The following is a 144,179-nucleotide window of genomic DNA, read 5'->3' as shown; positions in this document are numbered from 1 at the left end:
TGAGAGACCCCCAGTTAGGATAGTCACGTGGAACGTGAGAGGGTTAGGAGGTTCGGTCGAGAGGTTAAGGGTGCTTGCGCATCTTAAAAGTTTGAAAGTCGATGTAGCAATGCTGTAGGAGACTCACTTGAGGGTGAAGGACCAGGTGAGACTTAAAAAGGGCTGGGTTAGTCAGGTGTTTCACTCTGAACTTGACGGAAGGCTCGAGGGGTAGCGGTAATGGTCAGCAAAAGAGTACGCTTCCAGATGGAGAAGGTGGTGGCAGGTCAGGTGGGGTAGATATGTGATACACCATCAATAGTAGACGACGAGTGATAAACGAAACTGAGGCTTTAATACACTAAACAGCAAACCTCCTACCTCTGGACCCGAACTGGGTGCGGAGGCGGAGACGTTCCACTTTTATACAGAAGCCTGAGGGGAGGAACCACAGGCGGAGCCAGCCTGGAGAAGCCCAGGCGTGTACAATACAGCACAGTGAGTATAAGACAATAACGTGGTTTACCACATGCACCCCCTGTTTAAAAAAAGTCTGGCGGGGGTGAAGTGGTCTTAAAGGTCAAGTCTGTCGGGGGCCTTGACCTTCCGCTGTGACCGCCGCAGTCCCGGCTGTGGCGTGGGCGCCGGCGTCGAGTCCTGCGTGTTCGGGAGCATGTTGACTTCTTCTTCTTCACCCAGATGTTGAGTCGGCGAAGGTGGGGGGTGGTGTAGGGCGGAGGTGGTGGTGCTTGTCCTCGGTGGCCTGTGGGAGTCAGTTCGTGAGGGAGGTGGGCGGAGGTGGCGGAAGACGGTGTAGGGTCGGGGGTGGTGGTGATGGTCGCCGGGGAGCCTGCAGGAGCCAAATCCCGAAGGGAGACCGTGTCCTGCCGCCCGTCCTGGTGTGTCACGTAGGCATATTGAGGGTTTGCATGGAACAGCAGGACCTTCTCGACGAGGGGGCCAGTTTAATGGCTCCTCGCATGCTTCCGGAGAAGGACGGGCCCCGGGACTGTCAGCCAGGGCGGAAGCGAGACACCGGAGGTGGACTTCCTGGGGAAGGGAAACATACGCTCATGAGAAGTCTCCTTAGTGGCCGTACATAAAAGCGACCGGATGGAGTGGAGCGCATCGGGGAGGACCTCCTGCCAGCGAGAGACTGAGAGACTTTTCGACCGTAGGGCCAGGAGGACGGCCTTCCAGACCGTCGTGTTCTCCCTCTCCACCTGTCCGTTTCCCCGGGGGTTATAGCTGGTCGTCCTGCTGGAGGCGATGCCTTTGCTGAGCAGGAACTGATGCAACTCATCGCTCATAAAGGAGGAGCCCTGATCACTGTGGATGTAGGCGGGGAACCCGAACAGAGTGAAAAGGCTGTGCAGGGCCTTGATAACGGAGGCAGAGGTCATGTCAGAGCAGGGGATGGCGAAGGGGAACCTTGAGTACTCGTCAACGATGTTGAGGAAGTACACGTTACGGTCAGTGGAGGGGCCCTTTGAAGTCCATGCTGAGGCGCTCAAAAGGACGGAAGGCCTTTACCAGATGTGGTCTGTCTGGCCGATAGAAGTGCGGTTTGCACTCCGCGCAGACCTGGCAGTCCCTGGTCACGGTCCTGACCTTCTCGATGGAGTAAGGCAAGTTGCGAGCATTGATAAAGTGGAAAAAGCGGGTGACCCCCGGGTGACGGAGGTCGTTGTGGAGGGCCCGGAGTCGGTCTACTTGTGCGCTGGCAAATGTACCGCAGGATAGGGCATCTATCGAGGGGCAGGACGGTAGCATTGTGGATAGCACAATCGCTTCACAGCTCCAGGGTCCCAGGTTCGATTCCGGCTTGGGTCACTGTCTGTGCGGAGTCTGCACATCCTCCCCGTGTGTGCGTGGGTTTCCTCCGGGTGCTCCGGTTTCCTCCCACAGTCCAAAGATGTGCAGGTTAGGTGGATTGGCCATGCTAAAATTGCCCTTAGTGTCCAAAATTGCCCTTAGTGTTGGGTGGGGTTACTGGGTTATGGGGATAGGGTGGAGGTGTTGACCTTGGGTAGGGTGCTCTTTCCAAGAGCCGGTGCAGACTCGATGGGCCGAATGGCCTCCTTCTGCACTGTAAATTCTATGATCTATGATCTGGGGGCTCATTGAGCTTTCCGGGTCGATACAAGATATCATAGTTGTAGGTGGAGAGTTCGATCCTCCACCTCAGGATCTTGTCATTCTTAATCTTGCCCCGCTGTGTGTTATTGAACATGAAGGCAACCGACCGTTGGTCAGTGAGGAGAGTGAATCGCCTGCCGGCCAGGTAATGCCTCCAATGTCGCACGGCTTCTATGATGGCTTGGGCCTCCTTTTCGATGGAGGAGTGTCGGATTTCGGAGGCATGGAGGGTACGGAAGAAGAAAGCCATGGGCCTGCCCGCCTGGGTGAGTGTAGCGGCCAGAGCAAAGTCCGACACATCGCTCTCCACTTGGAAAGGGATGGACTCGTCTACTGCGTGCATCGCGGCTTTGGCGATGTCTGCTTTGATGCAATCGAAGGCCAGACGGGCCTCAGTCGTCAGGAGAAACGTGGTGGACTTGATCAATGGCGGGCCTTGTCCGCGTAGTTGGGGACCCACTGGGCATAGTATGAGAAGAACCCCAGGCATCTCTACAGGGCCTTGGGGCAGTGGGGGAGGGGGAGTTCCAGGAGGGGGCGCATGCGTTCGGGGTTGGGCCCTAGGACTCCGTGTTCCACGACGTAGCCGAGGATGGCCAGGCGGGTTGTGCGAAAGACGCGTTTCTCTCTATTATAAGTTAGGTTCAGGAGTTTCGCGGTGTGGAGGAAGCGCCGGAGGTTCGCGTCCTGGTCCTGCTGTTCACGGCCACAGATGGTGACGTTGTCGAGGTACGGGAATGTGGCCCGCAGCCCATATTTTTCAACCATTCATTCCATTGGTGACGCCGAAGGGAACCCTGAGGAAGTGATAGAGGTGGCCGTCTGCCTCGTAGGCAGTGTATTGGCGGTCCTCCAGGCCAGGCGGATAAGGAGCTGGTGGTACGCAGACTTCAAGTCGATTGTAGAGAAGACTCGATACTGCGCAATCTAATTGACCATGTCAGATATGCGGGGGAGGGGGTACGCATCAAGCTGCGTGTACCGGTTGATGGTCTGGCTATAATCGATGACCATCCGGTGCTTCTCCCCAGTCTTGACGACCACCACTGGGCTCGCCAGGGGCTGTTAGTAGCCTCAATGATCCCCTCTCGCAGGAGTCGCTGGACCTCTGACCTTAAGGGGCGACCTTAAGTGTCGCGAAGCTACAGCCGGTGAGGGGGGGCAGGGGTCCGTTGAACCTTTGGGTAAGGCTCTGGAGATGTCACTGGAAGTCGAGCCCCAGTAATAGGGCAGCGCAGAGATGGGGGAGGATGTAGAGCCTAAAGTTGGTGTACTCTACGTCTTGCACAGCGAGGGTCGCGACACAGTACCCCCGGATTTCCACTGCGTGGGATCCGGAAGCCAGGGAGATTTTCTGGGTCACGGGTAGGATGGGGAGGGAGCGCGCCTTATCGTATCTGGGTGCATGAAGCTGTCTGTGCTCCCGGAGCCGAAAAGGCAGGTCGCCTCGTGCCCGTTAATCCGGACGGTCATCATGGACTTCGCGAGGTGGTGCGGCCGGGACTGGTTGAGTGTGACGGAGGCGAGTGTCGGAAGGCGGTCGGTAGGCCGGTCAGAGGTGGCGGTGGCCAGCGTACGGTCCGGAGAGCAGGGCTCCCATGAGGCCGCGGAGTGGTCCCAAGATGTCGGCCCCCATGAGTCGCCCGTGGCGGGTGGGGTACAAGATGGCAGCCCGCGTGGGTCGCATGTGGCGGGTGAGGTGTAAGATGGCGTCCAAGATGGCGGCCCCCCCGTGGGTCGCACGTGACGGCCAAAGTTAAAGATGGCGGCACCCACAGGTCGCATATGGCGGGTGACGCGGCAGCTGGGGGTGACCCCGACAGGCAGCAGGCAGCGCCGTTGGGCCTAGAAGATTTAGGGGGGGGTCGGGCCTGGCAGACTTTTGCGAAGTGTCCCTTCTTACCACAGGCGTTACAGGTCGCGTTCCATGCCGGGCAGCATTGTTGGGGGTGATTACTCTGGCTGCAGAAGTAGCACTTTGGGCCTTCGGCGTTGGCGGGCCGCTGCCCATCGCAGGCTTGCGTTGCACCCAGGTTGGTTGATGGCTGCACCCACTAGACCCACAAGGGTGCCGCGCGGTCGGAGGTGTGGGCCCCCATGTTCTGGGAGGCCACCTCCAGTGAGTTGGATAGTTGTACTATCTCTAGGAGGCCGAATGCCCCCCCCCCTTCTAATAATCGTTGGCGGATATAGTTAGAGTTCATGCCCGTGATATAGGCATGATCAGCAGCTCCGCGTGCTGAGTAGCCGATATCGCCTGGCAGACACAGTTCTGGCAGAGGATGTGCTAGGCACACAGGAATTCCGCGAGTGATTCCCCAGGGCATTGACGTCTCGTGGCCTGGAGGTGCCTAGCATATACCTGGTTAACGGATTTCACGTAATATCCCTTTAGCAGCGTTATTACCTCTGCGTACGAGGGGGCATCCCTGATGAGGAGAAAGACTCTTGGGCTTACCCGTGCGTGGAGAACCACTTCTTCTGGAGGTCTGTGAAGTCTTTGTTGAAAGATGCGAGGTACGCCTCGAAGCAGCTTAGCCAGTGTTCAAAAGTCTCTGTAGCGTCAGCTGCTTGTGGGTCCAGTTGCAAGCGATCAGGCTTGAGTGAGGAGTTCATCTTGAGTTAAGATCCATCTTTAGAAGTTTAGTGTATTAAATTAATACACCATCAATAGTAGACGATGAGTGATAAATGAGGCTTTAAGACACTAAACAGCAAGCCTCCTGCCTCTGGACCCGAACTGGGTCCGGAGGCGGAAACTTGCCACTTTTATACAGAAGTCTGAGGGGAGGAGACACAGGCGGAGCCAGACTGGACAAGCCCAGGCATGTACAATACAGCACAGTGAATATAAGACAATAACATGGTTTACCACAATATGTGATTGTGATAGGGGTGCTGGAGGGGAGGTTAGTGGTGCTGTTAAGTGTATACAGCCCCAATTGGGACGATGTGGGATTCGCAAAGAAGGTGTTTGGGGCCATCCCCGACTTGGACACACACAAATTGATAGTGGGGGTGGGGGACTGGAACTTGGTGCAGGAGCCAAGGTTGGACAGGTCACGCCGTGCTTGCTGGTCCCATCAGGGGGGTGAAGGCGTTGGCTGGGCTAATGGTGGAAATGGGAGGGGTGGACCCTTGGAGGTTTCTGCACCCGAGGGAGCGGGAGTACTCGTTTTCCTCAGCAGTCCATAAGGAATATTCGCGGATCGACTTTTTCGTGGTGGGGAATGCTTTGCTGGTTGGGCTTAAGGGGTCGGAATACTCGGCAATTGCAGTGTCAGATCATGCTCCGCATTGGGTAGATATGGTGCTGGAGAAGAGGGTCGCGCAGAGGCGGGGTGGAAATTAGATGTGGGACTTTTGGGGGACCAAGTGTTCTGTGACAAAATTGAAAAGGTAATTAAAGAATATGTAGGTTTCAACTGTGCGGGTGAGGTGTCGAAGGCGGTCGTCTGGGGGGCTCTAAAGGCGGTGGTGAGGGGGGGGGAGGTGATTTCCTTTAAGGCCAGGGTGGACAAAAAGGAGAGGTTGGAGCGGCAGAGGGTAATAGATGAGATGTTGGAGGTAGATAGGAGTTATGCAGAGGATGGGGACCCAGCAAAGCTGGAAAAGAGGAAGGAACTACAGGCGAGCTTTGACCGACTATCTACCAGGAAGGCGGTTCGCCAACTGAGACGAGCAAGGGGTGCAGTTTACGAATATGGAGATACGGCGTATGTTAGCAGGTCAGCTCCGGAGGGAGGCAGCGGCAAGGGAAATTGTTCAGGTGAGGGATAGGACAGGGAAGTTGGTGGTGGCTCTGGATCTGATTAACAAGGTTTTTGAGGAGTTTTATGAGAGGTTGTACAGGTCAGAGCCACCTGGGGGAGACCGGGAGATGCAGGAATTTCTAGATGGGGTGGAGTACCCGAGGTTAGGGGAGGGGGACAGGGCTACATTAGAAGGAGAGATAGTGAAGCAGGAGATAAAGGATGCGATTGGGAGGATGCAGTCGGGGAAGGTGGCAGGGCCGGATGGGTTTCCGGTGGAATATTATAAAAAATTCAAGGATAAGCTGGCACCCCTGATGGTGGGGATGTTTGAAGAGGCGATAGGGAAGGGGGTCTTGCCACAAACTTTGGGGCAGGCATCGATTTCCCTGTTGCTAAAAAAAGATAAGAATCCGACAGAGTGTGGGTCGTAAAGACCCATATTACTTCTGAATGTGGACGCAAAAGTATTGGCGAAGGTACTAGGGGGTAGGCTGGAGGAGTGCCTCCCAAAGATGGTAGGTGAAGATCAGTCGGGGTTCGTGAGAGGGAGGTAGCTCTTTTCAAACATTAGAAGGATATTGAACGTCGTTATGGCACCGGCAGAGGGGAAGGAAACAGAGGTGGTTGTGGCATTGGACACTGAGAAGGCGTTCGACCGGGTAGAATGGGGGTACTTGATGTCAGTTCTGGAGCGGTTTGGGATTGGACCAAGATTGTGAATTGGGTAAAGCTACTACATAAGGAGCTGAGGGCGAGTGTCCGCACAAACAACATCAGCTCGAGATTTCTCTCCACCGTGGGACTAGGCAAGGTTGTCCTATGTCCCTCCTGCTGTTTGCACTCGCGATGTAGCCATTGCCCATCGTATTAAGAAGTTCGGGGGTATGGAAAGGAATAGTGCAATGGGGGGATAGAGCATAGGGTGTCCAGCCGTGGCACCACGGCTGGCTCTGATGTTCAGCAGGGAGGGTCAAAGCACAGAAGAGCAATAGTCATAGGGGACTCTATAGTCAGGGGCACAGAGAGGGGCTTCTGTGGATGTGAAAGAGACTCCAGGATGGTATGTTGCCTCCCTGGTGCCAGGGTCCAGGAAGTCTCAGAATGGGTAGCGGGCATCCTGAAGGGGGAGAGCAAACAGGCAGAGGTCGTTGTACATATTGGTACTAACGACATAGGCAGGAAGGGGCATGAGGTCCTGCAGCAGGAGTTCAGGGAGCTAGGCAAAAAGTTAAAAGACAGGACCTCTAGGGTTGTAATCTCGGGATTACTCCCTGTGCCACGTGCCAGTGAGGCTAGAAATAGGAAGATAGAGCAGCTAAACACGTGGCCAAACAGCTGGTGTAGGAGGGAGGGTTTCCGTTATCTGGACCACTGGGAGCTCTTCCGGGGCAGGTGTGACCTATATAAGAAGGGCGGGTTGCATCTAAACTGGAGAGACATAAATATCCTGGCCGTGAGGTTTGCTAGTGTCACAGGGGAGGGTTTAAACACCGGGGGGGGGGGGGGGGGGGGGGGGGGGTGTACCGGAGCAATAGGTCAGAAGGTGAAAGCATTGAGGGAGAACTAGGGAATAGGGCCAGTATGGATCTGAGGAAGAGCAGACAGGGAGATGTTGCTGAAAACAACGGGTCTGGTGGCCTGAAGTGCATATGTTTTAATGCAAGAAGTATTACGGGTAAGGCAGATGAACTTAGAGCTTGGATTAGTACTTGGGACTATCCTGTTGTTGAAATTACAAAGACCTGGTTGAGGGAAGGACAGGATTGGCAGCTAAACGTTCCAGGATTTAGATGTCTCAGGCAGGATAGAGGGGATGTTTAAGGGGTGGCGGAGTTGCGCTACCGGTTAGGGAGAATATCACAGCTGCACTACGGGAGGACACCTCAGAGGGCAGCGAGGCTATATGGGGAGAGATCAGGAATAAGAAGGGTGCAGTCACAATGTTGGGGGTTTACTACAGGCCTCCCAACAGCCAGCGGGAGATAGAGGAGCAGATAGGTAGACGGATTTTGGAAATGAGTAAAAACAACAGGGTTGTTGTGATGGGAGACTTCAACTTCCCCAATATTGACTGGGACTCACTTAGTGCTAGGGGCTTAGACAGGGCAGAGTTTGTAAGGAGCATCCAGGAGAACTTCTTAAAACAATATGTAGATAGTCCAACTAGGGAAGGGGCTGTACTGGACCTGGTATTGGGGAATGAGCCCGGCCAGGTGGTAGAAGTTTCAGTAGGGGAGCATTTCGGGAACAGTGACCACAACTCAGTAAGTTTTAAAGTGCTTGTGGACAAGGATAAGAGTGGTATTTGGGTGAATGTGCTAAATTGGGGGAAGGCTAATTATAACAATATTAGGCGGGAACTGAAGAACATAGATTGGGGGCGGATGTTTGAGGGTAGATCAACATCTGACATGTGGGAGGCTTTCAAATGTCAGTTGAAAGGAATTCAGGACCGGCATGTTCCTGTGCGGAAGAAGGATAAATACGGCAAATTTCGGGAACCTTGGATAACGAGAGATATTGTACGCCTCGTCAAAAAAAAAAGGAGGCATTTGTCAGGGCTCGAAGGCTGGGGACAGACAAAGCCTGTGTGGAATATAAGGAAAGTAGGAAGGAATTTACACAAGGAGTCAGGAGGGCTAGAAGGGGTCACGAAAAGTAATTGACAAATAGGGTTAAGGAAAATCCCAAGGCTTTCTACACGTACATAAAAAGCAAGAGGGTAGCCAGGGAAAGGGTTGGCCCACTGAAGGATAGGCAAGGGAATCTATGTGTGGAGCCAGAGGAAATGGGCGAGGTACTAAATGAATACTTTGTATCAGTATTCACCAAAGAGAAGGAATTGGTGGATGTTGAGTCTGGAGAATGGTGTGTAGCTAGCCTGGGTCACATTGAGATCCAAAAAGATGAGGTGTTGGGCGTCTTGAAAAATATTAAGGTAGATAAGTCCCCAGGGCCTGATGGGATCTACCCAGAATACTGAAGGAGGCTAGAGAGGAAATTACTGAGGCCATGACAGAAATCTTTGGATCCTCACTGTCTTCTGGTGATGTCCCGGAGGACTGGAGAATAGCCAATGTTGTTCCTTTGTTTAAGAAGGGTAGCAAGGATAATCTAGGGAACTACAGGCCGGTGAACTACAGGCTTACATCAATGGTAGGGAAATTACTGGAGAGAATTCTTTGAGACAGGATCTACTCCCATTTGGAAGCAAATGGACGTATTAGCGAGGGGCAGCATGGTTTTGTGAAGGGGAGGTCGTGTCTCACTAACTTGATCGAGTTTTTCAAAGAGGTCACAAAGATGATTGATGCAGGTAGGGCAGTGGATGTTGTCTATATGGACTTCAGTAAGGCTTTTGACAAGGTCCCTCATGGCAGACTGGTACAAAAGGTGAAGTCACACGGGATCAGGGGTGAGTTGGCAAGATGGAAACAGAACTGGCTAGGTCATAGAAGGCAGAGAGTAGCAATGGAAGGGTGCTTTTCTAATTGGAGGGCTGTGACCAGTGGTGTTCCACAGGGATCAGTGCTGGGACCTTTGCTCTTTGTAGTATATATAAATGGTTTGGAGGAAAATGTAACTGGTCTGATTAGTAAGTTTGCAGATGACACAAAGGTTGCTGGAATTGCAGATAGTGATGAGGACTGTCAGAGGATACAGCAGGATTTAGATCGTTTGGAGACTTGGGCGGAGAGATGGCAGATGGAGTTTAATCCGGTGCAAATGTGAGGTAATGCATTTTCGAAGGTCTAATGCAGGTAGGGAATATACAGTGACTGGTAGAACCCTCAAGAGTATTGAAAGTCAGAGAGATCTAGGTGTACAGGTCCACAGGCCACTGAAAGGGGCAACACAGGTGGAGAAGGTAGTCAAGAAGGCATACGGCATGCTTGCCTTCATTGGCCGGGGCAATGAGTGTAAGAATTGGCAAGTCACGTTGCAGCTGTATAGGACCTTAGTTAGGCCACACTTGGAATATAGTGTTCAATTCTGGTCGCCACACTACCAGAAGGATGTGGAGGCTTTAGAGAGGGTGCCAAAGAGATTTACCAGGATGTTGCCTGGTATGAAGGGCATAAGTTATGAGGAGCGGTTGAATAAACTCGGTTTGTTCTCACTGGAACGACGGAGGTTGAGGGGTGACCTGATAGAGGTCAGAAAATTGTGAGAGGCATAGACAGAGTGGATAGTCAGAGGCTTTTTCCCAGGGTAGAGGGGTCAATTATTAGGAGGCATAGGTTTAAGGTGCGAGGGGCAAGATTTAGAGGAGATGTACGAGGCAGGTTTTTTTTACACAGAGGGTAGTGGGTGCCTGGAATTCGCTGCCGGAGGAGGTGGTGGAAGCAGGGACGATCGTGACATTTAAGGGACATCTTGACAAATGCATGAATAGGATGGGAATAGAGGGATACGGACCCAGGAAGTGTAAAAAAATTTAGTTTAGACGGGCAGCATGGTCGGCGCAGGCTTGGAGGGCCGAAGGGCCTGTTCCTGTGCTGTACTTTTCTTTGTTCTTTGTTGTTCTTTATGCCGATGACTTGCTGGCATTGGAAAGGGTGCAGAGGAGATTTACCAGAATGTTGCCTGGTATGGAGGGAAGATCTTATGAGGAAAGGCTGAGGGACTTGAGGCTGTTTTCGTTAGAGAGAAGAAGGTTAAGAGGTGACTTAATTGAGGCATACAAGATGATCAGAGGATTGGATAGGGTGGACAGTGAGAGCCTTTTTCCTCGGATGGTGATGTCTAGCACGAGGGGACATAGCTTTAAATTGAGGTGAGATAGATATAAGACAGATGTCAGAGGTAGGTTCTTTACTCAGAGAGTAGTAAGGGCGTGGAATGCCCTGCCTGCAACATTAGTGGACTCGCCAACATTAAGGGCATTTAAATGGTCATTGGATAAACAGATGGATGATAAGGGAATAGTGTAGATGGGCTTTAGAGTGGTTTCACAGGTCGGCGCAACATCGAGGGCCGAAGGGCCTGTACTGCGCTGTAATGTTCTATGTTCTATGTAATACGTGTCGGAACCAAGTGTGTCGATAAGGGGAATATTGGAGCTGCTTCGAGTGTTTGGGTATTTCTCAGGGTACAAGCTGAATCCAGACAAGAGTGAGTATTTTGTGGTGGCTCGGCCGGGGGTGGGGGCAGGGGTGGGGGGGCTGCCATTCCGTAGGGCAGGGACTCACTTTAGGTACCTGGGGGTGCAGGTTGCCCGGGAGTGGGGTGGGGCTCCGCAGGTACAACATTTCTAGTTTGGTGGGGAGAGTGAAAGCTGATCTGGCAAGGTGGGATGGTCTCCCTCTGTCACTGATGGGTCGGGTACAGGCGGTTAAAATTAACGTGTTGCCACGGTTTCTGTTTATTTTTCAATGCCTGCCAATTTTCCTGCCAAAGGCTTTTTCAGAGAGATTGAGGGAAGGATTACGTCGGTCATTTGGGGAGGGAAGGTGGCCAGAGTTAGAATGGTGCTACTACAGAGGGGAAGGCAGGCAGGGGGTTTGGGTCTTCCGAACCTGATGTATTACTACTGGGTGGCGAATGTAGAGAAGGTGCGGAGCTGGGTCAGAGGGGTTGATTCCCAGTGGGTCAGAATGGAGGAGGGTTTGTGCAGGGGATCGGGATTGAAAGCACTAGCAACAGCGCTGCTCCCGATAGCCCCGGGGAAGTACTAAGGGAGTCCGGTAATAATAGCTTCATTGAGAATTTGGAGGCAGTTTCGCCAACATTTGAGGTTGGGGGCAGGGTCAAGGGAAATGCCGAATCGGGGGAACAACAGATTTGAACCAGGGAGGTGGGATGGAAATTTTCGGAAATGGGAGGGAAAGGGGATTAAAGACACTGAAAGATTTGTTTCTTGGGGGTCGGTTTGCAGGATTGAAGGAGCTGGAAGTGAAGTATGGGCTGGAGCAGGGGGAAATGTTTAGATACATGCAGGTTCGAGATTTGCCAGAAAGGAGATACAGAACTTCCCGGAGGAGCCGGTCTCCACATTGCTGGAGGTGCTGACGACAGGTGGACTGGAGAAGGGGGTAGTGCAAGCGGTTTACGAAGCTATTGTGGAAGAGGAGAGGACACCACTGGAAGGGATCAAAGCAAAGTGGGAGGAAGAGTTGGGAGAGGATATGGAGGAGGGGTTCTGGTGTGAGGTGTTCCGGAGAGTGAATGCCTCCACCTCGTGCGCGAGGTTGGGGCTGATACAGCTGAAGGTGGTATACAGAGCACACCTCACGAGGGCGAGGATGAGCCGATTCTTTGAAGGAGTAGAAGATGTGTGTTAACATTGCGGGGGGGGGGGGGACCCCGCTAATCACGCTCATATGTTTTGGTCCTATCCAAAGCTAGAGGATTACTGGAAGGAGGTTTGTAGGGTAATTTCTAAAGTGGTGCACATGAAACTGGACCTGGGCCCTCAGGAGGCCATATTCGGAGTGTCGGACCAGCCAGGGTTGGAAACGGGTGTGGAGACAGATGTTGTAGCCGTCGCCTCGTTGATCGCCCGAAGGTGGATCCTGATGAGATGGAGAGCAACCTCTCCACCCTGTGCCCTGGCGTGGCGGGGGAACTGTTGGAATTCTTGACTCTTGAGAAGGTTAAGTTTGAACTGAGGGGAAGGATAGAAGGGTTCTATAATTCATGGGCATTATTATCATAGAATTGACAGTGCAGAAGGAGGCCATTTGGCCCATCGAGTCTGCACCGACTCTTGGAAAGAGCACCCCACCCAAGGTCCACACCTCCACCCTATCCCCATAACCCAGGAACCCCACCCAACACTAAGGGCAATTTTGGACACTAAGGGCAATTTATCATGGCCAATCCACCTGACCTGCCCATCTTTGGACTGTGGGAGGAAACCGGAGCACCCGGAGGAAACCCACGCAGACACGGGGAGAAAGTGCAGACTCCGCACAGACAGTGACCCAAGACGGAATCGAACCTGGGACCCTGGAGCTATGAAGCAATTGTGCTAACCACCATGCTACCGTGCTGCCCAGTACGGCATTCATTATGCACTTTCAAGAACTGGATAACATCGAACATTAGTTGGGGGGGGGGGGGGGGGGGAGTGGGAGGGTTGGGGGGTGGGGAGCGATGGGTGTTAATGGTGGCTATGGGTGATTCCTGATTCCTTTTTGTCATTTGTTTATGTGAACATGTGGGCGAATGTTCTGGGTTTGGTGGGAGGATGGGATTGATATGGGGATTGACATATTTGTTACTGATTATTGTTTATTGTTGGTGGGTGTAAATTTGGGAGAAAATGGGAAAAAGGAGGAGAATAAAGAAATATTTTTTTAAAATACTGCAATGAAGTTACTGTGAAAAGCCCCTAGTCGCCACGTTCTGGCACCTGTTCGGTACACTGAGAGAGAAATCAGAATATCCAAATTACCTAACAGCACGTCTTTCGGAGCACTTGGAGGAAACCAACATAGACACAGGGAGAACGTGCAGACTTTGCACCGACAATGACCCAAGCGGTGAATCCTAGTCGGTGAACGTTGTATGGCCTCCCGGGCCTCACGTCCTCCCCATCCTCGCCCTCCCCTGCACCTTCCTCGTCGGACGAGGACTGTCGTTCATTCTCCTCCTCCAGCACGTTGCCCCTCTGCTGCGCGATGTTGTGGCAAACACAGCAGACCACCAGGATGCGGGAGACCCTCTCAGCGCTATACTGGAGGAGTGGTCCTGGCACCTGAACCGCATCTTCCGGATGCCAAAGAACGACTTGATCACGCCCCTCGTCGCAGCATTGGCATCATTGTAGCAGGTCTCCACGTCGGTCTGTGGCCTGCAGATAGGTGTCTTCAGTCACGACCGCAGCGGATAACCCATGTCACCCAAGAGCCAATCCCCCAGCCAGGAGGCACCACGAAGAGGCCAGGAACCATCGAGTGTGTCAGGATGTAAGCGTTGTGGATAATAATAATTTTTTAGTGTCGCAAGTAGACTTGTATTAACACTGCAATGAAGTTACTGTGAGAATCCCCTAGTCGCCACATTCCAGCGTTTGTTCGGGTACACTGAGGGAGAATTCAGAATGTCCAATTCACCGAACAAACATGTCTTTTGGGACTTGTGGGAGGAAACCAGAGCGCCCGGAGGAAATCCACACAGACACGGGGAGAACGTGCAGACTCCGCACAGACAGTGACCCAAGCTGGGAATCGAACCCGGGTCCCTGCCGCTGTGAAGCAACAGTGCTAACCGCTGAGCTACTGCCCGAATATCGGACGCAGACATGCATGATGCGCATCTGATGGTCACCAGCTGCATGTTCACCAAGTGGAACCCCTTTCAGTTTGTGACTGTCATCTACACGTACTCATAGGTGATATGCAACTCGTCGATCATCCTCTGGACCCAGGACATCTCGACGACGGTGGCGAACCACGCTGCCGGGCATCCTGGTGGGCTTAGTCCACATTGAAATGGATGTATTGTGCAACCGGGCATATTGGGCCTCCGTGGTGGCACAGATACACCTGTGCAGCGGGCTCTGTGAGATTCCGAATAGGTCCCCACTTGGCGCTTGGAAGGACCCCGTGGTGTAGACATTCAGGGCGACTGTCACATTGACGAACACCAGGAGCAAGTGTCCTCGCCCATTCCCCCACGGTGCCAGGTGTGCCATGATCTGGCAGATATGTCACACTGTCCCCCTGCTCAGCCAGAGTCTTCAACAGCATGCCCGGTCCAGTAGGTCCTCGAATGACAGGCGCTGCCGGCACACACAAGGCCGCATGCGGCTCTTCCTTTTCACCTCCTCCTCCTCAGCCTTTTGGGCGGCCGGCTCCCCATCCTCAGCGGCTGCCTCCTGCTCCTCTGGAGCAGGCTCCGCTGCTGCAACATTCCCATCTTCGAGCAGCTCCAGCTGGTACAGCCTCAGTGCATCCCCCAGGGCTGCTGCAACAAGGAAAAAGGCCACCATTGCTGGCTGAATTCCAATATCCATTGTCTGCAGGAGGTGAAAGGCTTACATGTTATAGCATGGTGCGTACCACCTTGCCCACCCAGGTCAAATAGGGTACATGGTCACCCTGGTTGGCACAGCAGACCCTGCCCCTGCATGTCCGCCTCCCCCTCCTCCCCCATCTCCGCACCCCTGGCCCAGTCAGTGCCCAGCACTCTGCGGGAGTCTTGCACTGGCGCCTGTCCTGCTTCCAGGGGTACCATTGGCTGGTGCTACCCTTGCCAGCGGTGCACTCCGCAGCCCCCGTACTGTGCTCCCCTGTAGGGGCTACTGGTGGCATTGTCCATGGGTGGTTCAGGTGATGCCCTACCAGCAGATGGTGGCCTGTTGGAGGGGATGGTGTGAACCCCAGTCCCGTGGGAGGTGACCCTGGCCCCAATCCTGCCCGGCCAGGCCCTCCCCCCCCCCCCCCCAGCCCTGGCAGGTGATCCCCACTAGCCCTGCCAATGCCAGGACCTACAGCTCCTGATCACATCTCTGCATGTCCTACCTCCTCTCTCGCCCTCAGCAGCCACGGCGCCTGTTTCCCAATTTTTAAAAGCGCAAGTGAACCTCGTCGTCGGGAATTCCTCCCGGTGGAGATGAAGCATCGCGCAGGCCCCGGAGAATACCGGATCAGGCCTACTAATGATATGCAAACAGTATTTACTGTGTGTGCGGAGTGAAAGCATTGACGCCGCTGTTGAGGCACCGGAGAATTGCGATTTGGCAAGCACCATGATTTTGGTGTCTAAACCGAGTCTCCACCTAATTGCCTTTCCCAATTTTCGTCGGCTGATGAAGAATCCCACCCTGTTCAAGAGGCAGTTAGATATAGCATTTGGGGTGAAGGGGACCAAAGGATATGGGGGGGAAAAGCGGGATTAGGCTATTGAGTTGCATGATCAGCCATTATCATAATGAATGGCGGAGCAGGCTTGAAGGGCCAAATTACCTCCTTCGGCTCCTATTTTCTATGTCTATGAAATAAAGGGGCGTTCCTCGCTGAGGCCAAAATGGCGTCCTATTTCATAGCGGGGTGGTTCTCAGCACTGCAGGCACCTAAAGTGGCCTAAAAATGGCCATTTGTGGGCTGTTTCCCATTCAGCCTCAATTTTCAAGCCGGCGGGGGCGTTCAGGGGCACAGGTAAGCCTGGAAAGTGACCCGACAAAGTCTTGGGCAGGAAGGGGAAGCAATCCCATAACAACTTTGCCCCCTCCCCACAACTCCCCGCCACCACCCCAACCCCCAGAAAAACAGCTCGCTGCGGCGCAGCATGGCCGCTGAAAGCTGGGAGATCCCGCACCTGGGATCTACCCAGCTCGCCACGCCTGCCGAGATCCAATGCGATCTCGCGAGACATTGCGTTGCACTGCCCAGGTGGCATTTCCAGCTGGCATGGGGATTGCCAGGGTGCCAACTTGGCACCACCAAGATGCCAAGCTAGCATTTGCTTTGCACGCGCGATCGGGGGTGTCTGGTATGGGTGTTGAGAGCTGCAGGGGGCCAAGGAACCTCCCATAGTGTCCTCGGGCTGGAGGGGGTGGGGGGGGGGGGGGGGGGGGAGGAGGCTGGGGATTGTTTTGCGGGCCTCGGAGATCAGGATGGCACTTAAAAATGGCGTCCTGATCTCTCGCTTCACTTGGGCGTTCCGGCAAGCGGAGATCCTCACTGTACAAAACGGTGCTATGTGCGGCCATGGCCACGCTTTCCCCGTTCAGGTCTCTTATACAACACGATTTGCATTGAATAGCTATGTGTTTCTCGGCACTGCGAAGCTAGGAAACACGCGACTAAATGCGCTCGTTAGGGAACTTTGTTTCCTTTTGGGAGAATCGCGCCTTTCGACTCCAGGGGCTGTTTGCAGACTCGGTCCTGTCCACTGCAGCCTCTGACACTGCTGGGACAAGAGAACTGTTGGCCAAGCAGATTGGCTGACAGCCAGAACTTCCTCCTGATTGAGGGGCGGAAGTCACGCCTCCAGCCAATTAACGTTTATTGGAGCAGTACATGGCTGTGAGGCAGCCAGTATTGGTGGCAATACTCTCCTTAGCTGGTGGGAAGGAAAACCCTGCCATCGTAAAAATCCTCTGAGTTTACAGCCCACATGTGTTTGAGCAGTTACAGCAGAAACCACATGCCAAACAATTACAAGTATGGTGTATAATTTCAGTGCTCTTAACTTAAGTAAAGTAAGCTGTCAGCATTGACAGTAATTGCATCTGCTTCTTGTTTTCTGGATTAGTATTGTGCACTTAGTGATTATCTCCCAGTACTCTTAAAATGTACTCTTTCTGTTGCTTGGCCAGCAGAAGATTCAGTATTTTCTTTCAGTTTTGTGGTCACTCAGATCAAACCACTGGCAATTATCTTCAGATGCCAACCCTGTACAAAATATAACTTTAACAACACCTTTTCCTGTACCTTTCAGGAAATCGTTGTGTTGGTTCTAACTCCGGTCAATTTTCTATTGCATACGTCTGGGACTAAAGTAGTTCCAATATTTAATGGAGATGTTGTTTTGCATATCGGCATTCAACTCATTTAGCTTTTATTGCACAGTCGTTCCCTATGATGGTTAACAGTGACACAAAGTTTGGAATTCTAACTAAACCGCAGCAGAATCCAGGGATCATGACATACATCTCTTGCTTTGTGCACTGACTGCTCCAACCTTGCATGTCTTTCCATGTGAATTCTTCCTTCATTACAGAAGACAGACCAAAAGTATTCATTCTGATGAGGCATAACTACTAAGTTGAACTGAGAGACAGAATCAAAGGCCTAGAAATTAGTGAAGTCCTCTTTTCATGCAAAACCAGAATAATTTTATTATTGGCATCCATCCATCTCAGGAGATGACTGATTGTACCCGGGGTCTGTGACCCTTCTGTATTGAACATCGTCTGTTGTAGCTGTAAAGGCTGATTCATGACTGGCAGCCCCTTCCACAGCTGGCACAGATGAATAGCTATGGCTGAGGTCAACTGATGTTTTTCCTTTGGGTGGGCTCTCTTTTTCGCAGTCTGGTCATTTTTTTTGTCCTCTATTTTTTCAATACCCTTTCTGCCTGCTTGGCTTCAGGCACTTCCCATGCATCAACTCTGATCCCAGTCAACTAGATCAGGGGTTTTCAAACTCAGGGTCGCAACACAGGTTTCGGGAGGGTGGCGGTGATGCATGATCAATTGCACAAAGACTAAGGTTGGGTACAACTTTGGCTTTATTGCAGTCAGATGTGTGGCCTCCTGCTGCAGCTGGCGAAATGGCAGCTGAATAGAGGACACACTCCTCCTACTGGGCGGAGCCAGCCGGCAGGGGCTACCGGTGAACTTGTAGCACCGGTCCTACCTTACATCCCCTAATACAGGTGTACAGTGGTTCACCACATTCACCCCCTGTTAAAAATGAGTCCGGTGGGGGTGGTGTGGAACTATATACAGTGTTGAACATTATTTACAGTGTCGTAGAAACAACTTGAAGAGAGAGCGGGGAAAAAAAATTGTCCATTTTGAAGGTCCAGTTAAAGGTTCAATCTGTCTGGAGCCTTGACGTTCCGCTGGGAGCGGCGTAACGGTGACGACGACAGCGGTGCTGGCCTGCTGTTAGATGACATCCGGGAGCGTGCCAAAATCTTCGTCGTCCTCTTGCGTGGGCAGGGGAAGGAGGGATGGGCCTGGTGGGGACAATGATGGAAGCGCCGGGGAAGGGGAGGATGGCACTGGGGTGGGGGAGTGTGTTTGGTTGGAACTTGACGGTGCCAGGTCCCTGAGGGAGACAATATCTTGGCGGCCGTCGGGGTACGCAACGTAGGCATACTGGGGTTGGCGTGGAGCAAGAGTACCCTATCCATCAACGGGTCTGCCTTGTGGAGTCGGACGTGCCTACGGAGCAGGACCGGTCCTGGAGCTGCGAGCCAAGTCGGGAGCGACACCCCGGATGTGGACTTCCTGGGGAAGCTAAAAAGACATTTGTGGGGTGTGTTATTCGTAGCGGTGCACAGTAGTGACCGGATGGAGTGCAGTGCATCAGGGAGGACCTCCTGCCAGCGAGAGGCTGGAAGGTTCCTGGACCGTAAGGCCAGCTGGACGGCCTTCCAAACCGTCCCGTTCTCCCTTTCTACCTGCCCGTTTCCCCGGGGTTGTAGCTGGTCGTTCTGCTGGAGGCGATACCCCTGCTGAGCAGGAACTGATGCAGCTCATCACTCATGAATGAGGATCCCCTGTCGCTGTGGATGTAGGCGGGGAAACCAAACAGAGCGAAGATTGTGTTGAGGGACTTGATGACGGTGGCGGACGTCATATCCGGGCATGGGATGGCGAAAGGGAACCTGGAGTACTCATCGACCACACTGAGAATATACGTGTTACGGTCGGTGGAGGGGAGGGGCCCTTTGAAATCCACGTTGAGGCGTTCAAAGGGGCGGGAGGCCTTCACCAGGCGCGCACGGTCCGGCCGGTAGAAGTGCGGCTTGCACTCCGCCCAGACCTGGCAGTCCCTGGTGACTGTCCGTACCTCCTCGACGGAGTAGGGCAGGTTGCGAGCCTTGATGAGATGGTACAGTTGTGTGACCCCCGGGTGACAAAGGCTGTTGTGTAGGGCCCGGAGTTGGTCCACTTGTGCGCTGGCACATGTACCTCGGGAGAGGGCTTCTGGGGGCTCGTTGAGCTTGCCGGGGCGATACAAAATCTCATAATTATAGGTGGAGAGCTCGATTCTCCACCACAAGATTTTATCATTTTTGATCTTGCCCCGCTGCGTGTTGTTGAACATGAAGGCTACCGACCGTTGGTCAGTGAGGAGGGTGAATCTCCTGCCGGCCAGGTAATGCCTCAAATGCCGCACAGCTTCAACGATAGCTTGGGCCTCTGTTTTGACTGATGAGTGCCGAATTTCTGAGGCATGAAGGGTGCAGGAAAAGAACGCCATGGGTCTGCCTGCCTGGTTGAGGGTGGCAGCAAGGGCGACATCTGATGCGTCGCTTTCTACTTGAAAGGGCAGTGTCTCGTCTACTGTGTGCATCCCTGCCTTGGCTATATCAGCTCTGATATGGGTGAAGGCCTGATGTGCCTCGGCCGTGAGGGGGAACTGGGTGGACTGAATGAGTGGGAGGGCCTTGTCCGCATAGTTTGGGACCCACTGAGCGTAGTACGAAAAGAACCCCAGGCAGCGTTTGAGGGCCTTGGGGCAGTGGGGGAGGGGAAGCTCCATGAGGGGGCACATGCGGTCGGGATCGGGCCCCAGAACTCCGTTCTGAACCACATAGCCGAGGATGGCTAAGCGGGTCGTGCTGAACACACACTTCTCTTTGTTATAAGTAAGATTGAGGAGAGTGGCAGTGCGGAGAAATTTAGCGAGGTTGGCATCGTGGTCGTGCTGATCATGGCCGCAGATGGTGACATTGTCTAAGTACGGGAACGTGGCCCGCACACCGTACCGGTCAATCATTCGGTCCATCACCCTTTGGAAGACCGAGACCCCATTAGTGACGCCAAAGGGAACCCTAAGAAAATGGTAGAGACGACCGTCTGCCTCGAAGGCAGTGTATGGCGGTTGGATTTATGGATGGGGAGCTGGTGGCAGGCGGATTTTAGGTCAATCGTTGAGAAGACCCGGTTCTGCGCAATCTGATTGACCATATCAGATATGCGTGGGAGTGGGTAAGCGTCGAGTTGCGTGTACCGATTGATGGTCTGGCTGTAGTCCACAACCATTCGGTGTTTCTCCCCAGTTTTAATGACTACCACTTGGGCTCTCCAGGGGCTGTTGCTGGCCTCGATGACACCCTCCCGAAGCAGCCGCTGGACCTCGGACCTGATGAAGGTCTTGTCCTGGGTGCTGTACCGTCTGCTCCTGGTGGCGACGGGCTTGCAATCTGAAGTAAGATTAGCAAAGAGGGAGGGGGGTCGACCTTTAGGGTCGTGAGGCCGCACACAGTGAGGGGTGTAAGGGGCCCGCCGAATTTGAGGGTGAGGCTCTGGAGATTGCACTGAAAATCCAGGCCTAGCAATAGTGCAGCGCAGAGGTTAGGAAAGCCGTAGAGGCGAAAGCCGCTGAACTCTACGCCCTGGACTGTGAGAGTGACTATGCAGACCCCTCGGATCGGGACAGAGTGGGACCCGGAGGCCAGGGAGATCCATTGATTGGCGGGGTGGACCGCGAGGGAGCAGCGCCTTACCGTATCCGGGTGTATGAAGCTTTCGGTGCTCCCAGAGTCCAGCAGGCAAAAGGTTGCATGGCCGTTGATTTTCACCGTTGTCGAAGCGGTGGCCAGGTTGTGTGGACGAGACTGGTCCAGCATCATCGAGGCGAGCTGCGGGTGATCGTCACTGGTTTCAGATGAAGAGCGTTGGGGGCCCAGGTCGTGGAAGGTCGTTGGCGTCCATGCCCCGTGAGGAAGGCAAGATGGCGGTGGCTGGAGATCCTGCAGGGAACAAAATGGCGGCGCCCATGGGGCGCATGTTGCTGGGGGCGGGACAAAATGGCGGCGCCCATGGGCCGCACGTTGGTGGAGCAGGACAAGATGGTGGCGCCCATGGGCCGCATGTGGACTGAGGAGGAGAAGATGGCGGCGCCCACTGGCCACGCGTGGTCTGTGGGGGTGAAGAGAGCAGTGCCCATTGTGCGTTTGACAGGGGAGAGGGGCGATAGCGGCGACTGCGCGGGCCTGGCACACTGCAGCAAAGTGGCCCTTTTTGCCGCAAGCCTTGCAAATGGCGGCGCGGGCCGGGCAGCATTGGTGGGGGTGCTTCTGCTGACCGCAGAAATAGCATCGGGGACCCCCGGGGCGCGCGGTTTTGCGTGTGGCGCAGGCATATTGGCTAGGCAGGGCCCCAGCTGGGGCGGTCATTTGCGGGGTCCAGGAGGGATAGGAGGGGTGGGCCACGCAACTGGAGGGGTTGGCCTGAACATTATGGGAGGCGACCGTCATGGAGAGCGCTAATTTTTTTGTCTCCGCTAGGTCGAGTGTGGCCCCTTCCAGCAATTGTTGTCGGATGAGGTCCGACCCAATCCCCATTACGAAAGCATCGCGCATGAGGAGATTAGAATGTTTGGCGGCCGTAACGGCCCGACAGTCACAGTCCTGAACGAGTGGGATTAGGGCCCGCCAGAAGTCTTCGATGGATTCACCAGGGAGTTGAGAGCGAGTGGCGAGTACGTGCCTGGCGAAGAGTGTGTTTGTTTCTGCGCGTAGTTCTCTTTGAGGAGTGCCATGGCTTCCGCGTAAGTCAGGGTGTCCTGGATCAGCGGGAACACGCTTGAGCTCAACCTGGAATACAAGACCTGTATCTTCGGAGCCTCCATTGGTGGGGTGGTCGCTGAGTCAATATAGGCCTCAAAGCAAGCTAGCCAGTGATTAAAGTCTTTTCTGGCGTCGGTCGATTGCGGATCCAGCTGCAGGCGATCTGGTTTGATACGGATGTCCATCCTGTAGAAAATCTGACTGCAATAAATTGATGCATGATCAATTGCACAAAGACTAAGGTTGGGTACAACTGTGGCTTTATTGCAGTCAGATGCGTGGCCTCCTGCTGCAGCTGGCGAAATGGTAGCTGAATAGAGGACACGCATATTTATACTCCTCCTACTGGGCGGAGTCAGCCGGCAGGGGCTACCGGCGAACCTGTAGTACAGGTCCTACCTTACATCGCCTAATACAGGTGTACAATGGCTCACCACACGCGGTACTTGGTCACGGCATTCCCGATCCGGGAGGAATGCTCAACGGTCGCGACCGGCTTTTAAAATGCCGGCCATGACGCACTTTTGAGATTGTCGGGCATCCGCGCACGGGTGCTGGACCAAACATTGCGCAGGCCCAGAGTCCAGCGGGGTGAAGTACCTTCTCCTGACGTCAGCGTGCTGTCCAGAGCCAGCTTTGTTCAGCAAACACCGGAGTCCTCCCACCTGACGCAGCGACAGAGAGCAGGTCACGCGCCCGGTACACTGACGTCACGTGTTCTGGGCGTGTGAGAGATTCCTCCATTTTGCAGCCACCAGCAGTGCTGGTGTGAACTTCTGGGCCTCTGGTGAACAACCCAGAAAGAAGAAGCTGAAAACAGGAACAAAGCAGCATAAAGATGATTACTTGAGGTATGGGTTATTGATTGTGCCACTGCAAAACAGGATTCAAAGTTCATGTGCGTTAGATGCAGGGAAGCACTGGAAAACAAAAGTTTAAAAACCCTCACAGCTTCAAAGACATTTGAAGGCGAAACATGGCAAGTTTGATAACAAACTTTTTAATTTTTTTTCAACGGATGCAGTAAGATCTTAAATCATCAGCTGACGTCATTATCCAAAATGTAACATTGAATAACGAAACAAGTGAGATCATGAGGGTGAAGCAGGCTCACCTGTCAAATGACAGGTCACAAAGGTCGGCCGGCGTGGGTCATGAAGGTCGGCCAGTGTAGGTCCCAAAGGATGGCAGGTTGGTAAAAATGTTTGAAAAACACTGAACTATATACATCCTTGTATCACAGATGTGTGTAAACTGTTGACCTTGTGTTGTTAGCAAGCTCGCCAAAGTCTTTGGGGATGCAGTCATCATCCATTCAGCAGATATGACCCAGCCAATGGAATCACCACTGACTCAAGGGGGCAAACATGCTGGATAACCCTGGAAACGCTGGTGTACTTCACTACTCAGTACTCTGTCTTGCCAACAAATGTCCAATATTCATCTGAAGCGACAGAGGTGGAAGTTGTTTGTCGTTTTTCTTGGCTTGCAAGTTTGGCCCTTAATTTATATGTTTAGATATCTAATGGTTCTTGAAGTACTGCTTTCTAAAAAGAACAACTGACATTTATAACATGCTTTTCATGACCTCAGGAAATTTCAAAGCACTTTACAGGCAATTAAGTACTTTCGATGGACCATCACTTTTGTAATGTCAAAAACGCAGCAACCAATTTGCACACAGCAAGCTCCCAGAAATACAAATACAGACAATCTATCAGCCTATTTTAGTGATGTCAATTGAGGGATAAATATCAGCCAGGTCACTAGTGATAACCCTCTTGCACTTCTTTGAAATAGTGCCATGGGATCTTGTACATACACCAGAGAGAGTGGGCAGGGTCTTGATTTAATAACACATCTGAAAAGCACCTCCAACAATGTAACATAAAGATGTCAGCACAGAGATTTATGCTCATTTCTTCGGAGTGGCACCTGAATCCACAACCTTCTGATTCGTGGAAATGAGAATCCTCCCCACCCCCCTGTAATCGAGCCATGGCTGACACTTTATAAAATGAATTTGAGAAAAGTGGATCATTTCTTGAGGATAGGGCACGCTCGTTTCTATGGGCTTGTGAGTATGTAAATCACACAAAATAATGGTTGCAGCAGATATTTTTTTAAATCTGATTGTTGCAAGAAAGAAGATGCTTATATTTACGTAGTGTCTTATCATGCCCTCAGAGTGTCCCAAATCTAATTAATACTTTTGAAGCACAGTCACTGATGGGATATAGAGTTAAGAATTGGGGAAAATTAAGATTAAAAAATGGCATTGAGATAAAATACAATAAAAAGGGGAATTGATAAGGGCACTGTCTGAAGGGGGTTTTGATATGGAAATTAGTATACCAATGAGAAAAGCAGGTGTGACTGGGAGAAAACAATGGGGTTTGGAAGAGGTAACTTCAAAGTGGAGAGATAAGGGAGTTGGCACTTATATGCTCAAAAGCCAGGTCCACAAGATGGGTAACCTCAAAGGGAAAGAATGATCGATCCAGAGCAGAATAACAGGAGAAAGGGACACAGTAGTGGCAGCTACCATTGCAACCACACTCAGCTGCAGAAAACAGTCTCCCCTGAAAACAAGATATTGTTAAAAGGGCAGCTGATTAAAACCAAAAACTCAAATCGAGAAGATTACGCCTTCACTGAAACTGAAATTGGTTTTCCCAAATGTGGCCAAATAACCTGTGCATGGTAATTATCTGTTGGATTAAGCTCATAGAGTTACACAATATTGGATGTTGTTTGAGAATAAGAGGCATCTAAGAGTTCAGGAAACGTAGGTATTTGGAAACAAAAGAGTATTGTCATGTATTACGATGTGTGTCTAGCCATCAGTGCAGTTAAATGCACTATTGCAGTGTATTATAGTCCTTCTTGTCATGCTTTTTTCTCTTAAGTTAATAAAAAATTGTCTATTAATTGATCACAAAATGATTGGACTCTTCCTCCCTGATTTGCATATCTTTTCTCACGTTATACCAAATTGAAAATGTACACCACGAAGAACTGTTGTTCCAAGTTATCCTTCTGAGTTTTGGGATACCCTCGCATTTAACATCAGTGGAGTTCGTAAATGTAGGCATACGTTGTGGCCAACTTGTAAAATAAGTACATTGTCATTGAATTGCTAGGGAAGAATTCTCCAAAAAGGACAGGATGCCTCTTCTCCTTGTGTGGTGTGTGGACACAAACCTTCATGATTGAAATGTTGAGCCGGATCTTGTGGTCCTAGCAATGATGAAGGCTGAGGCTTTTGCTGCAACTGAGGGATGCAATGACATTACAAATTATGGGAAGCAAACTGTGTTCAAATCCAGAAATTGTGATACGTGTCTTTTTGGGCTCACATTGATGGTCCCGCTGGGACTTTTCAGTGCGGAAACTTGGGCTGATTGAAAAATACTTACTCAGTCCTCACGGATTTATTTAGGGATGCTCCAGCAGACATAAAACCTGTTTCAGAAGTGAAGCCCTGGCATCCATTACTCTGCTCACCCCAGATCATGCACCCACATCAGCCCTGGCTCTGTCCACCCCCTTTCTTCAATCCCTGGCTCTGCTCAACCCTCTACCACACTCCCAGTTCTGACCCACCCTCCCAAACCCCCAGCTCTGTCCACTGCACCTTCCTCACCCCCAGCTCTTCTCATCACCTCGCATCCTCGGGTCCACTCAACAACCTCCCCAGACCCCCAGATCTACTCATCCCTCAGCAACCTCCCACTCCGACACCCACAGACTATGTTCACCTCTTCCCTGCCATGCTGGCCTTGAAAGAATAATTTTGTATTAAGTGGAAGTGAAATGTCTCAAGTATGATTTGACAAACACATATTTACAACATTTTGTTGAAGTTTGTTTCTAATATTTTAGCTTCAAACTTAATCCCATGTGTGCATCGATAAAATTCAAGGGATTCTGTGGTTTTTAACTGGAATAAAACCAGAAAATATTGGAAAAACTCAGCAAGTCTGGCTGCTTTTGTAGAGAGAGAAACAGAGTTAACATTTGAAGTATGTATGACTCTTCTTCACAGCTGTTTCTCTTTCCACAGTGATTTTGCTTGTTGTTTGTGTGAAGACTTCAATATGATTGGCTACTGACCATGCTTGATGATATCTCTGATGTTAGATGCCTGGAGACCCCCTTGACTTGGCACAAGACCCAAACTAACATAGAATATGGATAAATGTATGCCACCGAAGATGTTAGTTCCTTGGGGGCAACTTCCTTCGAAGACAATGGGAACGCTGTTAGTTTACCACTGACTGAAAAGTTCAGCCCTATTTTATAATCTAGCATAAAGTTTTCTTACAGCAGCATCATACAAAATTGTCTTTCTTCCCTCAGTGTTTCAAAAATGTCATAGGATTATCCTGCTGGATATTTTTCACTCATGATTTAGGAAAATCATGCAGCAGTAAGAAGTGCCTTTTAGAAAGGCATAAGCAACATGTGGATGGAACTGTGGCAAGTCAAACTCAATATAGGTAAATGCATATTGAAAGAGAAGGTGGGGATGTACTTAGAGAATGATGAATAGCTGGATGAAGATGGAATTGAACAAATCCAGGGAGTGATAGCAGACTCAACATGGGCCAAATCCAGTAAATGCAGACCAGCAATTAATAAGGCAATAGAATGTTGAGCTAGACTGCCAAATCTGTAGGGCATAGACTAAGCTCAAGGTTTTCCTCCACCATTCCATGCCCATGCCAAATTGGTAAATTTGGGTCATGCATGCATGGAAAGGTGCTCAGCAATGAGCCTTTCTGTATCCCTATCTCTTTGTACCTTTTCTCAATTTCCCAGCAGTAGAAAGTATGCCTACTCGTGTGGACAGTTATATGTAGAAGATTTGCAGAAGCTGCCATACCTCCCATGTTAACATCAGTTGTCCCAATATAGAGGGGGTGAGTAACTAAGATTTACAAGTCTAGACCATTATGCTGAAGTACTTTTGCTACATTCGCCTATGGCCACCAATTTTAGAGGAGAAATACCTAAACCCTGGAAGTCATGGAGAGAAGGCCCATTAGAATGTCATTGACAAAGGGTTAGAAAAATGTGGACTCCAGCCTTGAAAGGAAATGAATGAGAAGGCAGCATACAGAAGTATACTTTAGCAGGGCAATGTTAGCATCAAGTGTCTAGAACTGTTTAAAATTGTATATATAAACAAAGACCCAGTTTTCTGTGGGTTTGACAGCATCTGCAGTGATTTTTTTTAGTCGTTCATGACAACACTCCAACCTAATTACACCTTATTAGTGTCGTCTTAGGAAGTGTGTGGATTTGTTTTTGTTTTCCTGTTACTCATCCTCTGAAATGCAATTGAGGTACATTAGTGTTTTTGAAAGACGAGTAGGTTCATTATTCAATGAATCTAATGCTTTAGATTTTTAAACCATGGCTCTTTCATGCTTACTGATTCTGTGCAGTTCACAATTAGTAAAAAAAATGGACTGGGAGGAAGCTGAACTTGACATGGATCACAGTTAATCTGAATCATAGAGCCAGAGGATGGCACAGAGGTCCTTAGATATGACAAATATATGCCATGGGCGTCATTCTCCGACCCCCCGCCGGGTCGGAGAATGGCCGTTGGCCGCCGTGAATCCCGCCCCCACCGAAGTCTCCGGTACCGGAGATTGGGCGGGGGCGGGAATCGGGCCGCGCCGGTTGGCGGGACCCCCCGCTGGATTCTCCGGCCCGGATGGGCCGAAGTCCCGCCCAGGAATTGCCTGTCCCGCCGACGTAAATCAAACCTGGTATTTACCGGCGGGACCAGGCGGCGTGGGCGGGCTCCGGGGTCCTGGGGGGGTCGCGGAGCGATCTGACCCCGGGGGGTGCCGCCACGGTGGCCTGGCCCGCGATCGGGGCCCACCGATCCGCGGGCGGGCATGTGCCGTGGGGGCACTCTTTCCCTTCCGCCTCCGCCACGGTCTCCACCATGGCGGAGGCGGAAGAGACTCTCCCCACAGCACATGCGCCGGGAAACTGACAGCGGCCGCTGACGCTCCCGCGCATGCGCCGCATTTCCGCGCCAGCTGGCGGGGCAACAAACACCATTTCCGCCAGCTGGCGGGGCGGAAATCCCTCCGGCGTCGGCCTAGCCCCTCAATGTTGGGGCTAGGCCGCCAAAGATGCGGAGCATTCCGCACCTTTGGGCCGACGCGATGCCCGTCTGATTGGCGCCGTCTTTGGCGCCAGTCGGCGGACATCCCGCCGTTGGGGGAGAATTTCGCCCATGATTTTAAACACCCAATAGATATTTAGGGTTTTAAATGTTGAGTAACATCAGGAATATTGTTAGTGTTCTAAAAGGTTTAAGTATAAAGAAATAAACTGCGTTTATATTGTTCGTATTACAGCCATTAAATCACACTTAAAATTAAATCATTGGTCCACATCTTCCACAAAGCATCAATCACCATTGGATAACCACACTGCTCAAACTCTTTCACGTTTGGAATCTGTTTCATATTTCTTGGTGGGTCTTCTGAGCCCGGCTGCTATAGAAATGCGGAGCATATCGTCCGTCGGAAAGATGCATCCCATCGCTGTAATGTCAGGGGAAGATGGAACAAACTCCTGTTTTATGGCACTAGATGCTGCATGGTAAGTTTAATAGACCAATGTTAATGTTTCTCAATTGGTGAATGGATGAATGAGTGAATGTGTAGGGTAGGTAGCTGAGTGAGCTAAGTGAGTAGGGTGGGTGATGTAAGTAGGCGAAGTGGTAGGTGAGCAGGGTGGCAGGTGCAGAAGGTAGGTGAGTGGGGTGGTAGATAAGTAAGACGATAATAGGTGGATGAGATGGGGGTGCATCAGGGGTGGTTGAGACAGGTTAGGAGGATTAGTCAGGTCGGCCACTAATCAGTTCTGGTCAGAGAGATAGTCAGAATGTAGGCAGATCGGGTCAGTTGAGGAGTCAACAGGAGGGGTAGTCAGGTGCTCAAGAAGGGTGAAGTCGTGGGGGATAGTTGAGAGGCGGGGTAAGGGTCAATGTGAGTGATTGTGGGTCACTTCGGTAGTTACCCAGGAGTTAGACTAGGATTTTTCGATCTAGTATTTCCAAGCTAACTTTCCAGGTAAGTTCAATAGAACTGTCTACAGTCGCCGACTCTAACTCAGAGTCTGAGCCATTTGTGGATAGTCCTGGAGAGTAGAAATATTTCAGGCAATTTCCATGGAGGTCAGCATGCCGGGACTTCCAGAGGGTCATAGGTCATACATCCGGTCTCCAATGATCTGAAGAGCAGAAGATCTCGCCCATAGTTTTGGAGACAATCAGTGCAGCCAATTTCCATATAGGAGAGTCCCACAAACAGCAGTGAAATGAATGACCAGTTAAACTGTTTTAGGTTGGGTAATGGAGGAACAGTGGTCAGAATACAAAGAAAACTCCCTTCTTATATTAATAATGTAATTGAATCTTTTGCATTCACGTGAACACACCATTTAATGGTCCATTTTGCAGTCAGCAGCAAAGCAAAAGCACTGCTAAACTGGAAGAAAGCTTCCCACAAAGATCGAGGAATCACTGTGGCAGGATTTCCCCATTCCCCAAGGCAGTTTAAACCTGGCACCCTATCAAGGAGATACCAGCACTGTTATCAGAAAACAGATAGGCAATCAACCAAATTGAACTATTCACACACAGTAAACCAGGAGATTTTAAATACTTAAAAATTGGCCCTTTGCATTTACAATTTCAGGCAACAGATCAAGTGAATGATTGTATAAGAGAGAATCTAAAATAAAGATAAACACAGGGCTTTTTGAAAATAAAAGTATGTTCCTAAAATGTGTGGCAATTTTATAATCGTATAGAAATTTGACATTCTACAAATATAAAACTAGATTTTCAGGGCCTATAAGGATGGTTTTAGCAGTAATTCTGAAGTTATGGTAATGCAAAGGTACGTGCCGCCGATCACAAAGTAAGTCTCAAATAAAAGCAAAATACTGCGGATGTTGGACATCTAAAATAAAAACAGAAAATGCTGGATAAACTCAGCAGGTCTGGCAACATCTGTGGAGAAAGAAACACAGTTAACGCTTTGAGTCCAAATGACTGCTACAGAATTTGGTGCCACAGATGCTGCCAGACATGCTGAATTTATCCAGCATTTTCTGTTTTTATTACAAACTAAGTCTTGTTGAGAGATCTCTCAGGCGAGCATTTGACCTGTTTCCAGTTGCGTCTTCCAGCTACCGATATCAAGATTCATTACTTAGCATTCGCAGCAAGGATCTGCAATGATGTCATCAGGCTGCCTGCGGCCAATCACATTAACGGATTTTCACGGATACACAAACAAGAAAAATGAGGCAGTAAAATAAAGTCACTTTTCATACAGTTTTACAAAGAGAAAATTAGAGATTGGGATGTACACATGGGATGAATGCAAAAGCTAAAAGAATCCCCAAAAGATTTTTTTTTTAAAATTGTTTTGAAATGATCTTAAAATGTTTACTAATTAATCATTTAACGGTACTCCACAATTATAACATTACTTTTTCAGAGCCAGTTTTGTTGCTCATCGAAGTATATCAATCACATCCCTGTTAAAAATACAGTTACAGCTGATTGAGCAAAACGTGAGAGGGGGAAGTTGAGGTTTTCACTGTTTTAAATGATTACTGCTCTGGGGGATTTTTAAATTCTGTCATGGGTTATGGGTGCTGCTGGCAAGACTGGCATTTACTACCCATTCCTAACTGCTCTTGAGAAGGTAGTGGTGAACTGCCTTTGTTAACCACCGCAGTCCATGTGGTATAGGTACACCCTTTAGGGAGGGAGCTTCAGGATTTTAACCCAGTGAAGGAATGGTGATATAATTCCTAGTCAGGATGTGTGTGGTATGGAGTGAACCTTGCAGATACTGCTGTCCCATATATCTGCTGCCCTTGTCCTTCTAGGTGGTAGATATTGCAGGTTTGGAAAGTGTTGTCGAAGGTGACTTCTCAAATCGCTGAATTGCTTCTTGTGCATCAGCAGTCGAGGCCTTTGGTCCTTGGCTGCCCAATAATTACAGCCACCAGGTTGGGAAATGTAAACACAATTACTTTCTATTTATAACAAGAACTATAATGAAATATGCAAATACAACTGGTTAACTATTATCTAGTTCTTAATCCCCACTTTAACTTGCCCCACCCTCTGCACACACACACATAAGACAGACACACACAGAGGGGAGGAAGGTGGTGTAAAAAATGAGAAGTAAAAGGAAAGAATAAGAGTCTTTGTTTCAGATGGTTGTTTCGATCACACTGTCCTTCAAACCAAGCTTTCAGGTCGAGATTTCTGCTGTCCAGTCTGTAATGGTTTTCACTGTAGATTCATTCAGGTCGGTGTAGTTTCAGAAATGCAGCAACTCATAGCCTTTCTGGGGAGAGAGAGAGAACGAGAGCGAGAGTCCCACCCTATCTCTCGGGTGCCATCTAAGTTTTGTTGTCCAAAGCTAGCAGAGTGTACTATGTTGTACCGTTTTGATTCCTCATTCTCTCTGCTGCTTGACTTAAATATATATGTCCATTAAGCACCCATGGAGCAAAAATAAAGAAAGGAAAAATAAGGGAATCAACAGGAAGGAGCCTTACAACAGCAAAATCTCAGTCATGTGGAAATGGTGTAGAAGCATCATCATTTGAGATTTTATTATGTAACCCTTTCCTATATTCATTTGTTAAAAGTTGAACTGACTTTCTCCTTTTGAAAAGAAGAACGTGAGAACAGGATTGTAAAGCAGTGATGCAGTGTATCGCACAACTGTTGAAAATTACAGAAGTAAGTTACTGTATATTGGTCTTCCTGGGGTTTCAATTGGTAAAAGCATCACAGTGGCACACTGGTTAGCACTGTTGCCTCACAGTGCCAGGGACCTGGATTCTGTTGCAACCTTGGGTGACTGTGTGATGTTTGCACTTTCTCCCTGTGTCTGTGTGGGTTTCCTCTCACAGTCTTGGTGCCTCCCTGGTGTCAGCGTCAAGGATGTCTCTGAACGAACACTGGACATCCTGAAGGGGGAGGGTGAACAGCCAGAGGTCGTAGTGCACATAAGTACTAACGACATAGGCAGGAAGAGTGATACGGTCCTGCAGAAGGAGTTCAGGGAGTTAGGCAGTAAGCTAAAAAGCAGGACCTCTTGGGTTGTAATCTGAGGATTACTCCCTGTGCCACGTGCCAGTGAGGTTAGAAATAGGAGGATAGTGCAGCTAAACACGTGGCTAAACTGGTGGTGTAGGAGGGAGGGTTTCAGATTTTTGGACCATTGGGATCTGTTCCGGGGCAGGTGGGACCTGTACAAGAAAGACGGGTTGCATCTAAACTCGAGGGGCACCAATATCCTGGCTGGGAGGTTTGCTAAATTCACTCGGGAGGATTTAAACTAATATGGCAGGGGAGTGGGAATCAAAATGTGAGCTTAGAAGGTGTAATAACTGAAGGGGGAATAGAGAACCAAAATAAAAGAACAACATCACACTCAGGCAGAGCAAAAAAGGTGACAAGTATGAAAAGGGAGGTGGTCAATGCAGGATTGAGGGAGTTGTACCTAAATACGCGCAGTATGCGGAACAAGGTAAATGAGTTTGTTGCGCACATTGAAATTGGCCGGTACGATGTTGTGGGCATCACAAAGCCGTGGCTGCAAGGGGATCAGGGCTGGGATCTAAATATCCAAGGATATATGTCCTATCGAAAGGACAGGCAGATGGGCAAAGGGGGCGGTGTTGCATTGTTAGTAAGGAATGAACTTAAATCGATAGCAAGGAGCGATATAGGATCAGAAGGCATAGAATCTCTATGGGTAGAGTTGAGGAATCGCAAAGGTAAAAAGACCCTGATGGGAGTTATGTACAGGTCCCTTAGCAGTAGTCAGGAGGTGGGGCAGAAAATAAATCAGGAGATAGAAAAGGCATGTAAAAAAGGCAATATTACAATAATCATGAGGGACTTCAATATGCAGATAGACTGGGAAAATCAGGTTGGTAGTGGATCCCAATAAAAGAAATTTGTGGAATGTCTAAGAGATGATTTTTTGGAGCAGCTTGTGACAGAGCCCACTAGGGAACAGGCAATTCTGGATTTGGTGATGCGTAATGAGGCAGACTTGATTAGGGAACTGAAGGTGAAGGAACGCTTAGGGAGCAGTGACCACAATATGATAGAATTTACCCTGCAGTTTGAGAGTTTGACAGTTTGTGTTGCCCTATTATGTATTTTCTTTTCTTCCCTTTTCTTCCCATGTATTTAATGATCTGTTGAGCTGCTCCCAGAAAAATACTTTTCACTGTACCTCGGTACAGGTGACAATAAACAAATCCAATCCAATTTTGAGGGAGAAGCTGCAATCAGATGTAACTGTATTACAATTAAATAAGGGTACCTACAAAGACATGCGGGAGGAGCTGGCCAGAGTTGATTGGAAAAAGAGCCTAGCAGGGAAGACAGTGGAACAGCAATGGCAGGAGTTTGGGGGGTTATTCGGGAGGCACAGAAACTCATCCCAAGGAGGAAGAAACATGCAAAGGGGAGGACAAGGCATCCATGCCTGACGAAGGAAGTCAAGGACAGCATAAAAGCGAAAGAAAAAACATACAAAGTGGCGAGAATCAGTGGGAAGCCAGAGGATTGGGAAGCCTTTAAAAGCGAGCAGAGGACAACTAAAAAAGCAATAAGGGGGAGAAGATGAAGAATGAGTGCAAGCTAGCTAGTAATATAAAGGAAGATAGAACAGAGAACATACAGTGCAGAAGGAGGCCTTTCAGCCCATGGAGTCTGCACCGACCCACCCAATCCCTGACTTCCACCCTATCCTCGCAACCCAATTACCCCTCCCAACCCTTTTTGGTCACTAAGGGCAATTTATCATGGCCAATCAACCTAACCTGCACGTCTTTGGACTGTGGGAGGAAACCGGAGCACCCGGAGGAAACCCACGCAAACACGGGGAGAACGTGCAGACTCCGCACAGACAGTGACCCAGCAGGGAATTGAACCTGGGACCCAGGCGCTGTGAAGCCACAGTGCTAATCAGCTGTGCTACCGTGCTGCTAAAGGGACGATCCTTTAAAACAGAGATGAGGAGGAATTTCTTCAACCAGAGGGTGGTGAATCTGTGGAAGGCTGCGGAGGCCAAATCACTGAATGTCTTTAAAACAGAGATAGAGAGGTTCTTGATCAATAAGGGGATCAGGGGTTATGGGGAGAAGGCAGGAGAATGGGGATGAGAAAAATATCAGCCGCGATTGAATGGCGGAGCAGACCCAATGGGCCGAGTGGCGTGATTCTGCTCCTATGTCTTATGGACTTATAGTCCAAAGATGTGCAGGTTAGGTAGATTGGCCATGCTGAATTGCCCCTTAGTCTCCACGGATGTGCAGGTTCGGTTATAGGATTATGGGGATAGGGTGGGATGAGCCTAGATAGAGTGCTGTCAGAGGGTCGTTGCAAACTCGATGGGCCGAATGGCCCCCTTCTGCACTGGAGGGATTATATGATTCATAACTCAACCACAGAGATCAGAAGGCCCTCCTTGTTTTCCAGTTAGTACTGAGTTAGCTGATTGCAGTAGAATAGCAATAGGGGCATAGGCCTCAATGACTTTCGCCTAGGGTCAGGAATGGAGGGGCTGAGGGTGCGGGGAAGTCAGTTAGTGCTCCTACATTTGACTGCAGGGTGACCAGTATTTATGGACTTACAAAAGTTAATAAGTTCCAGAGTTTATGGAAAGGAAAAAGCTGGTAAATAAAATTGCATCATGATTCTTTAGATGGCAGAACCATTACACACACTACAGTAGAGCAGCTGCTTTGGGCTCTCTGTGTATTGAAATAGAAAACAATTTTTAACCTGTATGCAATCCTGCTACACAAAGACCAGAGAAAATCTTCACTTTCCATATTAGTATTGTCCAGTCATCCATTCTGCTATTTTTCAATGTTACAGTTGTTAACTTTTCTTTGCTGCCAAGTGCCATTAAATGTTATACTGAATCAATTCTAGTGGCAGTCTAATACTCTGCCACATTTTATCCACACAATTGAGATATTACAGCTGTCATCAGTCTCAATTACAGACAGAATGAATACACCCACAGAGAAACAAGACCATGTTGTACAAGAAGTGTTCATTAACACACAGTGCTTGCTGTGAACAGCCAAAGAGACATGCCGGGGCAATGCCAGGTACATAAGGGGAGGCAATGGATAATGATATCGTTACTGGACAAATAATCCAAAAGCAGGATAATGCTATGGGGACCCAGCTTCAAATCCCACAACCACAGATGGTGAGATTTGAATTCAATAAAAATCTGAAATTAAAAGTTTAATGATGACCATGAATCTACTGCCATAAAAACCCATCTGGTTCACTAATGCTCTTTACAGAATGAAATCTCCATCCTTCCTTGGTCGGCCAACATGTGACTCCTGATCCACTGCAATATGGTTGACTCTTAAATGCTCTCTGTAATAGCCTAGCCCACATCCCATGAATGAATTATCCCATGATCATATCAAACAGCACTCCTTTCGGAGGTTCGCAATAACAGAGTGCTGGTCATACTCAACCTGCCTATGCTTGTAAATCACAGAACATAATGCCTAATGTTAGATGTCATTCCATGATTGGACAGCACTTGTTGAACAATCCTATATGTTCAATATCAAGTCAGGCTTGCAGCATATTGGGCAAATTGGTTCCCATATATAGGGGCAGCACGATAGCACAGTGGTTAGCACTGTTGCTTCACGGCGCCAGGGAATCGAGTTTGATTCCTGGCTTGGGTCACTGTCTGTGTGGAGTCTGCACGTTCTCCCCACGTCTGCGTGGGTTTCCTCCGGGTGCCCCGGTTTCCTTCCACAGTGGAAAGATGTGCGGGTTAGGTGGATTGGTCACGCTAAATTGCCCCGTAATGTCCAAAGGTTAGGTGGAGTTGCTGGGTTAGGGTGGAGGTGTGGGCTTCGGTAGGGTGCTCTTTCAGGGGCCGGTGTAGACACGATGGGCCGAATGGCCTCCTTCTGCACTGTAAATTCTATGATCTATGATATTGCAAGAAGTTACATATATTCACATACAGGCAAAAGGAGCATGTCCAGGCATTGCACCTTTTTGAATTAAAAGCATAGAGGACATAGAGAATGCATTCTCCATGGTAATGACTCGACCAGTCAGAATCAATTTGCCAACCAATTAGCACTCTTTGCTCATGCAATATAACTTGCTGCTTTTGAGATTTAGTATTATACATATGTCCTGATGAATGCAAGATGAATCGAATCAACAGCATGTCTCATTTTCAGCAATACTCAAGCTCTGTACTGTCCAGTAACTACTTTTATAAATAACTGTACATTTTATTCCATCATTATGGGAAAAAGAGACCAAAATAATTTTCGAAAACTAAATTGGAAAGACTTCAAATGAATACACCATTGTACTGTGTAATTAAAATAAATTGGGAATGAAATTGCAGGATCAAATATTGTTTGATACATGTTCGATGACTGAAACTTAAATAAAGAATTCTGCGTGCTTCTTAAGCAACCTACAACAAAGCAGAACCTAATCAATGGAAACAACAGAATTTAGAAAGGCACAAATATCCTGGAGGCTATGGTCTAGCATTCGACAAATTTGACCTGATTCACTCTTGTGGTCACAGCAGTGGTCAACACTCACATTCACTTCACCACATGTAATAAGTCAGTTCTACTTTGGATTGGAAAGGAGAGTGTTTTACTTCTTTGAAAAACCTACAGTTCACCCCCAGGATCTGTGCATTCTGCCAACAGATCCATAAAAGCAGCAAAGGATCTGAAGAGCACTGAGATTTTAACCCTTACTTTGCTCACCAGAAGAATATCTGTAAGAACTGGAAAATTAAGAGGCAAGCATGGAGATATTAAAACAGTCAATTCTTTGAGTGTGAGTGTAAAAGGTTTTGAAACCTGACAAGTCAAAACACGGCTTTTAAAAAAAAAACTTTGAGTACCCAATTCATTTTTTCCAGTTAAAGGGCAATTTATTTATTTTTTAAAAAAATATTTTTATTCTCCTCCTTTTTCACATTTTCACCCAAATTTACACCCACCAACAATAAACAATAATCAGTACCAAATATGTCAATCCCCATATCAATAACAACAATCCCATCCTCCCACCAAACCCCAAATATTAGCCCGCATGTTCACATAAACAAATGAGGAAAAGGAATCAGAAATCACCCATAGTCACCATTAACACACAGTCCCCATCCCCCCAACCCTCCCACCCACCCCCCCAATTAATGTTCAATGTTATCCAGTTCTTGAAAGTGCATAATGAATAGTGCCCATGAATTGTAATGACTAGAGCGAGGGTAGGTCCGATCAAGGACAGTAGCGGGAGATTGTGTATTGTCTGAAGAGATAGGAGAGGTCTTGAACGAGTACTTTTCTTCAGTATTTACGAATGGGAGGGGCCATATTGTTGGAGAGGACAGTGTGAAACAGACTGGTAAGCTCGAGGAGATACTGTGAGGGAGGAAGATGTGTTGGGCATTTTGAAAAACTTGAGGATAGACAAGTCCCCCGGGCCTGACGGGATATATCCAAGGATTCTATGGGAAGCAAGCGATGAAATTGCTGAACCGTTGGCAATGATCTTTTCGTCCTCACCGTCAACAGGGGTGGTACCAGGGGATTGGAGAGTGGCAAATGTCGTGCCCCTGTTCAAAAAAGGGAATAGGGATAACCTTGGGAATTACAGGCCAGTTAGTCTTACTTCGGTGGTAGGCAAAGTAATGGAAAGGGTACTGAAGGATAGGATTTCTGAGCATCTGGAAAGACACTGCTTGATTAGGGATAGTCAGCACGGATTTGTGAGGGGTAGGTGTTGCCTCACACAAGTCTTATTGAATTCTTTGAGGAGGTGACCAAGCACGTGGATGAAGGTAAAGCAGTGGATGTAGTGTACATGGATTTTAGTAAGGCATTTGATAAGTTTCCCCATGGTAAGCATATGCATAAAGTAAGGAGGCATGGGATAGAGTGATGGTGGATGGCAAGTATTCAGCCTGGAGCCTAGTTCCCAGTGGCGTACCGCAGGGATCAGTTCTGGGTCCTCTGCTGTTTGTGATTTTCATTAATGACTTGGATGAGGGAGTTGAAGGGTGGGTCAGTAAATTTGCAGACGATACGAAGATTGGTGGAGTTGTGAATAGTGAGGAGGGCTGTTGTCAGCTGCAAAGAGACATAGATAGGATGCAGAGCTGGGCTGAGAAGTGGCAGGTGGAGTTTAACCCTGTAAAGTGTGAGGTTGTCCATTTTGAAAGGACAAAGGAGAGTGATGATAGCTTGTTGTGAGGTAAGCTCTGGTGCTCCTCAGTTTATGCCAATGTCTGACTCCTGTCTTTCAGCGCGTTCACACCCATATCCTGAATGGGATCTGCATCGCCGGCTCCTAATCTAGGACCACTATGCCCAGCAGGCAGGGTGTGGGGGGAGCGGAGAGCCACAGGGGGTGGGGACGCAGGCAAGTACGCTGTGGAGAATAACGTGACTGAAGTTGCACATGTATCAGGTATTAGATGTTTAATGGTGAACATTTGAACCTTCCATTGGCCATAGCTACAGATAGTGCCCTTCTGCGCCCCCCACCCCCCGCCAGTGCCCACTCAGTGATCATCAAACTTCTTAATCTTCTGTGCTCTGTTGCTGTGTCTTGGTGCAGCCATAGGATGTACATGAGAGGTGGAGGCAGCCTGCTACTTTTCATTGCCTTTGGCCTTTGATGCCCTTGGTGGATGTCCTCTGGAGGGCCTGGAGCCGGAAGGCCCCAGGCGAATTACCGGCGTCTCTGGCATCGCCTTGCCCACGCTGTTCTGCCCGCTGACCTTGAGGTGTGCTGGTGTCAGGTGGGGGCGGTTCGGGTGAGCTGGAGACCGCTATTGTCTCCCTGGTAGCGGCACTGGGTTGGCCTCCAGCGCTCCCTCTCCCAGAGGGTGCCCATAGAGTCCTCGGAGTCTCCATGGGAGGGAGGGGCAGCTGGAGCATGCTCCAGAGGCTTCTATGTTATCCAGCTCTGCCTGTCTTGGCACCTTCCATTGTCTGCACCATGGTATTGACGCCCTCAGCGATGCTCCTCAGCGACTGGGATATGCTCTGGAGTGCCTCAGCTATGTCAACCTGTGTGGGGCCCATGATCTGCAGTGCCTCAGTAATTTCCCCCTGCTTCTGGGACACATCCCTCAGTGACTGTGGCATGACGTCGAGGCCCTCAGCCGTGGTTGTCACAGACTGAGCAGTGCCTTGGACACCACCACTCAAGACGCTTAATTCATAATGCAGGCTTTCCACTGCCATTGCCACCTGAGCATTGTTGGCCCCACTGCCACACGTGTGGGCAGCACGGTAGCATAGTGGTTAGCATAATTGCTTCACAGCTCCAGGGTCCCAGGTTCGATTTCGGCTTGGGTCACTGTCTGTGCGGAGTCTGCACATCCTCCCCGTGTGTGCGTGGGTTTCCTCCGGGTGCTCCGGTTTCCTCCCACAGTCCAAAGATGTGCCGGTTAGGTGGATTGGCCATGATAAATTGCCCTTAGTGTCCAAAATTGCCCTTAGTGTTGGGTGGGGTTACTGGGTTATGGGGATAGGGTGGAGGTGTTGACCTTGGGTAGGGTGCTCTTTCCAAGAGCCGGTGCAGACTCGATGGGCCAAATGGCCTCCTTCTGCACTGTAAATTCTATGAAATGTCTATTCCGGCGCCATCTCCTGTGCCTGTAGCATTTGGGACTTCTCCAATCGGCTATGCACTCACCAGTGTTACTGACATCCCGTCCTGAATCTCATGATCGTGCCCTGGTGTCTGCATCAGCTCCGTGATAACCTTGCCCCGAGGCTCGGCACCTGACTGGGACTCAGCTGAGTCCCGTTCCTCGGAAGGGATGATGATGTCTTGAACTTTGCACCTGTCTGGGTTCGTTCATGCCTTTTATGGGCTAATTTCTGCGGGGGCATTGTGAGCCGCGTGCTTGGTGCATCGGGGGTGTCTATGGCAGTCATGTGTGGGTACTGCACCTGGACATGGAGGGGTTGTGCTGGTGGGTGCCAGTGTGTGCTGGGGCACAAGCATAGTGATCGGATGTGGGCAGGATGTGAGGTGGCAGCCGCTGACTTGTTGGGGGGGGGGGGGGGAGCTGAGGTCGGGGGGGGGGGGTGGCGGGCAGAACTGATGCCAGGGACCGGTGTTAACTTACTCTTGGGGCCCGGTGGAGGTCATTGGTCTTCTTCCTGCCCTGTACAGCAGTCCTCCTGGTCACACTGCCAAACGGACGGCCGCTGCCACTGCTTCCCAGGCAGCACTGGCGACCCTGCTGCTGCTCCTCCGAACCCCTTGTGAGAGCAGGGTGTCCCGTCTCGCCACCAGAGCATCCAGAAGCCTGGCCAAGTCGGCATCCCCGGAAGGTGGAGCAGGTCAGCATGACGCCATCCTTGTGTGCTGACTGGGAGTGAGTTCGGTGGGAGTGTTAGCGGGGAGCTGCTGGACGCGAGCCTGGTGAATGAGCTGGCGGGACAGGCAGTACCGGTGTGAAGCTCGTGGGGGCTCACTTTCGGTATTAAGTGCCATTAAATACACGTCGCGATCTCGCCGGCTCAGCCATCAGGAAACATCCAGGAAGTCGCCCCCGATACGGCACTTGGAACATTTTCCATTAAATTGCACCCATCATCTCGGTTTAATTTAATGAAATATTTGTAAACACGCTATGTGATGCCATCCCAAATATCTTTGAAATTATGGTATATTATGACAACAAATTGAGTTTATATAATACAATTCCCTTTTGACTCAACTGTATCTAAATAGATTCATTTTGGATCAGAGCAATTCAAATTCAGAGAGGCAGTATTCAGTTCAAGTCAAGACGACTCAAGCTGAAAGCAATTCACTCAGGATTTGTGAAAGGGCTATCCCCAGGTCTATTCATGTGCTGAGCCGTATTAAATTACCTTCTTGATGTATGTGCTGTTCGACTAATAGCTGGAATCCACAGGAGATTTGCGTCAGCTGTTTACTGTAGCCTGGTGAGAACCTCCTGAATCTCAGTTCCAGTCAGAATTGCTGTTGTTTATAGATGTAATTCTGTTCTGTGACTGCGGTGGTTGAAATATATAAATTTATAACCAGTGTGTGAGTGAAGTATCCAAATCAAATTTATTGCTCAGACCACATGTTATAGCTACCAGGTGATAAAAAGAGAAATGCTCTGTGATCAGGCCTAGAGTAATATTTCAACCCATTTGAACAAGCCCCTTATTTAATATTATTCAATTATTTAATCACCACAACGTATAAAAACATTAGCTCCTGGGAGAAAGATGTGCTTATCTTTCACCCTATACAATTAGTTAAATCAGGATTTTTAATGGCTACTATGGAAGGCAACATTTTCAATTTTGCACCAATTGTAAAACTAACAATTCATTGACAGATGACCTATTAATTGCAACTGTTACATTTTCTTGATACCCCAAAGTTACCTCAACGCGCTAAATTCTTTACATATCTCACAATCAGAGATCACACCATTGTTCCCCAATCTTCATCTTCTGAACTGCCACCTTCCTTAAGCCCGCAGTCTGGGGCACACTTCGCCACCACACTCTCCGACATCCACCATATTCTCCGCCTCCAACACGCTGTGATTTCCGTCTCCCGCACCCACGGTGGGAGCGGGGGGAATGGGTGTCAGGGGGTGAGGGGGAAATGGTGGGGGGAAAGGGGGGTGGGGGATGGTGGGGAGAGGGGGTTGGGGGGGATGGTGGGGGAAGGGGGTGGCAGGGGAGGATGGTGCTTGAGGATGGTGGGGGGCTGGAGGGGGAGGGGGTGGAGCCAGACATCAGGCAATGAAATATCCACTCCAGCTTTTCCGAGATGGATTCAAGTTTAAACTAATGTGGCAGGGGATGGGAACCGATGCAGGAAGCCGGATGAAAGTAAAGTGGAGCAGAAACAAAAGGCAGTAAGGGAAAACGTGAAAGGCAGAGAAATCAAAGTCAAAAATCACAAAGGGCCACAGTACAGAGACTGTGGAGAACTCAGTGAATGGGTCCAGTAAGGCAAAGAGAAATAAAACGCAGGAAGAGTGTACAAAACATGACCGGACAGATGGTCTGAGAAAGCAGGGCAGAAAGCAAGGATAGTCTAGATTAACTGCATTTATTTCAACGCAAGAGGCCTGACGGGCAAGCAGATGAACTCAGGGCATGAATGGATACATCGGACTGGGACATTATAGCCATTACTGAAACATGGCTAAGTGGAGGGGCAGGACTGGCAGCTCAATGTTCCAGATGCTATAGGAAAGATAAAACAGGAGGTAAGAGAGGAGGGGGAGTTTCGATTTTGATTAGGGGGAACATCACAGCAGTACTGAGAGGGGATATATCAGAGGGTTCGCCCAGAGTCTATATGGATAGAACTGAAAAATAAGAAGGGAGAGATCACTTTGATAGGAGTGTATTACAGGCCCCCAAATAGTCAGCGGGAGATCGAGGAGAAAATATGTTAGGAGATTACAGATGGCTGCAAGAAAAATAGGGTGGCAATAGTTGGGGACTTTCACATTCCCAACATTGACTGGGACAGTCATAGCATTCGGGATATTGAGGCCCTGGTCAAAAAGAGGGAGGAATATGACGTGCATTGGCAGCTGGGATCAAGTAGATCCCTTGAAGAGTATTGAGGTTGTCGGAGTAGTTAGGAGAGAAAGCAGGAGGGCAAAAAGGGGTCATGAGATTGCTTTGGCAGATAAGGCAAAGGAGAATCTTAAGAGTTTCTACAAATACATAAAGGACAAAAGAGTAATGAAGAAGAGAGTAGGGCCTCTTAAGGATCTACATGGTCATCTATGTGACGATCTACAAGAGATGGGTGAGATCCTAAATGATTATTTCTCATCGGTATTTACTGTTGAGAAAGGCATGGATATTAGGGAACTTAGGGAAATAAATAGTGATGTCTTGAGGAGTGTACATATTACAGAGAAGGAGGTGCTGGAAGTCTTGAAGCGCATCAAGGTAGATAAATCCCCGGGATCTGATGAAATGTATCCCAGGATGCTGTGGGAGGCTAGGGAGAAAATTGCGGGTCGCCTAGCAGATATATTTGAATCATCGACAGCCACAGGTGAGGTGACTGAAAATTGGAGGGTAGCAAATGTTGTGCCTTTGTTTCTGAAGGGCCGCAGGGAAAAGCCAGGGAACTACAGACCGGTGAGCCTAACGTCTGTAGTGAGAAGTTGTTCGAAGATATTCTCAGAGACAGGATTTACAAGCATTTAGAGTGGCAAGGACTGACTCGGGACAGTCAGCATGGCTTTGAGTGAAAAATCACGTCTCACGAATTTGATTGAGTTTTCTGATGGGGTAACCAAGAAGGTAGATGAGGGCAGTGCAGTCGATGTTGTCTATATGGACTTTAGAAAGGCCTTTGACAAGGTACCGCATGGTAAGTTGTTGCATAAGGTTAAATCTCACGGGATCCAGGGAGAAGTAGCCAATTGGATACAAAATTGGCTTGATGACAGAAGACGACAGAAGATAAGGGTGGTTGTAGAGGGTTGTTTTCAAACTGGAGGCCTGTGACCAGCGGTGTGCCTCAGCGATCAGTTCTGGGTCCACTGTTATTTGTTATTTATATTGATGATTTGTATGAGAATTTAGGAGGCATGGTTAGTAAGTTTGCAGATGACACCAAGATTGGTGGCAAAGTGGACAGTGAAGAAGGTTATCTAGGGTTGCAACGGGATCTTGATCAATTGGCCAGTGGGCCGATGAATGGCAGATGGAGTTTAGAACATAGAACATTACAGCGCAGTACAGGCCCTTCGGCCCTCGATGTTGCGCCGACCTGTGAAACCACTCTAAAGCCCATCTACACTATTCCCTTATCAACTATATGTCTATCCAATGACCATTTGAATGCCCTTAGTGTTGGCGAGTCCACTACTGTTGCAGGCAGGGCATTCCACGCCCTTACTACTCTCTGAGTAAAGAACCTACCTCTGACATCTGTCCTATATCTATCTCCCCTCAATTTAAAGCTATGTCCCCTCCTGCTAGACATCACCATCCGAGGAAAAAGGCTCTCACTGTCCACCCTATCCAATCCTCTGATCATTTTGTATGCCTCAATTATGTCACCTCTTAACCTTCTTCTCTCTAATGAAAACAGCCTCAAGTCCCTCAGTCTTCCCTCATACGATCTTCCCTCCATACCAGGTAACATTCTGGAAAATCTCCTCTGCACCCTTTCCAATGCTTCCACATCCTTCCTATAATGTGGCGACCAGAATTGCACGCAATACTCCAAATGCGGCCGTACCAGGGTTTTGTACAGCTGCAACATGACCTCATGGCTCCGAAACTCAATCCCTCGACCAATAAAAGCTAACACACCGTACACCTTCTTAATAACTCTCTCAACCTGGGTGGCAACTTTCAGGGATCGATGTACATGGACACCGAGATCTCTCTGCTCATCCACACTACCAAGAATCTTACCATTAGCCCAGTACTCTGTCTTCCTGTTATTCCTTCCAAAATGAATCACCTCATACTTTTCTGCATTAAACTCCATTTGCCACCTCTCAGCCCAGCGCTGTAGCTTATCTATGTCCCTCTGTAACTCGTCACATCCTTCGCACTGTCCACAACTCCACCGACTTTAGTGTCACCTGTAAATTTACTCACCCATCCTTCTACACCCTCCTCCAGGTCATTTATAAAATGACAAACAGCAGTGGCCCCAAAACAGATCCTTGTGGTACACTACTAGTAACTGGACTCCAGTCTGAACATTTCCCATCAACCACCACCCTTTGTCTTCTTCCAGCTAGCCAATTTCTGATCTAAACTGCTAAATCACCCTGAATCCCATGCCTCCGTATTTTCTGCAGTAGCCTACCGAAGGGAACCTTATCAAACGCTTTACTGAAATCCATATACACCACATCAACTACTTTACCCTCATCCACCTGTTTGGTCACCTTCTCAAAGAACTCAATAAGGTTTGTGAGGCACGACCTACACCTCACAAAACCGTGTTGACTATCTCTAATCAAATTATTCCTTTCCAGATGATTATACATCCTATCTCTTATAAACCTTTCCAAGATTTTGCCCACAACAGAAGTAAGGCTCACTGGTCTATAGTTACCGGGGTTGTCTCTACTCCCCTTCTTGAACAAGGGGACAACATTTGCTATCCTCCAGTCTTCTGGCACTATTCCTGTAGACAAAGATGACTTAAAGATCAAAGCCAAAGGCTTAGCAATCTCCTCCCTAGCTTCCCAAAGAATCATAGGATAAATCCCATCTGGCCCAGGGGACTTATCTATTTTCACCCTTTCCAGAATTGCTAACACCTCCTCCTTATGAACCTCAAGCCCTTCTAGTCTAGTAGCCTGAATCTCAGTATTCTTCTCGACAACATTGTCTTTTTCCTGCGTGAATACTGACAAAAAATATTCATTTAGCACCTCTCCTATCTCCTCGGATTCGATGTACAACTTCCCACTACTGTCCTTGACTGGCCCTACTCTTACCCTAGTCATTCTTTTATTCCTGACATATCTATAGAAAGCTTTAGGGTTATCCTTGATCCTACCTGCCAAAGACTTCTCATGTCCCCTCCTGGCTCTTCTTAGCTCTCTCTTTAGGTCCTTCCTAGCTAACTTGTAACTCTCGAGCGCCCTAACTGAACCTTCATGTCTCATCTTTACATAAGCCTCCTTCTTCCTCTTGACAAGTGTTTCGACTGCTTTAGTAAACCACGGTTCCCTTGCTCTACCACTTCCTCCATGCCTGACAGGTACATACTTATCAAGGACACGCAGTAGCTGTTCCTTGAACAAGCTCCACATTTCCATTGTGCCCATCCCCTGCAGTTTTCCTCTCCATCCAATGCATCCTAAGTCTTGCCTCATCGCATCATAATTGCCTTTCCCCCAGATATAACTCTTGCCCTGCGGTATATATCTATCCCTTTCCATCACTAAAGTAAACGTAATCGAATTGTGGTCACTATCACCAAAGTGCTCACCTACCTCCAAATCTAACACCTGTCCTGGTTTAATTTAGATCAATGTTGAGTGATGCATTTTGGGAGATCGAATCGGGGCAGGACCTACTCAGTTAATGGTAGGGAGTTGTGGAGAGTTATAGAACAGAGAGATCTAGGAGTACAGGTTCATAGCTCCTTGAAAGTGGAGTCACAGGTGGACAGGGTGGTGAAGAACGCATTCGGCATGCTTGGTTTCATTGGTCAGAACATTGAATACAGGAGTTGGGATGTCTTGTTGAAGTTGCACAAGACGTAAGTAAGGCGACACTTGGAATACTATGTGCAGTTCTGGTCACCCTATTATAGAAAGGATATTATTAAACTAGAAAGAGTTCAGAAAAGATTTATTAGGCTGCTACCGGGACTTGATGGTTTGAGTTATAAGGAGAAGCTGGATAGACTGGGACTTTTTCCCTGGAGCATAGGATCATATAGACGTTTATAAAATAATGAGTGGCATAGATCAGGTAGATAGCCAGCATACTTTCCCAAAGGTAGGGGAGTCTAAAACTAGAGGGCATAGGTTTAAGGTAAGAGGGGAGGGATACAAAAGTGTCCAGAGGGGCAATTTGTTCACACAGAGGGTGGTGAGTGTCTGGAACGAGCTGTCAGAGGCAGTAATAGAGGCAGGTACAATTTTGTCTTTTAAAAAGCATTTACACAATTATATGGGAAAGCTGGATGTAGAGGGATATGGGCCAAATGCGGGCAATTGGGACTAGCTTACTCGTAAAAACTGGGCGGCATGGACAAGTTGGGTCGAAGAGCCTGCTTTCATGCTGTAAACCTCTATGACTCTTATGACATTCATACTGACCCCTGCCCCCAGCTGCTCCTCTCCCCTTTAATTCCTGACTACCCACTGATCTGCTGACCACCCCCTGACCTGAACAGACCTCTCTTCCTAACCCAATCACTCTACCCCCCAAACAGATCTGATTACCCTCACCACCCAGCTACACCTTGACCCCACTTGACCACCCCCCTGCCCCCGACCTGACCCCACCGTCCCCAATCTGACCCATTCACCCACCTATTCACCTATCCATCCTACCCATTCACTCATTTATCCAGTTACCTATTATTAGATCTGTACTTTGGTTAGTATATCGTATGTGTCGCCACACCTTATACACTACTCGGTGTGAAGTAAATTGTCTTTATTCATTTAGTTACCAGATGTCTCTTATCAAAGGTCAGTTTTCTTGCAGATACAGAGTTTTCTTTTAAAGTTTGTTTTGTCCAAGAAAATACAGAGTCCTGAGTTGAATTCAATACAAATTACAGCTCTTGATATTTCTTCTAATTGAATTCACGATACAGAAAAGTTGAAAATAAAACAAAATGGCTGTTCAAAGCGACAGTGCAGAAAAGTAGCGTCAGAATTTAAGGCAGGTGATTCCAGAATGAATTGTTCAAACCAGCACGTACTTTTTTAAGATTATTTCTGTCACTAACGGTACCCCCCTTTCTGGCTGTGATTGGGTTAAAGTTATTACACAGTTAATTCAATTTGATTAAAATATCTGTCCATCAAATTATAATATGAGGTGATGAAATGCGTCTTTTTTATCCGTTGTCATGAAAACAGTTTCTGGGAACACTGGGCGAAATTCTCCCCCAACGGCGCGATGTCCGCCGACTGGCGCCAAAAACGGCGCCAATCAGACGGGCATCGCGCCGGCCCAAAGGTGCGGAATGCTCCGCATCTTTGGGGGCCGAGCCCCAACATTGAGGGGCTAGGCTGGCACCGGAGGGATTTCCGCCCCGCCAGCTGGCGGAAATGGCGTTTGTTGCCCCGGCAGCTGGCGCGGAAATGCGGCGCATGCGCGGGAGCGTCAGCGGCCGCCGACAATTTCCCGCGCATGCGCAGTGGGGAGAGTCTCTTCCGCCTCCGCCATGGTGGAGGCCGTGGCGGAGGCGGAAGGGAAAGAGTGCCCCCACGGCACAGGCCCGCCCACGGATCGGTGGGCCCCGATCGCGGGCCAGGCCACCGTGGAGGCACCCCCCGGGGTCAGATCACCCCACGCGCCCCCCCAGGACCCCGGAGCCCGCCCACGCCGCCTGGTCCCACCGGTAAATACCAGCTTTGATTTACGCCGGCGGGACAGGCAATTTCTGGGCGGGACTTCGGTCCATCCGGGCCGGAGAATTGAGCGGGGGGTCCCGCCAACCGGCGCGGCCCGATTCCCGCCCCCGCCCAATCTCCGGTACCGGAGACTTCGGCGGGGGCGGGATTCACGGCGGCCAACGGCCATTCTCCGACCCGGCGGGGGGTCAGAGAATGACGCCCACTGTCCAGACACTTTAAATTAACCAAATGTGGCCTTGGTAAGTCTAGCTTCCTTATCTTGATGGTTCTCATGAGAAACAGCATTTTTTACTGTCCTGTTTGAAATATGGGTATTTTAACAATCTATTTCAAGAAGCCATTTTAAATCTTGGGCCATTTATTCCTTTACACTTGTTATATACTTAACTAAAAAGGTAGATTCTATCACCTATTCATCACTGGACATTTAAACTTACCCTGTTCGCAACCTTTGTATCACCTTTGACCCTGAGCTTCCAGTCACATATCACATGCCCATCATTGAGAGAATCTATTTCCACCTCTAATTTGCCCATTTCTGTTCCTGCCTCAGGTCTTCTGCTGCTAAAACCCTTACTCATCACTTTGTTAGCTCTAGATTTGATTATTCTAATGCACACCGGGTCGGCCTCCCACATTCTTCCCTCTGTAAATTTGAGATCATCCAAAGGTTTGCTATACTTAACTTCAAGTGCACCAAATTTCATTCACCCATTACCTTTGTGCTCACTGACTTACATAAGCTCCCAGTTAAATATTGTCTTTTCAAGTTTTTCTCTTTGTTTTCAAATCCTTCCATGGCCTTGTCACTCCCTAATGCTGTAATCTCATCCGATATATCTGCTTTCCTTCAATTCCGGCCTCCTGAGCATTCCCAGTTTTAGTTGTTCCACTGTTGATGGCCATGCCTTCAGCTGCCTAGGCCCTAAGCTCTGGACTTCACTCCCTTCCCTTTTACCATATTCTACCTGACTTTTCCTCTTGATACTTGTTAAAACTTACCTCTTTGACCAACCCTTTGTTTATATGCCCTAATAACAACTTTCATGATGTGGAGATGCTGGCGTTGGACTGGGGTGAGCACAGTAAGAAGTCCTATAACACCAAGTTAAAGTCCAACAGGTTTGTTTCGATGTCACTAGCTTTCGGAGCGCTGTCCTTCCTCAGGTGAGTGAAGAGGTATGTTCCAGAGACATATATATATATATAGCCAGATTCAAAGATGCCAGACAATGCTTGGAATACAAGCATTAGCAGGTGATTCAATCTTTACAGATCCAGAGATGGGGTAACCCCAGGTTAAAGAGGTGTGAATTGTGTCAAGCCAGGACAGTTGGTAGGATTTCGCAGGCCAGATGGTGGGGGATGAATGTAATGCGACATGAATCCCAGGTCCCGGTTGAGGCCGCACTCATGTGTGCGGAACTTAGCTATAAGTTTCTGCTCGGCGATTCTGCGTTGTCGCGCGTCCTGAAGGCCGCCTTGGAGAACGCTTACCCGGAGATCAGAGGCTGAATGTCCTTGACTGCTGAAGTGTTCCCCGACTGGAAGGGAACATTCCTGCCTGGTGATTGTCGCGTGATGTCCGTTCATTCGTTGTCGCAGCGTCTGCATGGTCTCGCCAATGTACCACGCTTCGGGACATCCTTTCCTGCAGCGTATGAGGTAGACAACGTTGGCCAAGTCACACGAGTATGTACCGCGTACCTGGTGGGTGGTGTTCTCACGTATAATGGTGGTATCCATGTCGATTATCTGGCACGTCTTGCAGAGATTGCCATGGCAGGGTTGTGTGGTGTCGTGGTCACTGTTCTGAAGGCTGGATAGTTTGCTGCAAACAATGGTTTGTTTGAGGTTGCGCGGTTGTTTGAAGGCAAGTAGTGGGGGTGTGGGGATGACCTTGGCAAGATGTTCATCTTCATCGATGACGTGTTGAAGGCTGTGAAGAAGATGTTGTAGTTTCTCCGCTCCGGGAAAGTACTGGACGACGAAGGGTATTCTGTCGGTTGTGTCCCATGTTTGTCTTCTGAGGAGGTTGGTGCGGTTTTTCGCTGTGGTGTATTGGAACTGTCGATCGATGAGTCGAGCGCCATATCCTGTTCATACGAGGGCATCTTTTAACGTCTGTAGATGTCTGTTACGCTCCTCCTCGTCTGAGCAGATCCTGTGTATACGGAGAGCTTGTCCATAGCGGATGGCTTCTTTAATGTGTTTAGGGTGGAAGCTAGAGAAGTGGAGCATCATGAGGTTGTCTGTGGGTTTGCGGTAAAGCGAAGTGCTGAGGTGACCGTCCTTGATGGAAACGAGTGTGTCCAAGAATGCAACTGATTTTGGAGAGTAGTCCATGGTGCGTCTGATGGTTGGATGGAACTTATTGATGTCATCGTGCAGTCATTTCAGTGATTCTTCGCCGTGGGTCCAAAGGGAAAGAATGTCATCGATGTATCTGGTGTATAACGTCGGTTGAAGGTCCTGTGCGGTGAGTAGGTCTTGTTCAAACTTGTGCATGAAGATGTTGGCGTATTGGGGTGCAAATCTGGTCCCCATGGCTGTTCCGTGCGTCTGGATGAAGAACTTGTTGTCGAAGGTGAAGACGTTGTGATCCAGAATGAAGCGGATGAGTTGCAGAATTGCGTCTGGAGATCGGCAGTTGTCAGTGTTGAGTACTGAGGCTGTTGCAGCAATGCCGTCGTCATGGGGGATGCTGGTATAGAGTGCTGAGACGTCCATTGTGACGAGGAATGTTCCTGGTTCAACTGGTCCATGGGTGCTGAGTTTCTGCAGGAAGTCCGTCGTGTCGTGACAGAAGCTGGGAGTACCTTGTACGATGGGTTTCAAGATGCCCTCAATGTAGCTAGAGAGGTTCTCACACAGGGTCCCATTGCCTGAAACGATAGGACGGCCTGGTGTGTTGGCCTTGTGTATTTTCGGGAGGCAGTAGAGATCTCCAATGCGGGGAGTACGTGGGATGAGAGCACGTAGGGTGCTCTGAAGATCTGGATCCAAGGTCTTGATCAGTCTGTTAAGTTGGCGGATGTGTTCCTTGGTCGGATCTGCGGGTAACTGTCTGTAGTGTTCTTGGTTCTTCAGTTGTCGGTATACTTCTTTGCAGTAGTCCAACTTTCATGCCACTGGGAATATAACACATTAACAATGGGATACATTGTTTTTTTTCACAAGCGGACCATTTGAATTCTGGCTGCGGCCCAAGAGACATTTTTTGACCATTGCTCATGCACAGGGTTGCCACTTTCTGCTGGTTTCTTTTTGTGTGTTTTTTTTCCTACTGATGTGACAGACGTGATACACACGCAAAGCAAGAGCAAGTGAAGTGAGGTGTGCTGATTGCTCATAACATTGACTTTGGGGGGCGTACGCTCCCTCTGCATCCAAAGTGTAAATATTTTTTTTTACCGTTTGAAGTTGAAAGTTCTATTGATATCTAAATGATTAAGCATTTCCTATAACTCATTATGAAATATACTGGGCGAAATTCTCCCCCAACGGCACGACGTCCGCCGACTGGCGCCAAAAACGGCGCCAATCAGACGGGAATCGCGCCGGCCCAAAGCTCCGCATCTTTGGGGGCCGAGCCCCAACATTGAGGGGCTAGGCCGGCGCCGGAGGGATTTCCGCCCCGCCAGTTGGCGGAAATGGCGTTTGTTGCCCCGGCAGCTGGCGGAAATGGCGTTTGTTGCCCCGCCAGCTGGCGCGGAAATGCGGCGGATGCGCGGGAGCGTCAGCGGCCGCCGACAGTTTCCCACGCATGCGCAGTGGGGAGAGTCTCTTCCGCCTCCGCCATGGTGGAGGCCGTGGCGGAGGCGAAAGGGAAAGAGTGCCCCACGGCACAGGCCCGCCCGCGGATCGGTGGGCCCCGATCGCGGGCCAGGCCACCGTGGGGGCACCCCCCAGGGTCAGATCGCCCCGCGCCCCCCGCCCCCCCCCCAGGACCCCGGAGCCCGCCCACGCCGCCTGGCTCCGCCGGTAAATACCAGCTTTGATTTACGCCGGCGGGACAGGCAATTTCTGGGCGGGACTTCGGCCCATCCGGGCCGGAGAATTGAGCGGGGGGTCCCGCCAACCGGCGCGGCCCGATTCCCGCCCCCGCCCAATCTCCGGTACCGGAGACTTCGGCGGGGGCGGGATTCACGGCGGCCAACGGCCATTCTCCGACCCGGCGGGGGGTCGGAGAATTACGCCCACTGTGTGTATTAAATGTATTTAACCTTATTCATTGGGTCATGGTTAGTGAACACGCCTGATTTCAATCTGTGGCTCACGAAGGCGAAGAAGGGCCACTCTGGCGGCACATTCACTAGCCTTGATTTCCCATCACTGCACTATATTGTGTTTTTGGTGCTGTCGTTTTCCACTCTGTCCTAATCCCAAGTGGCACATAGACAAGTCACAACTTGCTTTGATAGTATTTGAGGTTAAATTGCACTCTGCATGCCTTGCTTTCTGAGTTCTTTCACCTCCCTTGCCAAAAATGTATTTGAGAATATACATCATTAAACAGCCACACACATTCATGCAGGATGGCATGGTGGCACAGTGGTTAGCACTGCTGCCTTACAGCACCAGGGACCAGGGTTCAATTCTGGCCTCGGGTGACTGTCTGTGTGGAGTTTGCACATTCTCCCAGTGTCTGCATGGGTTTCCTCTGGGTGCTCTGGTTTCCTCCCACAGTTGAAAGATGTGCAGGATAGGTGGACTGGCCAAGCTGAATTGTCCCTTAGTGTCCAGGACTGTGTAGGTTAGATTATGGGGTTATGGGGATAGGGCAGGGTGGACTGGGGAGTGGACATGGGTAAGGTGCTCTTTCAGAGGGTCGGTGCAGACGCGATGGGCCGAATGGCCTCCTTGTGCGCTGTAGAGTCCGTATGAAATCCTTTTTGCTGCAGATTCAAAGGGGGTGAGTTTACCCTAAAGGAAAAGGCAGGTTTGGGGAGGGGTGGGAATGCCCAAAGTTGCTCAAGCCTGCCTAATCCAGTTTTAACTAAAGTCAAAATATAGGCAGGTAACCAACCTGCTCCAAGGAGGCAGATTGGCATTTTAAATATGATATTGAGACTGTAGGCCTTAGCTTTCCAACTTTAACTCTGGTTGGGCAGAATGTTTGGGCAATGGGTAACTCAGCAGTTACATCCAGAAGTGGTGTTGGCAGATCCAGGAGGTGATGCCTCAATGCAGCTAGCTAGCTCTTCATGCCATGAGGAGCCATTCTAATGCTAGTAAAATGCCATTGAGGTGGTAAAATGACTATCAATGGGACAATTAATTGGTTTCCTGTCGTCGGTTTCTGGGTGGCTGAGCCTCTGGCTTTCCCATCAATGTCCTGACATTGGGAGCACATTGGATTTCTCTCCTGATGCTTTTCCTGCCATTTAACCACCCCTCCTGCCATTCAGCCCGTCACCGAATGGCTGGTAAAATTCCTGTTATCTGGTCCTGTGGCCTTCAACAACCCGTTTCCTGCTGGCCAAAAGCTCAGCCTGTCAATAGGACAACTGATCGGTAATGTCATATGCACCCAGTTTGTGGGGGAATCCTGACTCCCTCACCATTCCCCCTCTCCTCACTCTTGCTCCTGGCAAGTCAGGCATGTAAAGCTTCAGCTCAATATGCCGAATGCTTTAAGAATGATGAAGGGGTAAAATAAATTTGAATGGCAAGCAGAACAGAGAACTGGGTGGGATTAACCACAGTGTGCATGACGTGTATGTGCCTTGCTAGTGATTGTGTAATGTCCCCCTTGGGGGCCAAGGATTGTGCTCTATACGATTCCCCCCTTTCACCTCAGAGGATGAACTCCCCCGATAACTGGGGTGGGGTTTCCCCTTAACAAGGGGAAACCTCTCAGTATAAAAACCCCGACCTGGGTGCAAATCGGGAAGGGTGGCCCTTCGGGATTCCTACGTCTCTTCCATGAGAGTCTATAGATTGGACAATTCACCCAAAGAATGACTGTGTCTCGTTTTAGGTGAGTTTGGCAAGGTGTTTCGCGTCGGCTGTGATGGCGACAAAGAGAGATTATTGTGAGCCCCTTGATCGGTCAGGGGGGTCTAAAGCAGGTGGCATGTGTGGACACCGTGCCTAGACATGAAAGGATTGTGATGGTGGGTGCCAGGGGGTTTTGAGGATCCAGGGTGGAGGTAGAACATTGGGAAGGTGCGAGATGTCAATCAGTGGAGTGAGAGGGGTGGTGGTGGGCAGGACTGATGCCAGGCAAGGGGTGGTAACTTACCCTTGGAGCTCATGTCTAGGCAGGGTGCCCACACATGCCACCTGCTTTATACCCCCCTGACCAATCAAGTGCGGCTCACAAAAATTTCTCTTTGTCGCTCATGGAGGTTGGACAGGGCCCTCTTGGCCGATAAGCCTTTCTGCAAGAAAATATCACAGGCCATAGATGAGTATATTACCAAATGACAGAATAGGGCGGTCTCACCCTCCACGTTCTTGGAGGCGCTGAAGGCTGTTATCAGGGGTGAAATTATCACTTATAAAGCATGGAGAGATAGGGAAGAGGGGGTGGCTAGGCAACAGCTAGTTGACTTCATCCTCGAAGTAGACCGGCGATACTCGTAGGCCCCCACCGTAGCGCTCCTGGCGGAGAGGATAAAGCTACAAATGGACTTGGACCTGCTCTCCACCAGGAAAGCCATAGACCAACTCCGCCAGGCACGGGGGACTCTGTACGAGCACGGAGACAAAGCCAGCTGCCTGCTGGCTCACCAGCTGAGAAAGCAGGCAGTCGCGAGGAAAATGTCAAAGGCAAACTAGTTGCGGAGCCGGAAAAGGTCAACAAAGCATTTGAGACCATCTACCAGGGACTGTACAACTCCGAGCCCCCAGCAGGGGACTTGATGATGATGAAGCAGTTCCTCGATGGATAGTATACGCCAGTCATGGGGGAGGATAGGAGACGGGGCCTGGAAGCACCGTTAGAACTGGGAGAGGCCATGGAGAATACTAGCTGCATGCAAGCGGGGAAGGTGCTGGGAATGCATGGTTTTCCAGCAGACGTATACAAAAATTTGCAACGGCACTGGCTCCGCACCTGCGGGAGATGTTCATAGATTCACTGGCGAGAGGCACCCTGCTGCCTACACTAACACAAGCCTCAATCTCGCTGACACCCAAGAAAGACAAAGACAATGCGGTTCCTACAAACCCATCTCACTATGAAACGCAGACGCGAAAATACTGGCCAAGATCCTAGCCAAGAGGCTGGAGGACTGCGTACCAGAGGTGGTAGCAGAACACTAAATGGGTTTTGTCAAGGGTAGACAACTAACATTGAACATCAGGTGCCTGCTGAACGTGATCATACCCCACCCGGGGAGAGAACACCTGAGATGATCGTCTCCCTGGACGCAGAAAAGGCCTTTGAGAGATTCAAATGGAAGTTTCTCATAGAGGTACTGGAGCGGTTTGGGCTTGGAGTGGGACTCACCGTCTAGGTGAAACCCCTGTACAATACTCCCACAGCGAGCATACGGACAAAGTCCACCAGCTCTAAGTACTCCCAGCTGCACAGGGGCACGAGGCAGGGATGCCCGTTGTTCCCACTGTTATTCACCCTGGCGATCAAACGACTGGCCATCGTGCTTAGGGCGGCAAAGAATTGGAAGGGGACCAGAGAGGAGACAGAGAGAATAGAGTCTTGCTTGATGTGGATGACCTGCTCCTCTACATCTTGGACCGCGAACAGCATGGGAGGAATCTTGGTGCTCTTGAAAGAGTTTGGAGCTTTCTCTGGCTACAAACTCAATCTGAGCAAAAGTGAGATCTTCCCGGTGAAACCGCAAGGGGGAGGGGCAGAGCTGGAGGGAATGTCATTTAAACAGGCCCGCACAAATTCCACTAGCTGAGGATCCAAATCGCCCAGGACTGGACAGGGATCCACAAGTTGAACCTGACCAGCCTGACGGAGGAAGTAAAAAAGGACCCGCAGAGATGGAACACACTCACGCTCCCTGACAAGTAGGAGTGCAGACAATCAAGATGAATGTACTGCCCAGGTTCCTCTTCCTGTTCAGATCCATCTCGATCTACATCCCAAAGGCCCTTTTCAACTCACTAGAAAAACTGGTGGTTGTGGGTGTGTGTGTGTGTGTGTGGGGGGGGGGGGGGGGGGGGGGGGGGGGAGAATGCAAGGATCCCAGAAAGAGTACTGCAGAGAGTGAGAACCATGGGGGGCCTAATCCTCCCAAAGCTGCAATATTACAACTGGGCGGTAACCACGGAGAGGATAAAGGGGTGGATAAAGGAGCTAGAAGCCGAGTGGGAGCTTTTGGAGGAGTCCCGCAGAGGGATTTCCCTCCGGGCCCCAGCCACAGCGGCACTTCCATCTCCACTGAATAAATACTCAATGAGCCCAATTGGTGGAACCAACTGAGACAGCTCTTCGGGCTGACTTAAATGTACAACAAGACCCCCATCTGCAACAACCACAGGTTCACACCGGCAACAATGGATGCCACCTTCAAAAGGTGGAGACAGGACAGGGGCACACTGACAGTTAGGGATTTCTACTGTAGCCACGTAAAATGGCTGATTCCCGATTAATTTGGCCAAAACCCGATACAAAATGGCTAACCGAAAAGTCTGATGGGAAAAGCAGCCAACAGGGCACAAACCGTCAGTTGCAGACAGAATAGCGTATTCGGCTCTGGGGAAATCGGCCCAGATCGATACCTGCGACCATTAGCAGCACATCAACCCAGGCATGTGCAGTTTACTCGGCTATCCCCGGGAACAATTGCAACATGTTAGCAATTGAATGCCGGGCCAGACCTCTCGGCGCCAGCAGTGGCCGAGGCAAAGACAGGTGAACGACCACCCCCCCGATCAAGGAATCGCCCCATTATTGGAGCATATCGTACCCAGAGATTGGGAACAAGTCCAATCACTTGGGACTCAGGGTCAAGGTCCGCTCCGAGAGGCAGGAAGCCCCTGGGTCCTATAAAAATAGGGGCCAAGTTCAGATCGACCCTTCTCTTCCTTCTTCTCCTGCTCGCAACCTTCGCAAGAACCAGCAACCGTAAGTTTGACTCTAGCGATCGCTACCCGATAGAGACTCCTAGCCATCGACCTGTATCAGACTTTTGAATCCCGCAGGCCAGACCCAATTCGATAAGTCATTTGTTTCCCTGACCTGGTGGGCCATTCCCAAAAGTTAAGTATTGGCCAGTAGTGGTAGGTAGTGATATAGAAAGTAGGATTATTGTGTAAGTATTTATTGCTGTACATAATAAATAACCGTTGAGTCAATCTTACTAAGTGGTGTGCTGTCTTATTAATCATAACTCGAGCTTGAACCACGTGGCGGTATCAGGAAGATACCTGGCAACTCGTGAGCACAGGTGACATAATTAGAGCTAATAAAACTAAGGCTAATAAGAGCAACAAATTGGCGACTCCGCCGGGACCCGATATAGAAGTGGAAAACCACTCCAGGAGAACCCAAGAAATTTGAATTTGAATCCAATTGGAAACAAAAACCACAAGTGTTCAAGCGGTTCTGGTTAATAATTCACAATTCGGAAGTGTGTGTATGCATGCGTAACTAGCAGGGCTATAAGGTAAAACTGATAGATTTTGTTGCGTCAAAACTGTCGGAAGTCGGTATTTTTGGAAATTAGCGCAAGTCGTACCCGCATCTACGACACCACCTTAGCCCCCTGTTCCAAATTCGACCGAAGCAAGCAGATAAGAGAGATGGCCATGCAGGCAATGCAACGCCTCATGAATCCCGAAGAATTTGCGGTCGCAGCGACCAGCAGCAGTAGAGTGGGACAGTGTCCCATTTGGGAGGAGGAGATTCGGAAATATCTCAAGGGCAAAGGATGGCCCATGTGGGATGATTTCTGTAGTAATGACGACTCAGGTCCCGGAAGTATAGGGCATACTTGGTGGGAGAACCTGAGTGAAATCCATAAGAAAAGCTTAGCAAAAGCGCGCAAGCCGATGGCAATTGTGTCCTGTCTGGCACAATTGCGAGGCACAGAGGAGGTCGTCAGGACGCTCCGGAAAGAAATAGAAGGCATACATCGTATGAGTAAAATCGATGTATGCGAGGTTGAGAAAGAGAATCTGGAATTAAAAAGGAAGTTAGCAGCAAAGGACGAAGAGGTGGCTGACGCCAAACGGGGTCACCAGTCTTGTCTGGCGCATTTGAGTAGCTTCCAGTCCCAGTATGAGAAGGCTTATCAGGACACGCAGCGTGCAGTCCTGGTAAAGAAAGAGACAAAGAAGCAGGTGGAGACGCTACAGAAGCAATGTAGTGATCTCAAGGCAGCCTTGAGAGCGCTCCACACTGCAACCACAGAACAAAGGCAGAGCACCATAGACCATGCGAAGTGCCGAAAGCAAATTGCAGACCTGCAAGCAATGCTTTCTGTCCAAAAAGGATTCCAAGAAACCTTTGGGGAAAGTTTAGAACAGGAAGACGGCCCTGATTGGGAAGAATTGCAGAAGACAGCACAGAGATATGTTCGGGGAACATGTGCACAGGGAAAGCCCCAAAGGAGGAAAGCACCCCCACCCCCCCACACAGCAGGTAGTTCAGGCTCCCATGAACCCTGTAACAACCCACCGCACAGCCACAGCAGACGAGGCGGAATTCCTATATTCCACCCCCCTCACAGTGACCCAATTACGGGACGCGTGTGCGAAAATCACACTGTTCCTCCCCGCTTCAGACCCATACCATTTCTTTGCCACCGTCAAACACCAGGCGACCATGTACGGCCTGGATGAGAAAGAGCAGGAAAAGCTCATGGTCCTCAGCCTAGACCCATCGGTAGCAGCAGCCCTTCGCGACCCACAGAACGTAGGAGGAGGCACCCTTGTAGAAATGCATACCGCGATCCTGGATGCGATCGGGTATAACCGGGGCGACCCCGTAGATGACCTAAATAAGTGCAGACAGAGGAAGTCTGAACACCCCACAGCGTTCGCAGGACGCTTGTGGATTCACTTTGAAGCCGTTTTCGGAAACGTAGACTGTGTCCATTTGTCCGCAGACAATATGGCCAAATGGACCCGCGCCCTTATCTCCCATGCCACGGAAGCAGGACAGAATGCCTGTAGTAATTATGACCCCTCGGAGGAGGCTCATAATGAGAAGTGGGTGGTAAAAAGATTGTCCCGCGTTTGGGAACAGTCTGCTCACAATAAACCCGCCGCTAAAACCCCCGAGGAAAAGCAAGCCGCCGCATACGTGCAGGCAGTAAGAACCACTCTCCACAACCCCGCCTGGGTAAACGAGGGAAAGAGCAGCCCCCCAGCAAAACCGCAAGAATGCTACAATTGCGGACAGTTGGGACATTTTGCTAAAGAATGCAATGCCCCTAAAAAACCACAGAGAGCCCAACAGACAGGCACTCTCACTAAGAAAAAGGCAGAGCCCATACATAGCGTTAGTGCCCGGTCGGATCAGACAGACTTGACCGGAACAGACTGACGGTGTACAGGCTCCCCCAGTTGGGTCTGCGATACCCTTTGGGATAGGTCAGGACGACCCGTAGTCACAGCGAAAATTCGGGGACAGCCGATCGAGCTTCTCTGGGACACAGGAGAGTCCCGCACCACCTTAAATTCCTCCACTCTTGGTAAGGACACGTGGCCCACTACAGCCACATATCACCCTCAGCGGCTTCACAGGCCACTCACAACAGGGACACATCACAGCCCCTGTGCCCATCCAAATCGGAAGCATTAACACAAAACACCACGTAGTCTTAGTCGACCTGCCCCAAACAGCAGAACACATTTTGGGAATCGACATCATGAATTCCCACCACCTCTCTTTCGATCCAGTCAACCAGTGTGTCTGGAAGATGGCAAAATCTGCTAGAGCCCCCGCAACGCTCAACATTGGGGACTATATGAACAAAATTAGCACAGTAGGCGAGTTTTGGTTCAACCCCACCGCACTCAGCACGGACCGACAGGTTAGGGCAGTCCTGCAAAAAAACAGGGCAGCATTCGCGACCCACAAGCACGACTGTGGATGGATGACTGGCTCCGTACAAATAACAGGACCGGACCCTAGACCCCAAAAGCAGTACGGATTCGCCCTAGAAGCAGAGGGAGAAATCCTAAAGGTTATAGAAAGCTTATTAGAGCAGGGCGTCCTAGGATCGGTAGCCTCAACTAATAATGCCCCAATTTGGCCAGTAAGGAAGCCCGACGGATCATGGCGCTTGACCATTGATTATCGGGAACTCAATAAAGTCACCCCCGCAGCAGCCCCCACTGTTGCAACAAGTCCCGAGACCATGCTCAAACAGGGACTCCATGCCCGATATTTCATGGTTTTGGACGTCAGTAATGGATTCTGGTCCATTCCATTGGCAAAGGCGTGCCAGTATAAATTTGCCTTCACTTTCCGAGCGCAGCAATACACGTGGACATGCCTGCCACAAGGCTTCCACAACTCCCCCTCCATTTTCCACCGACAGCTGGCAAATGGACTAGCTAAATTTTCTCGCCCCGAATGTCTGGTACAGTATATAGATGATCTACTACTGCAGACAGACACAAAGGAAGAGCACATTGAGCTTCTGTCTGAACTCCTGGAATTATTACATTCCATTGGATGTAAAGTAAACCCCAAAAAGGCCCAGATATTGGAAGAAAAAGTGGTATATTTGGGTACTATTATCACACACGGCAAACGCGAGATCGAGCTCAAAAGAATTGACTCGATCGCTAAATTGCCCCTTCCCCAAAACGTTTCAGCCCTCCGGTCGTTTTTAGGACTGGTTGGCTACTGCCGAAACCACATTGACGGTTTCGCCAGCAAGGCAGCGCCCCTCTCAGACCTCCTAAAGAAAGGAGCCCCCTGGGAATGGCTTCCGCAGCATACGGATGCTGTGGAATCATTAAAACAGGCACTCATAGCCGCCCCCGCACTACAAGTTCCAGACCCGCTTTCCCCTTACGCAATAGAGGTAGCGACCACAGACTGCACCCTTTCAGCCGTGCTCCTGCAGGAACGGCACGACAAGCTACGGCCCGTGGCTTATGCCTCCTGAATTTTAGATGCTGTGGAGCAGGGATTCTCAGACTGTGAGAGGCACCTGCTCGCAGTTTTCTGGGCAGTCCAGTACTTTTCATACATTACCGGACTGAACCCCATCACCATTTTGACCGAGCACACCCCCACCCAACTCTTACTAGACGGTCGACTTAAAGACGGTGGACCCTTCTCCACATCACAGTCAAACGGACATAGACTCACACATACTTAGTGGACAATTTGCAGTACCCCGGAACCCCCCATGAGTGTGAAATCATCTCTCCCCACCACAACACAGGCCCCTTTATAGCTAAAACACCCCCCAGAAAACTAGCCACTCCATCTCAGAGCCCCCCTCACCTGGACACGTGTGATCCCATTAGGATCTATGTGGATGGATCTTCCACAGTCCTGGATGGGCAACGCATAACAGGTTGTGGGATTTATGTGGAGGACGCGCAGGGACGCGCCCTCGAGGAAATCGCATTAAAATTACCCGGACACTTAGGCGCGCAGGCAGCAGAGCTTGCGGCCATCGCCTACATTGTAGAACACCCAGATTCCTTCCCCAGCCCAGCAGACATATATTCAGACAGCCTATACGTCTGCAACAGCCTCACCAAATTTTTGCCCCTCTGTAAAACAAGAGGATTTGTTTCCGCGGATGGGAAACCCCTCCCCTCAGCCCCATTACTCCGCCATATTTTGCAAAAAGCCAAGAACCGGACCTTTGGCATTATAAAAGTCCACAGCCACCATCGTTCCTCCCCCGCTGGAAATGTAAAAGCCGACGCACTGGCTAAGGCAGGATCCAGACATGGGTACTTTTGGAAGCCCCCCGAAAGCGCCCCAGTGAGTGCGCCAGTGAGTGCAGTTCAGGTCATGCAGACTAGGATCGAAGATCTAGTAGAGGCCCAGAAGCAGGACAGCGCTCTCACTGAGATCGTGAAAGGGAAGTTTCCAGCCTCATACAAGAGGTACAGAAATACGATAACCACACATGACGGTGTGGTGTTAAAAGACACTCTTTATGTAGTTCCTAAGCAGGATAGGAACCAATTAATCTGTTTATTCCATGATGGTCATGGACACCAGGGAATCGATCCCACCACAGCCCACCTCAAACAGCTTTGTTGGTGGCCAAGTCTCAAGGAAGATGTATCCCATTACATTGAGAATTGCCTCATCTGCGCACAGAACAACCCAGATAGATATGCCAAAACGGCACAACTCAGCCACACCCGACCCGTTAACGGCTCCTGGACTAACCTCCAGAGTGATTTTATAGGTCCATTGCCCCCTTGCAGGAATGGCTATAAATATGTTCTGGTGGTCATAGACACTTTTACAAAGTGGGTGGAAGCATTTCCAGCCCGCACCAACACCGCAAAAACCACAGCCAAAATCCTAACCCACCACATCTTTACAAGATGGGGACTCCCCCGCAGTATTGAATCGGACCAAGGTTCTCACTTTACGGGACGGGTCATGCAGAATGTCCTCACGATATTTGGCATAACCCAAAAATTTCACATTGCGTACCACCCACAGTCGAGTGGTATTGTGGAGCGCATGAATCGGACCCTAAAAACCACCCTCCAAAAAATGGTCCAGCAAAACAACACCACTTGGGATTCTGTCCTCCCCTTTGCGCTGATGTTTTTGAGTAAGATTGTTTTCACCTCCACAGGTTACACCCCACGCACCCTCATGACCGGATGCCCCATGAAAGGGACAGAGTACTTGTTCGATTTAGACCTGACCAGCCCTGAAGTTACGGCCCTCACCCACGAGAAAGCCGTTCAGCAATTAGTTGCGAATGTAAAAACGGCTAACAGAGCAAGGCCTGTTTTGATAAGGCAGTACATGCAACGGGGTATGATATAGGACAACAAGTGATGTTGTCTGTGTATAACCCCAGCACATTTCTGTCTCCAAAATACTCAGGTCCGTACTCCATTACGGATAAAGTAAGCCCATCGGTATATAAAATCAAATATCCAAATGGTAAGACTGCGTGGTTTCACATAAACCAGTTAAAGGCTTATGGAGCCCAGTCAAACCACGCCCACCACGTCATGCTTGACGCAGCAGACCACCCCCCGCCCACAGCCAACGTAACCCTACCCTCCCCCAACACGACCAGCCCACCCACGGACTCGACCTCGACTCCACCCCCGAAATATACACTCCGCCCCGGAACGCCCACAGACTGCAGCAGCAGAGACAGCGACTGTGACTCTGACGATAGCCACAGCACGCCTCCCTACTATCCCCATACAACCGGACCCACACCCAGCGACTCCGATTTCGACTCCAGTGATCCCTTCATGATCACTTTCCTAAACAAACCCCACCACCGACCACCGAACCACACGGACGACCATGACTTTGTCCCCACACAACTCGACACAACCCATTGGCACCGCGACAACTCCTGCAGACTCGTCCGAAACGACGAAAGCAACCCCAACTCACACCACGCAGCCCTTTCAACATTAATTCACTCCAGTTTGGCACCCGGGAGAAGGGGACGTCCTCGAGTCGGACCCCCAATCCGCCAACCCCTTTGCGACCCTGTTCGCAACAGAGAACTGAGGTGTCCACATGATGATTTAAAGGAGACACTTGGGAAAAGTGTTGTCCTTCCTGATGGAACCTGCAGGATGTTTTATGTTGTTCGTATGTTTTGTTTCAGTGTTGTTCGTCCGACAGGAGAATGTTTCTCACTGTCACACACCCATTCACCTGAAACCTTTGAGCTCAGACACCCACCGCGGCCAGACGCTTGTTCAGCGGTACCAACTTGTCCACAGATACCTGGTCAACAGACCAGACGCTTGTTCAGCGGAACTAGCTTATCTGCAGATACCTGGTCAGCAGACCACATGCCCGTTCAGAGAAACTAGCTTCTCGTCAGATGCCCGTTCTGATTTGAGGGTAGAATCACAGCAGCAACCTCACCATGATGACTACATTTTTGCCCGTTCTTGTCGGTTGCTCCGGCAGTGGAGAAACGGTGTGAGACCCGCCCTGCCTGGGGAACCCCCCCCCCCGTTGGTCAAACACGCTCGGGTAGGGGAGATACGGCATTGGTAGCCGTCCTACCCGGGGACTCCATCCAAATCTTACCCGTCGTGGCCCATACGCACCTCATTTGACATTTTCATTTCAAAAAGTTTATTTTTTGGGGGCGACCTTTAGGTTGCTGCTATATGCTATTTACATCCTAGAACATTAGGATGGTAAATCAGCACTGGTCCCTCACTGGGAAGTGTGCCGTGTCCTAAAATTTGTTTTGAAAAAAAAAATGAGGGAGTCACACATAGTGACCAATTATAAGGGTATAATTGGCCCCAGAAAGGACAGACACACTAACTTACCGGATATTATACCAAGGTAGTTACAGATACTATGCTTGCTTTACAGAACTCCAGAAGCTCCAGGACCGGAGAAAACAGAGAACACAAAGAAAGACAAAGAAAGAGGACAGCCATGTGGACTTTGTTCATCGTGCTCAACATCTTCTTTATGGACCTTTGGTTGCGCGGGAACCCCATTACTCCAAACCCCCCTGCCATTAATGTTTCACTGCCTCGCAGTACCCAAAGCCCAGTCACCAGTGACACTGCATCTTCCTGGTGTGACAGGTTCATAACCTGGTATTCCCTGTCCTACGTGATTGAAGCACTGTTAGCGTTGGCGATACTCTGCTGTGCAGTGCAGACTATGCGCCTCCGCAAATGGAGAAGGAGAGCGTACCGCGCTCGAACCCCGGTATATTGGATCCAATCCCCTATATTCGGGTATGACCAGACCCCCGACCCCCGCGACCTATAATACAATCATAAAGAACATGCGCTTACGTTTTTTTGTAAATAAAAAAATGTACAAAACCCCCATAAACAAAAAATGTATGATCCTGAGCTTGACTGCCAAGCCAGGAAAGAGTATATTGAATGTTATGATTGTTGTTGTATGTTGTGGGAAGATAGGATAATGCAATGTTTGGTGAGTATAGTGTATTTAGGTAAAATTAGAGGTTCCAAGTTTTTATTTTGTAGATGCATGCCCCTGCCTGACATAGCGCCCTTAGAATTGTTAAGGTAAAATTTTTGTGCATAGCTAGGGTCAGAGTAGTGGCCATGTAGGAGGTGTCCCCCCCCGGTCAGGGAATGGAAAGGACAAAATTTAGGTGATCCTTCACGCTTCGCGTTAGGATCACAAGTAGGGAATGTAGCCACCTAAAATGGCTGATTCCCGATTAATTCGGCCAAAACCCGATATAAAATGGCTAACCGAAAAGGCTGATGGGAAAAGCAGCCAACAGGGCACAAACGGACAGCTGCTGACAGAATAGCGTATTCGGCTCTGGGGAAGTCGGCCCAGATCGATACCTGCAGTTTAATCGGCTATCCCCGGGAACAATTGCAACATATTAGCAATTGAATGCCGGGCCAGACCTCTCGGCGCCAGCAGTGGCCGAGACAAAGACAGGTGAACGACCACCCCCCCGATCAAGGAATCGCCCCATTATTGGAGCATATCGAACCCAGTGATTGGGAACAAGTCCAATCCCTTGGGACTCAGGGTCAAGGTCCGTCCCGAGAGGCAGGAAGCCCATGGGCCCTATAAAAATAGGGGCCAAGTTCAGATCGACCCTTCTCTCCCTTCTTCTCCTGCTCGCAACCTTCGCAAGAACCATCGACCAGCAACCGTAAGTTTGACTCCAGCGATCGCTACCCGATAGAGACTCCTAGCCATCGACCCGTATCAGCCTTTTGAATCCTGCAGGCCAGACCCAATTCGATAAGCCATTCGTTCCCCTGACCTGGTGGGCCATTCCCAAAAGTTAAGTATTGGCCAGTAGTGGTAGGTAGTGATATAGAAAGTAGGATTATTGTGTAAGTATTTATTGCTGTACATAATAAATGACCGTTGAATCAATCTTACTAAGTGGTGTGCTGTCTTATTAATCATAACTCGAGCTTGAACCACGTGGCAGTATCAGAAAGATACCTGGCGACTCGTGAGCAAAGGTGACATAATTAGAGCTAATAAAACTAAAGCTAATAAGAGCAACACTACACTGACAACAGACTGACAACGCTCAGGGAACTGTCATACACGTTCCAGCTGACCGGGGGGGGGGGGGGGGGGGGGGGGGGGGGGGGACGACGAACTAAGGTACATGCAGGTCAAAAACGTCTTACGCAGGGAAACAAAAACATACCCACGACCACCACAACAATCACTGCGAGAGGACTAACTGGACGCGAACATCCTAGGGAAAGGGAATTGTAGCGACATGTAAGGCCGACTACTAAGGAGGGCCAGTACCCAACTGAACAAGATGAGAGAAAAGTGGGAGGAGGACTTGGAGTTTGAAATAGGGTGCGGACTCTGGAACGAAGCACTGCACAGGGTTAACTCCACCTCCACCTGTGCAAAGCTAAGCTGAATGCAGCTAAAAGCGGTACACAGAGCGCACTAACTAGAACCCGAATGAGCAGGTTCTACTCGGAGGTGGAGGACAAATACAAACGATGTCAAAGCCCCTGGTCTTGCCCCAGACGTGGTGGGTTTTGGACAGCCTTCTTTGAGGCAATGTCCAAAGTGGTGGGTTTGAAGGTGGAGACATGCCCAAGAGTGGCAAGTCTTTGGGGTCTCAGAACAGCCAGATGTATTCATAGGGAGAAGGTCCAATGCCCTTGCCTCTGCCTCCCGAATCGGCAGCCAGAGAATCCTGCTCAGCTGCCGATCAGCAGCACCACCCAAAGCTGTAGACTGGCTGTTTGACCTATTGGAATTTCTCCAAATTGAAAAAAAATTTAATTTGCCATCTCGGGGTCAGAAGAGAGCTTCTACAAAATATGGGAGCCATTCAGTCAGTTGTTCCAAGACCTGTTTGTAGCCAACAGCCAATAAGCCAAAGAATAGGAGAGGGTAGTCACGGTACAACAAGGAGGAGGAGGGGGGGGGGGGACATAGAAGCATGGAACCCAACCATGGGCAACAAATAGCAAGATATACGGCATCACGCCAACGCAACTGGAGCAGGACACAAGAGATGGTAGCTTAGTGGTATTGTCACTGGACTAGTAATCCAGTACTCTGCGGTCCCAGATTCATATCCTGTCACTGCAGATGGTGAAATCTGAATTGAATAAATATCTGGAATTAAAAGTCCAGTATGACCATGAAACCATTGTTGATTGTTGTAAAAACCCAACTGGTTCATTAATGTCCTTTAGGGGAGGAAATCTGTCATCCTTACCTGGTCTGGCCTACATGTGACTCCAGACCCACAGCAATGTGCTTGACTCTTAACTGCCCACAAGCAATTAGGGATGGGCAATAAATGCTGGCACAGCCTGCAACATCCACGTCCCTGTAGTGATCTCTGTATATGTTAATTCATGATTAGTTAATGTGCAGTCAGTACAGTCAGATGATCACTAGATGGCAACACTAACAGGAACTATATAAGGAGTTTCCCACTCTTTCTTAGTGTTAGTGTGTGTGTGGTGCAGCTAGAATATAGACGTGACCCACTCAGAGTGTAGTGTATTGTATTAATTGTTAGTTTAATCTAATCTTAGTTGATTCTATCACTAGTCAAAATATTAAAGTAAAAGAACTCACAAGTATATTATTTTGTTACTCAATAAATAATTTGTCATCAACTGGAAGACTTTGCCTGTTTATCATCAAGTTAAATACAACTCAGCAAGACAAATTAGTAATATGTATATGACATTTCTGTAATATAACAGTCCATGAACGATTTTTAAAAAAACACGAGGGAAGAAGGCACACTAGACGGCCGGGATCAGGAAGAAAAGGGGGAGGGAGAATAGGGGACCCAGCTAGAATCAAAAACCTACTGGAAAATGAATGACAGGAAACTGTAACCATTGTAAATAATGTAAGACGACCGATGTAAATAACAGAAACAGACTGATGTGTAAATATTTCTCTTTATCCTTTTTTTTCTTTTATCTTCAAATGTATCCTTGTTCTGTGTACTACAAAAACCTCAATAAAAACATTTTTAAATGGTGGTTTTTATTTCTCCATTTTGGATGGGTATGAGTTCCCTTGCATTTGCTTGCATGACTAAACCAGATTGAACAAAGAAACTCAAAGTCTCAGTTTCTCCTAGCAGAATCGGAATAGATCTTTATCTCTCTATCAGTGATAAATAAAAAATCAGGTCCGTTGTGATCCTGATGGAAGAACACTGCACCCTAGGGTATGGTGAGGGTTGTTGAGGAACTCTTGCATGTCAGGTTGGTCTGACAATCAAGGTTTCAAAGTGCTGTTAGGAGGGCTTTAAACCAATTTGGCAAGTGTGTGGGAACCAAGAGGAAATGTTAGAGAGGAATAACAGGTTCTACAAATTACTGGGAGGGACAGTAAGCACTAGAATAGTGGATAATAATTTAATGGTGAAGTCGGAGAAAGGGAGAAAGGAATGAAATCTAAATCATGTTACTGTGCATGTGCGTGAATGCACAAAGTATTGTAAGGGTCCTTCCTTGATTCACTTATTTCCCCTTTCTTTACTTTTGCCATTATCATTTTTGATCCATGGATGCATAATGGACATGTATCTTTAAATCAAGCAGCAGAGGGAATTAGGAATTTAAGAAGTTGCAACACAGTATATGGTGCTGCTAGCTTTGGACAGCACGACCCAGGCTTTTCAACACCTGAGAGACGGGGGGGGGGGGGGGGGGTGACTCAGTTCGATTGATTGGCTGGTGGCCAGAGAATTCTACAAAAGGAAGTATTCTGCTCAGTAACAGCTGATGATTGGATCCTGCCTGAGCGGGATGATCTCCAGAGACCGAAGGAAAGCAGAGTTTGACTCCTAGAAGCAATGGGACAGGACCTGCTCTCTCACCGCCTCTCGCGGGGCTCGATTTTCTGGAAGGATTTCTATGTGTTGTAGCGAGAGGGAACTGCCGCGAGCTTCCCGGCGCTCAGTGCAGCAAGATAGACAATGCTATTCAACATTAATTGCTCCATTTAACAAGGCCTCTCGGGGTTTCTCCGCAAATGAAGGCTTGCCAGCTGATTCGCCGGAATCGCGCTCGCCAGCCCCCCACTAACAAGGTTGAGCAGTACTTAAGCAGCACTTGCTCAGTCAACCCCAGCCGGTTCACAACAATGGCGCCCAGGAGACCAGCCCCAAGATTCAGGAACGTAGACCTGGGGAATGCTGCTAGACATTATGGAGGCCAGGAGCAATGTCTTGTTCCCCTGAGGGTCCAGGAGGGTGAGTCATGGGGCAGCCAGTGTTGCCTGAGATGAGGTGGTGGCAGCTGTGAACGCCGGACGTGTGACCAAGAGAACTGGCCTCCAGTGCAGGAAAAGGTGAACGATCTACACCAGGTGACAGCATAAGTGAGTAGACACCAACACCGCCCACTCATCCCCCCCCCCCCCCCCCCACCCCCCCTGACCTATCCACCCCACAGGAGCAACCTCCCCCAACTCTTCACTCGACTTCCAACACTCTCCTCCGATCCCCCCAGCCCTTCCTTCACCCCCCCCCCCCCTCCCCACCTCTGAGAGAAGAAATTCCTCCTCACCTCAGTCTTAAATTGGCACCCGTTTATTCTGAGACTATGCCCTCTAGTTCAAGACTCTCCCATGAGAAGAAACATCCTCTCAGCATTTACCCTGTCAAGCTACTTACGAATCCAGGGCAGGACGGTAGCATTGTGGGTAGCACAATTGCTTCACAGATCCAGGGTCCCAGGTTCGATTGCGGCTTGGGTCACTGTCTGTGCGGAGTCTGCACATCCTCCCCGTGTGTGCGTGGGTTTCCTCCGGGTGCTCCGGTTTCCTCCCACAGTCCAAAGATGTGCAGGTTAGGTGGATTGGCCATGCTAAATTGCCCTTAGTGTCCAAAATTGCCCTTAGTGTTGGGTGGGGTTACTGGGTTTTGGGGATAGGGTGGAGGTGTTGACCTTGGGTAGGGTGCTCTTTCCAAGAGCCGGTGCAGACTAGATGGGCTGGATGGCCTCCTTCTGCACTGTAAATTCTTTGATAATCTATGATTCTCCAACAATGGGGCCATGTCCCCACTCCAGCATCAAAACGCAGGCGAATCACTCTGGACTTTCCTGAAGATTCTCCTACCTGAAGGGGGCTACCAGGCCCCCGGAGTAGTCCTCGCAGCTCCAGCTGCCGATACAAAGACCTGCACATCTGTTCGGAGGTCCACGCATGCGCACGGCCAGCATCGGCCACCCCGCCCGACATGGCGCACCCATACTGTGGACCGGCACCAAAAGGATAGGCCCCCAGAGATTGCGCGCGCCGGCGAATCGGTGGCCCCCAAATGATAGCCTGGCTGTCTATGAGGCCCCCCCCCCCGGAAGGATCCCCCGTCCCCCACCAGGGCAGACACAGACTGACTCCGCAGCCGCCACTGGCCGTTCCCGACAGGCAAAACATGGTTAGAGCCACGCCATCGGGAACACAGCCAGTTTAGGTTGGAGAATCACTGCGGGGGCCTCTGTCAATGGTCCCTGACACGCTCGGTGTATAACGTGCACACGCGATTCACGGCGATTCTCCGGGGACCGGAGAACCGCGAGAGCGACGTCGGACCGGATTTCGGGTTTGACGCCCATTCTCCGCCCCCGCGCCAATCGCAATTTTGATGCGGAGGCTCAGTGCCCTCAATGTTTCAATGAGATCACCTTTCATTCTTCTAAATTCCAACGAATCCCAACCTGCTTTAATGGATTGGATGTTTCCTAACTTTGAAACATGTAAAGAGATTGCTTACGTTTCAGTATGATGCCTTCAAAGGTCACTGATCAAGTATATCCCTTTCACATCATGCAATTACCTACATTCCTTCAATATGATACCTCAAGGTAGATATGTGTGACAAAAGGGAGGATCTATGTCAGATCCCATTTATATGATCCATGACATTTTAGATAAGATTGAGCTACTGAATGATTACTACATCCAATGGGCCCTCGATCTATTTTCTGTTTCTGTCATGGATGGAAACATTAATTACAGATTTTAAAAAGAGAAGAATAAGAGAATTTTAGAAAAACATCCAAGCAAATTTAGCATGGATACAGTGATGTGATGAGCAAATTATGTCAACGATATAGAAGGTGTCAAAAATATCACGGTTTAAGATGTACTTCAGGCATTCACTGTTGCTAATGCTATTGCAAAGTGAACAGTTATTTTTTACCATTGACATTCATTTTTGTCTGTATGAGACAAGTGCACATCATTCCCTCATCTCTCGCTCTTACTTTCTTATACTCACAGGCTCCAAACATATCCACAAATTGGTAAGAGAGTCCAGATTGCTGTAGTTTTCGACAGCAATGTATTAAAAAAATACATTCACACATTACCTTTACAGCATGTACAGATTCTGATTTCTATCCAATAAAATGATAGACATTATTCCCTTGGAACGGATATACCTGGAGACTGAAATAAAAATACAAATCAATATGTAAGAAAAATCCAATTTGATGCTCAAAAAAATGTTGGATGAAAATATAAACCTTCTTGCAGCGATGAAAAGATTTAATGATCCAAATACTCCTCAAGAAACAGCTAATTGCAATATAGACAACATGGGCTGCAAGAGTATGTGTCAGGTTTTAAATAATAATTTCCAAACTCCTAGCATACATGGAGACTGGTGAGAAACATCATTTCTCTACAGACAATAAATGCTACAGTGGTTCTCCAGTGAGTTCCTTTGTTTTTCTGTTTCTCAGAACTCATTTCCTTACGACTGTAAATACCACATGAATAAATCACTTAACAGCATTTTAAAAAATAGATTTGGAGTAGTTACATATTTATGATGCACACTATTACATTTGCGTTAAAAATAATTCAATAATGTTGCTAGGTTTATAATTCTCTGAGGTAGTGGAAACATTTTTCCATTATGATCAAATCTATGGCTGAGATGTCCTGTAAATCTCTCTGGAAAATACAGGTTTAACCTTTCTCCCCGTTAATTGTTTTTTATAACATCTGACATTTCTTTATAAATCAACTTTTCCAAGATAAAGAATATATTGCAATACAAATTAAGGGACTGATGGATGGATTAATGACATTGGCATATTATGTTTCCTATGAGCATCACAACACATGGAATATGTTTTTCATCATTTCCAGTTACGTCAGATTATAAACTATATTGCAAAATATGGTTAAAGGGTTCAAAACGCACATGGTCAATGAAACTTACTGACAAATCATGGGTCATAATTAACATCAGAAACATTCAGGTGGTGATTTTGAGCCCAGGTTAGTCCTCAGTGAGAATGGCGACTCTGGCACAAAATCAGAGTCCTATTTATTGACTACAGCTCCGCCTTCAACACCATAATCCCAGCCAAGCTCATGTCAAAACTCCAAAACTAGGACTTGGCTCCTCACTCTGCAACTGGATTCTCGGCTTTCTGACCCATAGACCACAATCGGTAAGCATAAATAACAACACCTTCTCTACAATAGTCCCCTACTGTACTCCCTATACACACACGACTGCATGGCAAAATTTGGCTCCAACTCCATCTGCAAGTTTGCTGACAACATGACCATAGTGCGTCAAATCACGTGACCCCGCCTCCCACCCAGTGACTCTGTCTATACCTCCCGCTGCCTTGGGAAAGCGGGCAGCAGAATCAAAGACCCCTCCCTCTCGGGTTATTCGCTCTTCCAACTTCTTCCATTGGTAGGAGATATAAAAGTCTGAGAACACGCACTAACCACTGTTACCAGACTCTAAAAAAGCACAACAGCGCCTGTACTTCCTCAGGAAACTAAGGAAATTTGGCATGTCCATATTGTCTCTTATCAATTTTTACAGATGTACCAAAGAAAGCATCCTAACTGGCTGCGTCACATCTTCTCTACTGAGTAGTCCTACCCTCTGTGTGCTACACCCGATGCCTGTGCCTATGCATTTACATTGTGTATTTATTGTATGTCCTAGGGCAGCACGGTGGCGCAGTGGTGGCACTGCAGTCTCACGACGCCAAGGTCCCAGGTTCGATCCCGGCTCTGGGTCACTGTCCATGTGGAGTTTGCACATTCTCCCCGTGTTTGCGTGGGTTTCGCCCCCACAACCCAAAGATGTGGAAGCTAGGTGGATTGGCCACGCTAAATCGCCCCTGAATTGGAAAAAAATGAATTGGGTACTCTAAATTTTTTTTTTAAAATGTATGTCCTATGTTTTTCATGTATGGAATGATCTGTCTGGACTGTACACAGAACAATACTTTTCACTGTACCTCGGTACACGTGACAATAATTCAAATCCAAATCAAATTCAATCGAAATCCATAAGAGGCAGCCAGTTTCCTTATCAGCTCGCTCATCCTACCTTGACTAGTTAATTGTACCAATTCAATTCGGAGAGCTAAATGGGGCTGTTTAGCACAGGGCTAAATCGCTGGCTTTGAAAGCAGACCAAGGCAGGCCAGCAGCACGGTTCGATTCCCGTAACAGCCTCCCTGAACAGGCGCCGGAATGTGGCGACTAGGGGATTTTCACAGTAACTTCATTTGAAGCCTACTTGTGACAATAAGCAATTTTCATTTCATTTCATGGTTGCCACTGATTGGAGCTAAGTTCTTAACATTTTGGAAGTGTTGGCCCCAAGCATTGAACATTCCACAGATAACACTGATGTGCAACTCTATGTAAGGCATGATGACAAGATCTATTATCACTCACCCTGTTCAAGGACATGATGGGGGCATTTTTGAGGTTCCCTGTGAGGATGCAGGCATTGTCCCCATGCATCCACTCAACTGTCATTTCACATAACACCAGATTTGGGGGGGGGGGGGGAATGCTGAGACGTAAAGTGCCACTGAAGCTCTCGGGGATCCACATGCTTCGTCCATGTGGAGTTGAAAGGGAAAATTGTGGGGAAGTGGCTATAGTGTGAGAGGGGAGAGTGTGAGGTTTAGTGCAGAGGCACTCACAAAGGGGAAGCACATGGGTGGCTGTCCCAGAGAAGTGGAGTGCTGAGGGTAAGGGCTCTGTCAGGAACCCTCAGCAGTCATTCAGGTATTCCTTTCCTTTCAGTGCATGATCCTGGAGAATCATGGAGCCAGTTGATTTGGCTATTCTCCTTGTAGCGATTGAGTAGCAGCAGAGACATCGACATGCCATTGCACATGGCCAGAACCAGCGCCCTGCAGTGGAGAGGGAGGCTGGTCCTGGAGTTGTTCCGGAAGCAGCACCACAGATTGTGGAGCCTTGTAGGAGTCACTACCGGCAAAGGCTCTTCCGACGTCAGACATCCTACCTGTACATTTCAGAGCTCCAGTGCCAGAGAAGACTCTATCTGCCCTGGGATGGTGGACCACCTTTCACAGGTCTTGCAAGCGTTGGCACCACATAGAATGGGAGGACACCCATTTCCCTTGGCCCTTAAAGTTACCGCCGCCCTGAACTTCTATGCAGGCAAACTTGTTTCAGGGTAGCACGGGCGACCAGTGTGGCATTCCCCATGTAAGGGAGGTTACAGATGCTCTTTTTGCGAGGGCCCACATATATATAAACTTGGACCGTGACCAGAGGAGCCACGGTGCCAAGGCCATTGCCTTCGCTCACTTAGCAGGCAAGCCCCAGGTGCCGGGTATGATAGACTGCACCCACATGGCATCATGCGGAGTCATAAGAACTAGGTGCAGGAGTAGGCCATCTAGCCCTTCGAGCCTGCTCCGCCATTCAATGAGATCATGGCTGATCTTTTGTGGACTCAGCTCCACTTTCCCACCCAAACACCATAATCTTTTATTCCTTTGTTCTTCAAAAATTATCAATCTTTATCTTGAAAACATTTAATGAAGGAGCCTCAACTGCTTCACTGGGCAGTGAATTCCATGGATTCACAACCCTTTGGGTGAAGAATCATAGAATTTACAGTGCAGAAGGAGGCCATTCGGCCCATCGAGTCCACACCGGCTCTTGGAAAGAGCACCCTACCCAAGGTCAACGCCTCCACCCTATCCCCATAATCCAGTAACCCCACCCAACACTAAGGGCAATTTTGGACACTGAGGGCAATTTATCATGGCCAATCCACCTAACCGGCACATCTTTGGACTGTAGGAGGAAACCGGAGCACCCGGAGGAAACCCACACATACACAGGGAGGATGTGCAGACTCCGCACAGACAGTGACCCAAGCCGGAATCAAACCTGGGACCCTGGAGCTGTGAAGCAATTGTGCTATCCACAATGCTACCGTGCTGCCCATTAGAAGTTCCTCCTGAGCACAGTCCTAAATCTATTCCCCTTATTTTGAGGCTATGCCCCCTAGTTCTGCTTTCACCTGCCAGTGGAAACAACCTCCCCGCATCTATCCTATCTATTCCCTTCATAATTTTATGTTTCTACAAGATCCCCTTGCATCCTTCTAAATTCCAACGAGTACAGTCCCAGTCTACTCAACCTCTCTTCGTAATCCAACCCCTCAACTCGGGGATTAACCTAGTGAATCTCCTCTGCACACCCTCCAGTGCCAGTACGTCCTTTCTCAGGTAAGGAGACCAAAACTGAACACAATACTCCAGGTGTGGTCTCACTAACACCGTATACAATTGCAGCATAATCTCCCTAGTTTTAAACTCCATCCCTCTAGCAATGAAGGACAAAACTCCATTCTCGGCTTAATCATCTGTTGCACCTGTAAACCAACTTTTTGCGACTCGAGCACTAGGACACCCAGGTCCCTCTGCACAGCAGCATGTTTTAATATTTTATCATTTAAATAATAATCCCTTTTACTGTTATTACTACCAAAATGGATAACCTCACATTTGTCAACATTGTATTACATCTGTCAGACCCCAGCCCATTCACTTAACCTATCCATATCCATCTGCCAGACCCTAGCCTATTCAGAGTCATTCATGAACAAGGGATTAGATTCCCTCAATGTTCAACTCGTTTGTGACCGTACGATGAGCATAATTCAGGTGTGTGCCCATTTCCCGGGGAGACATTTTTGAGCGAGTACTGTGGCTGGCGGGATGGCTCCTCGCAGACAGGGAGTACCCACTCAGGAGGGGCTGATGACGCCAATGAGAAGGTCACAAACGCCAACGGAGACTCATCGTCAGCTGAAGTCATTCGCAGAAATGTAACATTGAATGACGGAGCAAATGAGATCATAAAAATCAAGCAGGTTCACCTATCGCATTAAAGGTAAGTGAAAGTGGGGTGTTGAGAATGTTGGCCAGCGTGAGTCGCATAAATCGGCTGGCGTGGGTCCCGAAGGTGGGCCTGATAGTAAGTGTGTTCCAGGAAAAAAAGATTGAAAAACGGAACTTTAGGCAGCGCTGAGCGAGGATGGGCAACCCCCCAAGCCAGTCAGGGTGAGTCACCAGCACCATGCCTCTGGCACCATCCCAGTCCCATGCTCCCGAAACCACCCCCCCAAGAGGACGATCAAACCACTCATCGGCGGTCCACTTCCACCTCATCCTGCACCACATGCCAACACCCATACCTCTAACAATGGCCAGGTGCCCTGCACATACAGGCCACTAGCTGCAGACCCCATGTGCTGCCTGAGTCCTACTTTCTCACACTGTGAATTATCGGTCTCCCCATGAGAAGGCAGTCCACAACCGTCGGTAGCGGGAGAAGGTCCAGAGGGGGCTCGCCGGACCTGCGGCCCCTCACTGTCAGAAAGCAGAGGCTGATGGATCTAGCGGGGTGGTAGATTGGGCAGTCACAGATCGGAGGTGAGCCTCCAATGCATTGTGATGTACCTATGGCATGAGAGCCATCACTCCCCCAATATCATGCCAACCTGAGATCTCATCATGCGCCCTGTCATGCAGGGTCACCTCCCAAAGAGGCGGGACCGGCAGGTGTTCCATGCCCCCAGCTGCAACATCACAACTCACCTGAAAATGAGGCAGGTCCTCGAAGGTCCCTCGTCCCCAGCTGCAACCCTGCGCCATCCAGTAGCATATCTGAGGACGACACCGACTTCTCATCACTGCTGTCACCAACATCTCCACCATCCCAGAGACTCTTTGGGCACAGTGGCTCCTGGGGCACTATCTGTTGCGCACAATAGACGTGCTGCGGTACATCAGGTGGAAGTAGGAACCCCTGAGGGGGCGAACAGTTGGAGGGTGGACTCAAGGACTAGCTGCTGTGACGACAGATCTAGCGCTTCTGTAAAGGGGCAGTCCCATCAATAATGGAGATGCAGCCGCAGAGCAGGGGACTACTTGAGGGGGTGTCAGCACCTGAAGGTGCAGTTGGAGGTGTCCAAGCGCCTGTAGGAATAGGAGGCGGTGACAACAATGCATGCCACCCAGCCCAACACTGGATGGGTGGCATCTGTGATGAAAGTCGAAGGTGCGAGTGTCACGGCCATGGGTAAGAATGTCCAAGACACAGGGTAGTGTGTGGACAGTGGCTGTGGCGCAGGACAGGGCTGCTCTGTCACAGGCAGCCATCTACCACGGCCACACGAACATTGCAGTGGCGCCCCAGAGCCTGGCCCAGTCACAGCAGGCCATGTTCATTGGCGTCAATAGCATTGCCCTGGCTGACCTGAGCCAGGCACAATCCCAGACGGACGTAGCGCAGTCCCAGTACTCCATGGCCATGGGCATTGAGACCCTGGTCAAGATGAGAGCAGGCCTCCAGGACAGGCAGTGCCAGGTGGCGGCGGAGCACTCGGAGCTCATTTCGGCCATGCCCCCACCCCATGGAGTAGCATGCGGCCACCTGGCACCCCGAGGGAGGGGGAGGTGATGGGGCCCGTGCCGATGATTCCCTCAGGGGAGGCGCTGGAAAACTGCAGCATCTCTGAATCCCCCCACTGTCCCTGGCACATCCAGTGCACAGCGGGCAAAACAGGGTGGCACTATGCCAACTGTGACACCCAGAACACTGCCGGACCCATCCAGGACCGATCACTCCAAAGCATGGCCGCCAAAGGGGACCCAGGTCACAGGGCAGGAAACACAGCAAGCTACCTCCACTTGTGATGTACCACCTGGGGAAACACATAGATGGAGCATAAGGACATGTAAGATTAGAAAGGTAGACACCAGTTACGGGTGCAGTACATAGGATGACATTAGAGTCTAGGGCACAGTTATTGAACATAGCACTCTCATAAATAAACACATGCCCACGCATGTTCCGAACTGCCTCAACCCTCAATCTGCAGAATGTGAGGGATGGGCTTGACGCAGAGGTTGTGCCGGGCTGTGGGGTGGGGGTGGGGGAGCGGATGGGTGCGGGTGTTGGTCAGTGGCACAGGCCAGGGACCCCAGGTCAGTCAGAGGTACGCCCCGTGGTCTCTCCTGGAAGCGGCAGGGGTCTGGGCCAGAGATGTAGAGCCGCCATGTGGTATGGCCTACCCGGTGAGTGACCCATTGTTGCCCCATCCCCAGGACAACCCCCCTGCCCCCGCCTCTCCTGAAGGTCATCTAATTAGCGAAACTGGAGGCGATTAGGTGTCCCATGTGCGACAGCCCAAGCACACACATTATGCGGCTGCTTGTGCCTCATGTCCTGTCCATCCTGCTCATCAGATGAGGCCTGCCGATCCTCCTCCTCCAGCATGTCGTCCCTCTGCTGCGCGATGTTGTGGAGGACTCAGCGGGCCACCATGATGTGGGAGACCCTCCTAGAGCTATACTGGAGGACCCCACCAGAGCGGTCCTGGCATCTGAACCGTACCTCCAGGATGTTGATGTACTGCTCAATGATGCCCCTGGTTGCTGCATGAGCGTCGTTGTAGCAGTTCTCCGCGTTGGTCTGGGGCCTCCAAATAGGTGCCATTAGCCACGACCACAGCGGATAACCCCGTCACCCAACCCCTCAGCTGAGGAAGTGCCTCGAAGGTGTCAGGCACCGACGAATGCGTCGTGCATGCTGCTTCGAGGGCGCAGATATGTACAATGTGCAACCAGTGGTCACACACCAACTGCACGTTCATCAGGTGAAAGCCCTTCCAGTTTGTGAAGGGCACTCCCACATGCGCTGGTGCTCACATGGAGACATGTGTTCTATCAATCACCCCCTGGACCTAGGGCATAACTGCGATGGCAGCAAATCCCACTGTCCAGGCAACCTGGTGAGCTCGGTCCACATTGAAGTTGATATAGTGTTCCGCCCGAGCATATGGGGTAACCATGGCTATGCTGATGCACCTGTGTACAGATGTATGTGATATCCCCGACAGGTCCCCACTTGGCGCCTGGAACGACCCCATGGCGTAAATGTTCAGCGCGACCGTCAACAAGACAGCTATCGGGAGCGGGTGTCCTCCCCCATACCCCTGCAGATCCAGGTGCACCATCATCCAGCAGCGATGACGCATGGTCTACCTGCTCAGTCACAGTCGGTGGGTCCTCGAATGACTGGTACTGCCAATACAGACAAGGTCTGACTCGGCGCCTCCTTCCCACCACCTACTTGGCCTGTTGGACGGCCGGCACTCCCGGCTCACCGGCTGGCCCCTGCTCCTCAGGGGCACACTGCTGTTCTGCAGGATCCTCCTGAACAGCTCTTGACTGTACAGCCGCAGTGCTTCAGCAAGGGCCACCACGGCAAAGCAGATGTCAACCATTCCTGGCTGGACTCCGGCATCCATGTTAGTCCACCCAGGTCCAAAGGGCTATGTAGCGGTCGTGGTCTGCAGTGCAGTCCCTGCCCCCGCATGGCCCCTTCCCCTACCAAACCTGACTCCACCCCCGGCTGTTCCCCTTGTCACTCTGCCTTCCGCACCCTGTCCTGGGCTCCATCGGTGCCTGGCATAGGAGAGGGGGGGCTCCTAATCCCGTCACACATTCCTGCCGGCAAGGGTACCTTTGGCTGGTGCTACCCATGCCAGTGATAAGTTCTGCGGCCCCTGTCCTGCACCCTAATAGGGTGACACCTGGTTGTGGGGTTGGGATGAGGGGAGGGGCCGTGTGCCACCGACCGATGCAATGCCTGGTTGCATGCATGGGGGGCAGGGCTCATGGATGGGGGTGGGTGAAAGGGGTGGGCATTTGTTGAGACCATAGCTGTAGTGTGCCATGGGTCCTGTGTGCCTACCTGTCCAGGGGCAGGATGGATCAGAGCATGGGCAGGCTGGGCTTGGTGACAGCCAGTGGACCTGTAGGGTGGGCTAGCTGGTAATGCCACTGGTGAGGCATCTGTCCTGAGAGGAGCAGTGTTTCAGGGTGGGTGCCATAGGCCATGGTGCATGCATATGCTGTATGGGTGCGCTTTGCACTTTCCCTGCTCCCGTGCAGTGGGGCAGCCCCTCAGATGCATGCACCTCGGGAGCCAGCACCTGGTGGACAACTGGCTGTGCTATCTACACCCATTGTCGGGTCAGCTGGGCTCCGGGAGTTCCCAGGAGGATGGCATGTGGGAATGGGGGTTGCAGGCACCCATGTGGCTGGTGGAACTTTGCACATTTACAGATCATAGTGGGCAGTTGACAGAGTCGCCATGGCAATGGCAGTCCTTGCTTGGACACCCTAGTCCTGGGGGGTGGATCCAAACTCACGGCTCATCCCCTGGGGTTGGGGGGGAAGAACCCAAACCCACGACTCATCCCCTGGGAGGGGGAACCCAAATCCACGGCTCATCCCCTGGTAGCCCGCCGCTACTCCGCCGGCCTTAGCAGATGCCCCCCAGCCAGCGGCACAACTGTCAGGCCACCATTGCGGCATTGGAAATTTTTCTGACCTCCTCTCTCTCCCTCAGCAGCCACGACGTTCGGTCCTCGTTTGTAAAACCACAACTGAATCGCGCTGGCGTCAGCTCTGCCTGATGGAGGCGGAGCATCATTGGAGGCAGAGACTACCAGGTCAGGCCCATTAATGATTTGTTAACGAGTGCTACTGTACATTTTTCATGCCCACGCCGGTGCGGGGGTGGAACGTATTCACACTGCCATCGCGGCTCTGGAGCATGGCGTCCGGTGCCGGCCTCGATTTTTGGCTGACGCCCGATACTCTGCCTGATCGCGAATCGCGAGTCTGGCATCACTGGATGGAGAATCCTGCCCTCTGTCTTTCTGAAAGGTCTGTCTGCCTGCGGTTCAGATGAAGTGTGAAACATAAAAGGCACTTCTGACAAAATAGCACGGTGGTGGCCAATATTCCTCTTTCATCCAATACCACCAAAAAAGATGAACTGGTCATTTATCAGATGGCTGTCTAGAATATGTTGCTATTTACCATATCCTACGTTTATAATGCACAGTGTGTACATTTCCAAAGTAATTAATAATATCAATATGCTTTTTCTTTCTTCAAAAGCCCTTTAATGGCTGTGAAGCACTTTGGAATATCTGGAGGACTGGATTGATCCTATATGAATGAGAACTCTTTCTTTTCTTCCGAATAAACTAAAGGAAAACTATGAGAATGACATTTAGTACAGACTCTGCAAACTTAAAATTGATTTTGCTAATTTTAAATTGTACAGCTCACATAAAATACATACTGAATAATACCAGTGAAGAAAGGTTATTTATGCTACTAGCCTCAGCAATTATTGAGAAGCATTTTGAGTTATTTCCTATCTCGACACACCTCTAACCATTATCAGTTGTAAATACAATTTCTGCAAGAAGTAGAGGTCAGTCTTTCAGTTTGTCAATCACAAGTCATCCAATTCAGTCTCACATGACCAGTGATACATCAGTTCCGATAAGTTCTTTCTGCACATTGCCAGTGAGGTTTCAATTATCAGGTTCCTTGTCTCTTATTAAATAAGCACACTCTCAATGACAGAAATGGGCAATATGTTTAGCATGAACCATAATTAAAAGAACTTCAATAATGAAAGAGAAATTGGAATTTGGACCTTGAACACTGAATTAAAAACAAGTTGGATTGTCCTTGAGGATTAATGCAATGTAAAGAATTGAAAAGCCTGGAAGTAGTTCTGATTGGTGTGTGACTAACTAATTGACCAATACCTAGAATACTATAAAAGCGCTTATCAGAAGGAACAATGCAGTCAGTTAGGTCGATGTCAGACAGATCTGAACTGACAGGATTGCTGCCGATTTGTGCATAAAAGACTGATCTGGACTAACAAAACAACTGGCTGAGAGTAATTTAGCTAAAAGATGATAAAGCTGGTAAGTATCTGACTAAACAATTTGCTGGGATGCATATTGTAACAGCACAGCTTTGAGGCATTGTTCTTACATCTGGTTAAAAATAAGGTAATACATCAAGTTTAGGGTGCTAATTGTGAAGGACAATGATGTCCATAACTACAGGATCATAAAACCAAAAGATAACTCTGTGGAAAACTATCATTACTATACCGTGGTCATTTAACAGACTGCATTGTTCATATACATGGATATGAAGAACAGCTTTAAACAAAATCTGCCAAACCATAAATTATGAAATTATGAATTTTGACATAAATGTACAAAGAAGAATACAGCACAGGAACAGGCCCTTCGGCCCTCCAAGCCTGGACCGGTCATGATACCACCCTTGGCCAAAACCCTCAGCACTTCCTAGTGCCATATCCCTCTATCCCATCCTATCCATGTCTTTGTTGAGATACCTTCTGAACGCCGTTAATGTATCTGCTTCCACAACCTCTACTGGTAACGCGTTCCAGTAACTCATCATCCTCTGTCTAAAAAACCTGCCTCGCACATCTCCTCTAGACGTTGCTCCAAGGACCTTAAACCTATGCGCCCTAGTGATTGACCCTCCACCCTGAGAAAGATTGCCTGCCCATCCACTTTATCTATGCCTCTCATAATCTTGTAGACCTCTATCAGGTCACCACTCAACCTCCGTTGTTCGAATGAAAACAATCCGAGTCTATTCAACCTCTCCGCATAGCGAACACCTCCCAGACCAGGCAACATCCTGACAAACCTCCTCTGTACCCTCTGCAAAGCCTCCACATCCTTCTGGTAGTATGGTGACCAGAATTGTGTGCAATATTCCAACTGCGACCTTACCAAGGTTCTATACAATTGTAGCATGACTTGCCAGTTTTTATATTAGATGCCCCGTCCAGTGAAGACAAGCATTCCATATGCTTTCTTGACTACCTTGTCCACTTGTGTTGCCACTTTCAAAGATCTGTGGGCCTGTACGTCCAGATCTCCCTGACTTTCTATATTCCGAAGAGTTTTGCCACTTATGGTATTTTTCCCCTCGATGTTAGACCTACCAAAATGCATTACCTCACATTTGTCCGGATTAAACTCCGTTTGCATTTCTCTGCCCAAATCTCCAACCTACCTATGTCCTGTTGTATCCTCTGAAATTCCTGAACACTATCTGCCACTGCACCAACCTTGGTGTCATCCACAAATTTACTAATCAGACCAGCTACATTTTCCTCAATCATTTATGTATACAACAAACAACAGAGGCCGCAGCACCGATCCCTGTGGAACACCACTAGTCACAACCTTCCATTCAGAAAAGCACCTTTCTACTGCTACCTTCTGCCTTCTGTGACCGAGCCAGTTCTGTATCCATCTTACCACCTCACCTCTGATCCCATGTGATTCCATCTTTTGTACCAGTCAGCCATGAGGTACTTTGTCAAAGGCTTTACTGACGTCCATGTAAACAAGATCCACCGCCCATCCCTCATCAATCATCTTTGTCACCTCACCTGCTGAAAAAACTCAATCAAGTTAGTGAGGCACGACCTCCTCTTCACAAAACCATGCTGTCTATCGCTTATGAGTCCATTTGTTTCCAAATGGGTATAAATCCTGTCCCTGAGAATTCTCTCCAATAATTTACCTGCTACCGACGTGAGGCGCACTGGCCTATAGTTTCCAGGATTATCCCTGCTACCTTTCTTAGACAGCAGTACCACATTAGCTACACTTCAGTCCTCTGGGATCTCACCTGTAGCCAATGAGGATACAAAGATGTCAGTTAAGGCCCCAGCAATATCCTCCCTTGCTTCTCTCAATATTCAGGGGTAAATCCCATCCGGCCCAGGAGACTTATCTACCTTAATGTCTTTTAAAAGACCCAATGCCCCCTCCTTTTTGATGTCAACATGACCCAGACGGTCCGCACACACTACCCAAGAATCATCTTCCACAAAGTCCTTTTCTTTGGTGAACACTGATACAAAGTAATCATTTAGTACCTTGCCCATTTCTGCATATTACTGTCTCTGGGTGTTTGGCAAACATATTTTCCACAGAATGCTACTTTATATATGACCTTAGTTTGCTATACTATATGACATATATATATTTCAAATACAGCAGAATGCACCATATATAACCTAAAGTTTCTTTTATTTTCTATCCCCACACCAGCTCGATGTCGGGGAGAATTCCATATTGATAGACAGCATAAAGTCACCTGTGTAGACAGGCTGAACACCGAGTCGGCTAACAGGCTGAACAAAAATGGTAGAATGCAGCATCTAGCAACTCTGTTCACTTCCTGAATGTAGAGAAAACCCGGCTCTTACAGATGTATTAATTGCAGCTTTTTTGAGTTGACATAGTGCAACTAAAGTCACAAATGTTACCAGCAACAGAACTATAACGAAAATACAACATAAAGTGACAGCATCCCTTCCAAAACCTTTCAGTGCCTTCATTAAAAGCTAAAGAAGCTTTGCCTCTAGATTCCAATCCTTTCTTTAATTCAACCACAATCTACAGCCTATGGCATTCTGAACAACATGTCCAAAATTGGTACAGCATGTGCTGATAAAGTTTAGATTCTGTGACAACTAATGAATAGTATAATATAGATTTGAGTATTGCTCAAAAAATAAACACACAGTCAAAGCTTTTTGTCTCCTATTCTTCAGGACAGATTCGCAAGAATACGTTGCCTGTTGCAAACATCCGAAGAGCATACTCTGATATGGTTCAAATATAAATAACAAAAACGCTGAGCTTCTTAAAATATCTAATCTATTTGAGAGGTATTAGAGAAATGGCTATTCAAACAAGAGTTTAAATATGGGAATTATATCGTATTCAGGAATATTGAAGTTCTGAATTAAAGTCTGAATTTGACAAATAAAGAAGAGGAGAAAAAACAGCTCGTTCATGAATTAAACAATTGTCTGGCTCACAAACAGATGATTCACATGAAAGCCACTTCAAAGAGAATCAAACCACTTAAGGACAGCACGATTTCTATAGCGACAAAGGAACCTAGTAAGGAAAACTCAAAGCCAGCTCAACTGTTGTACGAGAGCATTTGCTTTCAATGAGCCAGCTGGGGAGAGAGATGGAAATTCATAAAATAATATACATTGATAAATATGCTTGAAAAATTAAAACAATTATGTTGCTATGATTTGCCAAGTGCTGACAGGGGCGTTATTCCTCCCAATTGTTTTGCTGGAAGCCAAAAACTGCAGTTGAATAACCAGGGCTCTGCTCAGAAACAGCTGCTGTTGTTGGATAAAGATATGAAGAACCTTTAACAACACAACGTATTCTTTCATATGTTACATATGCATGACTTTTCCCAATTTACCATATGCATATGTGGTTTAAGAAAATATAGAACAGACTGTGGATGCATTTTCACATAATAGCTCTCAAAGTTGTTGGATACATAAAACAAACAACAAAGTGAAACTAGCCATCTTCAAAGCGAGTAGAAGGTTGTCATAAAAACACAAGAATTACATTATATAAAGCTGGACATGTGGTAGCTATTTTCAGATTGCCAGGACAGAATGAGGATCATTAATACTTCACTCCTTATTATGGACAGAGGTGTTTGTGATTAATAAAAAATATTTGAATACAAATTGCGCCCTCATTCAGACTGACAAAGTGAGCTTTCCTTATACATGGCAAGTTGATCTTTCTCAAGTCATAATCCCCTATAGTGACTAAACATTCCGTTCTAAAAGGTGCCAGATGTAACAGGCACACATGCTATATTCCGAAGCTTCAATCGTATAGCAATTACCACCCCATAGTCACGTAACTAGTTTGCCACAATTTCTTCAGTCAGGCATTTCATGAAGTGCTGATAAAAATATCTTTGTACCACAGCCCACTTAATAATTGATTCAGTAATTCAAATTGAGACCAAAGATAACAGAAAACACTAAACAGAAACATATCTTTTACAACAATGCTTCGGGGTTTAAAATGTACTGCTATTCTTTAAATTGAACTGCTTTCAGAATGGCCAACATTAAACCCAGTACAATTGTGGAAAATGATACATTAACATCAAGATGCTCTATTTTTGACTTAAGTTTGGGGTTGTATTTTAGTACAAGAAGAGTGATTAGGAAATAATTTGATCCAACTGATTCTAATCTTAGACCATGTGAAGCATTATCTGAATTTACCACTCCTGCTGTTAATAAGTAGGATTCCCTTTTTCCCTCCCCACAACATGTGCTTAAATGAAAAAAGATGTCCCAAGGATTCAATATGATTTACAAGAACATGCATTTCAGTGGTGTGAAAATACCTATATATGCAACATTGGGCAAGGCTCATGCTCCTCTCCAAATAACAAAATGTAAAATAATAAAAGAAAATCAAAGCCAGAATTAATTTATAAATGATAAATTGTTAACAGAAAATAGGTTAGGATGGAATTTTTCCTGAATTACACAAAGTGCGGTAGCGTGTGTGAAAATTGTCCTTTTTCCCGCCAGTCACAATGGCGGTTTCTCGCGCTGCCATATTTTCTGCTTACTACTTCATAAATTATACAGGCAAGGGAAACACGCTGTCTCACTGTCAGGAGGCCTCTGATTCACCCGCCATGCCATTACCTCACTGTTTCCTCACTCTGGGTGCCATATTTAAACAGCAGCCACTCACACAGTTCCCAATGTTTCCAACCCAGGATTTATCCAATGGAGAGATAGCCCCAAGAGCCAAGAAGAGTGCCACACCCAGGTTCAGTGTTGCATCCCTGGAACACCATTTGGATGTTGTGGAGACCCGCTGTGATATCCTCTACTGCCCCATTCTGGCCAGAGTAGGTCCAACGATCCCACCACTCTCGGGAGACAGTAGCAGTGGTGGGGGGTCAATGACAATGCTGCGCAAAAGAGATCAGCCATCCAGTGCAGAAAGCGGATGATTGATCTCAACTGTGCCACCAGGTTATGTCAACTATCTCATCACTCTAAACTCATACACTCACAAACCCATCATACATTCACTGGCATTCCCTCATTGTCATCTCAAGGGACATCACCATTCACTCTCACACACACATCTCCATCTGGCCTCATCTCTTCAGGAGATCGCCTGCTCATTCCATCCTTAGTTCCGCTTAGCACACACACATGTCATCCTTTTCATTTGCCCTAGCATGTGCCTTGCTCACATTTTCTCCATCTGTTTTTACACAACAAAGTTGTACACATTAAAAGGGAGATCTCACATGGGGGGGGTGAAGTGTCAGACATCAAGGTCCTCACTCCCCTTGAAAATCGTGCTATAGAGGTGGCCGGAGAGGACATGGATTGTTCCTGCAGTGATGGTGAGATCGGCTATAAAATCCCACATTAGAAACCTGCACCATTACCCTGCCTCTGTCGATGCTACCCTGAATCTACTGTTGTGTGTGTAATGTGGCTGCCATGCATGAATAACTCCACTTTCTTTACGAGGTGTATTTACCAGGAGCCTGACGCTCCAGCACTGAGACACCTCAGATGAAGACCTTGTGGACAGCACCTTAGAAGACCCGTCATGAGCACTAGCATTTTGGGGACTGCTGGAGGCAAGGGGCGGGATTCTCCCATTCAGCGTCAAAGTGCCCACGCCGTCGGAAACGCCGTCGGAAACGAAGCTGCATTTCACGACGGTGTGAACGGGCCGCTGGGAGTGCCAATTCTGGCCCCTATAGGGGGCCAGCACGGCGCTGGAGCGGTTCACGCCATTCCAGCCTCCCATCCCGGCGCGAACTGCGTGCCACGCCACCCTTCGCATGTGTGGTGGCCTCCCTCAACGTGCCAGCCCCGACGCAACATGGCGCAGGGGTTCGGGGCTGGCGCGTATGAAAATAGGCCCGGGGACGAGAGGCTGGCGAGGCCCCATCGGAGTCCCCCCTCCCCCGGGGTCGGAGCCCCCCAACCCTGCGAGCAGAGTTCCCGCCGGCTGCGACCAGATGTGGACGGCGCCGGAGGGACTTTGCTTTTTAGAGCGCCCGCTCGCATCCGGGCCGGAGAATCAGTGGCCCGGATGCGTAGAGCAGCCCGCGACCGGTGCCGGCCAAATGTGCCTGCGCCAATGGCTGCAATTCTCCGCTGCGGGGAGAATCGCGTGCCGGCATCGGGGCAGCGTGGCGTGGTTGCGGGGATTCTCCAGCCCGGCGCGGGGCTGGGAGATTCCCACCTCCGGAATCTGCTGAGTCTGAGTCAGGTGATGAGCCTCAGGACTTGGTCCGCAATCAGTCGTTGGAGCTGCAAAGACAATCACGGGAATAATGTCATCTGCACTCTTCAGATTGCAAGGGATGATGGAGGAATCTGTCTGCCTTCAGTCCAAGGTGGTCATGCCTTCATACCAACCCACCGAGGTCAGCATGGCAGGATGGCTGCCGCCATGGAGACCTTGGTCCAGACATTGGTACTGGGTCTGAACTCCATCACTGAAGCCATAGTTAGCCTCCAACAGTATCAACATGAGAGAGATGCAGGGCAGCTCGATCTCACTCTACCTTCTCCTTCTCCTCAAGGAGTTAACCTGGGGCACTTGGGCACCCAAAGGGATGAGGACCAGCATCTGGATACCCCAAGGCCATCCACCCAGGTGACTTTGGGTATGTCCAGCTTATCTAAAACTGCTCTTCCTGTAACCCCATCAGCTCCAGCTCCACAGGCCGAAGATTGTACATGCCCATCGTATCCCTCTGCTTCGATAATTTTCCAGTATCAGAGAAGGAGACAAATGGCTCAACCATCCAAAGGCCAATTGACCAACTTAATTGGCCAATTAATGATCTCTTTCTAGCATCGCTGGGATTTTACCAGCAGTGACTAAACCTTTGGCCATATGGGGCGACTGCCTGGTGAACCCTCGTGGTATCCCCGTGGGCACAGGGGTCCTCCTAATCAGGCACTTTGTGGCCAACTGTGAGACCAGTTCAGCAATAATGGCCATGCCACATGATAACACCCCTGTCCTCACCTACTACTTGCCCTCACCAGGGCCTGGCTGATTGACCCCAGCAACCACTGACCCCAGTTACCTTGTTCTGAGATGAGCGCCCGTTCTGCTTTGGGCACTCAAACAGCATTCAGGCCCATCAGATAGCTAGTGAATTGCCATCAGGGCTCATGTCCTTTTAAGGGATGAAACACCACCTCCAAGAGCAGTCAGCCAATTGAATTAGAACATAGAACATAGAACAATACAGCGCAGTACAGGCCCTTCGGCCCACGATGTTGCACCGAAACAAAAGCCATCTAACCTACACTATGCCATTATCATCCATATGTTTATCCAATAAGCTTTTAAATGCCCTCAATGTTGGCGAGTTCACTACTGTAGCAGGTAGGGCATTCCACGGCCTCACTACTCTTTGCGTAAAGAACCTACCTCTGACCTCTGTCCTATATCTATTACCCCTCAGTTTAAAGTTATGTCCCCTCGTGCCAGCCATATCCATCCGCGGGAGAAGGCTCTCACTGTCCACCCTATCCAACCCCCTGATCATTTTGTATGCCTCTATTAAGTCTCCTCTTAACCTTCTTCTCTCCAACGAAAACAACCTCAAGTCCATCAGCCTTTCCTCATAAGATTTTCCCTCCATACCAGGCAACATCCTGGTAAATCTCCTCTGCACCCGCTCCAAAGCCTCCACGTCCTTCCTATAATGTGATGACCAGAACTGTACGCAATACTCCAAATGCGGCCGTACCAGAGTTCTGTACAGCTGCAACATGACCTCCCGACTCCGGAACTCAATCCCTCTACCAATAAAGGCCAACACTCCATAGGCCTTCTTCACAACCCTATCAACCTGGGTGGCAACTTTCAGGGATCTATGTACATGGACACCTAGATCCCTCTGCTCATCCACACTTTCAAGAACTTTACCATTAGCCAAATATTCCGCATTCCTGTTATTCCTTCCAAAGTGAATCACCTCACACTTCTCTACATTAAACTCCATTTGCCACCTCTCAGCCCAGCTCTGCAGCTTATCTATATCCCTCTGTAACCTGCTACATCCTTCTACACTATCAACAACACCACCGACTTTAGTATCGTCTGCAAATTTACTCACCCACCCTTCTGCGCCTTCCTCTAGGTCATTGATAAAAATGACAAACAGCAACGGCCCCAGAACAGATCCTTGTGGTACTCCACTTGTGACTGTACTCCATTCTGAACATATCCCATCAACCACCACCCTCTGTCTTCTTTCAGCTAGCCAATTTCTGATCCACATCTCTAAATCACCCTCAATCCCCAGCCTCCGTATTTTTTGCAATAGCTACCGTGGGGAACCTTATCAAACGCTTTGCTGAAATCCATATACACCACATCAACTGCTCTACCCTCGTCTACCTGTTCAGTCACCTTCTCAAAGAACTCAATAAGGTTTGTGAGGCATGACCTACCCTTCACAAAGCCTTGCTGACTATCCCTGATCATATTATTCCTATCTAGATGATTATAAATCTTGTCTCTTATAATCCCCTCCAAGACTTTACCCACTACAGACGTGAGGCTCACCAGTCTATAGTTGCCGGGGTTGTCTCTGCTCCCCTTTTTGAACAAAGGGACCACATTTGCTGTCCTCCAGTCCTCTGGCACTATTCCTGTAGCCAATGATGACATAAAAATCAAAGCCAAAGGTCCAGCAATCTCTTCCCTGGCCTCCCAGAGAATCCTAGGATAAATCCCATCAGGTCCCGGGGACTTATCTATTTTCAGCCTGTCCAGAATTGCCAACACCTCTTCCCTACGTACCTCAATGCCATCTATTCTATTAGCCTGGGGCTCAGCATTCTCCTCCACAACATTATATTTTTCCTGAGTGAATACTGACAAAAAATATTCATTTAGTGTCTCGCCTATCTCTTCAGACTCCACACACAATTTCCCATCCCTGTCCTTGACTGGTCCTACTCTTTCCCTAGTCATTCGCTTATTCCTGACATACCTATAGAAAGCTTTTGGGTTTTCCTTGATCCTTCCTGCCAAATACTTCTCATGTCCCCTCCTTGCTCGTCTTAGCTCTCTCTTTAGATCCTTCCTCGCTACCTTGTAACTATCCATCGCCCCAACCGAAACTTCACACTTCATCTTCACATAGGCCTCCTTCTTCCTCTTAACAAGAGATTCCACTTCCTTGGTAAACCACGGTTCCCTCGCTCGACGCCTTCCTCCCTGTCTGACCGGTACATACTTATCAAGAACACGCAGTAGCTGATCCTTGAACAAGCCCCACTTATCCAGTGTGCCCAACACTTGCAGCCTACTTCTCCACCTTATCCCCCCCAAGTCACGTCTAATGGCATCATAATTGCCCTTCCCCCAGCTATAACTCTTGCCCTGCGGTGTATACTTATCCCTTTCCATCATTAACGTAAACGTCACCGAATTGTGGTCACTGTCCCCAAAGTGCTCTCCTATCTCCAAATCCAACACCTGGCCTGGTTCATTACCCAAAACCAAATCCAACGTGGCCTCGCCTCTTGTTGGCCTGTCAACATATTGTTTCAGGAAACCCTCCTGCGCACACTGTACAAAAAACGACCCATCTATTGTACTGAATTGCTTGCAATTCTTCAGTCCCAGGTGCACCAGCAGGGCTGGTGGCCAGTACTGGAACAATACCCAATAAAGAGAAGTAGCATGGATTCCGCTCTTGGAACAAAACAAGTGGGGTCGGGCGTCACTGTGCCCCAGCAAGGAGTGAGTAGTTGGTGAGGGCCATTGCTGCTGGACGGAACCCTCTGTATGCCATGGAGTGCCTGATGAGGAGGGTTTTCCATGCCCACAGGGAGAACATCAGGGTTCACCAGGTGGTCACCCCATGTGACTGTGGACAGTACCAGTGGCAGCAGGAGAGACCCTTAATTGTCCACTTCAGAGCTCAGATGAACTTTGGGAGGGAGGGCATCTATCATTTTCCCTGCCACTGACAAATTGCCATGGCAGCAGGAAGGTAACCACCCTCTTCCTCCCTCCTGATTTCCTCGCCACCCTAAAACTACCTCTTAAGCACTCTTTCAGTCCTTGTAAAATTCCTGCCACAACGAGGCAGACAGGATTGTGGGATATTGTGAGATGACTGCTGAGTGGGGAATGAACAGGAATTCCAGCTCAATGGGTTTCTGTCATTCCTAAATTCTCATGTTGCAGAATAGTAACCTTTCATCATCCAGAAATCAATGTGCTTTTTTGTGTGAATGACTATCAGCGGAATTCTCCGTGTTTGGGATCTCTGGTCCGCCGGCAGTGCACCCATGCCCGTGGGTTTCCCGACGACGTGAGGTGGCCACAATGGTCGGCTGAGGGAACGGAGAATTTGCTGTCGGCGGGTGCTGCCGGTCCAGAGAATCCCATCCTCTAATTTTAGAGATGTTTGAGAGCAGGTTTCGGGTCATGGGGCAGGGATTGTGTGGTTGTAGGGAGTGGGAGTCCACTTTCAGTGACCCCTGCCTTCCTGATGCCTGGCCCCTCAATCAGGCACCTTTGAACAAACACCCTCACAGGGAGCATGCAAGCAAGCCCAAGGTGACAGAATGAGGCCGCTAAGTGGGTGGCAGGGTGGCAAAGTGGTTAGTTAGCACTGCTGTCTCACAGCGGCAAAGATGTGTGTTCAATTCCGACATTGGGTGCATGTATGAAGTTTGCAGTTTCTCCCAGTGTCTACCTGGGTTTCCTCCGGGCGCTCCGGATTCCTCCCACAGGTTAGTTTAATTGGCCATGCTCATATTGCCCCTTAGTGTCCAAAGTCATGCAGGTTAGGTAGGGTTACGGGAATAGAAGGGGGGGGGCCTAGATAGGGTGCTCTTTCTGAGGGGCAGTACAGACTCGATGGACCAAATAGCCTCCTTCTGCACTGCAGGAATTCTATGATTCTCAACCAATTTTCAGACACTTGAGGGCTTAAATTAGTGTCTGGGAAAATGCAGGAAAGCAAAAGCCCACCTGGCACCCTCCCTCCCAAATGAAATGCCCCCCCCCTCCACCACCAAACTCATCCTGCCCCCATGCTATCCTCTCAATTACATAGAGGGCCCGAACTTCTTTAGAGTGACCATCAGCATTGGATTGCCACTTTGTTCCAAGTGTTTTACCTTATATTTCTTTGATCATATCTTACACGACCTTCCAGGTGAGATCCAGGAAATGCAGTGTGTCAAAGTGCAGTTGAGTTGGAGGTAAGGAGGCCACACACATTTTTTAACAGCACTAGCTGCTTTAAACCAGGTCAGTTAAATGTCCATTTAATTTAAATGTCCTTGACAAACCAGCAGGAAGTTAAGTGTCTTGAGGTAATTTGATTGGATTTGTGGGGTATGGGGATCAGAGGGAAATGGTGGTCAGAGTTCCAAGGTTCAAAGGTTAAGGGGGGTCTGAAGTCAGGGCCAGAGGTCAGATGCTTCTGGGGTCAGAGTGTTGGTGATCGGGGAGTTGGAGATGGGGGGGTTGGTCTGAAGTCAGGAGTTGGAGGTTGACAGGTCAAAGGTCAGAGAATTATAGTCACAAGTAGACTTCAAATGAAGTTACTGGGAAAAGCCCCTGGTCGCTACATTCCGGCACCTGTTCGGGGAGGCTGGTACAGGAATTGAAGACGCGCTGCTGGTCTTGCTCTGCTTTACAAGCCAGCTGTTTAGCCCACTGAGCTAAACCAACCCAGTGGTTTAGTCAGAAGGGTCAAGCATTGTGCCAGGCCTGGCGGGGGTAGGTGTTAGGTGAGAGCCAGGCCTGGTGGTGGGGGAAGAGCACTGTGGACATAGAACAATACAGCGCAGTACAGGCCCTTCGGCCCACGATGTTGCACCGAAACAAAAGCCATCTAACCTACACTATGCCATTATCATCTATATGTTTATCCAATAAACTTTTAAATGCCCTCAATGTTGGCGAGTTCACTACTGTAGCAGGTAGGGCATTCCACGGCCTCACTACTCTTTGCGTAAAGAACCTACCTCTGACATCTGTCCTATATCTATTACCCCTCAGTTTAAAGTTATGTCCCCTCGTGCCAGCCATTTCCATCCGTGGGAGAAGGCTCTCACTGTCCACCCTATCCAACCCCCCGATCATTTTGTATGCCTCTATTAAGTCTCCTCTTAACCTTCTTCTCTCCAACGAAAACAACCTCAAGTCCATCAGCCTTTCCTCATAAGATTTTCCCTCCATACCAGAGGTGAGGTTTGGAGAGTTCCTGCTGGGATTGTATTCCTTTGGGAGTGGGGCGGGGAATCCCATGGGGTTGTTAGTTAGGGGCTTAAAAGACCATAAAACCATAAGACAAAGGAGCAGAATTAGATCACTCGACCCATCGAGTCTGCTCCGCCGTTCAAACATGGCTGATATTTTTCTCATCCCCATTCTCCTACCTTCTCCCCATTGCCCCTCATACCCTTATTAATCAAGAAACTATCTATTTCTGTCTTAAAGACACTCAGTGATTTGGCCTCCACAGCCTTCTGCAGCAAAGTGTTCCACAGATTCACCATCCTCTGGCTCAAGAAATTCCTCCTCATCTCTGTTTTAAAGGATCGTCCCTTTAGTCTGAGATTGTGTCCTCTGATTCTAGTTTTTCCTACAAGTGGAAACATCCACTCTATCCAGGCCCCGCAGTATCCTGTATGTTTCAATAAGATGCCCCCTCATCCTTCTAAACTCCAACGAGTACAGACCCAGAATCCTCAACCGTTCCTCATACGACAAGCTGTTCATTCCAGGGATCATTCTTGTGAACCTCCTCTGGACCCTTTCCAAGGCTAGCACATCCTTGCTTAGATACGGGACCCAAAACTGCTCACAATACTCCAAATGGGGTCTGACCAGAGCCTTATACAGCCTCAGAAGTGCATCCCTGGTCTTGTATTCAAGCCCTCTCTACATGAATGCTAACATTGCATTTGCCTTCTTAACTGCCGACTGAACCTGCACTTTAAACTTAAGAGAATCATGAACAACGACTCCCAAGTCCCTTTGTGCTTTTGATTTCCTAAACATTTCCCCATTTAGAAAATAGTCTATCCTAAATTCCTCCTTCCAAAGTACATAGCCTCACACTTTTCCACATTGTATTTCATTTGCCACTTCATTACCCACTCTTAGCTTGGCCAAATCCTTCTGCAGCCCCCTTGCGTCGTCAATACTACCTGTCCCTCTACAGATCTTTGTATCATCTGCAAACTTAGCAACAGTGCCTTCAGTTCCTTCTTCCAGGTAATTAATATATATTGTGAAAACTTGTGGTCCCAGCACAGACCCCTGAGGCACACCACTAGTCACCGGCTGCCATCCTGAAAAACACCCCTTTATCCCCACTCTCTGCCTTCTGCCAGTTAGCCAATCCTCTATCCATGCCAGGATCTTACCCTTAATACCATGGGCTCTTAACTTATTTAACAATCTCCTATGCGGCACCTTGTCAAAGGCCTTCTGGAAATCTAAATAAATCACCTCCCCTGGTTCTCCTTTGTCTAACTTCCTTGTTACCTCCTCAAAGAACTCTAACAGATTTGTGAGACATGACCTCCCTTTGACAAAGCCGTGCTGACTCAGTCCTATTTTACCACGCACTTCCAAGTATGTCGCGATCTCATCTTTAATAACACTCTATAATCTCTAAAATGACCGACGTCAGGCTAACCTGCCTATAATTTCCAGTCTTCTGCCTCCCTCCCTTCTTAAACAGTGGTGTTACACATTAGCCACTTTCCAGTCCTCTAGGCCCCTTGCTGCCTCCAGGAATTCCTGAAAGATCACCATCAATGCCTCCACAATCTCCTCAGCTATTTCTTTTAGGTCCCTGGGGTGCAGTCCATCCAGTCCAGGTGACTTATCCACCTTCAGACCTTTCAGTTTCCCCAGAACCTTCTACTGAGTGATGGCCACTGCACTTACCTCTGCCCCCTGATTCTCCTGGAGCTCTGGAATCCCACTGGTGTCTTCCACCATGAAGATGATGCAAAGTAACTATTCAGTTCGTCTGCCATTTCTTTGTTTCCTATTATTACTTCTCCAGCCACATTTTCCAGTGATCCACTGTCTATTTTTGCCTCTCGGGAGACCGCCCTGTGGCTTTGGAGGGGGGTTGAGGCGGAGTAGTAGAACGCATGAGGTGGAGACCCCTGGGTTTATATAATAATTAACCAGAAGTTAGAAGTGGTGTAACCCAGTCGGAACTATCTAAAGTTTGTAATTTAAATTTTATTTCAAATAGTTCCGAGTACAGGACAATTTCCCAGGGGAAGTTTGAACTTCTGGGCAATTGTCATGCAAACATTACCTGGCAACATCCGAAGAGGATTCCCCAGCGCATATTCGGGATACCTCCCAATACAATGTCCTGGAGCTGGGAAGTTAGTCTCAGGGTCTGATCTCGTGGCTGCAAGTGTGAGATTGAGTGACAGTGCTGTGCCTTCACATTCTCTGTCTTCCTGCTGTTCCTGCACTGCCTGATCAGGTCTCACTGCTTGGGCGTCTGAAAGAGAAAAGCACAAGGGTAAGGTTGTATTATTGGGAGTGGGAGAAAATAAGAAGTGCATGTTTATACCATCTGCAGCTTGGAAATCAGAAGAGAGCACCAAATAATAAGGAAGTGAGAAGGAGCATCAGGCATAAGGATACTGTCATCTTAGACGGTTTCAGGACCAAATAACCAAGGCCTCAGCAATAAACGGCTACTAATGTTTAGCACCATCTCCTTCATTAGGGTAAGGATATGCAGGTGTACTTATATCCTAACTCTATCGAGGAGATGTCCCACTCCAGTTTGCTCCTGTTACATCCAGTTGTGTGTCAGCTTGACCTGCAAGAGATGATCAAATGTACCAGTTGGTGCTGTGCAATCTGTTTGATGTGGTTGTCAGGGTTGAATAGCTGTGAGCAAGCTCTGAGATGTGGTTGTGTGGCTTGCAGCAGTGCTAAATGTTGGAGGGTGCGATCTAGCTTATGAATGTCAGATATGAGTCCTGAATGAGACACTGTGTTGTTGGATCAGTGATGAGGCTGTGGTTAAGTGAGCAGTGTCTGAGGTTCGTGGTGCAGTTGATAGGAATATGACAGTTGAAGATGCATCCCTGATTTTCTTGTGACACTGCAATCACATCTTTGGGCTTGATCTTACCATTGACCTGCATGGCTATCTGTTCCCACTGCCTTCTCAGCTTGTGTCTTTTAGGCCTCCTGGTTCCCTGTGGATACGGTACTTCTCTCCTACTTTGTACTTCCTCTGTCAAAGTCTTCAGTTCAGCGTTCAAAATGCTTAGCGCCAATCTCCAAAGCTTTGTCTTCTTCTGTCCTTGCCAGGTTAGGCCCAGCTCCTACAGGACCACAATACTTCTCCCTTCAGAAGATACAGGCAAGCGTTAAGCAATGAAAGCTCACCATTGATAATATTGACCCACTGCTCAGGTGTCTAGCCAATCACCAACATGGTTAATGTTGGCTGGACGCCAAAACTATTTCAAACAATAGATGGCATGAATTTGATGTGCTACCTGCATTGTCGTCAATTGACATGCATTAATCACACATCACCATCCCTGTTCCCAGGTGTATCACATTTAGTCCCATTGCTTTCAAAAATCACCATCATTTTTGCTTTTACATCAATACTGTTCTATGTGAGGGGAAGTGCCACTCCGAACTGTGAATATTTCCTTCTTCGTTCCACGTAACTGCATCTCCTGACCTGGAATCTTAAGGCTAGATCAAATTAAGTTCTTATCAGACAGCTTTTGTTAAAACCATACTGTTTCAGCATCACTGCACCCTAAAGAACCCTCTTCACAGTACTGTACCAATTCTGTTCAAATCCCAGCAGCAGTAAGCCAAAATAACAATTTCTGGAATGTTAAATTGTGTGGTGAGATCGAAAGGCCACGCTGCAGCCAAAAAGCAGTGTGCCATGGTGCAACATGGCCGATAGAAGTCAGGAGGCCTCACTCCCAAGATCTACCTCGCTCGCAACACCTCGCACTATCTCATGAGTCATTGCGATGTAAATCCTGCCCATTGTGAGCAGGATCACTTTTTGGCAAATCTGCATATTAGAGGGAGACAGCTAGTCTCACTTTAAATGCAGTTTCCCGAGGCACCCAAGGCATTGGGATGCATTCCCTTCATCTCAGTGCCGTTCAGTACTGGTCTTCACAAACAAGGGCCAGACGGAACAGCACTCGTGGAGATCTCCCACGGGAACTGAAGCCCCCATGTGCATGCCCTTTGGGAAGGGTGGCACCCTGGCACTGCTGGTGCCAGCTGAGCACCCAGGCACTGCCAGCCTGGAACCCTGGGTACTAAGTTTGTACTGCCAAGGTGCCAAGCCAGCATTTGTTGCGCAGCGACGATCGGGCCGGGGATGCCCTGCACCGGTGTTGTGGGAGGGGGGGGGAGGGGAAAGAGTGCCAGGGCCTGCGGACCCCCTCCTAGTGGGTTAGAGCTTGGGGGGTTGCATCGAGGCCCCAGAGATCAGGATGCCATTTTTAAATAACGTCCTGATCCCTCACTGCACTGAGGAGTTCCGGAGAGTGGCGCTCCTCGGTGCACAAAACGGGGCTATATGGGGCCTCGGCTGCGCGGATCCCACTGTGGCCCCGTATCTAACCCAAGTGCTGTATGATAGCATGTGTTTCTCGCCGCTGCGGGAAACACGCAACTAAACGCACGTACTATGGTACTTTGTTCCCATTTAGTTAAATCGCGCCCATTGAGTTGAGTAAAACTGCCCAGATTATTAATGCAGACAATATTATTCTTACTAAATGGTTTGCAGTGTTGACTCCGTAGAAGATGAGAATTAAAAAATCATGTTGAGACTCACAGAGCCCAATTTTAGTCTGGAAAACATAGCTCATAGATTAAAAATGTTTCTTTTGGACTGGAATAACTGAAATAGACAAAAGGCACGCAAAGGATGGTTTCTGTGCAAATGCATTTCCATCTCCCCTCGAGGGCTCCTTTCATCCAGTAAATGTGCAGACATGTGACATAATTGTTAACATAGCTGGCTACCAGATGAAGTGAATTTCGCTAAACTGCTTAGGCCTCTTATTTTCCAATCTAACCAACTGTTCATTTAACACGGAAGCTGCTGGTGACCTGTAATTCACAGTCCAGAGACCTCGTGTAATAATGTTCAGATGGACAAAAGGGAGGCTCAGTGCAAACAAAAGTGTAAGTTCCTTAAATTAAATCAAACAAGCCTCAGGACCCCCAGGCACTGCAGATTGGAATCTATAAACAAAAATAGACATGTCCAAACAAACTAACTGGAAAATAGTACCTCACAAAATACATTTAAAGGGAATAAGACAGAGCAAAAGCAGACAAGAACTCTAATCTTTGTTTTTTTTAAAAACTGTAAGTCAATACATATTAAAAAGCAAAATACAATTTTCTGGACAGTAATTGCCATATCTGAGCCACAAAAGTCAACTTTGTTTAGAAGAACAAAAACGTATTATAGAATTCAAATTGCTACAACACACTGTCTAGATCACTACTGGACACTGGAGACCATGCAGCTCCTGGATTCAACCCTTGATGTTTGAGCTAATGCACCTTAGCCAGAGCAGCTGTGAAGATGTTAGAATTGGCCCCCAATAGCCTGGAGCTAGGGTTACTGTGTGAAAATCGGGCTATAATGTCCCATTGGAGAATAACGTATGTAATACCATGGAACTAATCTCTGCATTAGTCAAATCATTCAGGAAAGGAAGGGAAAGACACAAAAGAAAATACAAATAAACTGTAAATTTACCAAGTTAATAGTGGAAAACCTGCTCAGCCAGGGGGAAAATAAATTTTTACATTCTTGGCCAGCAGTTTTAAACTTTCATCCTGTAATGAAAGTACCATGGCTATGATTATCATTCAAACCATTTGTTGATGTTGGCTTTGGTAGGCTAATATCTGCTTTCAGCTGCAAATAAATGAACAGCACTGACATAGTCAGTACTATAGAGTAGTGGATCGTCTGGGCAGCGAGAGGTAGAAAAGTTTTTTTTCCATGTGGTGGCAAGGGCAGAATCTTAACTCAAGACATTTTCCCCCAGTGGATGTGCTGTTCCCTACATTACAACAGTAATTGCACTTTCCAAAGAACATAATTGGCTATATTGGAACACCCTGAGGTTGGAAAAGGCACCGTTTAAATCCAAGCATTTATTTTTTAATACTCGGGTCAATTTCAGTGGAAGTGAGTAAGGAACAAAGAGGCTTAAGAGGAAGGAGGGAAATAATGTTGCTTTCCAAGCACATTCTACCCTAACATTGAAAAATTATATTTATGTAGCACCTTTGGCAAAACATCCCACGGCACTTAATAAGTGCGTTATCAAAAAAAACATTTTTTATCCCACACCAAAGATAGGATTGAAATCTGGCATCCTTACCTGGTCTGGCCGACATGTGACTTCAGACCCACAGCAATGTAGTTGTCTCTTAAATGCCCTCTTAAATGGCCTACCAAGCCTCTTAGTTCAAGGGTAATTAAGGATGGGCAATAATAGCTGGCCCAGCCACATTCCATGAACGAAAAACAAAATAGGGCAGATGACCAAAGATTTGGTCAAAAAGGGAGGTTCTAAGGAGCATCTTAAAGAAGAGAAAGGTGGTGAGGCAGGGAGGTTTAGGGAGCGAATTCCAGGTAGGGTCAAGTCAACTGAAATCAAAGTTATTAATGGTGGGACAACTAATATTGGGGATGCTCAAGAGGCCAGAATTGGTTGAGTGCAGGGATTTCAGAGGCTTGGGCGAAGTTACAGGGATTTGAAGTGGCAAGGGATGGAGGTATTTGGAAACAAGGATGGGGATTTTAAATTTGAGCTATTGTCTGACCGGGATCAAATATAGGTCATCTGCAGGTGAGTGATTAGTGAACAAGATTTGGTGCGAGATAAGATTTGTGCAGTTGAGTTAAGGCATGTTCATGTAGGGTAGAGGATGGGAGGCTGCCAGGAGAATATAGAAATGCGAGGGTCCAGATGTAACAAAGGCATAGAATAGGCTTTCAGCAGATGAGCCAAGGCAGGTCAGAGTCAGGACAGTCATCTTGTTGGAGCAAATATGTGGTCAGAAAACTCAGCTGCCCACAGTTGTCGGGGATGGAAGTGGGGATCAGCGAGCTGTGTTTGTGGAGGGACCAAAGGCAGTAGCTGCAGATTTCCCAATATTTAGCTATTCTATTATGCATATTGGAAAGCTTGCTTGTGTCTATTACATGACAGGCACACAGGGTTAATTTAAACTGCACAACATGCAAAAGCTAATGCCGATGTATAAATAAGTGATCTGAACATGATGTTTCAGAATTTGTGAATACCACTTTACTTCTAACCAGTGTAACCTAGACTTGTAACAAAAGCATCCCCTTGCAATCTGAAATGTATATTTGGTTCTTTCATATATTGTTTTCTTCAATATTTCCAAAGGCAGACCAAATGAATACTTGGAGAAATGAGGCCAGATATATTTGGTTAAACTGGTTTATTGTACAGCACTTGAACACACAGAGGAACAGTTATGATTCAATTCATATGCTTCCATCACTTGTTTATATATAATAATACAAAATAATGAACTTTTTATGATTTGCCACATCAGTGGGGAAGCTTAGTGGAGTTTAACTGAACAATTCCTCATTACTGCCTGCATTCTTCCCTACTTACATGTTTGTTCGGCTTCACTTGCTCACATCTTTCTGTTTGAAAAACCTGACTGACTGCCTGTGTTCCTGTCTCTATACCTTATCTTCATCGGCTCATAGCCAAAAAGAAATGCCTTCTGCTGGGTGCCAAGGATCAGAGAGTTGTCGACACAGAGCAGTTTATAGATTAGAGACAGGGGAAGAAATTGCTCATTGTTTCCAGTCTTTTGGGAGAACCACGTCCATTAGCATATTAAGCACCCTTCATTGGTGGAACGTTTTTCTAAACATGTATGAATGCACTTTGTTTTAAAAAAATAATTTAAGTAACTTTTTTCAAATAGCCTTGGTGGTGAATTGGTAGTGCGAATTACAAAAACCTTTGACTCTGTCAACCACAAAGATTTATGGAAAATCCTTCTCCGCATTAAGCAAGTCATTATCCTCAAACAAGCCACCACAAACCTTGGGCGGGTTCTCAGTTTCTGAGAATAAGTGTTGACGCCGACGCAGAATTCGTTGACTTACACAACAGAAAATTTGGCGCTGCACCTGCACCGATTCAGTTACTGCTAAGGGGCTAGCACCGGCGTCGCGTGGAACACAATCGATTCTAATGAGAGGGCCGGATTTGCCGGTTCGCCATTCACACTCAAAGGCTGACAAGCAGAAGTCGCATATACACACGGCACTCCCCACACACACCATTCCAGCCAACAAGATGGCGGCCCCAACGTTTGCAGACGCAGAGCTCCGGACCCTTTTGGACCCTGTGGAGGAGAGGAGGGTGACACTGTACCCCGGCCCGAGGAGGCGGTTGCCATTTGCCACGCCTGGGCGCAGGTGGCAGGTGTTGTGATAACCGTGGGCAACACCGTCCTGATGGGCCAACTGTGCCGGAAAAGCTCACGGCCTCCTCTGGGTGGCCAGGCTTAGTAGGCAGCACTGTGGCCCAGCCCCAACCCCTGTCCGACATACCCGTAATAGGACAACACCCCCACTCGGAGGGCAAACGAACCCCCACCTTCACCACATGCCGGTACCCATACCGGGAACCCTGGCCACTGAGGCCACCAGCTACCCACCCTGGAGGCTGCATGCATCAGACTGTCTAACACTGACGTTTTCTGTTCCCCCTCCCCCCAGGAGAAGGCAACTGCCGTGAGCGGGACAAGACAGGAGAGGGACCTGCGGCCCCTCACCGTGGCTGAGCAAAGGGCCCTGGACGTGGTCGGCGGCCCGGAGGAACAGGTCACTGAGGTGGAGTTCAGCCGTGGACAAGGAAGTGAGACCCCGCTGGGTTGCAGTTCCCTGTGATACGTGTAAACTTCCCCCCCCCCCCCAACAACCCCCCCCCCCACTATCACCCCACACCACCCTCACCCGCACACCACCCTCATGCCAACACGGTAGAACAGTGGCTTGCACTGTGGCTTCAAAGCTCCAGGGTCCCAGGTTCGATTCCCTGCTGGGCCACTGTCTGTGCGGAGTCTGCACATTCTCCCCCTGTCTGCGTGGGTTTCCTCCGGGTGCTCCGGTTTCCTCCCACAGTCCAGGACGTGCAGGTTAGGTGGATTGGCCATGATAAATTGCCCTTAGTGACTGGGTTACGGGGATAGGGTGGAAGTGAGGGCTTAAGTGGGTCGGTGCAGACTCGATGGTCCGAATGGCCTTCTTCTGCACTGTGTGTTCTATGTTCTAACACCACACCCACGCCCACCCCACCTTCCCCCGGCCCGCGGGATAATTATGCATCTTGTCGTGTCTTGCAGACCTGCTAGAGATGGGTCGGGTCCATCAGGTGGTGGTGGCAGGCACTGTGGGGGAATCTGGCCCTGACACCAATCCCTGATGCCAGGGGTACCGTTGGCTGGCACTGACCCCAGCAGGGGTAAGCACGACGGACCCCATAGGGGCTACTGTGGGCATTGCCAAGGGTGGGCCACCCATAAGGTCTGTGTCACGCTGCAGAACCAGTGGCCCAGGTGGGTGGACAGTGGGGGAACAGCAAGATGGCTGTCTTGAAGGCTGCAGTAATGGTGGTCTTTGACTGGACATGCCCCGGCCCATGAAGGGCCACCCAAGCCACTCTGCCTGTTCCCCCATCACCACCCCACCCCTGGCCCTGGCAGGGCCCCCCACCCCAGCTAGTGTTTGGACTGGCAGCCCATGGTTGCTCCTCTCCATGTCCTACTTCTCTCTGTCTCTCAGCAGCCACGCTCTGGTTTCATAATTTTCGAAAGCACACGTGATTCGTGCCGTTGGGAACTCGGCCCATCGGAGGTAGAGAATCACAGAGGCCCCAGAGAATACCGGGTCAGACCCGCTAATGACATGCAAACAGTGTTTACTGTACGTGCATTTGGGAATGCATTGACGCCCCTCTCGAGATGACAGAGAATCGCGATTTGGCCTCAAATCGGCACCTGCCGCGATTTTGGCGTCAGAATCAATTCTCTGCCCAATCACGCTTCACGATTTCGCCGTCGGCCAACAGAGAATCCGGTCCCTTATCTCAGTAGAAACTGGGGTCACAGAAAGCTGTGTTCCTGCACAAGCTCTCTTCTCCATTTTCCTCGCTGCAATACTGCACCTCATATATCCACAGGCATGGAGATAATCTACAGAACAAGACAGGAGAGGGGCCGCCAGACCTGTGGCCCTAATCTACAGAATGTCTACAAAATTCTGAGGGGCATAGACAGAGTGGATAATCAGAGATTTTTTCCCAGGGTAGAGGGGTCAATTACTAGGGGGCATAGGTTTAAGGTGCGAGGGGCAAGGTTTAGAGGAGATGTAAGAGGTAACTTTTTTAACACAGAGGGTAGTGGGTGCCTGGAACTCGCTGCCGGAGGAGGTGGTGGAAGCAGGGACGATAGTGATGTTTAAGGGGCATCTTGATAAATACATGAATAGGCTGGGAATAGAGGGATATGGACCGAGGAAGTGTAGAAGGGTTTAGTTTAGACGGGCAGCATAGTCGGCGTAGGCTTGGAGGGCCGAAGGGCCTGTTCCTGAGCTGTACGTTTCTTTGTTCTTTGTAACACATGGGAATGTTCAACCTATGCCCCCTTCAATCCAAAAACAAAACTATTCCAACCTCAGTCGTAGAGCTTCAGTATGAAGATAATGTTTGCGTGTGTGCTCACTCAGAAACCGAGCTCTAGATTATTGTTGGCTCTCTAAAGCAGATGGGAAATGGACCTTTCACTGATCACCCAAAAAATGACGGTCCCCTTCCATCAGCTGCAATACCTGCTCCCGTCAATTAAGATAAATGGCAAGATCAAGGATAATGTGGACCATTTTCCATTTCTTGGGAAACTCCCCTTCTCTGGCTGAGTGAGGAAAGGATGATTTGAGGACCAAGATCTCAAACCCATGACAAAGATCATCATTTAATGGGTTGCAGTGATCTCTGTGCCCCTGTGTGCAATGAAGGCTTGGACAGTCTCCAGCAGCATCTCAAAACACTGGAGAAGTAGCACCAGCGGAGCCTTTGTAAAATCCTCCAAATCCAGTGGCAAAAAAGGTGGTCTAACAGCACCTTCTCACAAGCTAGGTTGCCCAGCTTTAAGGTGCTTATCGCTCATAGTCAGCCTTGCTGGGGAGTACAGATAGTTTGTATAGAACATAGAACGACACAGCGCAGTACAGGCCCTTCGGCCCACGATGTTGCACCGAAACAAAAGCCATCTAACCTACACTATGCCATTATCATCCATATGCTTATCCAATAAACTTTTAAATGCCCTCAATGTTGGCGAGTTCACTACTGTTGCAGGTAGGGCATTCCACGGCCTCACCACTCTTTGCGTAAAGAACCTACCTCTGACCTCTGTCCTATATCTATTACCCCTCAGTTTAAAGCTATGTCCCCTCGTGCCAGCCATTTCCATCCGCGGGAGCAGGCTCTCACTGTCCACTCTATCTAACCCCCTGATCATTTTGTATGCCTCTATTAAGTCTCCTCTTAACCTTCTTCTCTCCAACGAAAACAACCTCAAGTCCATACCTGACACTGGACTCCAGAAACAACTGCTCTACTCAGAATAAATAGTTATGGTGCATCCAAAATAACTATTTTTATGTCGGAAAATGCGACAGTAATTTTGCATTAGCAACTTCCCACATAAAATCACTAGATAATCAATTGAGCTTTATTCATCTCATTTTCTTCAAATTCTGTCTTTGAATCACTGAACACACAGAGCATCTCAATTTAACATTGTACCAATGAACCCCACTCTCATACCAATCACAGCCTGAACAGTGCATTCTCCTTCCAGCTCTGCTCAGTATTGGTAACTGACACCATAAGATCCTGACTTAGATGCAAAATGAGTCTAGAGCCTTAGAACAAAGAAAAGTACAGCAAAGAAAAGAAACAGGCCCTTCGGCCCTCCAAGCCTGCGCCGACCATGCTGCCCGTCTAAACTACAATCTTCTACACTTCCTGGGTCCGTATCCCTCTATTCCCATCCTATTCATGTATTTGTCAAGATGCCCCTTAAACGTCACTATCGTCCCTGCTTCCACCACCTCCTCCAGCAGCGGGTTTCAGGCACCCACTACCCTCTGTGTAAAAAATTTGCCTCGTACATCTCCTCTAAACCTTGCTCCTCGCACCTTAAACCTATGCCCCCTAGTAATTGACCTCTCTACCCTGGGAAAAAGCCTTACTGGGGAGCCACCCACTGCTCAACACTTGGCCCAAGAGAAACATTGTTGTAGCCACAGTTGCAATGGGGCAGTCAGTCATTGCCAGCCAGTATTACTGATATGACTGCACTGTTTTCACTAGGCAGGAAGGTTGGAGCTAAATCTACCTAAAAGACCACAATGTCCTGGAATCATACTTTGCACACTATCCAGTATAATGAAATAAAAACAAGTTTATTCTGAAAGGCACTATTACATCCACAGATTGTTATGCGATCCTCGTGTGCAGGCAGCTCCTTCAGTCAAAAAGCAATCATTCCTGGCAGAGAAGCAGATGGCAGCTTGCCTCAAAAACATTACTGACTACAAGAATTTAAAATAACCGCATATTTAGATATTTAAAATTATTATTGGAGACGCAACCCCATTTTAAAGTATAACCTCAAATTCCCATTGGTTAATGCACCTCTCAGTATGGAACTGAGCCACAAGATAAACATTTCATGTTCAATCACAGTCGTGTTCTGTTACTTGATCTGAGCCAGGTTCGCAGTAGCAGAGCTGGGTTGGCCTAAGAATGTTTTAGCTAGGGAGGAGGAAATCACCTGGGGTACCCACTCTCTTGCTCACAGTCCAGTGATTGTGGCTGGTAAGTGTATGTGAATAATTATCACACAAGGTCAGAATCTGCCTCAGCTGTGTAAACACCCCCCCTCCTCCCACCCCACTCCCCAGCCTGTCAACATTCACTATCTAAACACATGCATGAGGAGCAACCACTTGGATATTTACAGGATGCCAGTCAATACCTGTAAAAGGATTATAGACTTTCATGAAAGACAGGGAGGAGGGGGGGAGGATTTGATAAAAGGAATTAAGCTCCCTCATGCATGGGAACTTTAACTCTATTATTTGAAACGGGTGCTTTGATAGATGACAAGCAGTTTGACGCAGTGCTACTCTTGAAAATTGTCGAGTTTATGATGGCACATAAAAGAGACAAAAAGGTCATGAAGAGTTTGCTCATGAATTAAATCACCTCCACATCTAACTGCAAACCTTTAGGTGCTCTTTTCAGAGTGTTTTTGAACAGAAACTGGTTTGCATTTTATTAAGGAACTGTAGAAGGTCATCAGTAGTTCAGACACACTTCACGGAATGGGGCCTCTCCCCTCCTCCCATTTGCTGACTCTAGTGAATAATGGACAAGAATGTTCTTCTGTTTAAAGCACAAATATGTTGCATATGTTGTTCATTTCCCCATCTTCATCAGCCATTCAACTCGAGTTCACATCCTCTTAAAAATTCTAAACATCAAACTGATAGCATCAGCAATAAAGTATCAAACTCCAGTATAGATACCATGCAGCAGGTATTGAGACTGTCCAATTTTACTTCAACCATTGAGTGAACATGTCACTACCATTAACCTGTACATTATAGACATAACACAACAGTAAACAACTGCTAAAAACATCCACTCAGCTTAGTATTAGATAGAGGTGGATCATATTATCTTAATGCTGCATATGCCATCTTTGGAAAGGCATTCAATACCGGCCCTATGAGTCAGGTTTTGACCAAGCTTTAACAGCATGAGGAGATTGAAGGAACGTGAAGCATATTTGGTCCAAATCTCCAGATTGTCGGAGATGAGATGTATGACTGAAAATGAGTGCCAGGACCGTGTGCGCAGATGTATTTGGGAATTTCCTGGAAAATTTCAACTTCCAATGGGCAATTCCCCTGCTACCCAGAAACAAGTCTGAATGTCTCCAACTCTGAGTTAGAATCGGAGACTTCAGATTGTTCCTGCAGTTTACCTGAAGTGTTACCCAGGAAATATCAAACAGATTAAAACCTAGTCTAACACCTGGATAACTCCACAACCAAACACCCAAGTCATCCACTATGACTCCCCCATCACCACTGCCTTGACCACCTGACAATACAAACCTCCCCCCCTTTGCCAATTTAATGGAATACTATCCCACCAGCGTCACCAATAATGTTGCTCTTTAAAGTCGCCAATATGATACTGAGGCTCTTTTAATGATATGATGTTATGGCCAACAGCGTCGCTAATACTGTGGGTGTTTCTGTTTCTCTCACTGAACCACAAGGCTTTCCCATATATCGGTCAAATGACCACACAACCAGTTAGTCAGTTCAAGTTCAAAGATGGTTTATTTACAGACAAAGGTTACTTCGACATGCAAGCACAATATACTACAAGTTAAACTACACCTATAAGCTACAATAACCTATACTTAACTTAGGGCGACCGGCTCTGTGCAGATGGATAAGGCCTTTATCTTGATCTCACGTGGCTGGTTTGAAGAAGTGGCTGTCTCTGCTGGGCTCATCCGTCAGGTAGCGATCGTTGGTCTTGAACTTGGCTGTTTGGTCGTTATGCTGCAGTTGGGCTGGCACAGGCCGGATTCAAGGGAGGCTGGCACAGGCCGGGTCCAAAAGAGGCTGCACAGGCCGGATCCAAAAGAGACTGAACACATGGCTGTGTCCTTTTATCCCTCTGGGATTTCACGCTCTTTGGGGCGGTCCTTGATCTTGGACCCAATAGTTCGACGGGGCTCTGATCACTGCCTTCGATTTTGGCCAATAAAGGGGCGGGTGCCTTGGAGGTCCTTAGCGGTCATTGACCTTGGTAGTTGGTCGCTCTGAGTAAAGGGAGTGGCACCGATCAGTCTGTGGCAGTACCTGTTTCTTGATTGGAGTCCTATTGTTCTGGGGAACAGGCCATTAAAATGCAAATAAGCGGGGGTTTCAATCAGGTTTAGCTACCTGCGTTTCAAATCCACAGAAGCTCTGTATCTGTCTGAGTCCTGGGTTGGCCATAATTCCCATGGTCTTTGCAGGTGGCCATCTCAAATGGCTACATCCCATCCTCTTGATCCTGAACGCGAAGCGTGGTGGATCACACTATTGATCCCTATCCATCCTTGGTGTACAGGTCACCCTTGGTCAAGGACGGGTTCTACACTACTCTGTCCTATATTTTGGGGCATTTACCTAATTCTAGTAACACATCACAAATTACTAATTTCTAACGGGTCACTACAAAACATTTCACCACGAAACATTTAACTTATCCGCACAATTGAATCTCTAACTAACACTATCTAAACTACTCTTATGCTGCTGGTGAATATCAAAAAGAACTTATGTACAGTACAAAAATTTTTAAAACAGTAGCATTACATTTCTACTAAATCTAACAAACTTTACAGAGGTACATGGTTATAATTCTTACAGCAGATAATTCAGTTTTGTTGAATGCCAAAAAAGGGGGCTCGAACTGCATATATCGGGGACCGGGAGGCTTTTGCTCGCCATTTACGGCGTCGAAGCGTCTGAATGACACTGCAGATTATTGCAATTACTAGAAGGGCCTCTACTGTGTATGAAAGGGGGTTCCAATTGGCAATGTTTTCGCACCAAGTGGGGGTGTCAACTGTAACCATCTGGGATGGCCACTTACAACAAGAAACATGGACGTTCGCAAAGCCTAAAGGGAAATGTGGACAATGTAAGATTCTGGCAGGCACAGAGCCTGAATGTATATTTGTGAGCAAAGAATCCAGACAGCATCGAAACCCCAACCGATTAGCATTTTAATGGCCCATCTCCGTAAGACAAAGGATTGGTACTCAGGTAACCAATACAAGTCCAGACATTTTGGCGCCACTCCCTTTACTCAGGAAGCATCAACAACAGGGTCAATGCCCGCTTAGGACACACCCAGCCATCAAGGCACCTGCCCCTTTATTGGCTCAGATCGAAGGCAGTGATCGAGAACTGCCCAATTAATTGGGTCCAAACCTAAGGACCACCCAAAAGAGCGCAAAACTCCCCAAGGATAAAGAGAGATACTGCCACGTGTTCGATCTCTTTTGGACCTGACGCTCCGGCAGCGTCCATCTCCAACTGCAGCACCACGACCAGAAGCAAGTCCAAGTTCAACGCTTGCGACCAGACGGATGAGCCCAGCTGAGCAGCAGTTACTTCTCCAGACCCAGTAGATCCAGACTCGAACAAAGGCCACTGTTCCTCTGCCCTAAGCCGGGTGCCTGCAGTTAAGTACAGATTGTCATAGTTGTTAGATGTAGTTTAACTAATAGTGTTTATGTTGCATGTGTAAGTTAATCTTGTGTGTAAATAAAGTACCATTGATCTTGAACTAAAAAACTGGTTCTTTGGCTCTTTGATCGATACCCGTTGAATCTTGTAGCGGTATCATTTGATACCTGGCGACTCTGAGAGCATATCATATTCATATCCATATAAAAGAAGAGCAACCTTATTGACGACCATATTTATAGCGAGTAAAAAAAGGCAACACAGTGTCTATGTCTAGTGTAGTGGTCCGGGCTAGGGGAGTCATGTTGTGTGGTGATATTTGGGGCTGGTGTGGTGTACATTAAAGGAATCCAGCGAAGATCAAAATGTATGTCAGCGGTCCTTGCTTCGTCTTGTCTTCTTCCGTGTTCCCTGTGATCCTGGGGATGCAAGCATAATATCTGTTATTATCTTCGGTTAATTTCTCGTTTTACTTGTCTTTCTCTCCTTAATCCAATTTCCCATTATGATCGTCACCATGTGTGACTCCCTCTTTTTTTTTTTGAAAATAACGTGTTGAGAGACAAGTGTCATGTGAGAGTACCTTTAAGAAATGGGTGTTTATAAATGGGTATGTATATAAATATCTGTGGTGAGAGTACCTTTAAGAAATGGGTGTTTACTACTGCAGTGATGTCAGAGAGTGGGTGGAGCTGGGCTGTCTGTCGGTTTTTTACTTTCGTTTTAGGCTGTTTGCTGCAGGGTGCGATTTAGTTTTGTTTTGTCGGAGCTGAAGCCAGACCAAGCAGGTGTACGGTTGTTCTCTCTGCAATCAAAAGACTATCTGTTGATCATTTGGTGAATTCAGAATTATAAATGTTCTCAGTAGTGAATGTAAACCTAATATGCTTCTGTTAAAGTTGTTTTTTTAAAGTCATATGGATGTTATAAGGACAGCGTAAGCATTACTTAGTGGTGTACTCTTTGGGGGTTGTATTTGAATAAATGGTTGCTAAGATGTTCAGTTTGATTTAAAAAGGTTAACTTGAGTTCATAGAATAAACATTGTTTTGCTTTAAAAAATACTTTTCCATTTCTGCTGTACCACACATGTAGAGTGGGCCGTGTGCTCCCCACACCACAATCTAGTAAAAGTTGTGGGTCAGGTGAACTCCATAGTACACTTTGGGGTTCTCTAAACCCTGGGCAATTTTTAAAGGACAGAGATTATTGCAGCTTGTGGTCGATGCGGGGAGTGGGCGGACAATTTCTTCGTCCAGTCTTTTCTTTACTTGCAACCAATGGTGGTTGATGCTCATCTTAACTAGATGAATATTAGGGCGGCCAGTTTTATAAAGTTTCTTTGTCCCAGGGTCCAGAGTCAGTTCGCGTGTAGCAGCATATGTGGCAACCAAGTGTGTCAAACGTGTAAATAGCAGGTGGGGAACGACCAGAGGGTCGCAGAAGGTAAAGGGATGAGTATACAGACTGTGGCAAAGGGCATTCTTTAAACCACAATAAACGAGGAGAGAAGGGGAAACTAAGGCCTGCCAAAAACAGTGAAAAGTGTAAAGAAGCATTCCAGAGTACTCTTTTTTTTTAAAATAATTTTTATTAAAGGTTTTCATAAAATATCAATAACAAAATGAGAAAGAAAAAAGAACCCAACAGGGTTAAGTACAAAACACAATCTAAAAAAGCAACCCCCCAAACCCCTCCCCCTGTACCTAAATAATAAATTACCATTAACACCCCGACTTAAGACAACAGGTGTATACACCCCCTGAGACCCTTCCAGTGTAAATGCATCACCTGGTAAGTTTCCGAGATCTTCCCCACTCCCACCCACCCCCCCTGAGAGCACCCTGTCCTGTACTGTGTGTGGCAGTAGCCGTGGGAATTCCACCACCTGCCATCTGGCAAACGCCCTTACCTGTAAGTACCTGAAGGTGTTCCCCGGGGGGAGCCCGTACTTCTCCTCCAGCTCACCCAAGCTCGCGAACTTCCCGTACACAAACAGGTCCCCCAACTTTCGTATGCCTGCCCTGTGCCACCCCGAAAACCCTCCACCTGTTCTTCCTGGGGCGAACCGGTGGTTCCCCCGTAATAGGGTCCACGCCGAGGCCCTAACCTCCCCCCTATGCCGCCTCCACTGCCCCCAAATTTTGAGGGCCGCCACCACCACCGGGCTCGTGGTATACCTCCTTGGAGGGAGTGGCAGCGGTGCCGTTGCCAGCGCCCCCAGACTCGTACCCACACAGGACGCCGTCTCCAGCCTCTTCCATGCAGCCCCCTCCCCCTCCATCACCCACTTGCGCACCATTGTCGCATTGGCGGCCCAGTAGTACCCACAGATGTTGGGCAGCGCCAGCCCCCCCCTATCCCTACTCCGCTCCAGGAACACCCTTCTCACCCTCGGAGTCCCTCGCGCCCACACAAACCCCATTATACTCCTGTTAACCCGCCTGAAAAAAGACTTCGGGATAAACACGGGGAGGCACTGGAACAGGAACAAAAACGTTGGGAGCACCGTCATTTTGATTGACTGCACCCTACCCGCCAGGGACAGCGGCAACACGTCCCACCTCTTGAACTCCTCCTCCATTTGCTCCACCAGCCTTGTAAAGTTAAGCCAATGCAGGGCCCCCCAGCTCCTGGCCACCTGGACCCCCAAATATCTGAAACTCCTCTCCGCCCTTTTTAGTGGGAGCTTGCCAATCCCCCTCTCCTGGTCCCCTACCTGAACTACGAACAGCTCGCTCTTCCCCATATTGAGCTTGTACCCCGAGAAATCCCCGAATTCCCTAAGCATCCTCATTACCTCTGGCATTCCTCCCACCGGGTCCGCCACATACAGCAGCAGGTCGTCCGCATAAAGCGACACCCTATGCTCCTCCCCACCCCGCACCAACCCCCTCCAGTTCCTCGACTCTCTCAGTGCCATAGCCAGGGGTTCAATCGCCAGTGCGAAGAGCGGGGGGGACAGGGGACACCCCTGTCTCATCCCTCGGTGCAACCAAAAGTACTCGGACCTCCTCCTATTTGTGGCCACACTCACCATCGGGACCTCGTACAACAGCCTAACCCACCTGACAAACCCCTCCCCAAACCCGAACCTCTTCAGCACCTCCCACAGGTACCCCCACTCTACCCTATCGAAGGCTTTCTCAGCATCCATCGCCACCACTATCTCCGCCTCCCCCTCCCTCGCCGGCATCATGATAACGTTCAAAAGCTTCCGCACATTCGCGTTCAACTGTCTCCCCTTCATAAACCCCGTCTAGTCTTCATGGATGATCTGCGGCACACAATCCTCAATCCTCGTGGCTAAGACCTTCGCCAGCACCTTGGCATCTACATTTAGCAAGGAAATCGGTCTGTAAGACCCACATTGCAGGGTATCCTTGTCCCGCTTCAGGATCAAGGAGATCAGTGCCCGGGACATCGTCGGGGGTAAAGCCCCCCCGTCCCTTGCCTCATTAAAGGCCCTAACTAACAGCGGGCCCAACAGGTCCATATATTTTTTATAGAACTCGACCGGGAAACCGTCCGGCCCCGGTGCCTTCCACGCCTGCATGCTTCCTATCCCTTTGATCAGCTCCTCCAGCCCAATCGGGGCCCCAGTCCCGCCACCAGTCCCTCTTCCACCTTTGGAAACCTCAATTGGTCCAGGAAACGGCCCATCCCTCCCTCCTCCCGTGGGGGCTCAGATCGGTACAATTCCTCGTAGAAGTCCCTGAAGACCCCATTGATGCCAACCCCACTCCGCACCACGCTCCCTCCCCTGTCCTTAACTCCCCCGATCTCCCTAGCTGCGTCCCGCTTCCGAAGCTGATGCGCCAGCATCTGGCTTGCCTTTTCCCCATTCTCGTAGACCGCCCCCTGGGCCTTCCTCCACTGCACCTCCGCCTTCCTGGTGGTCACCAGGTCGAATTCGGCCTGGAGGCTGCGCCTCTTCCTCAACAATCCTTCCTCAGGTTCTTCCGCATACCTCCTGTCTACCCTCACCATCTCCCCCACCAGCCTCTCCCTCTTCCCCCGCTCCCTGTGGGCCCTGATGGAGATCAGCTGTCCCCTCACCACCGCCTTCAGTGCGTCCCATACCATCCCCACTCGGACCTCCCCGTTGTCGTTGGTCTCCAAGTACCTCTCTATGCTTCCTCGGACCCGCTCGCTCACCTCCTCGTCCGCCAACAGCCCCACCTCCAAGCTCCACAGCGGGCGCTGGTCCCTCTCCTCCCCCATCTCCAAGTTCACCCAATGCGGGGCGTGGTCCGAAATGGCTATTGCCGAATACTCGGTATCCTCTACTCTCGCTATCAGCGCCCTACTCAAAATGAAAAAGTCGATTCGAGAATAAGCCTTATGGACATGTGAGAAGAATGAAAATTTCCTAGCCCCCAGCCTTGCAAATCTCCAAGGGTCCACCCCTCCCATTTGGTCCATAAATCCCCTCAACACTCTAGCCGCCGCCGGCTTCCTACCCGTCCTAGACCTGGAGCGATCCAGTGCAGGATCCAACACCGTGTTAAAGTCTCCCCCCATTATCAGGCCCCCCACTTCCAAGTCTGGGATCCGACCCAACATACGCCGCATAAAACCCGCATCGTCCCAGTTCGGAGCATACACATTGACCAGTACCACCCTCTCTCCCTGCAACTTACCACTTACCATTATGTACCTACCGCCATTATCTGCCACAATGCTCGACGCCTCGAATAACACCTTCTTTCCCACCAAGATCGCCACCCCTCGATTTTTGGCATCTAGCCCCGAGTGAAACACCTGATCTACCCACCCTTTCCTCAGTCTTACCTGGTCTGCCACCTTCAGGTGTCTCTCCTGGAGCATAACCACATCCGCCTTGAACCCCTTCAGGTGTGCGAACACGCGGGCCCGCTTATCCGGCCCATTCAGTCCCCTTACATTCCAGGTTATCAGCCGGATTAGGGGGCTACCCGCCCCCCTCCCCCGCCGACTAGCCATGACCCCTCCTCGGCCAGCCACGCGCCCGCGCCCCACACCCGGCCCGTTCCCCACAGCGGCATACCCCCGTCTTGACCCACCCCACTCGCTCCAGCTCCTCCTTGATCTTAGCAGCAGCAACTCAATTCCCCCCCACCCACCCCCCACCCCCCACCAGGACCCATCCTAGCTGGTTTACTCCCCCCATTGCACTTCCGCAAGTCAGCTGACTCCTGCTGACCCCGGCCACTCTGCCACCCCTTCGACTCCTCACATTGTGTGGCACACCCTCCTCTCCTGCTCCCCATTCACAGGCTTTCCCCCTCTGTTCTAAGCGCGGGAAACAATCCTCGCTTCCCCGCCGCGGTCCCGCACCCCCCCCCCCCCCCGTCTTCGGCGCGGGAAAGAAAATCCCGCGCTCTCCACCTACCAGGCCCCGCCACCAACCAAAACAGTGCCCAACCCGCCCCATCAACCCTCCCCAACCCGAAAGAGAAAAACACAGAGAAAAAGAAACCCAAAACAATGCAAAGGCTCCCCCCGCCCCGAACCAAAAATAGGCATAACATATCCACCGCAGTCCCCAATCGCCCATCCCAACCCTCAGTCGGTGTCCAGCTTCTCGGCCTTAACAAAGGCCCACGCCTCCTCCGGAGACTCAAAATAATGGTGCCGGTCCTTGTAGGTGACCCACAACCACGCCGGCTACAACATGCCAAACTTCACCCCCTTCCTGTGCAGCACCGCCTTCGCTCGATTGTACCCGGCCCTCCTCTTCGCCACCTCCACACTCCAGTCCTGATATATCCGAACCTCCGCGTTCTCCCACCTGCTGCTCCTCTCCTTCTTGGCCCACCTGAGCACACACTCCCGATCGACGAACCGATGGAACCGCACCAGCACCGCCCGCTGAGGCTCGTTAGCCTTGGACCTCCTCGCAACACTCTATGGGCCCCTTCCAGCTCCAGGGGCCCCTGGAAGGACCGCGCTCCCATCAGCGAGTTTAACATGGTGACCACATAGGCCCCCACGTCCGGCCCCTCCAGCCCCTCCGGGAGGCCCAGAATCCGCAGATTCTTCTGCCTCGACCGATTCTCCATCTCCTCGAACCGCTCCTGCCATTTCTTGTGGAGCGCCTCGTGCGCCTCCACTTTTACCGCCAGGGCTAAGATCTCGTCCTCATTGTCAGAGATCTTTTGTTGAGCCTCTCGGATCGCCACCCCCTGGGCCGTCTGTGTCTCCAGCAGCTTATCAATAGAAGCCTTCATCGGCTCTAGCAGGTCCTTTTTAATCTCTCTGAGGCAGCGCTGGATACCCTCCTGTTGCTCCTCCGCCCACTGCCTCCACGCTGCCTGGTCTCTGCCCGCCGCCATTTTGTCCTTCTTCCCTCCTTTCTTCTGGTCCACCACCACCTTTTTTGTCACCCCGCTCCTAGTTAAAGCCATATACTGACGGGGAACTATTATTAACTCCTTCCCACACCGGGAAACGTCGAAAAAGTGCCCTTGGGGGCCCTGAAAAGAGCCCAAAAGTCTTGAGAGGGAATCCTTTTGGCAGTGTTCTCTTCACCAATCTGCCCCAAAATGTCCATGGAAACTCCTGAAAAAGGTCTAAGTGTCCGTTCCAGACGGGGGCTGCCGAATGCGTGACCTACTCCTCCATGGCCGCCACCGGAAGCCTCGTCCCCGCTTCTTCAGTGGCCCTGGTGAGATCTTTTCACAGTTGTTCCCTCTGCTGTTAGAATTCACTTTTGATAAAGGTCCTCAGGTCAGTTTGCAGCTTTAAGCTTGCCCTTCCCCCGCTTGCATGCTGGAAGGGGCTCTGTTTATCCTGCTGCAGCCAAATCTTCCACTGCTTTTGCCGGGCCTGGCAGCCAAAAGACACAACACTCCTGGGGGACACCGTCAGTGGAGTGTTGCAGTCCTCTTGCCACACCGGGAAATGTCGAACAAATGCCGTGGGGGCCCTGTAAAAGAGCCCCAAAGTCCGTTCCAAGCGGGAGCTACCGAATTTGCGACCTAGCTCTGCATAGCCGCACCCGGAAGTCCCATTCCAGAGTACTCAAGTGAAGGGGACATGAAGTGCGTGTGGGCCGCTGCACGGCAAGAATGGGTGGAAGCCCAGGATAGGATGGTGATCAGTGCCGTTGCTCCACTACCCGAGCTTAACTGACCGGATTCATTTGGGGTCCTCAGGTAGGGCGGAGATTAGTGCCGTGACTTCCTACCTGGGTGACCGAAACGAGCAGAAAGAATTTGTAGTCATATGAGATCCAACAATTGTACCTTTAACGGTCATTGGTCAGTAAATTGCGTCAGTGTCTCTGTGAGAAGAGTAACTAGGAGTGTATCAAGAAATTGGGTGTCAGGCCGACATCAATTAAAACCATGTGACAAGAAGAAAAGAAGGAAAAAGGCGGGCAGGCTCCATCAGAAAGTAGGACACCGTAATTCTTATGCGGCGTCTTTTCATCATCATCTGGACACCTCAGGGTTCTGTACCCAACAGCATTGTAAAAGCATTACCGAAATGACAGTCAGTATCTGATTCATCACTATCTCCCGATTGCTAGACTCGTGTCTGCCGTTTTTGTACCGTGGCCGCGTGGGCCATCGTAGGATCCGAATCGTCATGTCTTACCAGTCTACAAGAGTTGTCACAGAGCCAAAGGTCGGTTTGTTTGTCGTGAGGCGTAGGGGCGGTTGCAGTGAAGGGCAAGTTATTGTCGTTGGGCGGTGGCTGTGGAAGGGGAGGTAGGGGGGCATCGATATCCTTGTCATGATTCCGGGGCCTGGGGTGACTGGGGGCAGAGAGATCGTACCATTGGTCAGGGATAGCAATCAATTCGGGGAGGCTGTCGCTGTCGTCGGAGTCAAGCTCAAGGTGGAAGTCTGTACCTGTGGGCGGAGACAAGGTCGGGTCTGTGGGCGTGGACGTGCTGGCATGGCTGGAGGAGGGTTGGACTAGGTTGTTGATGGGCGGGGCGGAATCGTCTCCTATTGCCAGAGAGATGTGGTGGGAGTGGCTACATTGGGTTCCATAGACTTGAGTTGGTTGATGTGGAACCAACCAGTTTTACCATTGGGGTACGTTATCTTGTACACTGAGGGGCTCACTTTGTCCGAGATGGAGTCGGGTCCTTCAAATTTGGGGGAGACAAAAGAACTGGGGTTGTAAAGGGAAACCATTACTTGCTGACAGACTATATATTCTATGGGGTGGACGGTTTTGTCAAAGCAGCCTTTACTCTGCTTCCTTCTAGCACCTAGTCGGACAGCTGCAGCGAGCTGTGCTGCTTTAATATTCTCTGTGACTTGTTGGACTGCTTTTTCATGGGTGAGGGCGATGCCTGTGGGGCTTGCCAAATCGAGACCTAATAAATATTCAATTCCCTTCATGGGTCGTCAGGTCATGAGAGTGTGGGGAGTGAAACCTGTGGAACTGGAAACGGTGTTCCGAATAAACATGAGGGCGAATGGGAGAGCTGTGACCCATGTGGTGTTATTCTGCTGCACCATCTTTCTAATGGTCGCTTTTAAAGTGTGATTCATTCGTTCAACAATGCTGCTGGATTGGGGGGAATACGCTATGTGAAATTTTTGCTTGATTCCAAAAATTGTTGGAACATTTTGCATGACCCTGCCGGTGAAGTGGGAACCTTGGTCTAACTCAATGCTGCGGGAGAGATCCCAGCATGTAAATATCTGTTGGGTCAAAATCTTAGCTGTGGCCTTTGCAGTGTTTGTCCGTGAGGGAAATGCTTCTACCCACTTCGTAAAGATGTTGATTACAACTAGCACGTACTTGAAACAATTTCTGCAAGGGGGAGGGGGCCAATGTAGTCGAGTTGCAAATTTGTCCAAGGGCCATTAACAGGTCGGGTGTGACGTAATTGTCCTTTCGTTGTGTAACGTTCGGGATTGTTATGAGCACAGATAAGACAATTCTCTACATAATGTGTTACATCGGTTTTTAAATCGGGCCACCAACACAATGGTCTTAAATGGGCAATGGTATTGTCTATCCCTGATGTCCGTGTCCGTCATGAAACTGGTAAATGTGCCGATTTCTGTCCTGGGTGGGGACCACATAAGTTCCGTCTTCTAAAACTATGCGTCCTGTACCGTCAGTGCATCCTTCTATTTATCGTAGGGGGCTGGGATGTTGCCGTCTAAAATCTGTTTGAGGATGTCGTCTGCCTTTTGGGCCTGGGATAGATCCTCAATATTGGTCTGGGAAACCTGGACTGAGTGTATCGGTTCACTTGCTGAGGGCTGCCAGAAGTGACCATGGCGTGATCCTGCCTTGGCTAAGGCGCCTGCCTTTACATTACCGGGTGGGGATGAACGATGATGGCTTCTCACTTTAATTATATCATACATGCAGTCTGAGGCTGTCCTAAGAATGTGTTTCAACAACGGGGCAGAGGGTAGGGGTTTTCCATCGGCTGAAACAAATCTAGATTCCCACAGGGGCAGGAATTCTGTCAAGCTATTGCATACATATAGACTGTCCGAATGTATGTCTGCGGGGGTTGGGAAAGAATCTGGGTGTTGCACTACACATGCTATGGCTGAGAGGTCTGCTGCTTGTGAACCTAGGTGGCCGGGCAATTTTAAAGAGATTTCTTCTAATGCGCGTCCTTGCGTGTCTTCTACATAAATTCCACAACCAGTTATTCTCTTTCCATTTCCGATCGTGGAGGAACCATCGACATAAATCTTTAAGGCGTTGCCTGTGGTCTGGGAATCCTGTGTTTTACTGCCTGCACGTGGGTGTAGTGCCCTTGGAATACAGGGTCCTGTGTGGTGTTGGGCTGCTATGATCTGGCAGTCATGTGGGGTCCCTGCATACTGAAGATTGTCGGCCAGAAATGTGTCGGTCATGGTATGTTTCACTGTAACGTCCCTGCCTTGTAACAGTAGTGTCCAGTGAGCTGCTCTGAGTTGGCTGACTGAACTGTCCTTTAATCTACCATCTAAGAAGAGTTGCGTTGGGGTGCGCTCGGTTAAGATCCCAGTAACCCAGTCCTTACTGGGTTAAGGCCTGTGATGTATGCAAAATACTGTACTGCCCAAAAGACTGCAAGCAAGTGCCATTTCGCAGGCTGAGAATCCTTGTTCTACGGGGTCCAAAACTCATGAGGCATAGGCTACGGGTCCTAAGCGATCATGTCTTTCCTGTAGGAGTACTGCTCATAGGGTTCGGTCGGTGGTTGCCACTTCGATGGCATAGGGCGAGTCTGGGTCTGGAACTTGTAAAGCGGGGTCTGGGCCTAAGGCGCATTTTAAATCTTCAATGGCGTCTGTGTGCTGCGGAAGCCATTCCCATGGGGCGTTCTTTTTAAGGAGTTCTGAGAGTGGGGCTGCTTTTGTGGCCAAACCATCTATATGGTTCCTACAATGTCCTACTAAACCTAGGAATGACCGGAGTGCAGTGACATTGTGGGCCAGGGGCAATTTAACGATTGATTCAATTCATTTGTGTGCAATTTCTCTCTTCCCGTGGGTGATAATGGTGCCTAAGTAAAGGACCTTTTCTTTTAAGATCTGGGCTTTTTTGGGGTTGACCTTGCAGCCAATGGATTGCAAAATACCTAGTAATTCCGAAAGGAGCTTTACATGCTCTTCTTTTGTGTCCGTCTGTAAGAGTAAGTCATCCACATACTGTATAAAGCATTCGGGACGGGAAAATTTGGAAAGTCCGTTGGCCAATTGTCGGTGGAACATGGAGGGGGAGTTGTGGAATCCTTGCGGGAGGCATGTCCACGTGTACTGCTGCCCTTGAAATGTAAATGCAAACTTAGACAGGCCTTGTCTAACGGGATGGACCAAAAGCCATTGCTGATGTCCAGCACCATGAAGTACTTTGCCTGTACTCCCTGCTTGAGGGTGGTCTCGGGACCCGTGGCAAAGGTGGGGGCTTGTTAAGTTCTCGGTAGTCGATCGTGAGTCACCATGAACCATCGGGTTTTCTTACTGGTCAAATTGGGGCATTATTTGTTGAGGCTACGGGCCGAATTACTCCTTTGTCTAATAAACTATTGATAACTTTAGAAATCTCACCCTCGGCTTACTGTGGGAAACTGTATTGCTTCTGTGTCTTTGGATCAGGACCTGAAATTGTGACCGTACCTGGGAGCTTCCCATAATCGTGTTTGTGTTGTGCGAATTAAGCTTTGTGTTTCACGAGGACCGCTCTAATTGTTTGGTCTGTACTAATTGTTTGCGGATCAAACCAATAGTCTCCTACAGAGCAAATCCTATGTTCATAATCCCCTACTGTGAGCATAGCAGGGGCTCTAGCTGCTTTGGCCATTCTCCATACACATTTATTCACTGGATCAAAGGAAAGATTATGGGAGTTCATAAAATCGATCCCTAGAATGTGCTCGGCTGTTTGGAGCAAGTCGATTATAACAACGGGGTGCTTGGTGCTTATGTTCCCTATCTGAATATCTACGGGGGCTGTGATGTATCCCTGTTGTATGTGTCTGGTAAAGCCACTGTCTGTGGTGGGCCATTTGTCACGTTGAAACATGGTGGAGGAGTTTAAAGTGGTGCGGGACCCTCCTGTGTCCCAAAGAAATTTGACTGGTTGTCCCCGGACAGTGCCTGTAACTACTGGTCTGCCTGATTTGTCCCAGAGTGTGCTGCAGACCCAAGTTGGGAGTCCGAATACCGTCAATCTGTGGTGTCGACCGCCGAATTGCCTGAACGAGCGCTAACACTATGCATGGGTCTAACATTGTTCCTAGATGGGGGGTTTGGTTGTTGATATCGTTGCTGGTTCGGGAGGTTGTCGGCTTTCGCGGGCGTAATGTCCCATGTGTCCACAATTGTAGCAACCTCGTGGTGCCTGTGCTCTGGGGTGCTGTCTTTCATGTCTACCCTCGTTTATCCATGCTGGGTCCTGGCTAGTCCTGACTGGGTGCATATTTGCTTCTATCTGTTCCTGATCTGCCTGTCTGTGTAGGGATTGTTCCCAAGCTCTGGAGAGTCTCTTTAATACCCAAACTTCATTATGTGTGTGGTCTGTGGGGTTACAATTCACACAAGCCTTTTGACCTGCTTCTGTGGCATGCAAGACTAAAGTGCGAGACCATTTAGTGGTGTTGTCCTCATTTAAGTGTGCATGGTTCAAATCCCCAAGTACTGCTTTAAAATGGATCCAAAGGCGACCTGCAAATGCGGTCGGATGCTCCCCCTTCTTTTGCCTGCAGTGATTTAAACTTTCTACGGATCTCCCTTGTTGTACCCGATTGCATCTAAAATGGCCATTTTCTTTTCCTGTAGGGTTCCTCCTGCTACATTCTGGGGTTCGGGCAAAGCTGATCTTACAGACTGGCTAAGGCTCATAACTATGAGTTTGACTTCCTCTCTCCCATCTTGGTTGTACATAACTTTTTGTTGGCGCACTTCCTCAAAGAAGCTGTGCGGGTCTGTGGTGGGCTGCAATGGAACAATTTTGATGCAAGCATCTCTCAACTGGGTTATGGATAGTGGGGTGGTGTAAACAAAATCAGGCTCATCCGTCAGGTAACAATCGTAGGTCTTGAACTTGGCTGTCTGGCCGTTGTGCTGTAGTTGGGCTGGCACAGGCCGGATTCAAAAGGAGCCTGGCACAGGCCGGGGCTAAAAGAGGCTGGCACAGGCTGGATCCAAAAAAGAGACTGAACACATGGCTGTGTCCCCTTTTATCCCTCTGGGATTTTGCGCTCTTTGGGGTGATCCTTGATCTTGGACCCAATAGTTCGACAGGGCTCTGATCGCTGCCTTTGATTTCGGCCAATGAAGGGGCGGGTGCCTTGGTGGCTGGGCGGGTCCTTAGCGGTCATTGACCTTGGCAGTTGGACTTTCTGAGTAAAGGGAGTGGCGCCGATCAGTCTGTGGCCGTACCGGTTTCTTGATTGGAGTCCTATTGTTCTGGGGAACAGACCATTAAAATGCAAACAAACGGGGGTTTCGATCAGGTCTAGCTACCTGCGTTTCAAATCCACAGAAGCTCTGTATCTGTCTGAGTCCTGGGTTGGCCATAATTCCCATGGTCCTTTGCAGGTGGCCATCTCAGGTGGCTACACCCAACTGGAATGCCCCCCCCCCAACCCCAGGTCATCCCTCCCCAAACCAACTACCACCCCGATCCGACTACCCTCCCAATCCAACTATCCCCGACCACCCAAATACCCCCAGCCCTGCGACTTCTCCCTCAACTATCCGATTACCTTCTCAACCCCACCTAACTAATGATCCCCCATGAACCTCACCTGACTATTCACCCGACCCAACCATCCACTAACCACATAACTAATCCCGACTCGACCACCTTCCCCACTTGATTCAAATATCCACTCACCCACCTGCCACCTCATCTTTTCTGCCCACCTCGCCCAACTGCCATCCGACCACCTGCCACCCTACCACCCATGACCCAAATTCTCATCTCACCCATCTACTTCCTACCAGTATTTGGATAGCTGGATTTCAGACAATGCACCTTTATGTGCATCATCTTACAATTCCCTGTTCACAATTTTCAAAATATGTGCAAAACTAATGAAGAAATTGGGTTGGATTCTCTGTTTCTGTGACTAAGTGTTGACGCCAATGGAGAATCTGTGGACCTTTACGACAGGAAAGTTGGCACCGCACTTGCACCAATTCTGCTACCAGGATTGGAGAGTAGTCAATGTAATGCACATTTTTAAACAGGGACCAAAATCGAATCTGGGTAACTATTGGCCAATTAGCTAAGCAATAGAACTTAGAATGTGCATGAACATCCCCATCATTCCCTCCCCTTCTCACACCACCTTCACATGTAGGCGTGGGAAATGCAATGTCTGTCCCCTTAAACATCTCCCTTCTCACGATCCAGAGCCATAATATCAATTCCAGGTGAAACAGCAGTTTAACTATGATTATTTCAATTTACTATATTGTGTTTGCTGTTCATGATGCAGTCTCCTCTACACTGTTTTGGATTACTGTTTTGTAGAATACCTTGGATCAGAGCACAAGCATGAGCATGACCTGTCACTTTAAATCTCTGCCCAAGTTTAACTTTGACCTCGTGTTTTTTCTCTCCACATTGCTTCAACTAAGCTCACTGGAAGCATGTTCAATTAGGAACTTGTATAGCCTTCTGCATACAAGTCAGATCATCAATTGTTGGTTATAATCACTGCCTCCTTTCCTGTGTTATCTCATACAGATGGTAATGGTTTATGATGATTCTGCGGTTTCTCACTTGCACCTTCGCAAGAAACTCTTTCCTTCCTTTACTGGTCCCATTACCACTTCCTTTGCCTTGCACTTTCATCACTTTTGTAATTTCATCTCTTCTGCCACCGATCCTATCACAAATCTTCTCCATTGTACTTTCTCTCTCTCTCACTCCCTTTTCTCTGCATCTGTACTTGTTGAAAATCTATTAAATTCCTCACTTTTTCCAGTTCTAATGAAAGGTAATTGAAATGCTAATTAATGCTATCTGCTATCTGGCCTGATGAGCATTTCCAAAATTTTCTATTTTTTAAATTTCAGATCTCCAGCATCCCCAATAAGTTGGGTGCGATTCTCCGTTAAGTGTGCTAGCGAATGGGGATTGCCGCGTGTTGCCCGCCGCTTGGCCCAGCAAGGCCGGCAATGCTAGTCAACGTTAATTGGTCCACTTAACGAGGCCTCATGGGCTTCTCGCCCCAAATGACGGCTCGCCAGCTGAATTGCCGGGACAGCGCTCGCCAGCCCCCCACTAATAAGGTCCGGCAGCGCTTAAGCTGCATTGGCTCAGCAAAACAGCTCGCAAGAATGGCACCGGGGACACCGACCCCAAGATTCGGGGATGCTGACCTGGGGAGGCTCCTGGATGCGGTGCAGGCCAAGAGGCATTTCCTGTTCCCCCGGGGTCCAGGAGGGTGAGCCACAAGGCAGCAAGTGGGACGAGGTGGCGGCAGCTGTCAGCTCGGGCAGTGTGACCAGGAGGACTGGCCTCCAGTGCCAGAAGAAGATCAATGGCCTACACCGGGCAGCACAATTGAGTAGACACCAACGTACCAACCCCTCCCCAACCCTCAAGAGAGCATCCCCCAGGTGACCCCCAACACTCCCTCCATCCCCCTTTCCACTTCAGCCCTCCCTCCTCCATCCATCACTTCGACCCTCTCTCCACCCCAACCCTCCCTTCACCCACCCACCCCCACAACTGTGAACCACGCGTGTGGCTAACGACGCCGTCTGTGTCTCCTCAGGCGGGAGAGGGCCCAGATTGGTGGTGGGGTGCGGGACGTGAGAATCCTCACTTCCTTAGAGGAGTGGGCCCTGGAGGTGACCGGGATGGCCGAGGACAGATCGGTCACCCATGCAGAGGCTGCCAGACAGCTACTTACAGAATAACCAATCCCTTCCACTGACCACATGTCCATTTTCCCGTGGGACGTCCAACTGAAATTCTTTTTGTCAACTCCCCATCAGCTCTGTTGAGAGACCAGAGAGAGTTCACTCCATTCATTCATGGTGCAAATTCAGTTTTTCTTTCTCCGCGTGTTCTGCAATGATCTTCGTGGAAGTTGAAATGTCTCTCTCCCTGTGGACCAAAGAGGACCTTCTGTTGCCTGCCAAAAAAATTGGACACACCGACTCTGTGAAGAGTGAAGACAATTCAGAGCTGAAGACCCAGTCTTTACAGGTGGGTCTCTCGGGAATTTGCTGCTCTGTGTAGTTGACAACATGTTATGATGTCATCTACCATTTTAAGAAGGTTGAGGGCAACACAGCCATCTCTACTTAAGAGAGAAAAGGATTGGTTTAGAATGAAATACATGACTTCAAAGATCTGCTCGTCACCACAACTTAGTGGTTCGAGGAGCATGCCTATGGTCAGAAGTCAGATTTCTCTAGCCCTGTAGAATGGAGTGTCTATCGGTCTTAGCTAGACATCTCTCAGTCACGATTCTTCATCTAAGAGGGTCATAACACCGGCTTCCGTGTCCAGTTTAGAGTTGCTGAGGTGCCCATTAACTAATATCCATGCATTACAGAAAGTAAATCCAGAATCCTTAACCTCACCCAAGAAGCACAGTTAGGCCTCTTCCTGTTGTGGTATCTCAATATCATGGATGGTCTTGGGATTCTCTACCCATCTGGGTGTCTTAGCTTCGCATTTCTTTCTGAATGTCCCAGGCTTTTGCAGTTGAAACACTGCACTGAGATTGCCGGACTTTGCTCCTGCCTGTGAGGTCCTTTGGCTCCACAGTGCTGACATGGTCGCCCACCCTCTTGTCATCGGTTTAGGTATTGTCTTCCTTGGCCTGAAGTCTCACTGCCCTTGTGTTGCTTACCAGCTGGAAAATTGGAGTTACTCTGTACCATGGCTTTAGAACATGGAACATAGAACAGTACAGCACAGAACAGGCCCTTCGGCCCTCAATGTTGTGCCGAGCATTGTCCGAAACCAAGATCAAGCTATCCCACTCCCTGTCATTCTAGTGTGCTCCATGTGCCTATCCAATAACCGCTTGAAAGTTCCTAAAGTGTCCGACTCCACTATCACAGCAGGCAGTCCATTCCACACTCTCTAGAGTAAAGAACCTACCTCGGACATCCCTCCTATATGTCCCACCCTAAATCTTATAGTTATGCCCCTTGTACCAGCTACATCCACTCGAGGAAATAGTCTCTGAACGTCCACTCTATCTATCCCCCTCATTATCTTATAAACCTCTATTAAGTCACCTCTCATCCTCTTCTGCTCCAAAGAGAACAGCCCTAGCTCCCTCAACCTTTCCTCATAAGACCTATCCTGCAAACCAGGCAGCATCCTGGTAAATCTCCTTTGCACCCTTTCCAATGCTTCCACATCCTTCCTATAATGAGGTGGCCCAACTGAACCTTGTTTTCTCATCCTTACATACACTTCCTTTTTCCTCTTGACAAGACATTCAACCTCTTTTGTGAACCATGGTCACCTCACACGGCCATTTCCTCCCTGCCTGACAGGGACATGCCTATCAAGGACACACAGTGTTTGTTCCTTGAACAAGCTCCACTTTTCATTTGTGCCTTTCCCTGACAGTTTCTGTTCCCATCTTATGCTCCCTAATTCTTGCTAATCGTATCATAATTACCCCTCCCCCAATTATAAACCTTGCCCTGCTGTATGGCTATGCCTCTCCATTGCAATAGTGAAAGACACCGAATTGTGGTCACTATCTCCAAAGTGCTCTCCCACAAACAAATCTAACACTTGACCCGGTTCATTACCCAGTACCAAATCCAATGTGGCCCCCCCCCCTCGTCGGCCTATCCACATATTGTGTCAGGAAACTGTCCTGCACATACTGTACAAAAACTGCCCCATCCGAACTGTTTGACCTATAGAATTGAGGACTGTGTCCCGGGGGTGATTCACGAGGACCAGACGGGATTTGTGAAGGGAAGGCAGTTGAAGACCAATGTGCGGAGGCTCCTCAACGTAATTATGGTGCCTGCATTGGAGGGGGAAGCGGAGGTAGTGGCGGCTATGGACGCGGAGAAGGCCTTCGATAGGGTGGAGTGGGAGCATCTTTGGGAAGTGCTGAAGAGGTTTGGGTTGGGGGAGGGGCTCATCAGTTGGGTTAGGCTACTTTATGAAGCCCCGGTGGCGAGTGTGGCCACGAACCGGCGGAGGTCGGAATACTTTTGGCTGTACCGGGGGACGAGGCAGGGGTATCCCCTATCCCCCTTCTTGTTCACATTGGCAATTGAGCCTTTGGCCATGGCACTGAGGGAGTCCAGGAACTGGAAGGGACTGGTTCGGGGGGGGGGAAGAGGAACACCGGGTGTCGCTGTATGCCGATGACCTGTTATTGTATGTGGTGGACCCAGTGGGAGGGATGCCGGAGGTTATGCGGATCCTCAGGGAGTTTGGGGACTTTTCCGGAAATAAGCTTAACGTAGGGAAGAGTGAGCTCTTTGTGATACACCTAGGGGACCAGGGAAGGGGAATAGACGGGCTTCCGCTGAAGAGGGCAGAAAGGAGCTTTCGGTACCTGGGGATCCAGGTGGCTAGGAGTTGGGGGGCCCTGCACAAGCTCAATTTGATGCAGCTGGTGGAGCAGATGGAGGAGTTTAAAAGGTGGGATATGTTGCCACTGTCGTTGGCGGGTAGGGTGCAGTCGGTGAAAATGACGGTCCTTCCGAGGTTCCTCTTTGTGTTCCAGTGCCTTCCCATCCTGATCCCTAAGGCCTTTTTTAAATGGGTCAGCAGGAGCATCATGGGATTTGTGTGGGTGAATAAGGCCCCGAGGGTAAAAAGGGTGTTTCTGCAGCGTAGCAGGGACAGAGGGCCAGCGTTACCCAATCTATGTGGGTACTACTGGGCTGCCAATGTGGCGGTGATCCTTAAGTGGATAATGGAGGGGGAGGGGGCGGCGTGGAAGAGGCTGGAAATGGCATCCTGTGTGGGCACGAGTCTGAGAGCGCTGGTGATGGCACAGCTGCCGCTCCCGCTGACAAGGTACACCACGAGTCCAGTGGTGGCGGCGACTCTGAAAATTTGGGGGCAGTGGAGGCGCCACAGGGGTGAGGTAGAGGCCTCGGTTTGGTCCCCAATCCGAGAGAATCATCGGTTCATCCCGGGGAGAATGGATGGGGGGTTTCTCAGCTGGCATCGGGCAGGAATTAAAAGAATGGGGGACCTGTTTATAGATGGGATGTTTGCAAGCCTTGGGGCGCTGGAGGAGAAATTTGGGCTGCCCCCCGGAAACACCTTCAGGTACATGCAGGTGAGGGCGTTCGTGAGACGGCAGGTGAGGGAATTTCCGCTGCTTCGGGTATGTGTTTGTTATTGTTTCATGGGGGGGTTTGTACATTGGGGGAATTCACGATATAAGTGTACAATGTTAATCTGTGTGTTTTATGCTTTTCCTTTTTCTGTAAAGGGGGTGGGTTTTGTTGAACATTTGCTAAAATTGAATAAAAATATATATTTTTTTAAAAACAATGCTACTCCGCCACCTCTTTTACCACCTTCCCTACTCTTACTGAATCATCTATATCCCAGAACTTCCAACCATCATTCCTGTCCCTGTTCTAACCATGTCTCCGTAATGGCCACAACATCGTAGTCCCAAGTACCAATCCACGCTCCAAATTCACCTACCTTATTCCAGATGCTCCTTGCATTGAAGTAGACACACTTCGACCCACCTTTCTGGCTGCCGGTACACTCCTGCAACCTTGATACCCTCCTCAGTACCTCACTACACTTGACACTGGCTTCTGGACTACAGCTCATTTTCCCAGCCCCCTGACAAATTAGTTTAAACCCCCCCCCCCCCCCCCCCCCCCCCCCCCCGAAGAGCCATAGCAAATTTCCCTCCCAGGATATTGGTGCCCCTCTTGTTCAGGTGCAAACAGTCCTGTCTGTACAGGTTGTTATTGAAAATATGGAATGGTGTGTCATTTGAAACATGGAAGTCTGGCAATATCTGGTCTGAAAGAAACATGAGAGGATACAGGGAAATATCCCACAAAGGGTTAACAGCATCTGCTCAGGAGCAGGATTGTAAAATGCAGATAGCCTTGGTCAAGCAGGCTTAGCAAACAAGACAAACAGGATTTTGAATGAAGCCAAAAACAATGGCTCACACCTTCTTTGAAAGTAACAATCTTAGTAAGGATCTGGAAAAGAATGGATGAGGTTCTGTTGAATTTGGTGACAATTCTTGGTGTGAAAATTTGCTAATACCAGGTAAATTAAAGAAAACTGGAGATTATCAGTCTACGAGAAACATAATTTAAAGCCAAAATCAAAGTCAAAATTATGAGCTGAGGACACAATTGGAAAATAAAACTATAGAAATGACAGGAATTAAAAGTAACACCTCTTGAAGTCAAAGCAATTTGAACATCACAAAGGACACAATGTAATCAGATCTATGAGATGAGGTTATGTCAAAATGAATGTTTAGATCAAAGATACTTTTTACAATCAAAGAGAGTCAAGAGTTACTTTACAATAAAGTCATAAAAACTAGATAACTGTTAGAAAAATATATAAACCCGAAGAAAGGGGACGGCCAGCAGAGCCAGCTCTCATAGCTCGTTACATGGGAAAGATAGGACACGGCAACCGAGCTCATCAGCGAATACATCTAAAGAAGACCAGATTTTAAAAAGATTGATTGTCAAGTTGGGCCTGAAGGTCCCTTCAACCAACCAGAAGGATCCAGAAGCAAGATCTTTTTACTTTTCTGTAACGACAATGATTGCATCTTTTAAAAATATATATAATAAAATAACTTAAAGCTTTTACCCTGAAACAGTGGTTAGTAGCCTACCCATATTGCCTCATTGCTCGAATCCTCCATCGTGCCCTCCTTAATCATAGCTGTGATGTCATCTCTGACCAGTAATGCAACTCCTCCACCCCTTTTGCCTCCCTCTCTATCCCTCCTGGAGCATCTATACCCTGGGATATTTAGTTGCCAGTCTTGCCCTTCCCTCAACCAAGTCTCTGTAATACCAATAACATCATATTCCCAGGTACCAATCCAAGCCCTAAATTCATCTGCATTACCTGCTACACTTCTCGCATTGAAACAAATGCACCTCAGACCACCTGTCCCTTTGCGTTCATCATCTCTTCCCTGTCTATTCTTCCCCTTAGTCACATTGAGTTTATTATCTAGTACCTTACTGGCTTTAGTTGCTGCCTCTTTACTGACCTCTAACTTCCTAATCTGGTTCCCATCCTTGCTCTGAGCAGTAGTTCGTAGATTCCAGCGAGGACCTCCTAATAATGAAGAGATGTCTGACACATTGTCCTTGGCTCTGTTTCAAGTAGTAGAATTGATCCCCGAATATTGTGGCTGAACACAGTCTCCCGAGAGCCCTGGACAGCACCACAGGAGTGTGTATGTGTGCTACAAACGCCATTTTGGACATAAAATATTGCTCGTTTCTCCCCAAATATAGATATTAAGTAACCAAATTTTGCAACCATTGCTTCATTTCATATCACATTAACAGATAGAAAGACCTGCACTGCCTTTGCCAGCAAGACAAATCTATAAGAAAACCAATGGTAACTTAGCATAATATTGGGTGTAATCTTATCGAGGTGATGGAAGTCTCAGCCACCAGTTAGCGAGCCGGTGAGAACCCTGCATTGCCTCTTTCTGGAAAGGCCTGCCTCAACATTTGCCAATCTGGCTTTTGACAGTACGGAGGCTGTCTTCTCCCAGGATTAAGGGTCCCAGGGGCAGAAATTCCACCCACTGAGAGCAGGCTGCCAATCAGAAGCTGGCAGCTGTATTGAACAGCATCACCACTACAGAGGCGGTGGCTTCTGCCAGTATGGCACCCATCTGAGGTTAACTGATCCTAGGCCAGAGATAAATGCTGATGGGCAGGAGGGGAATCAAGATACGGGTGCTGCGGGAAGGGGTAGGCTGAAGAACCAGTAACAACGGCTCGCAAGAGAAAATATTCACCCAAAATATTCCCAAGGGCTCCCTCCCTAATGCTGGATCCTTCAAAGTGTCTTTGAACGATGGACACAACCCCCCCCCCCTCCCCCCACCCACACCCACACACCCCCTCCCACCCCACTTCAGGTGATTCTGATTTTTTGAGGAAGAAGCCAGGCCAGGGTGAGAAGTCCCAAGTTGTTCTTGCATGACCCCACTTCACCAACCACCCCTTCCCCACTTTGAAATCAACACATAATTGTAATATAAGGGTGTCTGACATAACAAGGGTTAATGCGGGACTGGGAAAGTTTTAGCCAGAGTGTGATGTAAGGAGACACATGAGCTGGGACTAGAGTCAGTTGTGGATTAGACTTGTCTAGAAGCAAGCATAGAGTTAACTCATAGCTTGGGCCATACCCTCTATATATACACATAGTTATGTGTTATCAATAAACATTTAATTTCCAACCACAGAAGACTCAGAATATATTTGTGAGATCTGTTGAACATACAATATACAACATGGTGGCAGCCAGAGAAAAAACCCCAGAGAAGCTGAAACAGAAATTGAAACACTGGAAAAGTAAACAGAATGGCATTCTGACCTGAATAAAAGCATCTGAAGTGAAGACACAGAGGGAGATCACCTGAAAGAAGGTCCATTGCAGAACAGGAAGTTGAAAGTCAAAAGAAAAAACTCCATTGTGCAGCTGAATACACCACAAGATCTCAGGGATGTTGATTATGAATGCCCACACAGAGTGTAGAGTCAAAGAACCTAGCAGGTGTGAGCAAAAAATTCAGTTCTAAGCCAGGGCTAGTGTAAAAAGCTTCAGTGCCGTTGTCAGAGCAGCCCTTTTGTGAAAGAACTGCGGTCAGCCTGGGTTCAGAATCAGAGCCATACCACACAGAAGCCAAACGCTTTGTAATAAAGAAAACTCAGAAGGTTTAAAAACCTCAACCAAAGCCCGGAGTTGATTGTAAAATGTCCAAAAACCCTTTGATATTGCAGGCAAGGCCCAGAATATGTAATTGAATAAGAATTTTGCGCAAAATTAAAGACAAAAATGTGGGAACTGTCATTGCTGTGGGAGCTCGCCAACATGCAATAGCGTGGGAAGACTCTTTAAAAAAACGGTTACTGCACACAATCTTCAAAACCTGCGCAGCATTTAGAGCTGTACTCACCTGAACTTCAAAGCAACTGTGGACAAACTGATAATACCAGAACAACTTGGATTGATCCAAGCACCAGAATAAACACAGAATTTGGGATTTTGGCAGAAAACATTCTTAAGATACATGATAGCTTCAGGATTAGCTAAAAAGACAGAAGCTGAACAAGTAAATGTATTCCTTTATTCAATAGGTCAGATAGATGATTCATTACTGAGAGTCAAGGAATAAACAAATACTCAGGTAAATTTCATGAAGTTCTAAAATCATTCTATACATATTTTAATCTAAGAAGCAACAAAATTGTAGAGAGAGTGAAATTCAACAAACTTGTCACACAGCCTGGAGAACCGCTGGTCACTGTATGGTGAGGGCAGGATTAAACAAAGTGTAATAAAGGGAATTCGACTGTTATAGAATAGAATTTACAGTGCAGAAGGAGGCCATTCGGCCCATCGAGTCTGCACCGGCCCCTGGAAAGACCACCCCACCCAAGGTCAACACCTCCACCCTATCCCCACAACCCAGCAACCCCACCCAACACTAAGGGCAATTTTGGACACTAAGGGCAATTTAGCATGGCCAATCTACCTAACCTGCACATCTTTGGGCTGTGGGAGGAAACCGGAGCACCCGGAGGAAACCCACGCCCACACGGGGAGGATGTGCAGACTCCGCACAGACAGTGACCCAAGCCGGAATCGAATCTGGGACCCTGGAAAGTTACAGGGAGAAGGCGGGAGAATGGCTCTCAGGGAATTTCTAATTCAGAGAGACAGTGCAGACACAATGGGCAGAATGGCCTCCTTTTGCATTGTAATAAATCTATGATTCTGTGATTCAAACAAACTGCAAACTCAAAACCCCCTGTTGAGATAATTATAGTTTTTGATACTCAACGTAGCATTTATAAAGACATAATGATAGGCCTTGGTGAATGTCAGCAAAGAACTCTATTCAAATTGCCTGACCAGATGCTACTTTTTTTTCAAACATATGCCTGTCTATCAAAACAGTCCCGCAGAGGTTTTTTTTAAAAGAAACTCCCGTTGGCAGTTGAAGCCTGTTCTTTTTAAGCACAAAGAGTGAGCCATTTGAAAAACCTCAGATCATGATCGTTATAATGGATTGCCCTTTATGATAATTTACATCTATTCCATCAATTTGTGACTTGCACACCATGCAACAGCCAAAATGGGGTCTGTCTGAACTGAGCACTAATTTCAAAAAGTGCGAAGCTTGGTAAATCACACCCCACCATCCTCTTCACCCTGTTGGAAAAAATTGGATTTGTCAAAAATGGAGGCTGGACTTCCATATCCAGGTCCCACCTACATAAGAACATAAGAACTAGGAGCAGGAGTAGGCCATCTGACCTCTCGAGCCTGCTCCGCCATTCAATGAGATCATGGCTGATCTTTTTGTGGACTCAGCTCTACTTACCCACCCACTCACCATCACCTTTTATTCCTTTACAGTCCAAAAATCTATCTATCTTTGCCTTAAAAACATTTAACGAGGTAGCCACAACTGATTCACTGGGCAGGGAATTCCACAGATTCATGACCCTTTGGGTGAAGAAGTTCCTCCATTTTTAAAGGTGAACGGAATCTTCCCAAGTCTTCAGAAATCTGGCTTTTAAGTCTGAAAGAAGTTTTCCTTTTTTTAGATTTTTCAGTGCATTAAAATACACATTCAGCCAAGCAGCAGTAAAACTAAAATCAGTAAAATACACTCTCATTGTGAGGCATACCAAAAAAAAAAGATCTTTTATATTCTGCCTGTGTACTTTTGAGAATGCATATACTGAGACAATACCTTTACACTTTAATGAATGAAGGAACGATAATAAGTGTTCCCTGGAAACTTTCAGCCAGATGAGAGATAATGGTATTGGTATGGTAAGCACAGATCTTTATGAATCTTAATCGACAATCTTTCTTGTTCATTTTTCTCCTTTGAGACACAGTTACCTTGTTGCTGTGCAATCTGCACAAAATAATGGCCGTTATTTTCCCTCCACAGTTACAAGCTTTTCACAATAACTCCTCATTGTTTCCAGCAGATGTCTCGCAATGCTGCTTTAACAGCCTACACTCTGCTCGATTTTCAGCAGGATAGCTGCCATTGATTTCAATTAGTTGACAATTGGACAGGGTCGATGATGGGCAGGTGACTCCCTTTGTCACAGTTTGAATTTAGCCTTGAGATATGACATTTGACCAGATGCTTGTGACAGATAACAGGGCCTCTTTCACCAGTGAAAAGCTTGCCGCTTTTGTGAAAAACAACGGGATTTGCCATGTCCGCACTGCCCCACACCATCCGGCATCGAACAGCTTGGAAGAGAGGGCCATGCAAATGGTTAAACTGGGACTAAGAAACAGACTTCAGGCTCGATGGACACCAGGCTGGAAAGATTCTTGTTTTCATACAGGACCGCACCACACGCAGTAACTGAGTTGGATCCCGCTGAGATGTTAATAGGTCATAGGCTTCATACAAGAAACCTGTCCTGGATCCTCCTGCCCCATTGACAAACCAGCCTGCTGTGATGCTTCCGGTCACTCTCGACACCGCCTCGACAACGCCATGCCCGACGTTGTATCTTCCAACTCAGAAATAGAGATGCAGACCTCTGACGTTTCAGACGCTGATCAGCTGCCTCCCACCAATCGGCCGCCATGGCCTTCCCTGCCACAGACAACGTTCCCAAGAACAGTATATGCCTACCGATCTGACCAAACGTTTCTTCTGTGTTTCAATATTGAAACAAACGATCATGGAGCAAATCGGATAAAGCAGTTCCGTCCTGATTAAACTAGGATATCTTCCACAGTCGTGACAATTTCACCACTTGCCTGGATGAGTGCAGCTCCAACAACACTCAAGAAACTCAACATCATCCAGGATGAAGCAGCCCACTTGATTGCTACCCTTTCCACAAACATTCAATCCCCCCACCACTGACGAACAGTGGCAGCCTGTGTACCATCTGCAAGATGCATTGCAGGAACTCACCAAGGGATCTGGCACGAAGCTGGCACAGAGCTTTACACAAAGCTTGGAATCCATTCTTACTAGTGAGGAAGTGATGGCCAACTCCATGAGAACCCTCATGCTGGTGAACCATTGTTTGGAGCACTCCAATAGATTTCTTGATTACGTTTTGTGTGGCAAAATGTCAGTCATTATATGCTTGTTATCCACATTAGGTTAGATTGCACACCAATGTCAGAGCAGATAACCTTTGCCACCCAGCAGCCACCCTCTGATATGAGGTGGTGGCTCAACTACTGAGGGATTAGTGGCTAGGTGCAGGACAAGGGCATCAGAATTATTGCCCAGATACTGGGCATTCACCTGCATTGTATGCTGAACAAGGGCACACATCAGAGATGAAGAGCCCTTTGCGGTTGTGTTAAATCTTTGCCTTCAGAAGCAGCACCCATCAAGCCATGTGTCTTCACTCAAGGGCATCCTGCACCATGGGAAAGCCCACTATTTTGCAAAACCACATGCATGTTCTGTCTGGTCACTGAGAACAGAATACACCCCCCTGTCATGGCATTAAGAACATCAGTCACTTCCCTCATAACAGCAGTTTCTAGAAAAATGGTAGATGTTCGAGATGTCGCCGTTCCAGCCTGGGAGGATCCCAATGCAAAGAAATTCACGGCTATGGTCACAGCCAGTCACTCTGCTCTGTGGTTGTAGGTCTTCCTGGTGACAGATTTCAGAGAGCACTATCATCAAATAGAAATATTGCACAAACTGTTCCTGGCTTAGGTTAAAAGAAAAATGCTCTGGAAGACCTCGGGAGAGTAAGATCCCAACCCCGCCTCCCTCTCCTCCCTCTTTAAGCAGCTTGTCCTCTTCAACCTCTGTTCAATCCTCCTGAAAAGCCGAAGAGCAAGGTGGGTGGTAACTACTGCACTCATGACTGGATGCAAGGGGTCTTAGCAGAATCCCTGAAGACAAAGCCAATGCCTTTGTTACATGCAGCAGCGGTCCGTGTTAGCTTTACCAATTTAAAACAACACCAGAAAACTTACATCACTTCTACAAACTCAAGCAGAGCCAGTCGGAATCAATGAGTGGCTAACCTGCAAGTAGTTGCTGATCCCTCAAGTTAGCATTGGGGAGGGGCCCTTCCTGTTGCTGAATACATGTTAAGATGTGTGTTTAAAAACATGCACTAGTTGAAGCAGTGAAGTTGAAAATGGCAGTGCTGGCATCAAATCAATGTTATATGCTCACGAAAGCTAGGATCTACAAACTCTGCATTTTGTATACCATATACACCCTTAAGGCTACACTAATGCCCTCACCAAAATGGTATTTGGTGTGGGCAGTGCTATAACTGTGCATGCAAGGCACAGAAGCCATTTTGATACCATAATTGTACCCATAGTGCCAAAATTATAGTCGATGGGGAGACAAATTTTGCATCATCTGTCTCAGCAGTTCAGCACATAGCCATAAGGTGTGAACACAGTTTAATTTAACACAAATAATTTCCACATTCTTGCTTCCAAACCTTTCTGTAGAAAAATGGACCAAAAAGGATGGCATTATGTCACGATTGTGAGGCTGAATAACTTGGGCTTGCCGTTGTGAACAAAAACAACGTAATGGTTGATTCATATCAAGACATACGGTCAAATGTTAGAAGATTTAAAACATATTCTGCTTCAGGGGCTAGGAGTAAATGTTTTATCCAACGGAAAGATAAAATCAATTGGTAACACATTTACATGCCTACCATCAAAGATTTGCTTTGATCCAATGGGCATGAAGGTGGAGAATGTTCTTCAAAGAAGTTATCACTTCTTCAAAAGGAGGTAAGGCATCTATCCAGGCTTTATCTCAAAGATGTTTAATTCAGTCAGCAGTTGTGCACCTACATAAAATACATCAAAGACCTCACAACTCAAAGACTAAGATTCTGGAGAGCTTAGGTATTTTCATGCTCAGAATGAAATTAGATGTGAATTTAATATTGTTCTACAATGTTCATTTTTGTTTCTTCCTCGTTTTTTTCTTTTAATACATTTAGCTGGCAGCCTAGCCTGAATACATCGTGATTCATAGAAGTTACAACATAGGACACAGGCTATTTAGTCCCAAGTAAGCATTTACCTGCCTTATGAACAAATAGCCGGAATTCCAATATCCTTTCTTCCCTTTATTCGTAATCCACCCTATTCAACCTAATTTTAAATATTGACATAGGGTTGACTTTTGTCAAAGCTTAAGAAGTCCTGCCGTGGGGACCAGGAGCAGGTGATGGGACACCAGGATAACCAACCAAAATTGTACATCCTCATAACACTATAAATTGAGCATCGAGAGTATGTTCCATTCAGAAATCTTCAGATACTGAAACAGGCCTTGCCCACACGCAGCAAGATGTGGAAAACATTCAGGTTTGGACTGCTAATTGTGTCATGTGAGAGTACCTTTAAGAAATGGGTGTTTATAAATGGGTATGTATACAAATATCTGTAGTAAGAGTACCTTTAAGAAATGGGTGTTTACTACTGCAGTGATGTCAGAGAGTGGGTGGAGCTGGGCTGTCTGTCAGCTTTTTACTTTCGTTTTAAGCTGTTTGTTGCAGGGTGTGTTTTAGTTTTATTTTCAGTGTTGGAGCTGAAGCCAGACCAAGCAGGTGTACTGCTGTTCTCTCTGCCATCAAAAGACTATCTCTTGATCATTTTGTGAATTCAGAATTATAAATGTTTTCAGTAGTGAATGTAAACCTAATGTGCTTCTGTTAAAAGGTGTTTTTTTTTTTAAAGTCGTATGGATGATAAAAGGAAAGCTTAAAGGATTACTTAGTGTTGTATTCTTTGTGGGTTGTATTTGAATTGATGGTTGCTAAGGTGTTGTGTTCACTGTATGTTTTAAAAAGGTTAACTGGAGTTCATAGAATAAACATTGTTTTGCTTTTAAAAAAATACTTTTCCATTTCTGCTGTACCACACCTGAAATGTGGGCTGTGTGCTCCCCATACCACCATCTAGTAAAAGCTGTGGGTCAGGTGAACTCCATGATACACTTTGGGGTTCTCTAAACCCTGGCCGATAACAATTGGCATGTGCACCACACAAATGCCAGCCAATGATCATCTCCAACAAGAGAGATTCTAAGTACCTCCACTTAACATTCAATGGCATTAATATTACTAAATTCTCCACCATCAACATCCTGGTGTCACCATTGACCAGAAAGCAAACTGGACCAGCCATACTAATACAAGAATGGGCCAGACACTGACTATTCTATGGTGAGTAAAATGAAAATGAAATGTTGCAAGAGTCCAATAGGCTTCTCTCCCTTTGAGAGAGAGCTGACTGGTGGAATTTAACCTGAGAGTCACCACACCTCAAGAGATGGCCAAATTTGAGAAAGCAGGGCGTTCAGCAATATCAGCCAGTATGAGAATTAAACCCACGCAGTTAACATTATTCTGCATCACAACCCAGTCATTCAGTCAACTGAGCTAATTCACCTTCTGACTCTCCAAAGTCTGTCCCTGGATTTATAAAACACAATTCAGGAGTGTGATGGATTTTTCTCCACTTGCCTGGATGACTGCAGCTCTCCAATAACTCTCATGAAGTTCAACATCACCCTGGACAAAGCAGCTGCTTTATTCACATTTCATTCACCACTTAAACATTCATTCCCTCCAGTACTAGTGCACATTGGCTTCAAATATTACCAATCACAAAATCCACTGCAGCAACTGGCCAAGCTTTGTTCTATGGGTCCTAGTTTTGCCTGTTTCTTTATAGGATATATGGAACATTCCTGTTCCAGTCTGACCCTGGCCCCCTCTCACAACTCTTTTATTGGTACATCAACCACTGTTTTGGTGCCGCTTCATGTTTTTGTCTGGACCTGGAAAAATTTATCAATTTCGCTTCCAATTTCCACCCCTCTATCATAATAATAATATTCTTTATTTTCACAAGTAGGCTTATGTTAACACTACAATGAAGTTACTGTGAAAAGCCCCTAGTCACCACATTCCGGCACCTGTTCGGGTACACGGAGGGAGAATTCAGAATGTCCAATTCACCTAACCAGCAGCTCTTTCAGAACTTGTGGGAGGAAGCCGGAGCATCCGGATAAACCCATGCAGGCACAGGGAGAACGTGCAGACTCCACACAGACAGTGACCCAAGCCGGAAATCGAATCTGGGACCCTGGCGTTGTGAAGCAACAGTGCTAACTGCTGAGCTTTCGTGCCGCCCCAACTTTCACATGGTCCATCTTTGACATTTCTCTTCCCTCCCTTGACCTCTCTATCTCCACTTCTGGGGATAGACTGTCCACTAGTACCAATTGCAAGCCCAGTGACTCCCACAGCCATCTCAACTACAGTTCTTCACATCCCACATCCTGTAAGGACTCCAGTCCATCCTCCCAGTTCCTTCGCCTTCATCGCATCTGTGCCGATAAAGCCATTTTCCAAAATGGTGCTGCTGATATGTCTTCCTTTTTCCTTAATCATGGTTTTCCGTCCATTGTGGTTGACAACTGTGTCCAGCCCATCACCCACACCTCTGCTCTCATGCCTTCTTCGCCCTCCCCGAACAAGGATAGGGTCCTCCAGTCTCCACATTCAAAGGATCATCTTCCCAGTTCTGCTAACTCCAGCATGATGGCACCACCAAACACATCTTCATCTCACTCCGTCAGCATTCCGCAATGACCGTTCCCTTCAGGATACCTTGGTCCACTCCTCCATCACCTCACCCTCTTCCCACGGCACATTCCACGCCATCGCAGTAGGTGTAATACCTGCCCCTTCACCACCTCCTTGCGCACCATCCAAGGGCCTAAACATTCTTTTCAGGTGAGACAGTGCTTCACTTGCACCTCCTTCAATCTGGTCTATTGCGGTTCGCTGATCCCAATGCAGTCTACACCACATTGGAGAGACTAAGCGCAGACTGGGTGAGCGTTTTGCAGAACACCTTTGGTCCGTCTGCAAGCAGGACCCAGACCTTCCTGTCGTTTGCCATTTCAACTCACCGTCCTGCTCTCACGTCCACATGTCCGTCCTTGGCCTGCTGCAATGTTCCAGTGAAGCCCAGCGCAAACTGGAGGAACAGCACCTCATCTTCCGATTCGGCACATTACAGCCTTCTGGACTTAACATTGAGTTCAACAACTTCAGACTGTGAACTCCCTTCTCTGCCTTCACCCCATTTTTATTTCTATCAATGTATTTTCATTTCTTCCATCAATCTGTTTTTCCCTCACGATTGTCTCCTCTCCCCCCACTCCACCCAGACCATCTGTTCCCTGTTGCAAGTTGTCCTTTGACCGACTGCTTACCTCTGCACTGCCATTAACACATTCTAAACTCTTAATGTGCCACTATCAGCACCCTTCTTACTCATTATCACTACCATTTACATTCCATTTGTTTTTTTGTCCGCAATATCTTTGTCTATCTCCACCTACCGCTGCCTCTCTACCCAGTCCCTCTACTCCACAACACCCCCCCCCCCCTTCCCCTCCCCTCCCCACAGTATAAATCTCATCCTATCTCCAGTTCTCTCTAGCTTTAACAAAGAGTCATCCAGACTCGAAACGTTCGCTCCGCTCTCTCTTCACAGATGCTGTTAGACCTGCTAAGATTATTTAACATTTTCTGTTTTTGTTTCATATTCCTGTATCTGGAGTAATTTGCTTTTTTCTTCAACAGTACCTTCCATAGCTGCAACTGTATCTGCCTGCAAGAACAAGAGCACGGAAGCACCACAAACAGCAAGTTGCCCTCCAAGTCATGCAGCATCTTGACTAAGAAATATATCACTGTTCCTTCATTACCACTGAGTCAAAGTTCTGGAATAGCCTCCCTAATAGCACTGTGCCAAAACCTTTCCCAAATGAACTGTAATGGTTAAGAGGGTAGCTCATTACCACCTTCTCAAGTACATTCAGGGATGATCAATAAATGCTGACATTGATCTGAGCAATTTTTAAAACCTTTCAGATCTTGCATATGTTGCATTAAGATTAGGTGGAAAGGCGAATGTGATGAAAACATATTTCTTGTAGTATTTTACCCAGAATCCCAGGAAAAACAAACATCTCTATTTTGCCATCATTATTAATAGAACATCAGATTTGTGCATCAAATTTAATGACAGCTCAGTAAACTATTCTGAAAAACCTCAAAGTCTGAGTAGGCTTAGACTCAATCCTACTCTCTCCTGAGGTCAAACCTTTTTATCTAAAAAGGCATGATTAACCCTGAAAGTCTTTCCCACCTATCTTGTCTACTGTATAGAGTTTGACTGAACAAGCTGGAAGTAAAATCAAAAGTGCCGCATATATATAAATACAAACCTTCTTCTTCGGCGATCATTCGCCAACCAGTATGATTGTCCACCGAAGAAACTCTGGTTCAGTGGTCTGAGGCCCGTTCCCAGTACCTTCTTTTGTATAAATGGATGAATGTTTTCCTCATTGTGTTTCTGCAGTGAAAAGAAAACCTTACCGATATTGCAAAATGTCTACTAAATACTAAAAGTGGTGAGTGATGTCAAGATTCCAAAGTTACCCGCATTAGTGAGTGGAACAGTGGTCTGGATGAGTGAGTGCAACTGTGGGCAGCATTTTATGGTGTAGGCAGTGGTCCCACCACGGAGACTGAAATTGTTGGTTGGGTGACATGTGGAAAGCCACTTCAGTAATCAGCAGGACCCAAGCCCACATCTGGTCAGCAGTTGCTGTCCCATAAAGGATAGTTGGCCACTCACAAGAGCACAAGCTGCCACCTTCCTGTGCCATCTAGCCAGCCTTCCCACCTCCCAGCCTTCCCCCAAAGGGCTGCTAATATCCACCACAATGATTGCAATCATATGTGAAAATTTTAAAATAATGGTGCAGATCCTAATGCTATGCAAATAGCTTCAAATGGAACCATGAATAGTAGCTATGTTTCCGTATCTTATAAAAAATATTGATTGTGGAATTGCTGACTCGATTGAATGGAAGGGAGAAAATTGCAGTCTAAATTAGGTATCCATTTATGTAAAAGAAAATTGCAAGTTGTCAAAGAAAAGAGATTGTGTGCGAATCACATGGAGCAATTTATAAAAGCATTATACATATAGGAATAGGAATGCTAAATGGAAGACAGCACATGAAAGATTTGTGGAAGAATCAGATGCAAACAAAATTTTAAAAAGGGGAATCTTGTAGTTCACAGGTGCCAAGGATGGGACATCAAAAATCAGACCAGCTTCAAAGCATCATCAGTTTATAAGTAGCAAACACTCTATCAAAGTACAGGCAGGAGCAAACTGCAGGGATGAAGTAGCACAACTCCCTACCTTTCCCAAGCAGCACCCAAACCACCATTAGTAAAAAAAAAGCTGTGGACAGTAGCCTCCCTGTGAATGCTATTGCCAAAATCCATTGGTAACCTGCACACTGCCAGGGTTGGTGGTGCAGCTCCCTCATTCAAGGCGTACTGGAAATTGGGGGTGCAATTCTCCGGAAAATTTTCCAAGTTAATTTGTGGCGGGTTTTTCAGGGAGTTTCCTGCCGGCTCTGACGGCGAGTTACCCACCGCTATTCAATGACACTTAGTCATTTTTCTGGGACCTGGGGAGATACTCACTGCTTTAGCCC

This window comes from Scyliorhinus torazame, chromosome 9, assembly GCF_047496885.1.
Source record: "Scyliorhinus torazame isolate Kashiwa2021f chromosome 9, sScyTor2.1, whole genome shotgun sequence".
NCBI lineage: Eukaryota > Metazoa > Chordata > Chondrichthyes > Carcharhiniformes > Scyliorhinidae > Scyliorhinus > Scyliorhinus torazame.
The sequence above is the reverse complement of the archived record's forward strand: the minus strand, read 5'-3'. Positions refer to the sequence as shown.